The 131,560-nt window shown below is 40.0% G+C and overlaps 1 protein-coding gene across 1 annotated transcript; it reads right to left on the bottom strand.

The window, feature by feature from the left end:
* Positions 1-13,286: 13,286 nt before the first annotated feature.
* hs6st3b (heparan sulfate 6-O-sulfotransferase 3b) lies at positions 13,287-105,267 on the bottom strand. Its single transcript, XM_035408304.1, has 2 exons — positions 103,900-105,267; positions 13,287-16,799 (listed from the first exon to the last, which is right to left on the bottom strand). Exons 1-2 carry the CDS (start codon positions 104,442-104,444, stop codon positions 16,088-16,090), a joined length of 1,257 nt encoding a protein of 418 aa, XP_035264195.1. The 5' UTR covers positions 104,445-105,267; the 3' UTR covers positions 13,287-16,087.
* Positions 105,268-131,560: the final 26,293 nt, after the last annotated feature.

The raw sequence follows: 131,560 nt of genomic DNA, 5'->3' as shown, positions 1-131,560 counted from the left end.
AAATGTATCACTGCGTGCTCTAAAGGGCTATATTGACAGGCCGTAAAAAATCATGACTCATTTTCCTAGGAGCTGGGTTTCTGGAATAACTCCTACTCAATCATTCGTTGGTTGATATGACGGCCAGAAGGGCTGGTTCAAGTGAAAGCCCAGAGGTGACAAGCAAATGAACTCTCATCATAATTACAAAGAGCTTGTGATTTGATTTTAATTTTGACATCTGTATCTACAGTTGCCAGTGATACCACTTGTTTAACCTTCACTCGCTGACCACACAGGCTTTACAGTCAAGTAACAAACAAGAAAAAGTTGCATCAAACTTAGTTTCGAGCATGTATTCCGGCACCAATTTGTGGGGAGTGCATTTAATGCGTATAGTCAGTTTTTCCTAAAATAACTTTTTTTCTTGTGCTGAAATCAACAGTAATCTAATCCCTGTCAGACGATTTTGGAATAAGAAATGGCGAAGAGTATTAAAATGGTACATTTAATGCCCAATTCAGGGGCTTAGAGAATGAACTAGTCTGTTGTTCTTCATCGCGGCTGAAGACCATGGCAGTAATCATGGAGTGGGAGAGATCGAGGGTGTCAACGCAACCTGGCCCTCCACAAAAGGGACGGAAAGCACAGAAAGGCTGAAAAGCTTTTTCTGTGTTTGCTTTATTTTATTAATATATAGGAATGGGGGCTCACAACATTTTCAAACTGCTCTTAGGGCATGATGTCAGAAAAATAAAAACATTGTGGAGGTCTTGTTTGGGCATCTCCTTTTTAATTTCAGGTGAGGTCTGCAATTAGTTTAGGCTTTTCACACTTCTCAATTTACCTGCACACTTTGTCCAGTATAGTCAGATTCAAAACTTCTCAGCATAGCTTTCCAATAGGCACATTTCTTCAATAGTTCAGTTTTCAGTCCTATTGGACCCACAAGTAATTTCATCCCTGATGGTAATGCTGCCGTGCATTTAAAAAGACATGGATATTGTAGTTGTTATGCTCATTTGACAGCACCAATGAGCAGCAATGACAGTAAAAAGGTATGCCCTTTGGCTGGGAACCAGAGCATTGTGGTCTGGGAGGCGTAGTCTGATCAGCAGGAAGTGCCAGGAAACTCTCCCAATAGCCACAGATGAAGGAGTGACACTACAGCAGTTTGAGAGTTCCGCTACACTGCCATTACACGATCAGGCGGGTGTACAGAGCTGCTTCAAATGCTGTACTTTCTGCTCTGTTTCCTCAGACACGCAGAAAATGCCTTCTAACCTGCAAATAGGTACCCGTTTATTTCTTTTTTCAGTTTTTTGAACACTGGTGGACGTGTCCTGAAGAAACATACCCAAGAAAATACATTTGTCAAGTGTGACAGGGGATTAAATATATTAAAAAAACATGTTTACCTCTCTAAATTGCTGTGTCACAGACTAACTGTCCATCAGACAACGCTTATTATTGTTAAATGCTCATTTTCATTAGCCTTAGTACTGACTGTAGACATTTTCCATCCGCATTTGATCAATATTGCTCCAAATGTTGCACTTGTTAAGTGCTATTGAATTTTTTCCCAATGTCCCAGGGAGCAATCGTGTACAGACATAAATGTTAAACAAACTAGATCAGCTATTCGGCTGCATTCTCAGACCTAATTTTCTGCATCTTCTGCATCGCTCAGCTTAACGCTGAGGACAAACGATGTTCGCTGGGTCTGATAACAACCGCACTCTGGCTGACTCGCTCTGGTGGACTTGGTCTCTTGCATCACGAGGAGGTGGGTCCACGCAGCCTACATACTCTCCTGGCCCGAGGCGGGGCTTAACACCTTCTTTGACCTGGCCCTGTACACGCCGGTGGGGGACAGGTTCCGGCGCACCTTCTTCGACCTTTTCCGTTGGGACCGCTGCCTCTGCAAACTCAAACCTGGCATAACCGTGGCTGTGATCAATACTCCCACCAGTAGCTCCTCCTGAAGCCTGAGGAAGGCTTCCTCAGTATACAGAGGAAAAAGGCTTGTGTGTTCAAGCATTTCTATTCAATGACTGGTAGCTATGACCGTCACAAGAAATTATTGACACTTTTTGCAACTGTTACCATCATTTATGTCATGGTTCTGTGTTCCTGTCTGTGTTTTCCTTGTTGGGCCGCCAGATGGCGGCACTTCTGTTTTGTGTCCAGCTCCCCCTGTGTAATTGTATGATTGTTTTCAATTGTCCAATCATTGTTTTCTGGCTGTCTTGTTTTCCTTTCCCTTTCTGTGGCCTGATTGTTCATGGTGCCCTCCTGTCTCGTCAGTGTCTGTATTTAAGTTCCCTTCTCCTGGACTCAGGTGCTGGATCCTTGTCGGTTGTTAGTGTGTGCTTCTGGCCATGTTTCTGCCCATGTTCCATAGTTACAGGTTTTTTGATTCTTGGAGTTTCTTTGTGTTCTGTGTTTTGTAGTTTTCCTGTGTTTGTTGAGAGTTGCCCTGCGAGGCCTTTTGTTCCCTTTTGTCCTGGTTTTAAGTAAAGTCTTTGTTTCAGTTACCTTTTGGGAGTTTTGAGTTTTTCCCTCTGCGTTTGGGTCCTAACCCTCCACTGCACCCTGACAATTTATTTAATATTTCTTTAATTTTAAGTGAATGTTAAAATGATTCAACTGACTCAGGCAAGGTGTATAACCACATAATATGACAGTTGAACATGTGATGGCATTTGAATTTTTGACAACATGCATAATTAATCATTTATCATTTATTGTTGGTAATTAATTGATCTGTTGCTGAATGTAACAAACAGTGTTGTGAAAGAATTACCACAAAGTGAAAATGATGTCCAGCTTAAATTAAACTGCTTCTAACACTGTTAATAAATAAATGCAGTTACCAATCTGCTGAAAAGCACACTAAAATGTGTGTTCTGTTGTCTGCAATGTTTTCTGTAGTTTTTTGTCTTATTACTCTATTCCCTTGCAAAAAACTACTTCCAGTTGTCAGTTATAGATGGCTAACCAAGTGTAGCTCTAAGTCTTTATAGCGAACTGAGAGCTACACTCAATGTTGTGGTGCCAGAGAAAATAAAAAAGGTAATCCCAAAGCATGAAGCACCCTGGAAAGAGGAACTCAAGGAAGGACAAGAAAAAATGGGGAAAGACAAAATTGCAGGTACATCTAGACACATCCTTAAAGAACGGCTCGCAAATTTATTGTGTAGTCCTGGGTAGAACAAAGGAAATGTGTGTCACTTGTTGCTTAAAAATTCAAGAAGAACAGAAACAAATGTAAAAATCTCATAATATTAGACTTAATATTATAACGGTGTCTACATCCCATGCAAAACAATGGAATGCGTGAATTTCATATGTACGCTTTCAAATTTTGAGCGATAATACTGTATGATTACATCTAACATTTAAGCACAGAACTGTACTGTACTCCAGAAATGGTTATTAAAAAGGTTATTCACAGAGCTTGTTAATGGATGTGGAGCTGTTCCATCAGTGATACAACTTGAAGCCAAACTCCAAAGCTACGAGATCTGGAGTCCTCTCCCACTCGTTTTTATACAATATACTTCCCTGTTCCTCTGGGCATACACAAGTGCAATCTAAACTCATAAGGTCACTTCCTGATGATGTCATTGAGAGCACACAGTAGATATGACATAATATCTGTTATGATATGATGATAGTGTGACACCATGCATCAATACTTCTACCTGAAGAAGGTCCAGGAGCCAGACCAGATTTGCAGACATCAATGTAACTGACTTAATGCAGCATTATACATACAGTACTCTATTAATTCAATATACAGTTTATATTCTGGACTTCTTCAGAAATTTTGAGTTTGATCCAATTGGGCCCTGAAAAATTGCAATAAAAAATTAACAAGGAAGACTTTCGGGGTCAGTCCAACCTACCTGCAGGCTCATGCCAAACCTTGTCTGTAGCTTCGCTGCCTCATTGTACAATATAGCCTCCTTCAAGGTCCAGACCTTTGCCTGTTCACCAGAGGGACGTTCAAAGTTTTAGCAGAATAACTCGAGTTGAGGTGATGAAAAGATGGGAATTGTTACATGAATTGTTAATGATGTAGGGCGACTGCTACGTATAGCAAAGACTTGAAATAATCTGAGAAGAGAGTGAATGAATAAAGTTTGAATCGATCTCATTTGTATGAAGACATTGCAGTGTAACAATAGAGGCATCATATTCTGTGCCTTCGTTTTCTTGGTTTCATGTTTCATTGTGTTTCCATGCTGATCATTATGACAGAGGAAGAACAAACCAGAAGGAAGGCCTCATACAAAGCTAGACCTTTGGAAAAGTATTTTTGTACTTCCGCATTTGTTCCTAGCATTCAATACTAAAGAAGAAAAACACACAAGCTTAAGAGAAATTACTTTGGCGTGTGGATTAAAAGGCACAGGTTTAGTCATCCATCTGTTTTTAAAATGTATTCTGTCTGTATTTTCCTATCTTGGCATGTATTACTAAAACCTGACATTCACAAATTATACCATTTATTTCTTTGGCAGATGGCCTTTTCCAGGGAAATGTACGGTACACAGGGCTTGATTCATCAAACGCGCTTAGTCTCTTTAAGGGCATTCAAGAACACAAGAGACATCATGACAAGAACAGCCCTGTCAGCCTATTCTTGTCATTCATCTACAGACAGAAGAATATTCAGCATTCCATCAAGTCTAGACTTGAATTAGCAGAGGGTCTCAGCCTGTGTGTAACACACACACACACACACACACACACACGAACAGACACAAAATAGATTAAAGTTATCTTTAGCCATCCACAACAGCAACAATGTTCGCTTAGGAGCTGGTTTCAAGATGCACTTTTGGGTTTGACTGTGAACATAAACAAAGCAAGCACATGAAAGCTGACCATTTGGGTGATGCCAAATATGAGGTGGAACCTCATATTACTAATTATGTAACATTTCTTGCAAACTTATATCAAGGTACCGAATGTGGCTAGTTAGTTCGTAAACTCCTCATCTAAGACCAGTAGGGTAGCCAGATAAGTAAATGTTTTGTGCAATACAGTGTCTTGGTTGTCAGCTGGATTGCCAACATGACTTGTTTTCAGCTGCTTTAATCATGTCAGAAATTAAATCCGTACTGCGCAGAAAGATCACTTATCAGCCAAATTTACAATGATAGTATGGTTTATTTTTCATAAATAATTTTGCTGTGATTAGTTATTTGATTGTCTCTAGGCTTCAATGCCTTAAAAATAGAATCCGGGAAAATATAACTTTTTAATTTAGCAACTGCCTGGCCAAATCAAATATTTTTGTATTGGTGTGTATTTGGTGTTATCGAATAATAAACTCAATTAACTGATTATCAAATTTATTAAAAATAGGCCCACAATGTATAATGGCTATTTGTTAAAATACAGGTGAAATATTAGTCAAAACCACTGTTAAGTTGTTGAATTAATTCATTTTTGCATACCTCAACTATTTTTTGGAATACGAAATTGCATCTGCTACCGTACTTATTTGAATATTTATAGTTTTACCAGACCTTTCATGTATCCAACTCCCTTCTGGTCCCATTGAGGTCAGTTATTTCTGAGTTGTAATAAACTCTTATGTGCCTTTAAAACTGTGTGTTAAAAAGGTCTAATAAGCAGAACACACCTCCTAAAAAGGGTTATAATGCTTTGTAAACTGGTTCTGGTTCCAGTGCATAGGCAGAGAAAATATGGGGAGTATTAATTAGAGTTTACTGCATTATCTTATCATCCGTATGCAATGAGATGGAATTCAGTATTATATGTATTTGTCTTATAAAATCATTTTCAGTGTTCTATGTGGTTTTCAGTGTATGCCACAGTCCTCATTTGCAAGTATTTTTTCTTCTTCAAAATAACTGCAGGCAATCTAAGCTCTCTCTCTCTCTCTCTCTCTCTCTCTCTCTCTCTCTCTTTCTCTGTATCTCTCTCTCTCTCTCATATGTAGGAGGAAAGTTAAACAAACTTAAACATAAACAACCAAATAACACATTTTCTGATGGAAAAAGAATCTGACCTGCTTTCCCACAAATTAAATTAATTTATCTGAAATGGTGCAAGGACTTCTGTATTACCATCCCATACCAAGGAGCATTTTATATAATAATAATAATAATAATAATAATAATAATAATAATAATAATCCCAATGAAACCGTGCACAAACTTTTATACAGACTGAGATCTAAAATGGGGACCAATTTAAAATGGGGAGTTAGAGTAGATCTATTAATGGGGGCAGCTGAGTTCTGGACCATTTAAAGTTTCTGCAATACACAGAGATTGATGCCATGAAGCAGTAATAATAATAACTTTATTTATATAGCGCTATCCAGAATATGGTTTCAGTACACTGCACAGATCAAGATGGCTGGAAATGAGTGCGTGGATTAATTTTTTCAGGATCTGCATGGGAGGGCAATATTTCTATGGTAGAAAATGTAGAGTTTATTGATATTCTTAATTTGGGGCTTATTAGCATGACTGGAGTGCCAGGAAGTGAGGCATCCAGCTCTTAACTGCAAACAAACAAGTCTCAGTTTTTGCAATCAGAAGGTCAGTTAAGGATTGTGAGTCAAGACAAATCTACAGTGTCACCTACAGAGAAATGAAAGATTGGTCTAAATCTATGCAGAATCTGTGCAAAGGGAAACATTTAAATAATGAACCAAATACAGAGCCTCAGGGGAAACCCCTTGGAAACAGCTGCCAAAGGGAGTCCCTATTTCTGGTCTGATGTTCGGCGATGCAAGGAGATGAATAGTTTTCTCAGACTCTCAGACAGGAGTAGAAACTGCTGAAAGGGACATCGGCGACACCCAAGGAAATGGATCTGCAAAAGAGGATGGGGTGGATTTGAGTGTCAAGTGTTAGACTCAGATTGAATCGAATAACGATGTTAAACGAATCAGCATCACAGGATGTTACAGGGCCAATAACTGCTTTGAAAAGAGCAGATTCAGTGCCATAGAACGGGTGTAGACAGCACTGAAGAGGCTAAAAGCGATCATGTTGGGACTTGGAACTGTTGAGAGGCAACAGCTTACTTGAGAGTTTCTGGCAATATAAGGGAGGTTAGAGATAGGGTGGTAGTTGTTTAGTGAATTTGAGTCAAGGCCAGGCCTTTTGAGGATGGGGTGACAGCAGCAATTTTAAAGACAGAAAGAGCTGTGCTCTGGGCTGCGGATATATTAATAAGTTTGTAAGATAGGGACAGAGGCCTGGGAGACAGGCCTTTGTGAGGATGATAGAAACGAGGTCTAAGGAGCAGGCAGTGGATTAAGTGGAATGAATTAGTTCAGTTATGGCTTCTCCCCATTTTTCTCCACAGTTCGGAATAGCCGGTCATATTTTTATCAGCACTGATTGCCGCAACCGCTGTTATCGATTTGGGATGCGCTCTTCTCCGAAGCCTTTGAAATCAGCCGCTGCTTCTTCTCGCACTGCAATCGGCAAGCAGGGGTCAATTGTGCACAATAAGATGCTGCAATCCTGCCTGACTTAACCCCGCCATCCCTGGGAAATGATAGAGAAAAAACTGTGCTTTGCCCTGCAGGGCTGCTGGCCACAGTTGGCACTGGCACAGTCCGGATTCAATGAAAAGACCATCCATTTACCAGAGCAGTGCCTGACACTGTTGGCCTGAACAGTTTTTATGTGTAATGAAGGATATTTTAGACTTTTACAGCAGCTTCTGCTGACCACAGGCTTTACAACAGCAGGAATAGAGGCAGTTTGGGATTTGTGGTCTAAAGCAAGAAAATGCACTTCAAGTAACTTCAAAAGTAGTTTGAACAGCTATGTTATGTTTCTATGGGATAACATAAAATCAGAGATATTTGAAGTTTATTTTCTTGATTTAGAACATGACCCCTGAATGCCATACCTGTCATTATAAAGTGAGCAGGGATTTTTCCTTTGATATCAGCTGGTTGGCAAGCCCACAGTTGCGAAAACAGCCTTCATCTTAAAGGCTATTGAATTGTTTCATTCAATAGCCATCTGAGGTAGATGTAACTTTTAGCTTAAGGGAAAACCATTACTGAGCACCAAAGCATCACACTCTTCCTCTCTGAGTTGATTATAGTTTCATTTTAATTTAGAGTAATAAGTTATGGTAAAACAGTTCATGTATAAACCAAAGACAGCTGCAACATTTCACAGAGGAAATGTAACTTTTTTGAACTTTGCAATTTTATGAAAAATTGTTACAAAATTATTAATGCCATCAGTTGGCTCTGCCATGTGCCCTGAAGAGATTTAAACTTGTATTTCAATGGTTATCCTCCAGGGGTCCCCATAGACACTCCAATAGCACAGTCAAGTGAATTTTTAATTGAGACATTTATAAAACAATCAGTTGATCTCATACGGCAGGAAGGAAGGAAAGTGAACACGAATGGAAGTTGAATAAATGCTATGAAAACCATGCCTTTGAGCCAGTGGTCCTCAGTCCTGGTCCTGGAGAGCCACAGATTCTGTTGGGCTTTGTTGTTACTCGGCACTTGACTAACATTGGAAATTGATCAGTTAAAGCAATTAATTAACTCAGGTCATTGTTTCATGGGTCTGAATCAGTCAATACAGTGTGTCAGGGGGGTAAGGCGGACTGTAATGGATTTTTGATGCACACAGTACAAACCTCCACACATATATATATATATATATATATACAGTATGTATTAGCCTGAAAAAATACAATTCAAGTGGGTCAGGATGAATGCCAATGATGAAATGGTTTCTATGGAGTCAAAAAACAAGACTGATTCAGATGTCCCATTGTAAAAAGCAATCTGGTGCACTTTCTGACCGTTTCCATTTGCGATTTCTTCTAGGCCACATTAAATGGGTAAAAGCTGAGCCCAAGATACTCTCACTGCCTCAGTAGTCTCCCTCCTGCTGATGCACTCCGTTAGTGCATGAGACAAACAAACACTGGAGCTTTCCTCTTTTCTTTGATCTACTGAACTTCATGGAGATGTTCAGTGCCCTTCAGGAAAGCTTCACCATGTTCCATTGTCATGTGGATGACTCATTCCCATCGAAGCAAAACCATTACTTTCCATATGGCTGATGTCTATTGCCACCAAAACACAGGGAGATCAGAGGGAAAGGTCTGTAATAAGAACAGGAATCAATCAGGGTACAGGTAGAGAATCATACCAACTCTTATAGCAATGATATATACAGCAACATACTGTATATGAAAAAAGAAATAGATCATCAAGATCAGATATTGAAATGGTTTTGCAATACTTCACAATATATGGGCAAATGCACATATGACCACTTTCAGATATTTCAGTATATTAAAAAATAAATAGCCTTGAGATATTATATTTTCCAAAAGGTCCACATATTTTCATGGTTTCCTTATTTTAATCATAGTAACTACATACAGTGGCGGTACCATGGTTAAAACAGTTAAAACGATAACAAGAATGGTCACCACAATAACCAGGTATTTTCGGAGTTGAAATCGGAGATATCTGTTTCTTCTCACACTGACCTCCGGACAATCACAAAATGGTGACTAGATTTAATGAATAGATGTCAGGTATTTCAGGTGCAGGGCCCATGCTCTGAAGACTACTGTGAAGAAAGTGGAACAGGGTATGTGTAATTAATGGGTTACTGTAAAAGTCCACCTCACGGGTCTTGCTGAAAGTGTCCGCCTTGTTTGCCACCTTCATGGCCCTTGTGCTTGACTATAACTGGGACTGCTGATACTGCTGTGCTGGTAACACAATAAATACACTCAGTGTCTACCGGGAATTTCCTCTGCCATGATTCAGTGCATTGCTGGATGAGAACAGCTGGTTCCTACACAGACTCATTGTCAGCTATAAGTATGATCACACATTTCAGATTTCCATGCATATTTTAACCCCTAAGTTTTTTCCTCCTTCCCAGTTTGGGATGACCCACAGTGTTCACAGGGCCTTCTCAATGCTGCTACACCCTCCACTGATTTAAGAGAGTGCTTCTTTGCCCTCCAACTGAACTGGGTGCACCAACTGAGCGGCACAGTCGTTGTGTTAGAGGAGAACACTTCATACACAGCTGGCTCAGGAGGCTGTAGGGGTTTTATCAAACAGAATGACATAAGGAAAACCCCACTAATAGAAATCTTCCCCCCCCTGGAGGCAAATGATAACTGTAGCTAATGAAGAACTGGAGCAATAAAGCAAAATGTTCAGTGGTACATTTACTCAAAGACAGAACACTGAATTCTACCAAGTAACAAGTATCAAGAAGAGTTGGACTCATATAAGCATCATTTTTTGTGCTGTTCTAGTGTAAAGTCAGGTTAATAATGCTACGTGGGCATCCCTAAAGTTAAAAGCTCCAATGACAAAATCCTATAATTTTGCATTTTTAGCTTCTAATGCACATATAGTATGTACAGACAGCTGATATGTTGTCACAACAGAATACAAACACAGTCCATTTCCACACCCACTGTTGTTATATGGAAACAGGTACATCTATGACAGAACATCAATTACATGTGCACCAAACAACTGGTTCTTGCAATTGTGTTGTTTATTGCTACAGACCTGCCCAGATGGTCATCTTCTGGTCCTCAACTTAAAGTAGTGAACAAATATTTGGTCCTTTCAGGTACCTTCTGGGTAACACTTTGCAATAAGGTCACATTAATTGGCATTAACAAATGTAATTAGTTAACAACTAACTACTGAAAAGTTCATCTGTACATCTTGGTTAATGTATTTGTATATCATTAATTCATGTTAACGACTACATTAGTTAATGCCAATTCCTATTGGAATAAAACATATAGTTAATGTATTTGTTAATGGTTCACAATTATACGTCACCCAATGTTTCGCTAAGTTATAAATAACAAATAATTCATGTAACAAATGCATTAGTAAATGTATTTGTTAACTACTAACTAATGAAAAGTGAATTCCATGCTTAATTAATGCAGTGGCACATAATTAATTCATGTTAACAACTACATTAATTAAAGCCAATTCCTCTGACCTTATTATAAAGTCTTACCACATTCGGTAATATACAGCTTTTCACTTGCAGTAAAAAGGTAGTGTAGGTGTACATAAATGCATGCATCACCTTGTGCTTTTAACCTCTTGCTCAGGGATCCATTGAAAATAATATGTTTTCTTAGAGGGACTCACCTGAATAAATAAAGGATACATAAAAATAAACAAAAGTGATTGTACCAAAGGTTAATCTACATGTTTTCTTAGTTAGTTGACATCATTCATCTGACCTTGTGTTAATGAGACACAAGTTTTTCTGGTTTCCTGCAGAGATGTCAAATCTAGATGAGCCACCTCTGTCTGCATATTTGTAATATCCACAGAGTAAATAGGTGCTACATATGTGTAACATGTAAATTGTAAATTATTTAATTTTAACCTAGAATTCCCACATTAAAGATAGCCATCATTTTTATTCTACAAAATGTTTATTACATTTAAAATAATTTTCAATATGACAAATGGTATGATAAAATGATGTATGAACGACAAAATGATGCACACAAATGTATGTACATACTGTTAATACATACATGCAGTACACACCAAAAGTATTAGGCCATCTATAGTTTTTTTTTAAACTACAGGAAGAATTCAGTTCATTTATGTACATTTATGCACCAACAGTAACACGAAAAGGTAAGTTTTACTGTAAAACCACAAGTGGCCTAATACTTTTTTTACTTATATAAAAGGGCAATATACTGTCCTTTTATACTGTCCTGAAGAACAAACATTAGCATGACATTGTAATGCACCGCCACTGTCTTCTTTTCCAGAAAGTGATCAAATATATTCCTTGAATTACAGAGGGTGCTGTTGTGTTATTCTTCTTAACAAGCTTAATGTTAGTGTGGTAGTCATTTGATTACCATCCTCCATCAAACTTTTATTTAGCACATCTTTCATCAACAGAACTTGACCTTGGCCTTAGCAATCCTTGACAGGGTTTATAAGCAGGCAAATGGAAAAATAACTCCATCCACAAGATTTTGCTCAGTTTGTGTGCACAATGACATGTCATGCCACATCAAATAAGACATTTCCCTACCTACAACTGTTCCAAATACCCAGGACAAATGGTCATGACCAGTGATTTAAGCGGAATCAAATGACTCCAGACAGCCAGTTGAATTTGTTCTAGGCATTTATTTCTAATGTCTTCCATAGTATTCAATCAGCATTTGCAGATCTGACAGGAAAACCACTGATAGAATCAGCGACGTCAAACGGCATCAAGACGTTTCTTTTTCATACATTACAATAATTCAAATGGGAACATACAGGATCATACATTAAAAAGGTACGACTGAACTGGCACACACCAGAGAGATTGCGATAAAGCAGACCTTTAGGCATCTTAAATGAGTTCCTGCCTAGGACACACCTTTTCCTGTGTGAGAAAAAATAACTGTGATTGGTTCTTATTAAAGAAACAATATAATTAAAGCAAAGAGGTGCCTGCCTCAGATGTGCAATGCCTACTTTTTGAATGAGAAAGAACTAATTGAATAATGAAAGAAAGCCCTTCCAATTGTGACAAAAAGCAAGATGAGGTCTTGAACAGCCATTGCATCACCACACTTGTTATGCATTAGGAATTGTTATATTTGCCTCCTTTTCATTGAAGGTAGAAATTTTGCCCCAAATCATTCCTGCCTAGGATCAAGAATACACATTCTCTCCTAATCAGGCTCGTCGATCTTTACATTTTCACACCATTTTGATAAGGCTCAGAACTAAATTTTTTATGAACTCAGTTCTTCAGCCTCTCTATCACACCGAGTTCCTCCAAGTCATAAATGAAAAGAAGTGACATTTGAGATAGTCTTACAATAATGTCCCAAGACCCAACAATTCATTTCCCCCCCTGTAGGTGACATGGGGGGTGGGGGTGGGGGGCTCTGGTCTTAATTGCAAGAACAATTTATTGTAATATTCTTAAACCTAAGGGGGCATTCAATACAAATAAAATTTATAACATTTTTGAAAATATTTTCACTACAACATGTTCTTGTCACCCAAAACATGTAAAAAAAATTTTAATATTTTTTTCACTGCTGGGACACAGGAGGATAAACTGAAATTTAAATGTAAAAATTTTTAAAAGTATGATTATGATATCCATTTAGGAAACACTTGGCAGATTCAATACTAAACATGCACACTCAGGCACATAAGTAAATGCTTGTGCATGTACAGTATTATGTCTCCAATAAGACTGATTAATCCAACTATCCTTGATCAGGTTTCAGGTGAAAACATATGCTTCCACAGTCAGTGCTTTATACAGTACCTCTGCGAAGGAAAATGGCACTGGATTGCCAGAAAATAATACAGCAAAGTATGAGGTTTTCATTCCAAATAATTTAACAAAATAATTATAACTGATAATCAAGGTGAAGTACAATTTGTAAAAAAAAAAAACAAAAAAAAAAAAAAACTGTGATCTCCTCTAATATTGATAAAAAACAAAATACTTAATTTTCATTATGAATCATTTTGAATGAATAACTTTGTCTTTCCCTTTTTAAAATAGCTTTGTCTTTCTAATTTGGCAATATGACTAAGGTGTGTGAAATGAACAAATTAAAACAACAGCAAACAACAACAAACTGTTGATTACAAATTTTCTCCAGAATGTCACCAGAATACCTGCAGTATTTAAAGCTTCAAATATACAAAAGCAGACAAATAGCACTTAAATAAATTAAAAGGCAAATAAATATCACTATAATATAATATAGAATTTATAGTCACATGGAAGCCACAGTCCTCTGCCCGTTCCTCAACCTTGTTCTGTGCTCCTTTAAAGTGGGCTTCAATGGTGCTTTCTGTCTCTTAGAGATTCACAATGGCTGTATTTCTGAGATGACATAGGCCTATTTTCCTTATGTAAACTTTACATTGTTTTACAGCCAATCTTAGAAACGTATATTACTCTCTGGAAATGAGTAAGTGCTTTATCTCATACATAATTATCATTGAACTTTAATTAATACATGAACTGGCAATGTGGAATTAATTGTAAACTTGAAAGTAGTGAAAATGTACTTGAGAATACTTGGAATACTAATGGAAAAGCAATTCATTCCGTTAACATGTCCAAATACAAGTAACCAACACTCTTGCCGCAAATTTATAAATTCTTGGTGCATCCAATCAAAGGCTTTGTCACAGAGCCCTGCTGGTGCCTATATATAGCCATACTATACAGCCTGTTCTTTGAGAATGTTGTAATGGCAATGCTGTGCTTCTCTCGTGGGCATTCCGCTGGAATTAGAATCTCTCACACAGCCAGCCATTTCTTCAGCTGGAGCAACAGAAATGTGTAGAAGCACAGAGTGTGACCAAGTTATGGATGGGCGAGGAATGCTGATATCGCCATTCAAAGCCTGCTTGTGCACACACATACTGTACCACGCTGTCCCATTTCCCGCAAATAAATTATTCATATGTACGAAACGTTTACTAAACCGAAACAAACATAAAACGAAAAAAAAAAAATTCCTTAGCTCTCGGCGCTTTCGGTAATTTTTTTTGAGAGAGCTTTTTTGTTGGACGTGTGGAAAGTTGTGCTGTGAGATATTCGCGCCGGGCGGAATGTAAATTCGAGTGCCCCTCTCGGCTCCGGTGAGCCATGGTTCGGTTCCTCGCGCGTCCTTAATTGACTTCACACTTCAGCTCATGCGGATGGTGGCCGGTAAAAGGAGACGAGTAGTGCGTGGGGGCCAGAGCAGAGGATCTTAAACTGTCCCATTTGATTCAGAATTCCCACCGACGCTGCACTCCCCCTCCCTCATTTAGAAGGTTTCCTGGGTTGTGAGAATACGTTGTGAAATTAAACAGATCCTGACATTTAAAGGAAGCACATGGAATAAAGACAAGAGAAGCAGGCTTATATAAATGGCAAGGTGTTATAAACAATTGCTTTTGTCCATGCAGCCTGACACCAAATGCTCTGCAAGTCTGCATTGTTGAAGAATGGAAATGGTTTAGAAACTATGATTATTATTATTATGAATAATCATCATCATCATCATCAATAATAATAATAATAGTAATAATAATAATAATAATAATAATAATAATGGGTGACTGATTTTTATTGCATGAAGCTCAGTGCGGCAAAATGTCAGTCAGTGCTATTTTAACATCAATCTATATTTTGGTAGAGTGCTAGAGTAGAAAAAACTTTTGCACAGCATGCCATTAGTGTTTAACCTTTTTTAAATTAGTCCTACTCAGCTAAACAAATAGCTGTGTTCATTGTGCTGCATTATATGCAGCTGTAAAATTATATGCATTGATACATTAGAAAGAGCTCAGAATGACAATACAAAACTTATGGAGAATAGATACTTATGTCTACTGCCAACTTGCTGTCTGTCATGACTGAAAAAATGGATTCCAATTTGTCAGTCATCGTTAAGTTGGCCATTCCGCTCATTCTTTAGCTTTTTCTTTTACAAACATGTCACGAGTCACGAGTGCCAAACACTGCTTTGTTATATAGTCGTGTATTGAGCCGATATGAACCTGTCACAAAGACTGCCAGAGCGATGACTGGGGTCCAGACTCAATCTCTGAAAGCTCTGTAAAAATCAATACCGCCATCTTCTCTTGGTCATGCCACCTTCACGGCTCTTTCGCTGTCAACGGGCGTTACAATCGCTATGATTATGAATAACCGGGCATGGCAGATATCAGGAGCAAACGTGCGAAGACAAATATGGGAAAAAATCAATAAATAAATAAATAAATAAATCCATCCGTAAATGTAAGACACTGAAGGATACTCCAAGGCAGAGATGCTGTGAGAGCCACAGGCTCGGAATGAAAATCTCAGGAATGAAAATGCAAGAGATCAGCTCACACTGAAGCAGAGAGGAGGACGGAGAGTGGGAGGGAGAGATATACAGATAGATAGCCAGAGACAGACAGAGAGAGCGAGGGAGAGAAGTGGGCAGAGGGGCAGAGAGGATAGAGAGAGACCAGACCGGTGTAGCGTCCGTCTCCAATGGGCGGCGAGGCGGGCCGGTGACATCACCAGCGTACCACCTGGCTGGCATAGTCCTCGGTGGTGGCGACGGCGGCGTCCTCCTCCTGCCGACGCTTGGACAGGAAGGCCCGCTGCTCCCTCAGCCAGCGGCGCTCCTCGCGCCTCTTCAGCCGCTCCTCCTGCCGCTCCCGCTGCCGGGTGAACTGGAAGCGCTGGAGGAACAGGTCCTTGGCGTAGTCGTAGAGCTGCACGTCCAGGAAGTTGAGCTCCTCGATGTGGCGGCGCGTGTCCTCGCTGATGTCCACGTTGGCGGCGCGCGTGCTGTTGATCTGCGTGAAGGCGGCGATGAAGCGCAGGCTGAAGGTGCGCTCGAACAGGTACTGCGTCTTGCGCTGGAACTCGGTCAGGCCGTAGAAGGCCATGTTGCGCAGGTTGCTCTTGGCGCTGCTCAGCAGGATGTGGTTGCGGTCGCTCTCGTTCATGGAGGACAGGTTGTAGCAGCCCACCAGGCTGAGGTCGGCCAGCATGCGCACCTGCCGGTTGTTGGCCAGGTTGGACGGGCAGTCCATGAACTCGGGCAGGGTGACGCCGGCCCAGTCGTCGCCGCTGTAGCAGGTGGGCAGCTCGTCCTGCGTGGGAGAGCGCCCGTCGCACATGTGCAGCGAGGTCTTCCAGGTGGCCCCGCGCTGCACGTGCTTCCACTCGCTCAGGTACCGCGACACGGGGTCCCGCAGCATGGTGATGTAGTAGAAGTTCCTGCAGGGGGCGACAGACACGTGGGTAGGAGGACGTCAATGACAAGATTCTATGGTAGAGTTTCTGTGTTTTATGAACAGCAGGGGGAAAAAAACACAGGCAGCGAGTTTTGGGGCCCGGCCAAATTACATTTTAAAGGGCCTATCAAGTGCAACTTGGAAAGTGGAGAGTGGATGAAAGATGGCATCGTAAAGTCTCTTTTTTAACCTCTTAACAGACAGCTATTGCAGCTTTCTGAAGGAAAATACCATAAAATATGATCTATAACTTGTATCTAATTGGAGTTCCAAAAGCTTTTTACTGGGAAAAGTCAATAGCTATTTGAAAATACACACAGAATAAATGTTTCCTTTAAAATGTTTAGAATGTTCAATATCCACACCCCAAATCAATGAGCCCTTACCGGGGAGAAATTATGACTGAACGTTGCATACAAATAAACTCTTTCCTGGGGTTTTATTTTGAAAGAGCAGGCGGCTTTAACATGCGTGTAAAATACACCTCCCTTCACTCTGTCCGATGAAGGTGTAAAAGAGTGCTGCCATTGCAGCTCTCACTGTATATTGTGCTAACACAGATATTTCACTCAACAACTGCCCACCGCGCTCTACTCCACCGTTCAAAGGAGAAATATATTCCTTTGGCGGTCTCGCAGAGAGCAGTTATTAAATGAAACACATTCTGTCCAGCACCTCGCTGCCTGTCGGCCAGAATGGGCATTTTCGCCTCAATCCGGGGAAGGCCCGGGACAGCCGGCGAGCGGGAAGAAAAATGAGACAGCTTTACGCCAATTTATCAGCTCTCAGCAGCGCGGAGGACGTTCGCGGGAAGGCAAGAGCGCACCCGGGCGCCGCAACATTAGCCACCAGAACGCGCCGCGGAATGCAGAACAGCAGCCGGCGCATTAACATCACATTAAACAGAGCAGGACGTGGCTGCGGTCGCTCTCGTTCACGGACGACAGGCTGTAGCAGCCCACCAGGCTCAGGTCGGCCACGTTGCTCACGAGCAAAATTCTGCGACTAACGGCCCACCGTCGCTCTTCTTTGTAGTGCGTTTTTTTTTGCCGGATTGTACTTCCTGGTCTTGCTTTGAATATTATTTTCTGTGTTGTATGGATCACAGTGTTTGTGTATTAGTGTATTAGATTGTGTATTAGTGTATGAGTGTATTAGTGTATTTCTGAGTGCGTACCCCCGGCCATTTTCTTGCCTTGGAAAGCGATTGCACCATCTCTCATGTACAGGCCTATACTGGGTTAGACAACATCCTCAATGAGTTAATGCTGTGAGATAAGTGCGCTCTGGGATTTGCCTGTTGCCCGTTTGTGACAAATGCTAATTTGCCCGATTTGCAAATACAGTAATTACCCAAATGCCACTTCAATTTATGATTGTGGCTTGCAAAGGAGTGCCCTAGCAAGGGGGACAGATGCATATTTAAAAAGGCATTGGTTTGCAAGAGGCACTGCAGATCAACTCATCATCTTATGCATTAATAAACCATGTGTCATGATTACTGCATCAGCACAGCACCGGCTCTGTACTGATGTGAACTTGCAGGGTACAGCACTCAAATGTGCGTCGACGGGGCTACGTATACCTCAGGTACATTCTCAGAGACCATATGAATAATGGACGGATCACTGATCCTAGAGAGGTGGCAGTGAGCCTTCAGACCCCCCCCCCTCCTTTCTCAGCACACCCTTCTCCCCTCCTCCCTCATCACACCCTTCTCCCCTCCTCCCCTCCTCCCTCAGCACACCCTTCTCCCCTCCTCCCTCATCACACCCTTCTCCCCTCCTCCCTCATCACACCCTTCTCCACTCCTCCCTCAACACACCCTTTTTCCCTCCTCCCTCAGCACACCCTCCTTTCTCAGCACACCCTTCTCCCCTCCTTCCTCATCACACCCTCCTCCACTCTCCCCTCAGCACACCCTTCTCCCCTCCTCCCTCAGCACACCCTCTTCCCTCCTCCCTCAGCACACCCTCTTCCCTCATCACACCCTTCTCCCCTCCTCCCTCAGCACACCCTCCTCCCTCATCACACCCTTCTCCACTCCTCCCTCAGCACACCCTTCTCCCCTTCTCCCTCAGTACACCCTCCTCCCTCATCACACCCTTCTCCCCTTCTCCCTCAGCACACCCTCCTCCCTCAGTACACCCTCACCATCCATGGGAAGCTGCTGCTGCTTCAGCACCAGCTGAAATCCCAGCTCTTCTGTTCTCTGCTCACTGGCATTCATGCTCTTTTAGCTTTTAAAAATGTTTTTAAAAAGTGCTTAAGTAATTGTTTTCACACACACACACACACACACACACACACACACACACACACACACACCAATATAACTGCATTACTTAGGCAAAAGACAATTTAGCAAAATAATGAATTGAATTGAAATCACTGACATCCAGTGTCATTAGAGGGAAAATTGATGATAAATTGAGTGACTGACATGAACTGTGCTCAGAGGAAAACACGCAGATTAAAGAATGATTAAGGCACACATTACACCTATTATAAGATACCAGCACAGCGTCGCTTGTGTGCCCGGTGCCCCCCCCGACACCGCAGAAGCGCTAACACTTTATATTTTATTATCATTTAAAGAGCACTATTGGCAGTTCAGAGCTAAACCTAGCAGGGGTAATTGCTGGGATAATTTTACATCTTCCATATTCTGCTGGAACAGCTGGGTTTTTATAGCAGTGATTACAGCAAACTTTCTTCCTGAGTGGTGAAAGACCAGTGGACTATACTGGAATTTACAGGCACTTGTATCGTTATCTTGATGTTGTAGCTTGCTGTCATGCCTTCTAGTTCGACGTAACATTACTCTCTGACCTAGCCTATGCTTACTGTGTGAACTGGACTTAACATGTTCATGGATATGAATAACTGTTACATAATGAGTATTGTACCTTATCGGACCTGTGTTTTGTAGTTGTTCCAATGACCTTCAGTATGCACTTATTGTTGTTTTGGATAAAAGCGTCTGCCAAATAAATTTAATGTAATGCAACCAGCTCAAGAAGATTTGTGTCTTTGCCTGTGGATTCTGCCCACTGACAAGTCTGTTGTCTGCTCTCTCTGACTCTTCCACATAAAATCTTATAACATTTGATCTATATGATATAATGCAAACCTACGCTTGCTAAACTTAACAGTTTATGCGATGGTTGAATTATGCACACTGCTTTCCAACAGGCTGATATGAATATTTCCTAAGTGTTAAAGTTAAGTGTTCAAGTGTTATTTGCTAAACTCTCGCTAAAGTCAGTTACAGACAGACAAACAGGCACGCTTGCACACACGCACACTTGCATGGAGCTGAGGGAAAGGTGAGAATTGCTTAGAAAGTGTGGGAGGCAGACACAAAAATTAATTTAGCGAGTGTGAAGGCAGTGCAAATGCAGTTCTAACAATATGATTGGACTGTGAAAGCCAAGGTTAATCTTCCATGATGCTTCATTTCTCAATTAGAGGTGTAAGAGAAATGTGTGTTAGAGCTGTTGCTTGTGCATTCACGGTATCTTACACTGATTCAGTGTGGATTTGGTAGAATGGGAGGGTGGCACAGTTACAATTCTCCAACTACACATTTTACGTGGAAAGAGAGAAATGAAGAATTTGCTCATTCATTAAGGGAGTCAGAGATCACCTCTGTTTACAATGAATGCCGTCTTACGGACAAAACCTCAGTGCACAGCACGCTAGCTTTGTCAGAAGATGAAAGCCATATACAGAACCAGGCCAGCAACAATAACAGCAGCCCTCACACTGCTGTAATTATATCTCATTACAGCAATGGCTAGTAGCAGGATTGCCAGTATATCGTAGAATATTTATGATGAATCAACTCTATTATATTAAAATACACTTTAGAGTACATGATATAAATCAACACTGTCAATTGAAATGGTTAATTAAATTAGTGCCGAACAATTTATTGTGCACTGGTGAGGTGATCAAATGCAACACAACATTATTGTGGAATGGTCAGGGCGAAAAGAACAGATCTAATTATTAACATTATTAAATCACTTCTCTGTTGATTAGTCAGTTATGAGTTTGAATTATTCTAGCTCAGTCAATACCAGGCATGCCAACACTCTTCCTAGAGTACTATGCCTTTTTCAGTTCCTAAACTACTTCAGTAACTGTGTTCCAATGAGTCTGTCGTACTTCAAAGACATAGGAGCATGTGATGCTTGCTCTGGGCCCCTCCTTGTTGCTGCTGATATAGTACAACAGAATCATTTCAAACCAGGAAAATGTTGGTTACCCTCTCTTTAGTTTAGTTTAGTTTATTTGGCAATAAAATACACGGTACAAAAGACGTGTCTAAAAATAATCAAGGACAGCACAAAGAGTCACAGCCTTGTATCCATTTTGATCCTTGTTCTAAGCACATGAAACAGACAGCACATAATACATAGACGGCAATAATTCAATTTAATTACATCTTTATTACGCAGTATCTAGCAACATAGATGTAGAAATATATACGTTAATAGGAATGTTCCCTTTCTTTGCTAATTGTCCCCTGTCCTTACTCTGGGACCATATCAATAAGCTACTTCTTGACTTCCACCTTGAAGTTATTCATGTCCAGTACCTGTTTGATGACCAATGGCAGCTCATTCCAGTCCTGTGCGCCAGTGAATGTGAATAAGCATTGACCCATCTTTGTTCTGCACCTTGTTGGGAGCATATTTGTTATGCTAGATCTAGTGCTGTGACTATTGGGCTTCTTTTACTCTTTGCAAAGTCGTTGGCCGTTAGCTGAAAGCCTGAGGCAGTTCCTCTCAAGCAGATTGGACTTTGTAGCCAGAAACCTAGTTCGAGCATTAACTTTTCCCAGTTGCAAGGCCATTCCCTCACCCCCTGGACTATTATCCAGCATACAGCCCATTTTTGTTTTAGCTGTGATAATCTTTGGTCTTAGCTCCAGCATGAACCAGCCAGCGGCCTACTTCATCCAGGGCCTAGATCTGCACAAAATGGATTCAATTTTGCCCAGGTGAGAGCCAGTTGTCGCACAGCCAGATGCTGAAGATTGAAAGCTCTTCTCCTAGCATCCTTTGGAGTGTACTCAAGTCCTTATGAGAGATGAGCAAGACAGAATCCCCAGAATACAAGCACAAATTGCAAGAGCCTGCATCTATCATATCATTTGTCTACAATAAAAAGAGCAGTGGCCCAAACACACTTCTAAAACGGGACTCCGCAGCCTATAAGTTTGGCATCTGATACTGAGCCATTGACCTCCATTCAGTGGTCCCTATTAGCCAAATATGAGCCTGTACACTTGACCGCTGTAGCATCCAGCCCCAGGGCCTTCAACTTGTTAAGCAGCAGTTGATGGTTTACTGGGTCAAAGGTCTTTTTAAGGTCAGGCAACACCATACCACACAGTATTCCTTTATTTCCTTTCTGATAAAACTTTAAATAAAAGAGGGATAAGTCTGTAGAATACTTATAAAACCCAGATTGGAATTTGCATAGGAGATCTTGTTTGCCAACATATTCAAACATCTGGTCATGCACTATACGCTCTAAGATTTTAGATGTTACACTCAAAATGGATATTGACCCATACTTTTTATCACCCCTTTTGTAATAAGGGATGACTTTTACATGTCAATGTATTATGGTACAATGCAAGGGTGTAACTTCAATTTTAATATGGGGTGGTTAGCGAGGGGGTAATTTATCATTTATAGACCCAGAGAACTGCAAACATCTAGGGGGTCCAGGGGCCTGCTCACCCAGAAACATTTGTTTAAAAGCTCAGCTATGAACTTGTCATTTCTGGTTAATTGAATATTTCTTCCTGTTGCTTTATTATGATTTTTTTCTCATCATCATGCTGTATTATTAGGGCTTTATTTGGCTTGTTTTGTAATACTGGGGGGATGTAACCCCCCTATCCCCCAATAAATTATGCCTTTGGTACAATGCTTTGCTCCAGAGAGATTTTAATTAGATATTCAACACAATGAACTATTTCCTGAGCTCCATCTTTCAAAACCCAGCAAAATATTGTCCAGGCCATTGGCTTTTGCTACATTGGGTTCGGTCAACATTTCAGCCGAGTTCTCAACTGACACTTTGGTTAATGTAAATGAGTTGGTCAGAACTGCTTGGTTAGCATAAAACCTCTGAACAAATTCATCCCCATAAACTCCTGTGTCGGGGGGCAGTGCATGAACACTGAGGTAGTATTATTGCTACTGAGGTAAAGAATGCATTGAATTTAGTGGCCACCTCAGCTTTATCAAATTGTCTCTTGCCTTGATAGACATCTATCTTGCCTTTGATTCACATCTATAGTAGTATCTTCCACTACTTTCCATAGCTGCTTCAGCTCATTCCTATTTTCCCTGATTTGTTCCATGTAGTACTCCTATTTGCCAACTTCATTTCATCATGTTTTATCTACATCAGCTTGTTCCTGGGATTTCTTAAATTTAAGCAATGCCTTAAATCAGGGGTGTCAAAGTCCTGTCCTGGAGTGCTGCAGAGTCAGCAGGTATTTCTGGTTTCCTTTCAATCAACAGTCAATCAAGGCCTTGTAAATGAGGTGAGCGGACTCTTCAGTCAGTCAATGATTCAAATTCATCACTTGTGCTGAAATGTACCAAAAATCATCAGACAATGCTGTCTTCCAGGACAGGAGTATGCTACCGCTGCCTTAAATCTTCTTAAAAGCAAGGAGTCTGAGACTAAATTAGCCAAAAGTATATTTCTGGCCATTTTTATTTAACATATTTAGAAACCTAGTTATAAGTCAACTAATATTGTTGTCAAATATGAGACAATAATTCAATGGCCAGCTAGATAGCCAACTCTATTCGCAGGTCAAGGCAATAACAGTCGTCACATAGGTTTTATGATCAGTATTCTATTTTGTTGCCTTCAGTACGATCACTTCTGTATTACTTTTTCTGTGACCATTTGATCATTATCTACCATTAATATAGTAATATATTAATATAGATAGCAGACTTAATATGTGACAATTTTATTTGTCTAATTTTCAGGCAGAGCAGAGATAAAGAATTCATACTTTCAACAACAGAAGGTACATACAGTATATGCATTACTTCAAGGAAACTGAATGGAAGCAAAATATAATAAACTAAAATATATTTTCAAAAAAGTTGACATATTTGCATTTATGACAGTACCCTGCATTTCTGGTAGGGTAGCTTGTTATACAAATTTAATATCATGCACTTTTCTGTGATCTGCAGGGCTTAGCCTGGATCTGCCACAAGCAGCTCTGAGACAGAAAATGAAATTTTCTGTACGTGCTGGTCCAAGATCAATTTGCTCATTGCACTTATTGCTCTGAGAGATAGGGCCGGGAGTAGATGAGGTGATCTTGGTTTAGGGCTTAAACTGAATGTCTCCCCAGAGCTCAATGGCAGATGGCCAAAGTCTCACACATTTATTGTGATCTCTAGAAAGATCCGCTGGTATACACAAGCTCCCTGTTCCATCAGCGACTCCAACGCCCCGCCTCACCCATTCCATCCTACCTATTCTACCACCCTACTCCCATCTGACCTACAGCACCACCAAACATTTGTCTCCCTGAAATGCACCTCAATATATCTGGAAATCAGAGGCCATGGTAGGCTGTCTATAACACAAAAGCCTGGTAACAGAAACAGCTTATGGACAAAGAAAAGAACTGTAGCCTTGCTAAAAGATAAATTGTGACTAAACAATACAATTCTCCAATTTTTCAGAGGCCTTTTTGTGGAGAAAACATAGACATTTTTCCTTTTTAGCCTTCCTAATCCCACCCAGCAAACATGAGTTTGTAGTAATCTTAGTTATTGGATTTAAAAAACAGCCCCGAATCCCCTTATACTCTACTTTTCTAGCATACATATATGGCTTCACTTATATCCATATGTATGTTAAAACATATCACATGTTTTTATATATTCCGCAGCAAAGTTAACAGTACAGTGACTCATTTTAAGTAAGACCAAGAAGAATATTGAGGCCGCTTCCCTGAATGATTCATACTTTTTTTCTCTGTTCCCACATAGCTGGGGTGTAGTAATCCATTGGACATCCTGATTTCCACTTACTTTCTCTACAGAATGTGTAATTATTTCCATGCTCCTATTTGATGAGTTTAGTGGTATTACCTTTTTATAATGACACAATGTAATGTAAAAATAAATTCTCAGGGCAAGCCCCCAGAGGAACCCTTTAATTATTTTCCCACGAAGACAGCGTGGATGTTAGCGTGTGAGGCGGGTTCGCTGCTCTTAGTAATGGCATCTGCTAGGTCCGTGTGACGATAGTGTTGGCCCCTGCTGGGTGCAGCTGCGTACTGATTCTTCCTCCTGTTGTAGGAGGACTGGAGACAGCGTCTCATTAGCCTGTCTTTGGGACATAAACACAAACACTGCTATGCTCTGGATGAGACCCAAAGTGAAAAGGTCACCCGCAAACCTGTCAGAAGGAATAAGTATCCAGCCCGCACTCATCTTCCAAAAAACAAGGCTTGGACCTGTAATTTTTTTTTGTAAGTACAACCAGGAGTACAGCAATCACACGTCAGTAATGACCTACTCTTTGTTGGTCATTTGCATTCTTTAATGACCTCCTCTTTGTCTGCCATCCTGATTCCTTAATGGCCTCTCGTTGTTGGACATCTGCATTCAACAGCAGAACTGGAAGTGGCTATTATTCTCTTTGCTTGAGTGGGTAAACAGGGAAATTGAGCTGGAAATGGAACTTTATAATATCAAATAACATTGAGGGAATATCTCATCAGACACTATCAAAGGCAGTGAACATGTTTAAGCCCTTTCCAAACATTGGTTAATCATAGATTAATAATGGATGGGATCCATATTGCACCTCTGGCGATTCCAGAAAGCTCATTTGAGAAACAGCAGTGTGGCACAACTGAGGACACAGAAAATGTATGTAATCATACTGCATCCCAAAAGCTGCATTGGTCTTGCCCCTTGCGGAATAAAGCTAAGATTGGCCAACACTTGCATAAGTATGACAAATACCATAATTAAAACACTTTTTGGTCAGTGGTTCAAGGACTAGCATTTAACTAACTTTCTTCTGAAAAGTTGTATTGAATAAGACTTATTCTGTGCTTCTTCATATAGATTGCAGCATAAGTGCAGTTTGGAAGGAGGTATGGCCCTTAATGTTCAAGTGAAAATTATTCCTGAAAATATTTGTTGAGCAATAATAGCCATTGCACACTAGCAACAGCCTTCCTCCACTTCTGAAAGGACTCTTCTCTTCACTAAGGAACATATGTTTATGGTTAGTTTCCATAGAGAATAATGTGTTATGTATGCAAAGTATGTACATATAATTATACCGTTTTTTGTTTTTTATAATTGAATAAAGAATCAGTAAATACTGGGCAGTAAAATCAGACAACACAGCAACATCTTTTGTGTTAACCCAACTCTATGGTTATTTGTGTAAATCTACATAGGCTAAAAGATACTCAGTCAGTGTAAAAAGTTTCCTGTCAGAGTTGCTTTTACTCTGAGCACTGCATAGTTAACTTCTACGTCTGTGAGGACAAAAGGAGACCGCTGAAGGACAAGGCTCTATATAAAGTAACAGCGGCCTGCTCCATTGCTTTAGATGCAGATTGGCACCTGTGCCAGCTGAGAGAAGCAATTGACACAGGCCAACGTCAAAGCCTCTGACTGTTTCCTTCTAATGGCCTGTAATTAACATTAATGACACAACTCCACGTCGCTGCCCTTTCCCATAATTGCACACCACTGAAACAGAGGCTGTACATTTAGCCTCTGAAACATGGGCTGTGGGTGGAGGCGCTTTGTCTTCATCAGGTTCATCTTCCAGGGATGAGTCTGAGATCTGGATGGGAAGTTCATAAGGGAGAATTCTTCTTGAGACCTTAGGGCTGATATCAATACTAAAGTTGCGTTCTCACCGATTCCGGCGAGGGCGCATGTGGATGCACCGGACCCCAGACTGTCTGTTTTAGGGGCCTAACACAAACAAGTGCATCTATCCAATCAGGTCTGGGCAGTGTTCCACCACAAAACACATTGTCAGGATGGCTGAGCGGTCTAAGGCGCCAGGCTCGAGGTGTTCTGCCTTCCACTTACATGGGTGTTCTGGTCTCCGAACGGAGGCGTGGTTTGAATCCCACTTCTGACACACTGCGGTTGGTTTTGGCTCCCCGTTTTCAAAATTTGAACAATATGGCGAACCATTGACAAACTTTCTCCTATTTTACCTAAACAGTCTGCTAAAATATGTTTCTGAAAACATTTGAGGTGAGAAACACTGCAGTTGCCAAATCTTGATTCGTATTTGCTCTGCCATGCCTAGTTTGAAAGTTTGATTTGAGTTGTGTGAACCAGAGTGAGCTGCATTGGATGCATTCATTTGCACAGAATAAGGATGGAGTATACTCTATGCAAATACAGAACTGGCGAACGTTCCACATCACTCGCTGGACTCCTTCAATCATGCACCATGCAGCCTCTCCATAGAAAATGAATAGAATGTGTCCAGTGCTAGAATTGGTGAGAACTCCCTGTACGACTGAGCAACAGAGTTAAGTAACGAGTCGTTATATGCTATAAGCGAGGATCTTTATGGATTGTATTGGGGGAGACATAGATATTAAGAAGGTTGTGTCATGTGACCTCAGGTAACTGGCATGGAGCAGCGGTTGTAAAGATTTTCAACCGTGGTAGTTAGTTACAGTATGGTCAAGCACATATGTAAAAAAACAATAGCTTTTCTTTTCCTGTTATAATGGCTAAGATTCAATGAAATCATTCTTGATCTTGCATGTTTTATCAAATCAAAATGAAGACCACCCATGTTGTTAATACATTGTATTTCACCCCCTTCCTTAAAATTAAAAATGTGACAAGGGAAATCATACAAATACCTGAAAAATGCAATGTAACTTTCTACTGGAATGAAAAGACACATCAAATAAATTCTGCCCTTTTCATCTTTTCCCTAGCAAATGCTCAAAGTTGTGGTGTCTTCTGAAACTCACTTCACAGAAGCTTGTGGAGCACATTTCAGGCTGCCTGAGCTAAGCTATAACTTTCTGGTCTCACCGTCGGAGTGTTGGATGGAGGCGAGAGATCTCTTCCCTTTCCTGCGGTGATGTGTCTGCTGCTATGTGTGGTGGCCTGACTGATCCCACACATAAGAAAAAGCTGTGGTTAAAGTCTCTGTGCCCACACTGTGAGGAAGAAGATGAGGGAAACTGGGGAAGTTCTCTCTTTTCAAGAGCTTTTCAGCCCACACAGCGGACAGCCACAAACTGCTGGGCTTGTTCTTATTAACAACATAGAGCGGGACATGAGAAATGGGGAAAAATACCAACAAAAGCAAGTATGATTTGGGAAATTAAAACATTTTCTGTGGAAAGATTTCCCACTCCATTTGGAATCATCAACAGTGTCTCTTATGCCACTTGGTTTTCCAATCCGCACTACAGCACTACACGTACTACAGGTAAGGGCTATAAGAAGAGGATCAAAGGACAGGCAGTTTGTGCATGTCTGATATCTCATGGAGATCTACTAATTCAGCAGAACCCTAACCCAGTCAACCCTGCCCCAATACGAATCAATTGTCTCCCACAGTCATGGACTCCCGGCCATTGCTAATTGCACTCAAAATTGAACCAGCAATCTGCGATTACGGTATTAGGTCATGCAGCAAATAGTGTAATATAAAACCTTAAATAACTCACAGAAGATACATTCCATTACATGTTTTTGACTTCACTCCATTGCCAAGGTTGCACACAGTGCATTACTCCTTAGGCTTTACAATGTGCGTAGGGTTAAATGTCACGTAAAGCTATTTGTGTCAGATTGCTTGTTCACATTGTCCGTGACCAGGGTGCATTGCCCTTTGAGCAGTGAAGAAATTATCTGGATTAATGTGACCTTATGGAAAATAAAGAGCATGGTGAGAATTAATTACAGGCTCAAATCTGCTGACTCTGGGCTTTGCAATGACAGAATCTCTAAGGCCTTTTCTCTTCTCCAACTTTAATTTCACCAACTTACAGAAAGCAATACCACCGTAGAATGTTAAGTTTGTCATGTAAGGATTAGCTGAAGCCTGTGTGTGGGTTTTCTTTTTTCTGCTTTTGGAGACACTGAATGCCCCCTGTTGATTTGAACTGTCGAGGTGTTGAACGAGGTGTTGACCTTGACAGATTCCAATAGATTATTGTAATGCTGTAATGCTAAGATTTGTTTTTTTATTAGAAAAAAAAACAAACAAAAAGAAAACTGATTTTAGAAATTTTTTATGTAAGTAATGAAAGGTTAGGGTTATTTCGTAATACAAATTGAAAATGGGAAATTATATTTACTTGAAGGACATGGAAAAAACAATGAAAACAATGCTATAATTTTTTATTTTGAACAAGGAAACAATGATATCATCAAAATATATTTCCAACATCTTGGTGGCAGGTGTTACATACGTAGTTCCACAACAACAACCAGCATCAAGTGAGTATTTGCTCCTTCAGAAGGTTAAAATCTAGCTCAACAGTACAGTAAGTTTTCCCTGAAGATACCAGTCTCTATTCAATTCACAAAACGAAGAGCCTTTATTAAAGCCTCAGCAATATTTGTATGAACTGTATGACCCACAACATGTGTGTAAGAGAAAGAAAGAAAGAAAGACAGAGAGAGAGAAGGTATGCATTTCCATAGTGCATTCACCCAAATATAACTAGAACATTCAATTGTCCTGCACATGTCAAATCTTCTCCAGGTGGGAAGAGAGCAATACCCAATTCACACTAGGTTCCTGCTAAGTCAGTGGCATGGGCAGCACTACCTTGATAATTTGAAAGTCTATGAATTAGTGATCATGGTGAAATTACAATGCAAACCCTTCTTTCTGGGCCCTTAGCAGCTCAGCTCAACTCCCCTGTAAGTACTGATGTCAGCTCTGACCTTTCTTTCTGCAGTCTCCTCAAAAATCAGTATCTGTATTAATTGCTGCAAAAGTGCACAGTGCGCGCATTAAGATTTTAGTGAAAATATCTCATATGAGCTTGCTATGTGTTCACCCCAATTCTTGGCAAATTGTTGGATGGTGATACTGTGTATTGGTTAACTTGAATCTTAGGTAATATTAATTTTACCAAAACCAAAAATGAGGTTCATTTTCCTTTTTAGACACATCCATGTTTTACTTTATTACAGAGGCCATGCTGTTTCTTGAACTGTAACAGTGACATCACATAGGTAGATAATACAAAAAAAGAAAAAAACAAACAATATTTCATATGGGTTTTAATAATCAATGACATTGTAGTTATTGTAATATTTAGATGTTTTAAAAAATGTAGTGAATTTATCAGTTTTAACTTAATGTGTACACACATTCTAAGATAAAAATACAGACTGGACACTGCAATGGAAAATTAGTGAAATATTTGTGCAGTGGCAGAAGAATGAGGGTTTATTTAATTTCTTCTTAGGCCAGCAAAGTAGAATGGCAAAAAGAAAGAAACACAATTGCTTGATGCAAACTGTGTTTGTGAGGCCTACAGTTAAAGTATGATCTACAAACCTTATAGGGCAGCAAAGCATCAGTGGGATGGCTGATACAGGTGTGAGCACCACAGGGCATCAAAATCACAGGCAATTTACAAGTTTACAGATGGCACATACCCGTGAAAATATGTGTGGTGAAACAGTGCTCACTCCCCTGAAAATATGTGTGGTGAAGCAGTGCTCACTCCCCTGATTCTGCGGTAATGTATCACTTACTGCCGTCGCAGTCACTCGTGATATTCAGGAGTTGTAATACGGGCGGCATTGTTTAGACTGAGAAAGATCCAATGCTAGACAATGGAGCGAACAGAAGGATACCATTATGAAGAGAAGCTCTGTTCATCCCTGCTGTTGCCCTCAGGCTAATCGCTAGCCATGGGTTTGCACAACTATGAAGTACTCAGATACTAACATGCAGGGAAAAGGGCATTTTGTACATGAAACCTTAAGAATTTTAGTGGTCTGAGAGGACCTTCCACGGATAGTACATTACCACAGGTTTGCCGTAATGGTTAACACTGCAGGACAGTAATATTTGATTATTGAAATAAAAATCTAAAACAGTTACAAACCACTTTCCAATCCACATCTGCAAAATAATATGAAATTAACTAAGTTAAGTAAGTATGAAAATACAACTACAACAACAATGGCACAGGCTACATCCCAGAAAAAAAGAATAAAAATGTGATGTCTTCGCTGTACGGCACTATTACACTTCTATGACCATATTATGGCAATTATAGTATTATGAATTTTTTTTAACCAAGCATAACCATGAAAAATTATCACCTGGGATAGTCATGAAGAACACAACATGAAAGGTATTCAAATTCTCTATTTATGTAATAAAACCACTGGGCTACTATGTTAATAATATTTATAATATAATTCATTGAATACAATGTGTGATTCAGCCAGGGTGATTTATTCTGCTTTTGAAAGGAAAGAAAACATGCTAGAGTTTACAAACAGATCTTCATAATATTTGTTTATTTTTGACCTAAAGCCCCTTACATTGTACTTCTTATAAATGACTGTGGAAATCAAATTTATCTTTTTTTGCTTCTCACACATTTGGTAAAATATTCTGCAAAGGTGGATAATCTACACAGTTGTAGCAAAAGGATGAATCTGCCATCTTCATAGGGAGAGTTTTTGCTCAAAATCAGCTAATAAAGATTCAAAAATTTTAAACCTCTGTATAGCTTACAAGTCACACTTCATTATGCTCATCCAAAGTTTATGGCCTTCTACGTCCATTGTCTCAATCGCACTACATTCGACTGCCCACAAGCCTTCAGCTAAACATTCCCCTGAAAGCAGACTCTTTGGCTTTGCTCTGTGTTGCAACCTAATATATAATGGCATGTGTTAAGACTATACTATATCCTAGTGCAGAAAAAAGAGATTCCCACCTACTCTATTGAATTTAAAAAGTGAATGGGGTTTTCAAGAAACCCTTTGCAAAATTACTATTTTTTTGTGCGTGTACAATCTTTTATCATTTCTGTGACATACAATTGTGTTGTACAGCCTGTCTTTCACCCACTGACATATGGCTAATTGAAGATGATCTATTATCATCAAGTCCTTGCACTTCGGCCTTTCTCACTTCCTCAAGACTGGGATCCTTAAGCTTCTGTAAACACTATGATATTCATGTCATATTACACACAGCAGTACCTTCAGTGCAAACATATCTCTGGTTAGAGAAGAGTGAAAAAGCAGTTTGGGAACTCTGCAATGTACTGCATAGAGCCCATCCCTGGAGAGGGCTTGTAGAGAAGCCGAGGAATGATTTTTGTATTAAAGCAGCAATGTAGCCTGGGGGCAAATCACTATAAATATCAGCTCATGCTCTGGTAAACTATAGAGTTCACCTCTATTTCAGTCCGAGCTGCTTGTCCAAGAAGAATAGAAATGGTTTTTTTTGGAGCTATTGACATGATTATTTTTAGCCAATGAGCATATTCTTCCATGGACCTTTTGTCAAAAAACAACAGAAAAATTCATGCTACAATACTGATTTGCACAATATCTACCAGATATAGAACTGCTTTATAGATATGGAAGCCTTTTATAACATTCAAATTGAATAAAGTGCTCCAATCAGCATGGAAAATGTGGCAAATGGCCTCTCCCTTTACAGCATGAAAGGTTAAAAGAGAGGCCATTTTGTTGCATTTGACAACTGATTTGTCCTGATTTGACCACTTTGGAGAACTTATTTAATTTGATATCATATGGTTAAATGCCCCCATAAACACATTCATGCTGTAACAGGAGTTTGTTAGTCTGTTAATCTCCATGTATTTTTCATACATAAGCAAGAATACACATAAGATACCTTGTGCCATGCAAGTTTAAATACTTATTTGTGGTTTAGCAATGCATCTGAGAAGAATGTCCAGTTTGACCAGAGTTTGGCAGTGGGTGAATTTGATGAAATATAATCTGTCGGAACTGTTATAACAGTTAGTGAAATAGTTAGTGACAGAAGCCCTTTCCTGTAACAGATTTTCATTTATAACTTGTCACCGACAGCAGTGTAGTTAGCCGAAGGTAAAGCCGAAAATGCACACCAGAAATCATTCAAATGACTAACTAACCCAGAGCTTTCCTGAGTCTAAATCTTCAATATGCATCCAATGAATTATTTAGACCACTGCACACATCACATTTATTCAGAACTTTGATCAATCTTCTAGGTAATATTTACAAAATCATTATTAATACTGGCATCACATTACATTAATTAAAAAAGGTGACCTTTTTTTAAAAATGACCCAGCATTGTTAATTTAATGAAATGAAATCAAAGGATAATTCTGACTACGTTAACACCTTTGGCCAAGAGTTGTTACCGTGCCTTTAAGAGGTTCACACATTTGTTCCATAGGCAGCCCAGAGCCTGACTTTGTTTTTTGAGATATATGTCCCCTTCCTAGCCTCAAGTCACAACATTTCTGTACGACTGCCTCTTTCTTCACAGACATACATGCTAAGTAATGAAAAATCACTCAGGTGCTGTACCATACTTTTTATTTATTACATAGGTACGCTATGACCAAAATGTCTATTACTGAGAACAAGAGACGGAGAGAAAGAACCTTGATATGAAAGTACTTCCTCCAGGCGATGGAATCTCTTATTTTGTTGGTTTCAGCCTGCTCAATATCCAAGGACAAAGCCTGTGAGTGGTTGTTATTGTATTTTTTTTCAATAAAGAAACATGCTATATGCTTGTCAGCTCTACTGTGACAGTGAGTCAACAACCACAGTGCAACAAAAATAGCCTACAGAAATGTTAAATTGAAACACTGCATCCAACATCATTGAATAGTGTACCCTTCAAGATCACAAATGATGTTATATGGAGAGAAATGCCAATGTATATGTAATTATACAATAATACAACAATGCTTTTGAAGCTGTGTATGTAATTATATTGTGGGAGAAAGAGAACGAATAAGACAAAATAACCACTGCATGGTGAAAAGAGTCTTGTTTTTATAAATGTGCTTGTGACTAATGTGATTTGCTATACATACAGTAAGTATAATAGGCCAAACTTCAAATAATATGTTCATGATTGCCCCCTCACAATGTGTTTTGGTTAAAAAAAAGACCTCAAAAACTGAACCAAAATGCTTCACTTATAAAGAGAATAATCCCTCTGTATTATTGTCATGGTTACGTATGGTTTGTCAGGGATTTTTAACTGGGCATGATTAACACCAAGTGTCACCAAAGACCAGGAGTCAGACCACCTCACTGGGATCAAAATGGCACCATGCTCCATCTTTCTAATCGTGTTTGAAAGGCTGGGTCCGACTGCATCGTAAACAGCCTGTTAAAATCAAAGAAGCCTCTGATCAAGCCTTTGCAAAAGGTATCTGCCTCACCAGGAAAGCTGCCATATGTTTCAGACAGCATGTGGTGACACTTCGACTGGTATGGTAATGCCCACGGTAAATGCCCATGGCTAAATTCAGGGAAATCAACCAGGCAACATTGTTTAAGTCATTATGGGTTATAGAAACTGTATAACTGTGTTTGTGATACAATACCACTGACACTCATGATATTGTACATATACTGTAGTTCAGTATTTTTAATTCAAATATGTTATAAAGGTCATAAATGATATTGCAACATGTCACAAATTATTAACACTTTCAGACATTGCAAAGTTTAAAAAAAAAATACTGTTAAAAATGTCTGTAAAATATGTCAAATTATATTTTGTGGAAGCTTCACATAGGCCTATTGAAATATATTGCAGTACATTGCAGTTCTGCAAGGGAATTCTCTTTTTAAAAAAGATGAGAGCACAATGGGCACCTGTGACATTTTAACTGTTGAGCACCTTGCTGCTTCCCTGTTTTCTGTGGTCCCTCTCTGAGCTGACCTTGTGGCACCATCTTAGGTTGTATAGCCACGGTTTTAATGTCATCTGTGTTCTGGTCCATCAGAAGAACATGGCTGTGTCCAGCCAGAACTCACAACAAGGGTCATTGTCTGGCTCATTGTAGGGTGGTCAGATTCCCTGGAGGACTGTATGCATAATATAATAAGAACCCACAATAATGCAAATTACTGAAGACCAGTTGTCAGAAGACCCATGGAAATATGGTACAACTGAAATTTGGGACAAATCAAAATTTTCACAGAATTAGTCAGGACATGAAAAGAGGCTGAAACCCAGGGTTGTCCCAGGAAAAATGGGACGTCTGGTCACCCTAGCTCAGTGAGATGATTTTTCAAGTCTCATGCAACCACAAGAAAAAATCTATGCAGACAAGCACTGAGAGAAAAGGTGAACAAAACGTGCACAAAAATATGCAATAATTCAGGTGATGCAGTTCTTATTTCAGTAGGCCAACCAGTACTATATTATCAACAGAAAACAGTTAACAGGGCGGTACATACCCAGGGATAGTGGGTTTCATAGTAAAGACAATTTGGAAAATAGAATATCAATGGATACAGTATAGAAATCCATACAGTACATTAGTCACAAAATAATATTTTTATGTTTTACAGCAGAATGAAATTCAGTTTTCCAGTTCTATAACTAAAAGACATATAGTTCCTCTGTGTCATTACCCACAGAGATTATACGCATGCACTTCTCACTTTTAGCTCCACCCTTTGTATGCATTGCTAAGATTCACACTGGGCATTTCTTTCAACTGCAATGTATTGTTTGTGGGTGCATTCAGTTTGAGAAAAATACACTGATGAACCACAGTCATGGCCGATTACTCAAGGGGAGCGCACCTGGTTAGGTTCAGGCAGTGTAATTCCTGATGAAGCTGACACTCTTCTGCAACACCTAATCCGCCAACAATAACACAGGTGGTGCTAGATCCTGTGTGTTATACCATTTTCCAGTTCAGTCAGTCGCAAGGTGTTGGTAGGACCAGATTGTGGAATTGAATTGTTCTTTGATTACCACATGAAGTTAATTGTCACCCATAGTTCAGTATGGCAGCTCAGGGCACTTACAGCAGTCTTGCCAGCATGGCATCAGGATATGGCAGGATAAACCTCCATTTTCAGTACAAAAACAAACATGCACTGTATAAAATGATGGTACACATATTTGTGGTTGTGAAGCTATTTTCCTGAACTCTATGTGGGCCTACACTAAGCTTGTCAGTGTTTGATCTGCAAGCTGTATTCAAAGTAACAGGAACATTGATATTATTTTTGATGTATTCCATCATTTCATCTTTCTGAATGTGAATCCTGCATCCTGTTTGTTAAGCATGAAAATGAATGATATCTGAAGATCTCTCTCAACAGGATCACTAAGAGATTGAGACGATCCTGTTGAAACAGAACACTGGAGTTACAGTATAAACATACTATCCATTTTTCTAACTATGAAATATCAGCCTTGCCTGGCAGTTCTGAAATCTGAGTGAAACTACAACAAACAATGGCACATAGGGCTCCCTTAAAATCTGGACTGCTTTATTCCATTTATCCTGAAATCAAGCATTTTTGCAGTCTTATCCAGGCTGTGTTACGGCACCATTTTGGATCTCCCAGCAGCGCTCAGTGGCTGTCATAACAAAGGGTCCTGTCAAGTGAGGAGAGTGATTCGATGGCAAAAAAATGGAGCCTCTCGCCTTTGAGAAAGACAGCTCAAGTCATCTGCATGAACTGTTGTTCAGCAAGCTTCCTGTTGAATGGCAGGAGTAGAAAGTGTCGCTGGCCTCCAGCACCCTCACTTTCTTTACAGAACCTCAGGGCTTATTTTAGACCCAAGCTTGCTCCCGCAGGCAGCCCAGTATGGTGACAGTGTCACTGCACACGGAACACATCCAATGTGTCGTAGAACAATCGTGTGTGCGACAAAAATTCCCATCCACCCAGAAAGCAGGAAATATGCACCCCCTGCAGCAGAAGTCACAGTAAGCATCTGACTGTTAATGTAGGAGTGATTAAGTCTTCTTCTCTGCAATTCATCTGTTATTGAGCGTTCTGCAAGTCCAAACTGTCGAGGGGCAGAAAATAAAAAAGGATGGAGTGGAAATTGTCTCTGTTGGAAAAGGTTGAATGTTTCTTTGATGGCCATTTTACAAGATTTAGGTTTCACTCTATATTTTTTTAGCTACAGTCAGTAATCAATGAGTAGCCTAATGTTTTAGCCTATGGCCCAAACAGCGCAATCACACATCCACACGCCAGTAGTCTCCAAGGTTTTGATTTGATGAAAATAACTGGGTATGAGGCAATTTAGTTCCTCCATTAAAAAGAGATAAAGGCTTCAGACTTAACGGCATCTTGCAACCAGAAATCTCTGCCTGTAGAGTTCAGCAATTGAATTTCAAGATCATTAGCTCTACTTGTAAAGCTGGGGGTGTTATTTCCTGCTTGCATTAGCTCTTTCACTGTAACTTTAGAAAAGACCTCACATAGTGTAATTGTCCAATGCTTCCATACTCAATACCACCTATCTGTGGTGAAACAACCATACAAAAAAAATGAGATAGATACTTAACAGTCATCAATCATGGCATTTTCATATTGCTTTCTTTAGGTTTTGAAGCATTTGTGTCTTGATGAGAGACCATCTTTCATATCTACGTGGACTGGAATTTATGATGGCCTTTACAACAGGAAAAAGGAGTTATCTTAGCATGTTTTTGTTTCCTGAAAAACTGTTAAACCTCCAGTAGTGCTACTCTTTGTGAGATTTATGGGTGAAACTGAACCGATAATTAGGCATCATGAAAGCTGTAAACTCTGACCTCTACATATGCCTCTACTGGAATTCAAAGTCACCAATGGTTAAAAAGGCAGCTTAATAAATATTTACAGCAAAACCTTGGCTTCAGTTCATCTACGTCCACCAAGTGTGTGGCTTCTTAGAGCCACACACTTACAGGGCTGCTAGCAGCTACAAATTAATCACACCTGACATGCATTGAGTACACTGATGGACATCCTTTGACACATTTCTTATCTCATTATTTCACTGAAATGATGTTTTGGCCATGTAACTTAAGGGATACCAAGGTATGTTCTTAGAAAACTGATCTGAACCTTACAATTATTATTTTATATATTGTATTTCAAATGAGAGCATGGGATCACTTTGACATTTTTTGGGAAAGGAAAGGTCGGTAAGCATTTGAAAATGACCTTAGGACAGAAAAGTACTAATTTGTCACCAGTTGCCTTTACAAGATATGAACAGCATGTCTAAACAAGCATTTCCCCTGCATTTCATTTTCATGTGTGAGGTGCCTATTAATTTCAACCAGCCTTTCTCCTGCCCTGCTCTGTTCCCAAGGTAACCATATTTTATTTTATAACTTTTTATCTCAGAGCAGCACAAGATTAGTCCTCTGCTCCCAACCAGAGATGCGGACACACTGGTTGAGGTCAACACTATTCTAGATTAACTGTAGCCCAGCAGAGCAGCAGATGATTCAGACTTGTATTTCATTTCGCTACAGCCCACTTTTGTTTCCCACTGCTGGTTTCTCATTCACAGAACACATTATTTCCCGTGACAAGATCACTGACTGTATCCAGAGTCCCAGTCCTTCTTCTGTGGCTACAACATACTGCAGTCATATCACTCAAACTGCTGAATGTGGACTCAAAGACGATGGGCAAGGATCTGTATTGGTAAATCAGATTTGAAGCATAGGAGAACTTCCTAACAAATTTCCACTGCTGGCATTTTGAGTTTCTCCAAGTCACAGTGCAGTAGCACTACACCATCCGAATGAGTAAGTGTACATTAAAAGCAAATGTGTTTTAAGTTAATTTTGTATTTCTTTAAGAAACAGGCATGCTGCTGGCAGCAGATGGAAATGAGCCATTTGGCTAAATCTGGCACATTTACATCACAGAACAGTGATGCTGATCAACGTGCATTGTCCCTGTCAAATAAAAAATATCAATATTTGTTATTGAAATTGATGATATGTGCCCGGCATCCTGACCAAGGTGTTCAGACCTGATCAAGAATACGTGTGAGAAAGCATGTCAGCGGCTTCTAGTGTTCTGGCGTGGTTTTACTATAAAACAGGTTTTTGGTTTGTTTGGCATGTGCGCTGGCAGAGCGGTAGCCATTTATGGAAACTTTCCCGAATTTCGTTTGCTGCTTGTGCGTTCATGCAACTAATGTGAGTATCGGAAAATTACTTTAACTTATTTTGATCATGCATTCAAGGCAGTTAAATGCGTCTTTTCTGGCTTCAACCACGTTGTGGGTTTATTTATGTTAATCCGACATGAACGCGCGTTTTCCGACCAGATTTTGTTTGCTAATTTCGCACAGCCGCATTTCTCTTGTAGGCTAAGTGAAAATCACTTTGATGCAATTTATGTTCCATTGTCATTATCACGATACGTATTCGTGTTCGGTAAACGCTGGATTTAATGACAATGGTCGTCATCAGTTTATATTATTTAATACTCTGTGAACTAGCACCAACGTTAATATTGTCCCCAATGCCAAGTGTGTATATATTTAATTTCTTTTTATTTCCCCCTTTATTTTACTGACCACACTCACACGCATCCCTACCCAACCTACTACAGTTGGTCTAATCGGGTTCAAATTCATCATTGCCTTCTATATGTCTTAATAGCAATTGCATTTGTTTAATGAGAATAAAATATATCACTCCTCTGAAGCCAGATTCTTTAACCGGAGTCATTCATGTCCATATTATAATGCCTCACCAGTAAACTCCTAGTGGAGGTGTACACCCTCTGCTACAATATGTGTGTGTGTGGGTAGGGGGATCAGGGTGTCAGGGTTAGGGTAATGTATCTGGTCTGCACATAATGAAAACATTTAGCGAGAATACACAAAACTACTGTGATGCTTTTGTGTGCCTTAAACTGTTGCAAGTGTGCAAGTACTAGAAAGGTTTTACTCGCAAGTCACAGAGTGAATAGTGGAAAGTGCATGTAACCTCGTTGCCATGGAAATACAGTACGCTGTCTAGGTCATACAGCTGTCTGTACATAGTGCAATTGTGTTATCTATGTACATTTTATTGCCAAAATTACAATTCATAATGCAAATGGGGCTCAATAGGGCATCTCCAAGTCACAAAGATGACTGGAAAGTACAAGTTGCTGTAAGCATAGATTGTTTGTGATTACCTGAAACTAACGCCTTGAAATATGTAAACTGCATGATCATGGTAGCTGTGATAGCTGCAAGAGACACTACTAACAGGTTAGGTGTGCAATACTATAACTGCTTGATGACAGAGCCGACATTGCCCCTGCTATTTACAGAGACAAATATTCATACAACTCCAATAACCATGTAATTTCTTTCCTAAAAATCTTTCATGCAATTGGTCTAGTTCTATGAATTGAGAGTAACCTGTTCGTAGAAATACAGAAGCAGTCCATTTGCTGGCCTTTGAACCAATCTCATCTGTGGCTCAGTGGTGTCTTTTTACTTATTATTATTCCCAATCCATCATTTGTGTAACAAATTAAAATTAATCCCTTGTAAAATGACGGGCAAGTTTCCAATTAATGCAATTGAGTCAGCGCTTGCTCAGCTTCAAAAATGTGATCAGAACCAGGCTTTGACTTTTTGCATTGAGAGTTAACTTGACACCAAGACTCAGACAACTGAGACAAGGCACAGCTCCTAGATTAAACTATGACCCTTGCTCTAAAAGAAATATCTTATGATGGCTGATCTGATGACTGACATCATGTTTTACAACTAAAAGCATGGCATATTATTGTACTTGTGAATCACAACTATTCTTTCTTAGTGGATCTTCCCTTTAGTGTTTTTATGCAAAATGTGTATGTAATCAATCCTGATGTGAAAATTTCAGCCATAGACTTCATACCGCTCTATAGTCAGAGACCCTTCTTGAATTTTTCTACTTCCTGTCCGAAAGATGGACAAGCGCATTTTTATTTGGAGTAGGGAAAAGGCCAAAATCTTTACCTGTTGACTCTTAACTGGACAGTGATTAAAACTTTGTGTTATTCAGTATTATTACTGTTATTCAAAAATCTGGGAATGCAAAACACTTGTATTAAAACATTACATCCTTTTGAAGTCCTATTGAAAAATGGGAAAGACAATGGATCACCGAAACTGAAAGAATGGACTTTGTTGTCCTATTATTTAAATATCGAGAGAGCCATAGCCAGAGAATGGAACACATAAGATCAATATAATCCTATGTGGAGTGAATTTCAATTGGTTTGATAGTGAAAATGACAGAAATAAATAAAAGTGTTTATGTATATACCTATATAGTATATGTAGTTTTATGTTGAATATTTTCATGTTGGTGCACGGTTACATATGTATATATGGACGAACAGGTAATCTGTGACTCCTTGCCCTCTACACCCCCTCCCACATAGGCACTGAGTATTATTGTGACTTTGTAACATTGTATTATCGTGTCATATGATTTTTGTCTGCAGTTATTTATAATAAATAAATAAACCATTTTGTCCCTTTAATTACATTAGAAAAATATAATTTATATGGACATACCGCAAGAAGCAAACTATTTAATGTGAAAAAACACACAGGCCCCATGTCCTATACATTCTGCCAAGCGCACTGTACCGACAAGTAAAAAGGGCTTTTCAGCGAAAGTTGCTGCACTGTCAGGGAAATTCAAGTGAGCCTTGACATGTCCATACTGTACATGCCCCCGTTCCCTGAAAGTGGGGTGGCAGGTTGCTGTCTCTCTGGTATGTTTTTGGTCTTTCTGCTTATCTGGCTTGTGGAATGCAGACCCCAGGGACATGCATTATGTGTAAGGGTTAACGGTCCCACATGCCATGCTCCTGCTGCTATGGCAGCCTGTAATGGACCATTTTAGAGAAGTTGTGTCTTGCTTGGCTGTTGGATCGTGATGGAATGGGGACAGCATGTCACCTGGGAAGAAACGAGTGAATGACAAGCTTCTTCATTTACTTGTCAGCATGCTACCATAGAAAGCACTTGGAGTGATATTCATACTTTCAGCCATCACAGCCTCCTCATCCCTCATTGGTTGAAACTGCACAGTCAGGAAAGTTTCCTGGGTTAATATACAGTCCTTTCTTAGAGTGGTCCTGACAATAAATACAGTGTCTATGAATACAATTATAATTTTATGGTGCTGTAGGTGTGCAGAAATTACATCTGAATTTGTATCTGTTAAATCAATAAAAATGATCTGTATCTCTATTTCGACAGAAACACAGAAGTGGTTATGATAGAACATTGATATATGGTTAATCATGAAGTGGAACAACAGATAATTTGTTTTTAAAGCTGTATTTCACAATGAACACAAACCCAGATATTCTAAATTAGCAAATGATTATCGATTATATGTAACTTCACTTTCTCTGTCATAGCAACACTAGTGCTAGCTGTAGCCACACCAGCCTTTAAAGGTGCTGTAGAAGCAGGCAGCTCTGTCAAGTCAAGTCTCCACTTTGACTCCTTAACACTAATCTACCTTGCAAATTATGTGTGCTGGATGTTGATGGTTCAAGATAAAATAACAGATAACTACAAGTAGACAAAAAAACTGTGACTTTGTGGTCACTAACCCTGCAGATTTTTGTTTCGGTAGCAATTCAATATTCAAAGACATAGCGATGTAACAAAACTGCCAGATTTCAGTACCTCTCTCCCCTGGGCTGCATGTGTTTGTGTGCCTCCGTATATTTATTTTATGAGAGAGGGACATTTATTTTTCTGCAGCAGCCTCTGCAGAAGAAGGTGACTTTTGAAACACAGCTAAACTTCAACTGCTCACACTGTTCATTAATAAGTGAATCTGCTAATGTATTGAGAAATGCCTTAAAATACATGTTTTATTACATGCAAGAAATTGCATGTTTTTCAGTATGCTACAGCCAGCTGATTTTGATAGACCCAAAACGTAAAGCGATATTGTCGAGAAGGTTAATAGGACGCAGCCAAGGGAGGTGATAAGTAGGCACAGGAGACTATGTTTCCAATAAAACATATTTATTTACATGCATGTAGATGTATACCGTGATACAGTGTACACAGTACACAAAAAGCACAGCTTTGTATTAAATCAGCCCCCAGATGCAAAAATAATGCAATGGGAACTCCCCCCTCACCCGATACGATTTTTTCCACAGTCTATTCAGCTGTGCCCAGTTGTGACTCCCTAGAAGACCACACTGCAACAGATTCACAAACGGACACAGCCGGTAATCAAACATTTTGGTACCATTGTTGATGTATACATAAGAGAGACAGACATAACATGAGAGAGAGACACAATAGTTAATAAAAAGTGAATGCACATGCCGAGTTATAAGGTGTAGCTGTAAGGAGCATGAATACTATGAAATTTTGTGTCACTTCCTGTTCTGCATTGAGAGTGAACATACACATTTTAAAAAAGAACATTTATCCTTGCTTACGTACACTGCAGTTCCATCACAATCACAAATTGTGTTCAATATACTCATTAGAATGACCAAAAGGCAAATATGTACAAATTGAATTTATGCACATTATAATGACAAGATGGCTTTTTCAAACTGAGGGAATCCCCTTTATGATACAAGAAAAACAGCTCATTAGAGACCTGTCCAGTTTTTTTTGACCCACATTCTATTGGGTACATCAACATATTATATGTAAGGTGTTGTAACTTAGCTCTGGCTATAAACAAGTACAATATCTGCACAGCCTTAGCATGGTATCATGGTTTAATTATAAGTATCAATAACAAATAAACTCAAATTAATTGTAAGCAGCCTGTGTTTGCTGCTGTGAGTGGAGGCAACACTCCTCGCCACTAGGTGACACTGCAGAAAAACAAACACAAATCAAGTAGCCTATATGTTTTTTTGAAATGTCATCATAAAAAAAGCCAACCTGTAGTTGTGAATGTTTTCCACTGACTACAGCTGTTACCTAGATACACCTGCTCAAGCTAGGTTTAGACTGATGGAGACAGACCATGTCTATGGCAGTGGCCAAAAAGGGGTAAGCTATGGCTCTAGTGAGAATGGACACAGTGCCCACCCCGATACTGTGTCGAGTTCTTTATCTACTGTATGTAATCCTGCCTTACTGCTAGTATGGCCTTTAGCATTGTGATAGAAATTCATTTTAATGTCAACTCTTGTCTTTGACTCAATGAAGAAGAGAGAACACAACCTAAAGTCAATATGTTAAAATATTAGCATGTGCTGTTCATAGGGTACTGTTTCTGTACAATTCCTTCTGAATTGATTTAAGTATAGGCTATGGTACCCTGATCAAGAGCAATATATACTCCAGACTTACATACACAACCGGACTAGAGACAAGCAGAATAAAATAATCAGATCTTGAGCTCCAGTGTGCCAGGTTAGTAAGGAATATAAACCACCAAATCCAAAAGCAAAGACACAAAATCCAAACCAAAGAAGTAAAATTTTTTTTACTAATATATTTTGTTTTTGCCTTCTACACCTAGAGTATAGAAGGGAAATTTCTACTTTGAGATAACAATTGTTCAATTTTTTCCTAATTTGTTGATATCATTATGTATTTGCCACTATCAGTTGTGACCTAGACCACTTAGCATTAGCATTGTTTCTTGCCTAAATATGTATGTATGCACTTATGAAAGTTGCCATGGATAAGAGTGTTTGCTAAATGTAAAACTTTGAAACCATGAAAAGGCATGAAGCAAGGCAGATTCAGACCTCATACTCAGAGATGTATAGTGAACACAGAGACCAATACCAGAGTGAGCCAATCAAAATGTAAGATTTTTAAATACATATTTTTATGGATGGATAATGAAGGTCCTGGAATCGGAAACCTTGTCTATAAAGCAAAATGGTTAGTCTGAACGAGGAATCACAATCTGTCTTATTTATGGGCGAGGCCTTAAAACATTGCAATGATAATAAAAGCTTACATTTACTGCCCATGCAGAGTGTCTAGTGACTATGACAGTGTTATTTGGCACATAACTCTTTGCAAATTCTAAAATGCAATGGCTGTTTTATGGACGAGAAGCTCAAGTTGTAAAAAGGGGGGAGGGCTATAAAGGTTGGATCTGGCAAATGTTAATGATAAAAATGCAGAGCAAATGTTGATTAAAAACAGTTTGGGTAATTTGCTTAAACTGTTATTTGCTTAGAGGTTTGGCTCTTTTCCATTTTGGTTAATAGCCTGTATTTTACGGTATGCAGCATATCGGCTTGAGATATTTCACACTTGTTAAGAGGAACTCTCCCAAAACACTAGGAATTTCATTTTTAATTATTACCTTTTTTTTTTTTTACTACACAAGCACTATACAGTGGCTGTTTTGAAAAGGGGTGGGCTTGATGAAAATAGGAATTATGTCACTCAGAGTAAACCTGTCATCCACACACCTCAGTGTCTCTGCAAGTACTGAATTACAGCGCACTCCACTTCCATGATCACGTCAAGTCGTGGAACATGATTTTCTGAAGATTTTTTTCATTTGTCCAGGTGGAATTTGTGGCATTTGAATTTTTTATTTATGATGAGGCTCAGGGGAACCTGCAGCATAGACTAAATCAAAGTAATGAAATATTTATTTATTGTATTAAAATAGTTGATACTAAATCAGACATTCCAGTAAATGAAAATAATCCACTCTTGGATATATCTACAGAGACATCAATGAGTTAATCACTCCATTTAGGTTGTGCTCTATCACTATCTGCAGGTTTACCCCGTACAGCACATCTGCATCCATGCAGTTATAATATTTCCCAGAGTAGGTTTTCAAGCTGCCGTATCATGTACTGTCTCTTATTTACATGTTTTACTATAGAACATTTAAATCAATACATCAAAACAAATGAAACTGTTTTCTTGCTTTTGCCCTTTCATAGTGACCTACAAAAAAATTCTACAAATGCCAAACATTACTCCGCATACAATAGCTCTTGACAAGCTTACAGACAAATATGGTCTTATAATGGAATTTAACGTGTAATGGCTAATATATTGAATAGGCTTTGTTTATACTCGGGCAAGGAAGTATTGAAATGCGTCTGAGGTAAACTGTAACATGAAAACCTTTTTATGGAAACCAGCTCCCTCACAATCCGAGAAGAATTATGTAAAGATGATGGCATAATCAGAAGCTGAAACAAACAATCTAACAAAAATTCTGTCAACACACACGCGTACACGTGCGCACACACACACACACGTAGATGAGTTTAAGACTTTTGAGTTTGATCTACTAATACGCTTTTGTTTTACATTGGTACTCTTTCATCTCATTGGCACACAATCCATCCCGTGACTTATAGTTATAAATCAAGCTTCTGTATCCTAGGCTTAATTAAGTATTTAAATTATTACAAATACTTTTACCAAGACCTTCAAATTATGCCTTTCTCATCCTCCGACAAAGAATACATCTTCTGGAAGATGATTTAGAAAACTAGCAACCAATTTGTACTTTGTGTTCCATGGGCTGTTTTAATAATTCCACAATTAAAGAGTGAAAAATGAGGATTCAAATGGCGATGATGGCATCAAATCTTGGTGAAGATGTTTTTTTCCTGTCAAATAACCTCTATAAATATTATTGCAATGTTAAATCATCTTTATTGCTACCAGAAGTGCCAATGATCTATGTAATTTTGCACCAGCCTGACATTTCAATGAGAAATGCATCCACAAACTCACACTATGGTGTTAGAGAACTTGTAAAGTTGCTCTCTCCTGCTGGAATCAGCACATAGTATATCTGCATTCTGATCTGGCAACAAACTGGACCTGCAGTGGATCTGTCACTCACACAGTCTCCCGATCGATTCAGGCTGGATGTACAACAGACAACCTGCCATTCATCTTAATTAGATACACATTACATTACTTGTTCATACGGCACAGAGGCTATTTGAAACACCACTGAAGTCTGTGAAGTAGAAGAGCACCACACGTCTACACTCCTCTGTGCTGGGGCACATACTGAATGCTACAGCTTATAATAATTGATAGATCACTTAACCAGCTAGGGATCACTGATATCACAAATTGAAAAGGATAGCAAAATAACTAAGGAAATAATCAAACTCAGGAGTGATAAATATTGTACAGTTCATTTATGTGCCAGTATTTTGTAATGATTAATTAACCATACTAAGAAACGTATTGTAATGGTGGCTGGCTAAGTGGCTAGCTGCCGTTTATTGTATAAAGTTAAAGGTCATAAATTACTTCCTGGTGTTGGAAGTTAGACAGCATCGAAAAGGGAAATTAGATTAGTTAGATTCTGTGGGTTTTTGGTGCATTAGATTTGCATTAGGGGCTGCAAGTTGGGTATTAAAAGAGCATGCAGTTAGTGCGTATGGCCAGTTATGTTTTTCCTCTGCTTGAATTTAAGCACAGGAAACTGATTTGTAGACCTCCTGCTGACACCAATGTAGCAATGTCAGCAAGAGACAAACCTGGCAGATCGCACTTATGAGCCATTGTGCTCATTTATTAACGAGCGGAATGGCTCAAAAGTGCGATCCCCCAGGTTTGTCTTTTGCGGAAATTGCTACCTTGGTGTCAAAAGTAGGTCTTCAAATCGAAGATTAACTTTTACGCCTTCGCGAGAGACAACTGGAGGGGATGAGTGAGGGGCAGAAGACAGCAGCACAGATAGCCACCCCCACAGTGAGAGAGTTAGCGGGGAAGTGGGGCTAAAGGGTTTTCAGCTGGGCGAGTCCAAGCAAAAATAAGCTAAGTTGGAAAAAGTTGGAAATAGCTTGCTAGCTACTGAAGTGGTGGAGTGAAGAAGTGAATGTAAAAGTTAAGAACCACAAGTACAGTGAAGTGAAATGACAAGCCGACAGGGCTCATTCAAAAACCAACCAAGAGCCAATGCCTTGGCATTGCTTTTCCTTGGTGACGACAACTGAAGTACACCAAGGGGATGGAAATTGACACAGAGTTGGTATGTCTTCTGTTGGACCTGTAAGTAAGGTTACCTTAAGCTATCCAGCTAGTTATGCTTGCTGCACTCACGGCTGTTTCTTGCCCTCAATGGAGGTGATCAAGCGGGCTTGAGAAAAGAGGAGGATAATTTTTTGATTGTAAACACAAGACCACAGCATGGTTAAAACTCCTGCATAGTATGCCTCTATGGCAAACAGTCCCGGAACATACAGTTGTCCAGTTTACTCTTTATCCCTTGAGTGTCATATTTAAATTACTAAGAGCACTACAGAGATGGTCATAATATGTTAATTAACGTTATTCACGTGGAACAATGATTTCTCATTCATATTAAAAAAAAAGAAAGAATAATTGCAATGTTAAAAAAACCTGCCATTTTAATGGTTTTATTCGGAACATTCTTAAAAATATATTTGACACGTCTTGCATGGTGTTTCTTGTTTAAATGATAATCATCAGGGAGTTTTCCAGTATTTGAGTGTGACATGCCTGGAACATTTTTCTGTGACTTTGAAAGATCTTGTTTGGAGCAGAAAATATGTTTTAAGACTGGGGAACATTCTCATCATTATGTTATCTCACAAACAGATTAAAATCTGACCAGAATGTTGCTCGATGTTTTTGAAGCATTTTGTGTTACCTGGGTTACCCAAGAGCTCTGACTGTTTATAATAGATGAAGGGGCAGATCCCTTGCATGCTTTGGTCCACTGTATAGAGGTTATAAATAATAATAATATTTAGCCCAGAAGGCTCACATGATGGCCCTCATCTGATGTAAAAAGAGGAGTACAGAATGCAGGCCAGCTTATGGGAAGTTGGAAGGACAGAACCTGACTCATCTGGCATGCACCTTAAAACCTAATAGTCCTTGTAGATACATCAAGACTTGTGGCTTTCCATGCTGATGTATTTTCTAAAAATAATGCAGTTCTCAAAGAAAACAGTTAAAGCCATCTTCTACCCTGTGAATCAATTTAACTGTGTCTGGGAGACATCCACACCACACTTAACTGCCACACTGATACCCTGAGGGCCTGTCAGTGGGCTGATGCGTGCTGTTCCTCTGAGAAAACTCTGAGTCATCGGATATATACTGTACTCTGACAGACTTCTTCCTTGTGACTGCAGGAGTGTAAAGGCAGGGGGTGGGGGACAGCAGAGCACCAGTGGAGGTCATTACCAAGGTAAAGGGAAACAACACATTCCGCTCCTCAAGCCCCTGAACACCAGAGTCATTTCCATTGCCCTGTCAGGACTGCTGAGCAATTCATGTGGGACCACTGGCTGCACAGCCCAAATTGTGAAATATGTTAGGCCTGGGACTACAGGCACAGATGGCTGGGAGGAAGGAGGGTCCAATGGAATTATTGTTGGAGGCTCAATACCTAGTGCGAAACCATGTACCGGCAGAGCTTCATACTGGAGCTTGTGTTGTCAACGAGCGCAGCTGTGCTCTCCAGACTTCGCCAATAACAATCGATAGAGAACAAACTAGCCCTATAACTGTGAGGAACCACTGTGCAGTCTACAATGGCTGAGTGGTCTGATTCTCACTTCATTTGATAAGACTTGCTGCCTTCTTTTCTGTGTATATAGCAAACCAGAGGAGCTAGTGGTTGTAAATCTACTACTTAAATAAAACAGCCATGGACAAAGCACAAAATTAATGGGCCGTCTGCATGAGGTAAAACATTGTGAATTAACACTGTTAAAGTAATTTTCCATAAACCTGTTGAGTGTTAAAGACAATTCACTAATTTTTTGAAGTGCTCAAATCAACTAGAGCCTGTAGAGCACAGAGTGGGTCACATGCAGAGGGAACAGTGGCTTTACTTTTAAGACTGTCATGCAATTTAAGCAGGTAACATTTTTAATTTAATTTTTTTCCTTTACATTACATTACAGGTATTTGGCAGACGCTCTTATCCAGAGCGACGTACAACAAGGTGTATAACCATAACCAGGAACAAGTATGACGAAAACCCTAGAGAGAAGTACCGGACCAAGTGCAGGGAACAACCGCATAGTTCAACTTGGACCCTGAAGGTTAAACTGATTAACACTAACACAAACGAGGACAGCAACGACGCAGTCTATGGAAAAATACAAGCAGTAGTTAAGACAGGTGCATTAACTAAGCCACCTACGAAACAGCTACCTAGTTAAAACCCTAAGCTTACAGTCATTTAAGAGATTACAGGGAGGTAGGGAGGGATGGGGAGAAGTGTAGCCTGAAGAGATGAGTCTTCAGTCATCGCTTGAAATGGGTCTCAGCTGTTCTGACCTCCACAGGGAGGTCATTCCACCATCGTGGGGCCAGAACAGACAGGAGACGTGTTCTGGAAGCGCAAGTGCGAAGAGGGGGAGGTGCCAGGCGTCCTGAGGTAGCAGAACGGAGGGATCTGGCTGGCATGTAGGGTTTGAATATCTTGTGGAGGTATGCTGGGGCTGATCCCTTGACTGCCTGGTATGCTAGGACCAATGTTTTAAATTTGATGCAAGCTATAACAGGCAGTCAGTGGAGGGTAGTGAGAAGGGGAGTGACGTGGGAGTGTCTGGGGAGGTTGAAGACCAGACGAGCTGCAGCATTCTGAATCAGTTGCAGGGGTCTGATGGCAGATGCCGGTAGTCCAGCCAGAAGAGAGTTGCAGTAGTCCAGGCAGGATAGAACCATTGCTTGGACCAGGAGCTGGGTTGAGTAGGTGGTGAGAAACGGGCGGATTCTCCGGATGTTATACAGGAAAAATCTACATGCTCGGCTTACTGCTGCGATGTTCTTGGAGAGGGACAACCTGTTGTCCATCACCACTCCGAGATTCTTGGCACAAGGTGATGATGTCACTAAGGTGTCCCCTAGGGAAATGGAAAAATCGAGGAGAGGAGAGGATAGAGCAGGAATAAAGATTAGCTCCGTCTTTCCCGGGTTGAGCTTCAGGTGGTGATTGTCCATCCAGCTCTGGATGTCCCTCAGGCAAGCGGAGATGCGGGCAGGGACCTGCGTGTCCGATGGGGAGAAGGAGAGAAAGAGTTGCGTGTCGTCGGCATAGGAGTGATAGGACAAGCCATGGGCAGAGATTACAGGGCCAAGGGATCTGGTGTATAAGGAGAAGAGAAGGGGACCGAGGACTGAGCCCTGGGGAACTCTGGTGGCGAGGGGACGGGGTGGTGATACCTTATCCGCCCAGGCAACCTGGAAGGAACGATCAGAGAGGTAAGACTCAATCCAGTCAAGGACTGTGCCGCAGATCCCTGTTGCTGCCAGGGAGAACAGGAGGATAGAGTGCTCCACAGTGTCAAATGCAGCGGAGAGGTCTAGAAGAATCAGGACAGAGGAGAGGGAGGCTGCTCGTGCGGCATGGAGTGACTCACTGACCGAGAGGAGTGCAGTCTCGGTCGAGTGGCCAGGCCTGAAACCAGACTGGTGGGGGTCTGGCAGATAGAACCTGTTCTTTTTATCTGCGATCTATAGATACTCATTTTATGTTTTTCTCTTTTACTTAAATATATTATGTCAGGCCACGGGTAGGCTATTCAAGAGAATACGCAGATTTTCAAACTAAAAATGTCATTCATTTATTCTCCCTTATATTTATTTCACAATTTACCATATATGCTACTAAAGTCATTGCACTGTAATTGAAGCATTGAAATTATTCAGTTTTTTTTTTTCACGATTCATGTACTCTTCATTGTTTGAAAAATTTTCTAAAATAAAAAAAAATAAAAATAAAACGTCTACCAGCACCATAGACAATACATTGCACGCACACACATTGCTAGGCCCTGTTCTTTTCATAAAAATTACTATTCTTTTTTCTCCCCTGGATATTATTCTCTATTCTTTCATGTCCAGTCATTGAGGGACTTAAATCACACCTAAGGATATTAATTGAAATGTGATCATAAGCAGACCTTATTTGTAATATTTTGCATAGGTAAATATGTTCTGAGCTTTCAATTATTTTGAATTACCTGAAATAAACGTAAAAGTAAAAGTAAATTGCCTATGGGCTGCTTTTGTAACTGTAAACATATTCCCTGGGTTTCATTTTTTATAGAAGAATATTAGTTGTTAGAGACTGGCTATATTTCCCTGGTTTTATTTTCTCCTTTCAAACAGAATAATTATTCGTTTTGCTAGTTGAAACCGCACTGAATGAAAAGTCTTGAAAGTTCTGAATAATTTGTATTGGAACCTTGATTAAGACATCTGTTTATCTCTGAGCGGTGACTAACTCCTGTGGTTGTCATTCAGCTTATCATCTCTGAAAACAACCGTGAAATAAACAGGTGAAAGCAAACTCCACCAGACGCAGAAGTTAGAAATAACATATCCTGACATCCAGCATTTCCTTTTTAATCATTAAATTTCTGTTATGTCTCAGACCCCTTCTCTCCCTGCTCCCAGGCACAGATCTATCTAAGGTCAGTGGTGCTTCGGTGTGGTCTGACTGACTAATCCCTGTCCTGTTGATAATAATGGAAAAAAGTAGGGGACTGCGCTGTGGAAAAGGGACGTTGTGAAGGGGACACTTCTGACAGCAGTGGAGCGGCAGTAGTGCCTCATGCTGGGCCGATTGGCCGATCAGATGCTAAATTTGGCTCCACAGGCTGTTTCTGCCCCTTCTCTCTCTCTCACTCCCTTTCCCTCTAATGAGTACAGCTGGGCACTCAGCGCTGAAAGGTTGTCTAAGGACAGAGGTATAAGACAGACCTGACAGACTACCACCCCTTCTACAGACAGGGTAATGATGTTACAGCGAAGTAGACAGAATTGCCTTTGAGATCCACTGAAGATGGGCACCAAAGCATATTCTGACGTGACATACAGATCGTAGTTTTAGAAGGCCTAACGGAATTGACAGCCTGATCGGAGTGGTGGCTGAAGGAGATGAAATGAAAGCAAATTGTTCAAACGAGACAACTCGAGCAATGACTCATTCATAAAAAAGACGGGGAAAAAAATTCACATTTTGCAAGATTCTACACAGGAGGGAGATCAGAACTGTTTAATTAGGTTTCTGAAGTATACTCTCCACCAACAATAATAATATGCTACAGTACACTCAACTGCAAATCTTTCTTTGTTTCGATCAGCAGGTATTTTATTGCACATGAAAAAGCATCTTGTGACAGGAAAAAATGTCACAATGGAAATGACTAAGTTACTATATATATATATATATATATATATGACCACTGATTATCACAGTACAGTATAAAAAAAATTATTACACAAAGGAGGGATCATCCAGATGGCATAAAATAAAAGGAGATGAAAATACTCATCTTGTTTAAATCATATATTGCATCACTGTTTCACATGAGCAGGTTCTTTAACCTACGTTTTTTCACTATACAATAACTACAGTTGTAAATCAATGTAAAACACGAGTCCACTCGTATCATCGTCTCTGTTATTGAAACAGTAATGAAAAATGGCTCCCTGCCAATTCTGTTTCATTTCATTGACCAATACTCCAAGTTCAGTGGACTGTATTCAGCCGTCCTATCGCTTTCAATTTTTAATAAAGTTATCTCAATGTCTCAGGTCTCCACTGCTGCCAGTATCAGGATGCTTTTACCATTAATATGATAAAAGGGTATTAATAATTCATAATTGACAGTTTCTCTGATGTTCAAGGAAATACTTATGCACTCTCCAGACGACAACTTCTGCTATGTCTGCAGGACCTTGAATCTGATATCTAGATTGCCACATGAGAGGCAGGGATCAAATCACTATTGATTATAAACAGAACAGAGGCCAATTGTAACACAGAAACCCACCCAAATAAATCTCTCAAACATTTGTAGGGGAAAAAATCCTGGAAAGCACTATCACTGCGAAAACAAATGGATTAGAATAGACATTATTTTTACCTGTAGCCAGAAATTTCACCAGCAAATTATTATTATTATTATTATTATTATTATTACATAGAGCTGGCTCATTTCATTCATTGTTGAAAAGGATTTAACAATTTCCATTTCTCTGTTCTTCTGTGTAGTTTTATATTCTACAATGCAATACCAAAGAGAATCTGCTTAAAACAGCAAGAAAGCAGGAAGAGTCACCCCTCTGACTAATAAGGAGATTCATTAACTTTATTGTGAAATGTCAGAACGGACCAGAAACTTCCAATGGACTTCCTGCACTGAGCCAGTCGGAACCAAATGATAAGATGGACACCGGTTCCTAACGCACAAAACACTTGTCTTTTTATTTCTCTGTCCAACAACCTCATATCTATTGTCTTCCTTGCCTCTTCTCCCAGATTCTTTGGTTTTTGACAAAACCAGGCCCTATCTTGGAATTGCCTTTGCACTAAGGAAAACTAAGATCTCCAATACTCATAGCAGCGGTGTTCTGAATGGTTAATGCACAAGTATCAGTGAGAAAATGATTAAAACTTTGCCCGAGAGAAGCCAAAGAACCAGCCAATGGTCCTGCACAGTTCCCTCGGTGCCAGCATGTAGTTAAAGGACATCATTGACTATGTGGCCTACCGTTATAAATGACTAATTACCCAGCCTCAGACCTTCAATACTATTTTCAGCAAACATCCAGACAGAGTGTAGCAACTTCTGTTTTTAATTTGCTCTTTAAATGAGAGAGACTAATTTGTTTGGAAAGGGATGTTGTAGGTTGGGTGAACAAAAACAAAAGGAAGCCACTAAGCCACCTAATTTTAAAATTGACCCGAGGAATGGTTTCAAGAAGTCCCTCTACCTAAATTAAAATGGACTTATGGAACACTTCTAAGGTGATTTCAGAAAATCTGAGGGCATATTTGGGCTCATAACATATTTAGGTCTCATATATATATATGTGTGTGCTATGCCTGTCAAAGCTTTAAAAACAAAAGATCATCAAATCCAATTCTGAATCTCACAAGCAATCATTGCAGATATTTGGTAAAATATTAGGGATAAGGTGTGCAGTCATCTTGGCTTGAGTCAGAATTATTGCAGCTGTCAGCATTCTGTCCACATATCTTATAAATAATGTGTAAATGAATGTTTTTATTCATTGCTGTGTTGGGGTACAAATGCTAACCAAGAAATAAAATACCATTCGGAATACAGGCAGATTACATACAAGACAAAAGCCAGAAAAATATAAAAATAAATATAAAATATTAAACCTAAAGCCATAAGAAGAGCACAAGATGAATTAATACAAAAGGTGGAAGTGCAAAGAGTTGGGGATGGGAGGGGAACCAAAAGGTGGGACTTCTGTGTTGAAAAGGTGGCCAGTGACTCGGCTCTCCTGGCCACAGTGGAACATTTGTACCACCATTGGGGGACCAGAACAGACAGGCATTGTTTCATTTTGTGTGGGCACAAAAAATATTACTCAGGTTGTCACTGATTTCCTGAGAGGCTGAGTCACAGGTCTGCTGAGGAGAGAGTGCCTTTTCTGTGTTACGTGGACCAGTAGCAACCACCAGAAGGAGAGCGAGATGGAAAGCATGTATGTGTGCAAGAGAGGAGATTAGGTATCATAATGTGATTATGTCACATGAATGGGTGTTTAGTTATTATAATTATGAAGCTAAACAGCCTTGGGCTAAACATAATACTGCCCGGACTGCAAGTAGCCATTTCCCCCCAATATATTCACACCCAAAAACTGTTTAACCAGCAATATTTCTACATTGGAGACCAATACCGCAATAAAATATGAATGAGATAAACCTTTCAAAAAGCACCTATTACCTTCAGTATACACAGAGCTGGCAGTGTCTGACAGATTTGTGTACACAGTGCCCAGTTACATAGATGAGTTAGCAGATCCCAAGTGAAAGTACTTGGCTGTTGTTGGATGAAATATTTAGCAGGCTTATTTTTCAAATGGAGAATTGTTGGTCTCTTCTGCACCCAGTGTTCATTGCACTTAAGCAGTCAGTCACATGTCCCATAAAAGGTTTAGGCTTTGAACACTATACACCCTGGTCCAGGAAACTGAATCTGTGTCTATGTGATTTTCTGAGGATTTAATAAACTAAGAGTGAATACAAGCACCCTGTTGGACCTTCTTAGCAATTCTAAATAAATGGACAGCAAAGTGGAAAGGAATTATTTTGTCTGGGAGGCAGCAGTTTCTGCTCACCAAGGGTACTGTTCTGATACATTAGGCAATAAATCAAAAAGGTGACTTGGATATAGGCAGCCCTTTAAATTCTCTCTCTGAGCTGCTGATTTGGCCAGGCCGAAGTCCGCTACGATCTGGTGTCAGGCTGCTCCGTTGATCCCTCCTCTGCGGTCCTGACCCCACAGACTGCAATACCCGCGAAGCAGGGCTGATTGATTTACCTTCAGCCACGCGAGGGAGTTTACCTCCCTGTTCCTTATCAGAGGGAAGAGTGACAGTGGTATAATCACTATTCGCTTAACTCCTGACATGCACTCTTCCACTGGGCAGAGTGCATGTCAGGCCCAAGCCATGGGCCTTCATTAGTCCCGGTGAGGGGCTTTAATCACTGCTGTGTGAACATAAGAGCACGCCTCTCTCTGGGGTTTCCCTGATTAAGCCCTGACTTCTGATGCTGACTTTCACCCCAGCTGCCTGCCCACAGTTTTCAGGCAGGTTTAAAAGGGAGTTCCAGGCTGCATTCACTCTGGTTCTCACTGTAAAACATAGCAGCGAAAGAACAGTTTGAGTGGCCAAGTGAGAATTAGATTAAAACCTAAGGAAAGTGTTGGATGTTCCAAGCATTGATGAACCTGCCATATCTGTGTTACGGTACAAAGGCACTCCTTAAGACCTCAAGCCCTCATTTTGGGAAGCAGAGAAAACGCATTCCCTGCTTTAAGGGCAGTCCTGATCTGTAAGTCATTGAGGTAAGGTTGCTCAAATTCAACCCTGAGATAAGATGCCCTCAAAGAAGGAGGAGCTTGTGCTCACTTTGTGCGAGGGATCAGAAACCACCACACAGTCATGTCCCACCAGCCCCATCAGAGTAGTGGAAGCAAAGCCCCTAACTTTCCATAGCCTAGACACTGTAATTTAAAATGTTGGGGATGACATTAATCAGTTGTGACTAGGAGACCGCAGTGGTGTGTCTTGCCCTGAAAACGTACTGTAGGATGGATCTACATCAGACAGAGTTCTGTATGTTACCACAGCTTCAGTGCTTCCTTACTACCAGTGGTCATCAATGATACATGAGCTTCTCTGATCTACATTAGATCTCCTTCAGTGTGCCGTGTGGCTTGTAGTGTGGAAAGCCACTGTTTCATGCATTTCTGACTGTACATGTCCTAAATATTAGCTATCCCTTAGAATCTTGAGCCTTAGATGCATTCCATTGCTTTCTAGCAACCCCTGCTGGTCTATTGGGTGACCATTGAGTGCAATGTCGAAGCCACATATGAGATGTCTTCCTCTGACTTTGCTCTATACGAGGTTGGCTGTGGAATGTGGTGTGAGAACAAAGGCTGGTGACACCACATTTTTTGGGGGAGAACTGCACGTCGTCACTCTCCTGAATCGCCAATGGGGTTTGTGCATGAGCGTGTCTATAAATAATAACTACCCAAATTAGGTTGGGAATTGGAATGTTCAGCCCCACGTTGAAGCACCAAATTTTAATTAAAAATGCTACTTCATATGTTACTGGTATTGGCTAAATAAGTTGTTTGCATGAGAGCAAACCAGACAAAAAAGAAACTTTGATGAATATTGGTAAGACTTCCACAACCATCCATAAAAATGCCCATCCATAAAAACTGGGTCAGCTTCATCATATTTAGTCCTAACATTTAAATGAATGTATATAAAAATATTTATGATCTAGTCATATGATAAATAAAACTGATATATAAAAAAAAGTCCACAAACTTCACATTATCCAAGTGCACTTTTAGGCATAAGTGACCTGAAACAGCTAAGAGTGGAAATAATTCATCTATGTCCAGCTGGCTTATGTTAAAATAATAATAATTACTTGCATCAGCTGAATAACACTAATAGCAAAAAATGTATGACTGAGTCACACCATTGTTCCATTGCTACCTAATGGATCATCCACTGTGGTGACAGCCCCGGATGGCCATTCATATAGTCGCCTTTCTATGGTGTTCAAATAGATTTCTATTGATTCCAGTGAGTGGAGGCTGAACCTGATGCTGGCTCTGGCTATGCGTTTTCATTTGCTCAAAGTCTCCCCATAGAGGAAGTGAAGACCCTGAAATCAATACGTGCCACGATCATTTTCATTAATTATGATCAAGGGCACAGGCATAATTAAGAGCCAATTCCTGGAAAATGCCCGTATTAACAAACACTTCACTGGGGAGTCTATACACAAGCAATTACCAGAAGAATGTACTGCCATTTACCCACACTGTAGGTACTGAAGTAATATCAGTTACTGGGCTCTTGAAATCTGCCTGCGGTTTGACTTTGAAAATACTGAAAAAAATATTCCAGTATTCATTTTAATTACCTGCAAGATTCACAGATGTCTGCACTGTCACGGTGACTGTGGCCTGACACATGCCTTGATAATTCTGTGACCCATATTATGATAATTATGAATTCTGCCAGTACTGGGCTACACTTGTGAGCAGGTGCACTGGCTGAAGCTGCATTCCTGTCCTCAACCGATATTATGTTTCATTTAATTTATTAGTTTATTTGACTGTAAGTGTGCCAGTTAGCTAGGGAGACTACTTTTCATCTGCAGCCCTGAGGTACATGTCTTTGGACTGTGGGAGGAAACCGGAGCACCCAGAGGAAATCCAGGCAAATGCGGGGAGAACATGCAAACTCCACAAAGAGAAAAAAGCCACTCCATTGCTATCTTCTGGGAGGATAAGCTAAAAGAATGCAGAACCCCTGTATAAAATATTTGCTTAAAGTGATCGTGCGTTAAACGATATCAGAGGAAGTTCTGTGAGAGAGCAGCAGCACTCTGTCGTGAGCACGCACCGACGCCCCTCGGGTTTGTTTACGCTTGGGAATATCTCCATGTCACTGAGTCACTCTGTGTCCTCTGGAGACGGGCAGCCCACTGCAGAGCAACACAGATGATCCTCACCAGCTGGGACACAAAGTGACAGAGAGCATCTGCCGGACCTGTTTGAGCCCTCGTCCCCTGGCACATATTACATATATCTTGGAGCGCCTCCACATGTTAAAACATTACTCAAGGCATTGCAGTATATTTTTCAATATACTGTATGTAACTGCATAAGGGAGATCTCACTGCAAGTCCTAACATGGGCAGGGAGATTGTGTACTGGCTGAAACCGCAAAAAATACAAAATGACGTTGTTTCATTGAATGTTTCCTACATTTTTGTAAAACACCTGGGTGCCTGTACCATAATTTAATTTATAAATGCTTTCTGCGGTTCATTAACAGCATGGCTGAACAACATAAAGCTCAATTTTGTTTCTCGTTTCATTTCTAGATGAAAAACAAAATATGAATTGAAAACTGAAAGCACCAGTTCTTACAAATTATGCCACAACTATATCCCGATGTCTAATTGATAAGAGACAAATTAACTGTATTAATTTATCAGGCAGCCTTTTGCACATTATACTTTAAAGCAGGGCTGCCCAACCATCCTGGAGATCTACCGTTCTGTAGGTATTCATTTCAAACCTCATTGGACACATCTGACTCTATTAATTAGCAGCTCAAGGAGATTTCTAGGTGTTGAACGAGGTGTGCTTTGTTAGGGCTGGTGTGAGAACATACAGGTCGGTAGATCTCCAGTAACTGGGTTGGGCAGCACTGCTTTAAAGTAAACCCAGGCAGGTTTGAGGCTAAAGCCACACATCCACTGATGGCATCGCTCTCGCCTCCCACAGTTGGCCGCTTGTGGCCGTGTCTTCTATTTTTAAAACAGTGTTCATTAAATGCATATCGATCGTATATTTTGGAAATCCCCACACAGCAATAATTAATAAGCCCTTAAAAGAACTATGTGGAATGGCGAAATAAAATTTGAAACTTGCCTTGCATTGCCAGCTATCCTACCATGCCTTGCTGACACGAAAAATCAGCTCTCATTGAAATGAATGGAGGCGATTACGAAGTCGCTTCTTGTTGGCGCATGTGTGACTTCGGCCAAAGGCTTCCATTTGACATGGCCAGGAAAAGCACCGGTCCGTGGTGTAGTGAAACACCTCTTGGCTGGTTATGAAAGGCCAGGATGAACTGACTCACAGCTGCCCTGCCCAGGGAGGAAGGGTTTCCGTTTCAGGGTATCCCTCACCTCAGCATGCTCCTGCTATACCTCCTGTTGATCTGGTTCTTGTTGCCTGCTTCCACCACCTGCTGAAGACCCGGTTCCTTCACACAATGATTGCACAGCTCAGATGGTAAACTACAGCATACAAATTAATTGTGGTTGGAAGCAAGCACTTGTCTGCAGCCTCTGCTAGGGTGAAACTCATTTCAGGCCTTTATGTTCCCCTGCCAGTGGGCTGTTTGAAATAATGTATGTGGGTTTACTGTGGAATTATTGTGCTGAGGCGCATGTTTGTATGGCTTTGGACCTACGTTGCAAATGTGCCTTCACTCCCTAAGCATGCTGGGATTGCTGGAGAAACGGTGAGATACAGAAGCCTGACTATCGCAGCGTGCCACATTGCAGGACCACTGCTGATTCCTGCCTTCGAGAGCCACTGTATCAAACCCTGACAGATATAGTTCTGAGAAGGCTTGTGTTTGTCAGGACATGTGCTCAATATCCTGGTAACAGTATAAGTGTTTGAACACCTCAGCCTATTGCCATGATGCTCTACTTCTGTTTATATCTAGCAATTAGACTGCCACTTGTAATGACATGCCTTGTTTATGGCTTAATTACATTTTGATTAATTGTGTTTGTTTAATTCTTGTCACCCAGATTCAGTTTCTATTTCCCAGGCTTTATTTCAGGAAGTCAATACTTTTTGTCAGAATAACAATGCCTGACCACTTATTCAGTTCCCATGTAAGGCACCACTTCTAAATCCAATATTATAATATTTCCATATTATTATTATTTTCTCTTTAATTTTTTATTTATTTTACAATTTACATATCCTTCACAATGTGGACAATATGGTTACAGGATGTATTTTTTCAGCATAAAGACTGTATCATGCTTCAGTATGCAACAGTATTATTTTTGAGATCACATGCTACTGAGTTCTGCATGAAGAATCCTGCTGTTCAAAGCTTGTCCAGAATAATGGCACATTACTGATCAGCAGGTCATTCCAGTGCTACAGGCTACTTTAGTTTAGAAGAGATTAAAGCCCAGAGTCTTGATACATTTTTGCAAATTGCAAGCGCAGCCACCAAAAGCAATGAAACTTGTTGTGCAACTAACAGAAAAAAATGTATACTCCATTACCCACAGATAAGGATAGATTAAATTAGACTTTTTCCCCTCTCATTTCTAATAGTGGTGGTGGTGATTCTGGTGGCGGTGGGGGGTCACATAAATGGAGAATGCCAGACAAATGGATCTTATTTCAAGGTGATTGGTGGGCACGGCTCCCTTTGAAATCAGTGATCGTCTCTCGCCATAAACCACATTTTCAATTATTCAGCCTCATCATGGTGGAATGTGGAACTCTCCCTTATGCAATGGAAAGAGGACACTGCGGGGCGTGAGCAAATGACAGGAATTCATTTTTAATGGCTCATCTATAATATAACTCTCACTTTCTCCTTAATGACTGCAACAGATTTGCGGAAATATTATTCCTTACACGGCTGGCCAGCGTGATGGCACAAATGGCACAACAGCCTAAATAAAAGCTACATCCATTTCCCTAGCTGATTCTGGCTGATGTCCAAGAGATATGAAAATTATAGTAGCCTCTATCAAAGAGACTTTGAAGGAAAGCAAACAAAAACACTCTCACTTAATGGCACCTACAGTATTTGTCATATTTGTATCTTAATGTTGCTTTATTTTGGTCTGAATGTCCTTTAGGGGAGAAATTTAACATAACTGCCATTTTCTTTGTCAAGCTGTAAAGTTTCTAAGTGTAGGCCATGCCCAGTCTTACACTCTCAATTCGCTCTCTTATTTATTTAAAACCCAGAGGCTCACTTCTTAATTGCACTGAATAGAATTGTTTATGTTCATACTCTGTATGGCTTTTCTTCAGCACACCGCTGTATTTTCTGAGGAGACAATTGGCATCCTGCCTTGCTCCCCCATACCACTTCAATTCACAGATAAACTGCTTCTCCACTTGGTGAAACACACCAGTCCCAAACTTAACCGTATTCTCTAAAATGTAATTTGCTACTGAACTCCGCTGCTCCAAAACAAACACACAATCAAAAAATGAAACATAAATGATCTATCAAAATACAACATTTTTAATGGATCTTATAGAACATATTTTTCACTGTTACTGTGGTTAATTTGTCAGTGGTTAATTAAAGAAACCATGGCACTTTTTGAAGGATTAGGGATGTTAATGTAGGTCAAATCTTTGGCCAAATTCCCACAAAACTAGCCACCTAGCCACCTACTCATCGTTACATCTCAAGGCCTTGCTTTCCATACCCACATTGATTTCTCAAGATGACGTTTTAGTTGGCTTACCTAGTTAAATAAAGGTTAAAAAACAAATAAACAAAATAATTGGTTGCAAAATATTACCCCCCAAATAAATAGATGAAAATAAACAAATAAAATACAATTAAAATTCTAATTTTACAGAAAAACTTTAATTTTATTTACTCATTTTTTAACTTTAATTCATTGGAATACTTATATAATATCCTTCCTATTGACTTGGGTTAGAAAAAAAAATCATAAGAATTTTTCATGAGTGGTAAAAATAGACCAATATAAAAATTAAAAGAATATATTAATAATACATTTCTCCTTTCATAGAAAAAAAATAAAAAAATAAAAACCGAAACAATAAAACATGAAAAGCTACTGCTGTACTTCATAGCAGATCAAAGATGGCAAACAATGCAAAATGAAATTCGACTCTTATAACATTAACTTTTCCCCATTAATCATTTATAAAATGATGCACGTAATCAATCCTGATGGCTCTGCTGAACGCTTGCTATTTTTTCAGTGAGTTTTGTTTGATGGAAAGGTTGGTATATTCAGTTTGCTCACTGCGTGACCTTTAACTGTACCCATTTTTCCTCAATTCCCACAGCCTTTTGTGCCATGTGGTACGGAGGCAACACAGTTATTTGTTTCTCTGTCTTTCCCACCGTCTGAGGATTATGTGTCCTTGCCAATACTTCCCGATGACTGCTTAGCAAAAAACTAATCTAACAACAGCAATCAATCCTATCCCCCTGTCCCACTCCTCTGTATGCGTAGTGCATGCCTGCGTAGCTCAAATGACTCAATCTTGGGACAGTAGCAATATCTGGCTAACTTGTTCGGTGTCAAATTAATACAAGCACCAAACTTTCTGTGCTTTCCCGTCAGTTTTTCCTGGGTGAGTCATTCTGTTTGAGGCTATATTTAAACCACACATGGGTACCTTGGGTGCACGGTTGGGAACTATAGGAAGGAGGATATTGTTCTTAGTGTAATAATTTATGAAATGGTACCTGACATTACATTAATAATTTGTATAGCAGACATGATACCATCAGTTTCTTGAAACATCATTTCAAAAGATGGCTTGTTCTTTGTTTGCATACTATAACTGTCATCTGTTCTGTGAATCTTATTGCATTTGTTCCCCTGTGTCTACGTTGTGTAATGAGTGTATTCAAAGGCTGTATGATTTTAAACAATATATTTGTTCAGGAGTGCAACAGGTACAACATAATATTAAATTAAGAAAACAAATTTCCCAGATGGAACGAGTTCCACTGAGCAGGTGTGGTTTCCATCAAACACACAATCTTGAACCTGACACACAGGATTGGGAGTTGGCTGTTCCTCACTGTCACCTGATCATACATCATTAGCACCAGGAAAATATCCCAGCAGGGAATCATACCGTGCGCTAGTCTCACAGTACCAGACTGAACCTGCAAAGTCTTTTTTGTATGGTTTTAACAGTTTTCATCACTCTCCCTGCTTTTGTTCCCAGTTGTATCTGTGTTATTTGTCCCAGTTGATCCTCATTTTGTCATTATATCATTAATTCATTGTAAAGCAAACATCAGATACATGATTAGGTGTAATTCATGGAGGGGGACCACAAGCTCTAGAGGCTGTACCTTTCAGAATAGAAACCATCACAATCTGCAGGGGAACAGAACTGCATACCATTAGCGATTACCTTGTGTGCACCGCAAAGAAGCCCACCTACAGTGACATTCAAAACGAAAACAACAGCCGTGTCCTCGAATGGCAGAGCATTTCCGTCTGCAACACGAACGGGCACTTCTACGCCCCCCCAACCAACCACCCCCACCCACCCTTCGAAGCTTCTTCCTTTTTCTCGGGTCTTTTTCCCAGACTCGGCAGCTTATGGTGGCGATGAGAAACCGTGGTGCCGAAAACAAGCCGGTGCCCTTGAACCAGGCAGGGCTGCAGCCTTCCAAGTTTAATTACGGAGAAGCCATGCCGAGCAGTCTGACATTTTTCAGAGTGTAGCAGGAGCTGCTCGTATCTGTTCCAGTTTTACTCGCTCCTCAGAACACTCCACAATGCAGCATCTGCGATGCTGAAAGTGTACTTTCCACATGCATTATGCATTGCTGCTCCGTAACATCATCCACGCTGTATGTGAGATTAAAATATATACAAACATGAACTTCATACTTCATGTGCAAATTGACATATCATTCATGGCACATGAGTAGCATATAATGCATTTAGCAGGAAGATAAAAAAAAAATGCAACTGACATGCACACAAGCATTAATGATAAAAACAGCCAGGCAATGAAATATTCAGTCTGAGTAGTGCATTTAAGTTGTCCTGGATAAAAGTGTCTGCTAAACAAATTATTCATGGACCGCCATGCAATATTTCATAAGATATCACACTAAGAACAATATTCTCTTCCTGCACTACCAAATATGGTACCCATTTTGATATTTGATTAAATGCCATAACATAAAATTATATTTTTCAGGTGAAACAGACTTCCTATTTCCATATAGAAACCAATTTGTACAGTATGATTTCAAGGCAGTTTATTTGAAATATATTTCACAGTCATTTGTGGGATTTGTCCTAGAGACAACATTCTGTTGTTTCTCTAATGTAAAATGAGCTTAACTGTGCCACCCAGAGACTTTTTTGATGCTATCTCTATGGTGAGGTCTACTGTGGGTCAACCGGGCAATATAAATCTAAGTAAATTAAATTTGATGTTCCTAGTTGTGCTCCATCCAAATCTAAAACTACATCATTGTCTTAGTTTATTAATTATTAGGCTTATTGAATGCAGGTGACTATGCACTGGACATAAGTTCAACATTCAGGCATAGAACATTCAGACTCAGGCTATTAATAACCTATGCAATCAAGCTGTGATGGAACAAAAACCAGAAACAGTACTGGCACAATTATTTCATTAGCTCAATAATAAGCATGATCTCATGTTTGTGCTATATTTCTTACTAGTCATGTGAAGGACATATGAGGTGAGTCAAGAAATATTATACAATGGCCTAACTTGCAATGAATATTATATTATCTATAGCAAGTGAACTTGCAATGTATAGAGTAAAACAGTCGAGGGAAGAGCTTTTAGTGGGTCTCCACTACAGTCATTTGCCACCTAGGGATGACTGACAGCAATCTACACTGTCATGTGCTGCAATCAATATGCTTACTTGATCTGTGGAAAATAGCCTACGCACAATTACTTCACCTTCACAAAAATGAGAAATAGAAGGCTGTGGATGTTAATGAAATGGTTTGCTGCAGGGGTAGGCTAACAAAAAAAATACAGTAAAACATGTTGTACTGTAATTATATGAACATAGAACAGGTTTAAACTTAGTGACTGAATGCAAATGTTTAACGGTATCTTCGGCCATTGCTTGACAATGTTTAATGTAAACTTCTATGAACGTCTATGAAGAGATGTTTCTTCCTGCACTGATGGAGTTGGTTGGGATGGATAAATGCCATTGCAGTGTTGTTTCCTAAAGTACAGAATTTGTAATTGAATTTTGGAAGAACAGTTCCTTGGAATTAAGTCCATTGGGAGTTTTGCCAAGGGTGCAAAATTGCTTGGGGTCAGAAACCCTAACAGCTTCCAGGAACTAGGGCACTGGCTGGGAGGTATAGTTTCATTAGTTGTACAAAAGTAGATATACGGAACGAAACAGTTAAGCACAGCTCATACATACTGTAGGACTTGTGAATGAACCTAATTATTTGCTGTCTAATTCCAACATAAACATATTATGTCCAAATTGATACTTTTCTGAACACAACTAAGGGTCAGGGCTTTAATGACATGACTTGACCATCTCTAGTTTCTTTTAGATACAGGCAGTGATGTGTCCCCATTCCATTGGATGAACCCCCCCCCCCCCCACTGTGCCACCAGTCACAGCCTCTGCCCTGGAAGACAACCATAATTCACCCTGCTGTCACATATTAAGCATTAATGTGGCTCTGTTTACCACTGATTCACATGCTACAAATTAGCAATCATGCATTTGATGTCATTCCTGCCATACAGAAGATTTCAGATTACATTTGTAGCCGTTTCAGTGACTAAGCTTGTTATTTCTGAGGAATATTGACAAGTGATAGACAAATATTCATGAAGAAATTTTCATGTGAAGCAACCTGACTTGATTATTGGATGTGGAAATGGAAATCTGCCTCACATCATTTACTAGCAGTTAACTACTGTTTAAATATGCAATGTGAATGGCAAAAGACTAGGCACATATAGTTTTTTCCCCCTTGTTATATATACGCAAACTTTCAGTGAAAATAACTGTTATCATCATGGCAGAACATGTCTCTTTCCTCTGAAATCTGAGGCCACTCCTCCTTCACACGCTTCTTCTCCAGACCTGATTGTGTGCTCCTGCTCATTAGGAAACAAAATGAAAATAAAAAAGGAGAAAAATGTGACCTTTTGTAAAACTGTCCGCGAATGACCCTAATTGGCAGTTCTATCTGCTGTTCATTTCAGAGAACGGGGCCATCTTGATGAAGTCGCGTTGCTTGTTTCAAAAAGGCAATATTCCGGGAATACGTGACTTTGGCTTAGTCCGTGACCACATTGTTACATTCATTCAGCACAATATGCGTTTCATTGCCTTGCCTCAGTCGACCAACACACAAACAAGTATCAGCTGCTCCAAAGGCTAATATACTCCCGGTGATGGAAATGAACAGTGCTGAACCTATTTTATCATTCTTCAGACAGCTCTGTGATGTCCTGGTGTCATTCAGCACTTCTGCCTTAATGATAATGTTGCGAATCACTCACTGTGGAGCCGCTGTATAAACATTATTAAGAAGGGACCTTTTTACAGATAAACAATAATGTAGGAAAACGCAGTGACTGAAAAAAAACGACTTTGTTTTGACTTTGATCCCAGGCCCACTTTGTTCTCTTGCAATGAGCAGCTAACTTTGTCGCTCTGTGCTCCCTCCATCTCCTCTCTTTCAGTTCTCTTGTACAACAGCTATTGGTAAATATGACCTTTATATTAAATCATACGTAGCGCTGTCGGAAGCATAAGACCCACGGTGCATCATATCCAGTTGCAACTAAACAATATTTGACAGCGTTCAAAGGAAGGCATATTATTTTCATGTGAGTAATGACTGCATAAATTTTGGGGCATAGATTAGTACAGAAGCCACAGCACTATAAAAGCAAGGGTGCTGCATCTCACTCGGTTAATGCAAAATGAATGCTTAATTTACACAATTTATGCAAAACATGTAGCACAATCTAACTGATATCACAGTTACTGAGTAAAACTTGCTAAGAACAGGTGGCAGACAGCACCTTAATGTGCTGTTAAAATGAAAAGATTATATTCCGACAATCTGATAATTAACACATTGCATTCAATTATCTGCATGCAAGGAACAGATTTACATAATTTATGGTATACTGTATTTTACACCTTTGTAGTACATGCAGTAATAGAAAAATACTCAAATAAGAGCAAAATAATTGCTACATTCATAGTGTAAGGCTGATCACTATAGTCTGAAGTTATTTTTTTATGCATCATGTCAGCATAAATATTCGTAAATATTCATAAGATATCAACACACACATTATTTCCTGAGGTAATAAGGTCACAATACAGAACAGCCTTGGCTGCATTCTGATTTGCAAACTTCGATTTAAAAATGCATTGAATTTCTTCATGATGGTGATTTTATACAACCGCCTAAATGACAGAGTTCTACAGATTAGCATGGAAATACGATGCTTGGCTGTGCCACAGCAAATGCAACAGAATGCTAAATTGGCTTCAGTTACAAAATCCAATCCTGGTTGTAGCTCATTCATCCCAGCGATACTGCGTATATTAATGTGAAAAAATGCACGTCTACCGACGGCAGAGTAACATGGCTCCTAATTACACGTGTGAGCCATTGTGACTGCTCAGTAAATCCCACATCATTTTTCTCCCAAGCCCTTAGTGCCACTTTTTTTAGTTCTTAACTCGCATGCAAGAGTTTAGCACATCAGGCCAGTGGCTCTCTGGGGTCCTCATTAGATTAGGGAGAAATAAGTATCAGATTCTGTAAGGATTCCTACTCAAGTCATCGCCCAGCATGTCATCAGTCTGGCGCACATGCAGGAGTGTATGCAGGAAAATGACTGTGCACAGCCATTAAATCTTAATTTTTTATTTAAAAAAAAGAGAGCAGCTCGCTCTCTGTATCTATTCTTTCCCCCACTTTATTCAGGCAAAGGGAGAGCAGAGAGGATTACAGGTATAGATGGGATCACGGTACTGGTAGTGCCATGGCCAGGAATCAAACCCCTGACCACACAGGGGAATTCCAATATGGGTTGAGAGATGGCTCCCATATGGACTGTGCCAGACTCTGAACTTTGGCATATGGATGCTGCTATGCGTTATTATCACAGAATCTCACACTACAGTCCACAGTTCGACATGAAAGACTTCATCATCTCTAAACCGCAGATTAAGCAAAACCATTGAGGTGACTACTGATAAAAAACATCAAAAACATTGCACTGAGAATGATCATTTCATATGTATTAGCCTTGTAAGAGAGACTGTGGAATTCTGTCAATCCACATGCAGTCACATAAAGTCACATGCAGTCACATAAAGCCTATTGGATTTCCTTTTCCCTGCCGTACTTAAGTGCAATTTGTCTCACTTGATGACGCGCAGGCCAGGTGAAATTTGGTATCCGCAACCTGCACCAACACGACAAATTTCTGGCTGCCAGTGGAGATGGCGGTAGTCCCGATTTGCTGCACCACAGATGCGCATAGCTTTCCCCGCTGTCTGTTCGCAGCACACTGGAAGCCACCTGACCTCCAGTGTTCTTGTAAGGAGCACCGCAGCCCTCCTCTTCACTGCTGATAGCATCAGAGATTCGTCTTTGTCCACATTCTCTGGTTTATTGCTGTTTATCTCTACGATGGGTTTTCCACAGGAAGCTATGCCAGCATGTCGGTTGCTGGGATGTTGCACGGGGGGTTGGTTGCCTGGTTCAAGCCTTTTTTGATCATGTTAGAATGATGGAAAATCTATGTAATGTGGACTGAAATTGAATGTTTATTTGTGCCAAAATGCATAAAATGTCCTGTAGTTTAAATTTTTTTGTAGTGTTGTATTGTTCTCTGTAAGTGCTGCAATTTATTTCAACATTTAAATCATTTTTTTGGTTGCAAATGTCATGACTGCTTCTCGCAGGCAAATTACAAAGCAACCCGAAAGGTCTGAAAATCGTGAGCTGGATGGTTTTGTTGTATGAAAAAAACACAGCCAGACTAAGCAATAATTGACAATATACACACAGTCACTCTACACTGAAATTGTTATAATAACAATGAGATTGAACCGACCGACCTTATAAACACATTAACAAACCTAGACACATCTGTACATAATTGCTGTGTAGATCTTTCTAGAATCCATTGTTCTCAGTCCTCAAAATTGAACTTCTATTTATTAATTGATAATATCCAGGTGAGTAAGTTAAAAAAAAGAAAAAGTGTTTTATATTTTATTTGTCATATCCTTTTTACCAGTAATATTACAATTACATGTCACACATGGTTTATTATTCTTAATGTGAATGGGGTTAGTGGTATGTAAAAAGAAATGCCCAAACAGAGACCCTCAGTAGGATACATTTTCTCATAGGGCTTTCTGCTATGCCTTTTCACATTCACCCCGTGTGTGTGGATAACGAGTTTGGACTTGAAAAAATCTGGTGATAATAGAAGGCGAACAGCGACTTGAGTTATGTTCTGAGGGACACAACTGGGGCAGTCTCACAACTGCTGTCAGGAGGGAGGGAGGGAGGGAGGGAGGAAGAGAGGGGGGAGGGAGGAGGGAGGAAGGAGGGGTCTGCCTCAACACCGCACACAAAAAACCTCCTCAGAACAATCAGGGGCTGAGTCATCTGGCCAAGCACTGCATTTTAGCTCAGCTCCAGCCCCCCGGCTGGAGTTGGCATAGCTCCCAAGAGTAAAAGAAAGATCTCTCACTGTCTGCCCAGCCTTTACTACCCCAGACACCGTTAACAAAAAGGCACCCAGAGTGTGTCAATGCTCTTTAAGTAACCGTTTCTGCTTAGTAAGCCAAAAAAACCGCAAAATCAGTGCAACCTGAAGGAGACGGTGTTGGAAAGGCAGCAACACAAAAAAAGAAAGGATGAATGAACTTTGGGAGATATACAACCCATCACAAGGAGAAGACATGTTATTTGTTACAGGGGGAGGAATGGTAGAGAGGATAATGCCAGTAAAAGTGGAATATTTATTCAGTTCAGTAACTGTATGCTCCAGGAGACCAGCATACAGTGTCCAACATGATAAATTACGGCTATGAGGGGATATTATTAAATAATAATGCACAATACCTATTTTAAATTTAGAGTGCTTTTGATGCCACTGGAATGTGCTTTACAATAACACACATTTTAAAGCAATACATATATAAAAAAGAAAGGAAGACAACAATAAAAACAAAAACCAGTTCACAACATATGTATGTAAAATGTATAAAAGAACAGAAAGGAAAAAGCAGGTAAATAAAAATAAGGATATATATATTATGACACTAAAAACTGTGTTACAGTTACAGTAGCATGTAAAATTGAGGATGTCTCATACCAGTGACTTTTTCAGAGCACAGATTCAACTACACAGAATTGTATTAAATAAGCTTACTGCTGGCTAAAGCAGATGACTGCAATGATTTGATGAAAGATATATTATGATACACATGTGCTGTTGTTGCAGTGTGACCAGTGTTGATGAGATCCAGTGCTGATGAGATCTAATCACAGGCAAATTGTTAGTCATCCAAGCAAAAAAGGGGAATGAAACGGGGTCATTCCTATGTTCCCCAGATTTATATGGCACATAATGGGAACACGACAAAGGGTCCAATGTTCCCAGGGTCCTATGTTCCCCAGTTGTACATATGTGCTCTCCCAGGGTCCTATGTTCCCAAGGTCCTAGGACCCGGGAACATAGGACCCTGGGAACATAGATACGCTCCCAATGAAACAGTCATAGCTCGAATGTTGATTGCGCAACCTAAAAACACAGTTAAAAAGAAATAACTCCATATGAAGTTGAGCTAGCTGAACTGTTCCCTCATATAAACACAGCGATGTGTTATCTTTAAACCGTGGCGTAGGACGTCTCCATTCATCTGTGTTACTCCAAACCTCTTCCTGGCAGAGCAGTTTGATACCAGGGCTTTAGGTTTTAATTATAGGCATTACTGTGCAGATCCAAGTCGGGGAGTGACGGCAGATTCAGCTCGCTGCGTGGTGAGTCTGCGGGAGCAAGCACATCAACGGCTGCCCATGCCAAGATGCTCTGCCCATGGTGCTGGCCATGAATGCCGTTCTGGCAGTCCTCAGACATTTTAATATCAAAGCCAGGATGCAGACAGGAAAACAGCACTCTGGGTACTGTGCCTCCAGCACAGAAAACCTTTTTTTCTTTTTTCCGGAAAGAAAATTAGATGAAGAATAAAATTCTTGCATTTTCATCCAACATTATGATTTTTCCTAAAAAATTCTGTTAACCGTAGAAATTTTATATTCTAAGGACATGTTACACTGATTTTGCTTCAAGCATTTCAGTTCTTACTTTTTATGTTTGATGTTCACAGTATTTGTTCTGTTAATTCAACTGCTAAATAAATTTTGTAACTGAAAAAATTATGTCAGAAACCGAAAAAAAAAACAAACAAAAAAAACATAATTATATTGAACGATGACAGATTTAGCCAATGTTTTGTTTTCCCTGGGCTCTGGTTTCCCTCCCTTCAGTTCATGAGTAAGGACATCGTTCCCTCAACAAAAACACTGTCAGAGCTGGCTCGCTCAGGCATGAAATTGACTTTGTAATAACAAACATGGAATCTGTTTCTGCCGTGCCATTTTGTCAAATCGTACCGAGGAACGATCGGAAGATGAGAGTGAAATCATTATCTTCCACCGGTAAATCAAATTCACAGAAAACCTGTTGTCCCATTAACCCAGAAACCTGTTCAATAGCTAATTAAGGCAATTACTCCAAGCATGACATGGCACTTAATCACAAATGACTTTCCCGTTTATGTGGTGGCTTCATTAACTTTGGCAGCCCTTAGACGTGTGCTCCCTCTCACACTCAGACTGTGGCGCTACTCTTAAGCGACTGCATTACTGTATTACTTTTTGATTACAGTGTCTGAAGACTGTACAGCAGACTGAACAAGTGAATCAGGGATATGGGCATTATTTCCAGGAAAGACACATTTGCAGAAAACTTCATGATAGCGCTCCACATTTAAATCTCATGGCACAATAGATTTTTCACGACTAAATAAACTCTGATAAAGTGCATTTTACTCCGACTGATTTGGATCCCAAACTGAACCCGACTGTGTATAGAGTTAAATGCAAAAGCACTGGAACAGTGACACAACTTTTGTTGTTTTGGCAGCATATTGGATTTGAAGTGAGACAATGAAGATGAGGTCCAAGTTCACACTGTCTGTTATGTACCAGCAGGAGGGGGTTAGAAGGGTCCACTGGTTTTACACTCGAATAGCATGGCTTAATTTCATTAACATGAGAACCAGTACAATCACGTCTGAACATCCATTCTGTTCTACCGTGCTCTCAGCTAGCCAGCAGTATTGGCGGTAAACTCTGACCAATAAGAGGTGACCAATTGAAAGGTAACCAATCACTCTGCATGCACAATCATTGTGCAATAAACATGTAACCATCTGTTATTTCTATACACAACACTGTCAGCTTAAATTTGAGAGTATTTACACCTGTATCAGGTTATTAGTGTGGCAATTACAGCGCTTTCAATACATAGCCCCCCCCCCCAGTCATGTTTTGCAAAACAAAATATACCATTATGCCATTTCATTAAAATAAACCTTTGAATTTTGTTCTATCTGTATGCTGCTAGCTATGTTTGTGGTCATAAATTGGTCAAAATTGTAGCTTTTAAAAAAAACTTTTTTGTTGTGGTTGGCAAATAATTTTTGGCATATTAATTAAATTCCCATAAATTAAATTCTGTAATAAATGCATCATCATTTCACCAGCATTTTATTTCATGATCTCATAAACATTGTGAATTCCCATTAATTACAGCAGTTTCAGGAGAACAGACTGCATGCACTCTTTTTCAAGATAAAGTTAAAAAGGAACACAGTAATGACAGGCCAGATTGCTTGGTTGAAAGACCTCTTAAATGGTCAGTAATTTGGTCATATTTAAATGAAAATTATTTGAAGCAGCAAGTTTTTCTTTAAGGAGTTTTGAAAAGTATGTTTAAGTGAAAAAGAACCTCAACCTGTGCTTGAATGGTAAGACATTTCTCAAAGAGATCTCAAAACAGTACTTATGAGTATTTTTTGCTTAGTGACCTCATCACAGCAAGGGGGGTTGGTGTTTGAGGGGCTGAGAGGGAAGGATAAACATCCTAACAGAGAGACCATCTGTGCAAGATGTTGCCAGAAATGCTGGTTTGTAACTGACCCCAGCTGTTCTGTGCTCCGGGGTGCTAGCTGTCGTTCAGAAAGCAAAAAAGCCGAGCCAAAAGGAAGCACTCCTCCAAAGCCCTAAGGACCGGGAACACAGTGGAACATATATAGCTGGTGCACGGTTACAAATCAAACACCTCTAGCATGACTGTACACGCATGAACAGAAAAGCATTCATTACACAACACCTCTCTTATCCAGAAAAGAATTAACTACAAACATATCCTTCAATTGATGCAATAAATCATGGCTGTGGGGCTGAAATCAATGGAGAAGAGACATGTTGGTTCTGGAGGCTGAGGTAACCCATTCTTCTCTCCATATTCACACTTCTGCCCCACTCCAGTCTCATATAGAATTCTAAATATAAATGTGCGCCTGACAGATTTGATTTCCAGAGCTTGAAATTGATGAATTATTGTGAAAACATGAGACTTAAATGACATTGTTTTAAAAATAAGTCTAGCAATGTCTTTCAGTGCTCTAATTGTACCAGAGCCAAGGCAACAACAACAAAGAGTACAGCATTTGGTATTTTGGTCATTGATTTATTTATCTTCTGGACAAGACAATACACGGCCTTAGCCTTTAGCCCAACTTTAATATTATTTTATTTGAGAGGAGTGTTCTGGGGCAGAGGTTTTGCACCCTGAAGCTGGTAGCTTTACCTAACCTAACACAACTGGAACTGGAACTGAAGCTGATAGCTTTACCTAACACAAACACAAACACACAACTGGAACTGAAGCTGATAAATTTACCTAACACAAATGCACAACCGGTACAGAAGCGGATAACTTTACCAAACAGAAACACACAACTGGAACTGAAGCTGATAGCTTTACCAAACACAAACACACAACTGGAACTGAAGCTGATAGCTTTACCTAACACAAACACAACTGGACAGCTTCATCTGTGTCCTTCTTTGCAGGCATAAAGCACTGCAGCCATTGGTTAACATGAAATTGATGGCCAGCTTGGCTTGAGTGACATGGTGTGTGTGTGCTGTTTGTGACACACCGTAAGGGCCGGCAGCCTCTCACCAGGCATCTCTGCTCTTGCTTAAGGAACAGGCAGTGACAGGCAGTACTGAGGACCTCAGTGTAGAAAGTTATTCGGCATGGGCCTATTGATTTTTGCATTTGTCTCATCTATCTGTTGGTTGAGCTAAGCCCCTTTGCTTCAGCAGTTCCCACTGCGGTCTTCCCTTGTCTTTTGCAAAGATATGAAGGATGGTTCTAAAGAGTGGACCAGTCTCTGCTATTTGCTGTGGGTGTGCACACAAGCTGTGTGGAGAATCCTCTTTCTCTTGACATTGTTAATGTCGTTTCCTATGTTCTTTCCAGCTTCAAGAAATGGGGCCCACAAATCTCCGTTTCCATAACAATGTGATTGACTATGACAATATTTGTCCTCCCCTCACACACGAGTACAGTCAAACTTCAGAGATAACTCAGACTGACTGGTCAACCGAACATTAACCCACTGGTATGAACCCACAAAATAATTGTAAACAATGCCTTGCTCTTTTCTCTGTGAATAGTTCACAGTTTTTTGTCCAATCAACATTCATACAGTACCTGTACATTCTGTATGACATTCCAACTTAGTTTATGTTATGTTCTCATGTTTTAGAAGACAAGAAAAAAAGTGTTTTTTAGATAAGCTGTAGACTACAGACAAGTTATTGTGATGTGACTTTTTGCCTATAGTGCTGAATCTTTCAGGAAGCTGAAACAGAAAACATCTATATAATAATGAGATCATGGTTACATTATTTACGATATTTCAGCTTACAGTTTATAGTGTTTTTTATTTTTGAGAACAAAAGAGGTAGTTTTTTTTTGTTGCTAGCAATTACTAGCTACAGAGAACTTGTCATTATGCTGTATCTTTTGGAAAGCGGACATTTTATTCCAAAAGACAAAGCATAATAACACATTTTTATTTATTTATTTATGGATACACAATAAATGATAAATGTTAAAGAAATGAGGCTAGAGCTGGAACCAAACTAATCCTTTTAATGTTTCAGATATTTACCAGTTTGGAAACCAATCCCGTTCCTGAAGATTTCATGTGTCTTATGTTCGAATGTACTGACACTGATGCCCAGCTAAACGCTGGGTAAAGTTCTGCCTCTGCAGCAAAGACAGTGGGAAAAGACTGGCTTTGAACATCTTCCATTAGACACAGGTGGCATGCAGTTATTATTATTGCTGCAACAGCAAATATGGCGCCCCCCAAAAAAAAGATAAAGAAAAGAAAAGCCGCACATTCTTTCCTTTAGATATACTTTGTTTTCTTCACACAAGAAGTGGTGCCACTAATAAAAATAGCACATAAAGCAATGCCTGTTTGTTTTAGTGTACTAAACACAGAGGCTTTCTTCCAGCTTTGTGCTCACGAAAATGCCTGTACTGGACCCCAAAGGGCGTTCTAAACAATTACAGAATGCGTTGAGAGAGAGGAAGGAGGGAAAGTAATCAGCGAAGTTTTTGATTTTACAACATAGCACATTAAAATGTAAATGTCTGACTGTTTTGTTTTCAAAGCAGAAATCCCTAGCAATGACTACTCAATGATAATGTGTGTGCCTCAGTAGCACATTTGCATAAGCAAACATTCAGTTGCAGTTGGATTTTAATAGATGCCAAGAGCAATGTGCCAAATTACAGAATCTTTCCTTAAGTCTGCTTCAATCTATGCGCACCAGAGAGCTCAACACATATCTCTTATATTATAGCGGTTGAATTTGCTAAGTTCCAGGATAAGAAAAATAATTTAAAAAATGACATGCAATATACGATGCTTGTGCATAATTAAAGGAGGACAACATTTCTACTGTGACACCTGAAAGCAGATTTTACAGATCGTGAAATATATATTTTTGAAACATTCAAAATATGTATGCATTTGCTTAGTAAGTCAGTCTGTCAGGCAGGCAGTTAGTTAGTCAGCATTAATATCTATAATAATGGCTATATATATGTCAGATATAATAATTAATTTTTTAAATATGCAAGGCACTTTTGCATCAAAAGTTATAGAGGCCTTACCCTGTCAAATGCTAAAAGGCTTAACCTTTGGTGTGACTTGCTTTAAAAATCTCCAGGTGGATATGCTATATTTTTCATTGTTTGACACAAGATGTGCACCTTGGTGATATTTTCAGGATTATCTAACTGAAAGGACTATTTACAAAGGGCGCCTTCAGCACCTCTCTTGTACAGCGAGCCCACTCCAACAGCACTCTTTTTTGCCTGATCTTCAACTTATAAAGCAATTCTGTTAATCCAGAAATGGGTCCTGAAATGTGTCAGCTTTAGCTGTTTGACTCAGAGTTGCTAAATACTATATCTCATTTCATGAACAGCATACAAAGAACAGTGCACACTTAGGTTGTCTCGATTTAACAATAAATAAATCAAAAACTAATTGTGGTGTTACAATGGCTTCACAAAGTTTCAGAGAAATAAAAGGCTCTAAACTGCTCAATAAACTAAAGGCATTGAGGCAAATTACCAGCGAATCTGCCTTTGAGTGTAAAGCCTTTCATTTTTTTGAAGTTTTCCTTTGGAAAGACCGTTACTTTCATTTTTAGAGAAATGACTGTCACAATGAACTAGCGACATGTCAGTGTTCTCTGCACACTCCTGCTCTTTCTGCCTTGCTCACTGAAAAGAACAAAAACAAGAGAGTCCACGGATAGAGAGAATGGGTGTGCTCCTTATATTTTTAAATCCTCTTGACCACTTTCACAAGTAAACAACAAGCAAAGATGCATTCAATTTATCACTGAAAATTCTCCCACATGACAGGTCTCGTCAATGTAACTAGATTTTAGGTTCTACCTAAAAGAACCTAAAAGAAGTGCTGGACACCTTCATCAATGAGACACACAAGTCATTATTCTATGACGAGGGTTTTTCCCTCTACTGTCAAAGCGATATGTGGTCCCCTTGTTACAGACAATACATTCTGGTAGGACTGCTGGTTGCCTTGTTTGTCAGGCTTATAACTCCGTGCTATAAACCAGCTCAAAACCAGCACAGCAGTGCAATTAACCAGCACACCTGCCCACAATTCACCCATCAGCACACCTGCCCACAATACACCACATTAACCATCGTAATCAGAGTTTCTCCTGTCTGTTAAACCTGAATAGGTATCTCTCAGCTAAAGGAAGGATACCTCCCAGTGCTTTTACCCACTCCACAGGCTGATCTGCCCCTGTCCTTAATCCCAAACACCGTGCCGTCAACTGGCACAGCGTGACAGAGAGCACGCTGAGAAGGCCAAGGCTAACTGCAGCTCCTATCACAAGTATGCAAGAGAGTAATCCCATTGAAAAGCGATCAAAAGATACCACATTGAAGATATGTGGGAGAAAAATCATATGGTAGTGATGACTACATTGTTATTAACATTACTGCTAACTGGGGCTGGTAATCGACAGGTCTAATCAATTTCTCTCTTTAATTACATAATATTTTTATAGTATATTTTTAAAAAAGGCTTTAAATTGTTCTCATGGATTTCTTATGGTACAAGATACAGTGTAAATGGTGTGAATTAATGCTCTAGAACTGTTTAACTAACAGGAGTTTCCTTTGGCATAGATAAATTGTAGCACGGGGGAGAAACGGAGTAAACCCCATCCCCCTCCTTCAACTATAATCTTTGCCCTTTTTGAAAAATGCCTCCTGACTATTACTACAGTACAGAATGATGGATTAATGAAGGCAGACAAAGGCACAGAAGAATATTTCTGGGGACTATTCCCTCTTCAACACACCTGAAATCAATCACTGACCATGAAAAGCTCCATGTCTTTAAGAGCTGGGAGATTTTCCACCAACCCACTTCTGCTTTTATAATTGGTTGTGTGCACACTGAAAATGATTTATAAATTGTTCAGTTTATGTCATTTACGGATTCTATGTCTTTTGGTTTTCATACTTCTAGATTCCAAATATGATGCTCGGTATACCTGAGCAAAGAGAACAGCAATTATTATTATTATTATTATTATTATTATTACTACTACTTGCTTTACTAAAGAGTTTAAACTATTTTATTTTTAAGATTACATGCCGGATTTCTGTGCATTTCCAACACCGGAGCAAGAATTTCCTTCCCCAGTAAGCACCACAGCCTGCAGAAGTAATCATAAGGGAACAGACTCATTTGGAATTTGGACAGAATGTAAGAGCATTTATCATGCTCACACACATACGGTACACAAAATGAACGAAGCCAGCAAAAATAAAATAAAATAAAAGAATAAATACCTGCACATTTAGATCGCTCACATTAAATTTGAGAATATATCAGTCTGTGGCAAAACAAGCCCAGAGTTGTGTTGCAGAATATGTACGCCACTCATGAACAGAGACACTGGTAGGCTTCATTCTTGTCAGCGCTTGGTGATATGCCGGGATTGGTACAATAACATTGTGATTGGCAGGGCCCACGGGCAGCCGAGAGCTAAACCACCGAGGGTGATGTTCCCGCAGCATTACTGCTGTATCTTGTTGCAGCGCTGACATATTGATGGAATGAGGGTAATACAGCATCCAGTCTGCAGCTGTTAAGGTCTTCTAAGATCAATATTGGATCTTCGGGTTATCGGTTTGCAAAGATTTACGCGTGGTTTGCAATCAACTCTGCTGCACTCCTGACATTTGTACTCGCTGGTACATACACCCGTGACAAGGACAAGTACAGGGAATTTGCTCGGTAGGGTAGAATCAGCATAGCGAGAGACAATGTTCTAATGGGGGTTCAGCATCTGTGCTACTAAATCCAGTGTGAAGTTTCAAATCACACCATCAGCAGGAACTTATTTATTTGCAAATATGTGAAGAAAAAACCAAGGGCCTAGGCAGATTTTGTGACAACTAAGTTTAACAACAGATTGTAGATTCAAAGTTGAGAGGGACTGGTGCTGAGATTGGACTTTAATGAGCTCGTTAAATGTGTACCGTATTTGCAGAAACAAAACTATATGGTTTTATGTATAATGCCACATCATCCCCCAGCCCGTAAACATGCATGACAAAGCCCACTATGAAAGTACAGACATCATACAATCTGCAACGATTTACATTCACAGGAATTGTTCAAAATCTCTCCTAGAGTGCTGTTCCTTCAGCACCTCAGGTGTTTCAGTAACCTGGAAGAGCTGCAGGACCATGGACAGCACCGGCTCCACTCTCAGGCAGAGTGGCAGCTGTGGCTCATGGTCAATCATCACAGCTGCTACCCATTCCCTAATTGTTGGGCTCTTTAAACGGCCTCATTCTCGGTCCTAGAGGAGACTGCTTTTGCCACTTTGCTGCTGTGAAAATGTGTGCAGGCTTGCGGGCTCTCTTTGTTCTCCTTAAAGCAGCACTCAGTTTTCCCAAATCGCTTTCTGTATTTTCACTCTCACGTTCAAATGGAAGAAAACTGCCATGATTCATGCACAACGTCCTGTTTACATTTGGCTTACACTAGAATATGCCTGAACTGGCTGAAGCTTTACCTGCATGACAATTGACCATTACCTCAGTTCATGCGGGAGTAAGTGACTTTCTGCTCCACGAGTGTGTCATTAATGTCATTTGTGACCTAGCATGTGACCATGTTCAATTGTTTTGTGTTCTGAGGCAGGAACAACATGCTGCATGATGGATTGTATTTCATGTGTTAAGAATTGCTGTATACTTGGTTCTCTTTTAATTTTCTCTCTGCTTATCTTAAAGAGCTGTATTAATTGGATGCTGGTATATTTGCAAGAGATAATAAGCATGCTTTCAACCAAGCTTAAAGTTTCCTATACTCACTTTGTGTCATCTTATCACAACTCCATATTCCACATAGAGAATTAAATTGATTTGATTGTGAAGAGATTCTGTTCTTGACTAATTCTGACTATCAAATGTAAACCTTGTAAAATGTTGGGTTATGCATATCTCGTTGAATATGAATTCGGAAAATGTCATCAATATGAGTTCAAAAAGTATAATTTTATGCGCAACAAAGAAGATGCATCCATCTCAGTGTATGTGAATACTGTTGCTCTTTTCTTGACTGGCCCCCTCTTTGGGTGACAGATGCTCTGACATATGATATCTAGCATCTTGTAGAAGCATTTCATGTGCTGGGCAATGCAGCTAAATTATTGGAAGGCAGATTATGGGCAGTGGTGTAAACAGCCCAATCAATCACACTGTATTTCTCTCAGGTCAATACTTGATGGAGGTGAGGGCAATTTGTCATGTTGGCACCCTGCTTTCCTGCAGCTGGGGCTAGGATTCCCTCGATACGCCCTGCCTGCAGAGGTCAAATCCAGGGAAGATGAATGGAGCCGTACCACCGATGACCTCCGAGCAGCACTGTCTCAACTCTGGGCTCTGCTGCTCTGACCTGCGAGCACGGACACCAGGGAGGAGGGGGCCGTGAGATTCGGACCACGCCACAGTGCACACGTGCAGTTTGCTGCACAGTAAAATCTACAGTAAGTGTTAAAGCAAGACTGATATGGGACACAAACACACAATACCGCACCTCCTGCACTATACTCTAACAGTACAAGTGAAAATATTAGCAATGAATTAGAAGATCAGTACACAAGACAATTGTTATGTTAAACGGAGTATGAACTCCAAACAGAACATATAACTTTTTTTTATTATTAGGAAGGTATGTTGAATTTTGGAATTGTTGCTATTTAAAAAAACAAAAAACAAAAACAAAACTTTATCCCTTAACAGCGATGAATGGTGTTCACATTCAGACTAAAAGGCCAGAGAAGCAGAGACACACTTCTCGTGAAGTTAAGAGTTGTCGCAAAGTGACAATGGAAACTGAAAAGTGAATACATGGTAGAAGGACATGTTGATGCAGGTGTACTATATCAAATAACTAATACAGTAAAAATTGTGAAGGACAGAGCCAAACAAAGAAGAAAAAAAAGACTTTGTCCCAAACATTATGGAGCTCATTGTATATCATGAATGGAGATTAACATGGTACACTGTATTATTCATAGACAATATCCAGAAATCTTACACACATTAATGCCATTTAAATAATGGCATTAAATCACACTATCAGCAGGCATTCTCCTATAATCCATGGCTATATTTGTTTAAGGACAGTAGAAATAGAGAGAAATAAATCTGTTTTCAATTGTTTTAAATAAACACCTTTGAAAAACTGACCATAAACTTCCCATTCCAACACAGACTGAATGATTTTGTGCTAAATGATAGAGCACTGTATGAAGGCTTGGTAACACCCCAAAACACCTATAGCTCATTAAAACTGAATACCTATTTGCTTAAAAATACAGATTGTTCTTAAATTTTGCAGCACGTTTTTTTGAGAGAATGTGTCTTAGCAGTTAATTTAAAATGTATTACAGTATTTATCACAATCACACATACTGCACAGGAAAGGTGTTAATGTAGAACAGCTGGAGATAAGCAAGTAGATGGCAAAGTCAACAAATAAATCAGCTTTGGTTACACAGGAGCTGGAATAAGAATGTGTCTGACACCGCCTTAAGGACGAGTAAAAAAAAAAAAACTTTTCTATTTATCATCTCAGGTTGAAACAAAGCAATTGTGCATTTACATACAAGAGGACTCGACTCCCATTCACCCTGCAGCATACTTACTTTCTCGGACATTGAGATACCAGGGCATTGCGTGCAGTGCTCAGCAAATGTGTTGAGACAAAATGTCCTGTAACGTAATTTACAGGTTTTCAAGACACCCTTTCATTTTTGAAGTGATTAATGTCAAACAAAGCCTGAACTTCAGTTAGCTTTTATCTCTCAAAAATGAGACTGATGAAATTGCTCATAATTTTACAAACATTTTTAGACTATGCATTTACTTAGTATTTGTTCACTGAAATTTTAGGAAAATCATGCGTCAAATAAATGACAGATACATGCTAATTAAGTGCTAACTTAAAATAAACAACCAAAACGTATCTCTCTTAGTAATCACTCATAGCCATCTACCCTTATTTCATCACTAGGTCTGCCAAGATAAATGTCTTGTGTTTGTGGCATTTGCCAACCACAATGCTAATATTAGCGTTGCTACTGTATCTGGTCATTAATATCGCTTACCGCTCGTACTACAGTACAGGATTTTTGTATTATACTGGAAGTCCAAATGTATCTATTTTACATACTGTAGACAGAATTTTTACAGTACAGCGCTGTGCTTTCAATGTACTCCTGCATCCTAAGTCGTTCTACATTTTGTTATTTGTGTTGTAATGTTTCTGTACTTATGGAACCTCTGGAATCAGTAGTGTCTCCTGCCATTTTCAGAGCAAAAACAGTGATTTCCTTACCCCAGTCAGCAGATCTTGGCTGATCTGTTTTCTTTGTGTTTTGCGCTTTGGCCTGTGCACTATGACCAGAACGCTACAGTAGGCAAGCTGATCTAGTTGCCTAGGGGTGGCAGTGCAGTATAATGGATAGGGTGCTGGGTTTGTTACGTGGGTGGGTGGGTGGGGGCGGCTATTGGGGGGAATTTTTTGCCCTTGAGCAAAACAGTTAACGTGAATTGGTTCTGTAATAATATCCAGCTGTATAAATGGATTGTATGTAAACTTGCAATCTGTAAAAGTCAATGTGGATAATAGCTTCTACTAAATGCTAAAGTGGAATTAAATGGCAAATTTTGAAATTCTAAATGTTTTCCCACTTACATTGTGGTAAATTAAGGTACAGTAAAAATTAACCAAGAGAAACATGTGCTCAGCACTGCAGTAAAGACTACTCAAGATAAAACCTTAAAATGAACAATCTAATTACAAACATTTTTTACGTGGCCAAACATCTTGTTTTGAGGTTTACAAAAAGATTAAAGACATTGTATAATCAAATACAGGTTTTTTTTTTTTTACATAAGCATCCCTAGGAAAAATATGCTATAACACCTATTTATCTGTAGATATTTTTAAAATGAGTTTGTAAACTGTCCACACCTAGAGGATTTTGTATCGGTCTTTTTACCGTGTCACTTTTTTAGGCTACATAGTGATGTTACACGGGATGTCAATCAGAAGTGATCTTGAAGTGCATAATCATTACAGAATGGACACACTGTCACACCACTGGTTCTTGTGTTTAGAAATGACACACTTTACAATAAGAATCAAAAGGAAATTGTATTATTCGCCTCTTTCACCAAAGTCACTAAAAATCTTTACCTTGACGCATAATGAACACATCAAATGTAAGGAGAAATGTAATGACTTAGGGTCTTTAATCTTTTCTTGGGACACAGTGAGTTGTGATTAAATTGAATCTTAGCCCAGCGCTCGCACCATCACTGCCCTCCATCGCCGCGACATCACTTACCTGTCACCGGCCCGACCCAAATAAGGAAATACGACCTGTCTCGCCCGGGCTCTGATAAATCAGCCCTGCGGCTGGAGTCATTTCACACAGCAGGTGCCTTTGGTCAAGCCCGACTCGTGACAATTGAAAAATAACGCTGGAAAAAAAAAAAAGCGCCAGAGTTGCCGTTTTCCCCCCTCGCCGTTTGATCTGTCAATCCGCCGAGTAAAGGAAGCGGTGGGCGTGACCCGCGCAGGGCTGCCTCTCGGGCGGGGGAGCCGCCGCGGGAGCGGGCAGAAACGCGCTGTTTGATGTTTCGCGCGTCGCTAAAGGAATGGAAACATGTGCTATTAGTCTTCATTAGGGCCTCTCAGCGCTGCGCAGGGGGCTGAACTCAGCAGGCATATAAATGCTTGCGAGAGGAACGCAAGGAAAGGCACCCGCCCTATATCTGCAGGAAGCAGAATGCCGAATGGGAGACGGCCGAAAAGAAAGTGAGGTACCCCAACCCCCCCTTTCCTGTTCTTCTTATTGGAAAAAAATTGTGGTTATTAAAATTCACCCTTCTTATTGTCTTCGGCTGGAGAATGAGGCAGAATGGTGAGGAATACCCAGGGGAAAGCTTGGCAGTGTTTTTTTTTTTTTTTTTTTTTAAAGAGCTGACTGCAGATCAAGGATGAGTTTTCCCTGAAAGCCCAGTAACCCCAATGCTCAGCCAGACCAGAGAATACCCCAGGGAGGAAACTGGAGAGAGAAATCACGTTACTCAATACTGCGTATAGATCTGTCTCGCATGCACAAAAAAACAACAAAGAAGTCCATCGTATTGTTGTTTTGTGCCTTCTTTTTAAAAATCTTAAAAACTTTTTTGCTTAAATTTCATTGGGGTTTAAAGCCCTAGACGCTTATCTGGAAATGGAGTGAACAAAGAGACCAAAGAGTGTGTGTGTGTGTGTGTGTGTGTGTGTGGTGTGTGTGGTGTGGGTGTGTATGTGGGTTGGAGAAAAGCCTCTCTGCATGTCAAACTGTAACTGCTGGCTCGTCATCTGATTTAAACAGTGCTAAAGAGATCTAAATGAATCTTTCTGGTCATATGACAACATAAATCTGGGTAAATGGTCATCAGTCTGAAAATGAATAAATAATGACTGCAGTCCATCCACTCCCCAAGCAGTTGGGCTGTGGCCAAAACTACGCAATTCAACCTTCTGCTTACACAGCCAGTATGCTGGATGTAATGCATACCAAATGCATGCTCATTATGATCAACTAAATGTTGATCCATGGTATGTTGTAAGTCAATAAGTATTCAAACCACTCAGGTATTTGGACCTACTGTACACTACTCTGCTTACAAGGGCTGTTCCTTCAAAGTGTCTACTAGCAGAGATCCCTCATACCATGGGCTATATCTCTGAAGATATAACCCATATATCTCTTCAAATGCCCCTCTATAGACCAGAGGCCTGCATCGGCTGTTTTCTTATTTTCAGACAGAAAAACCGCAGTTACCTTTCATTATAGATCTAGCACGAATCAAAGAAAAAAAATGGCATGGAATGCTACAAGACCCCAGAGAGAGTCAAAAATGTGGCTTCAGATCAGATTGCTTTGAGTTTTCTTTGGCTCAAAAAGCTGGTGGCACTTGGGGGATGTCAGGTGGTGGTTTGCAGCTGTGAGGGCTTTCTGAGGATCAGAACCACGGACAGTGGCACAGCTCCTTCAGCACTTTGTGTTCTCCGATCACACAGAAGCGGGCGAGCTCAGCTGTTAGCGTAACATAGGCTGAGCGTGTAAAGGACAAACGCTGAACAGCATGCTGTGTGCATGCCCTTGCACCGCCTTCCTCAATTCCTCTGTCTTGTTTGTTGCCATGAAAACCGACGGGAAACCCCCTCCACCAATCAAGAAACAGTCTGGCTTACCTTTGCATACTCCTGGAAACATGCACATCAATCTGCCTTTAAACCGAACCTTCATCTGTGCATGGGCATTTTTTTTTTGGACTTTTCCTGTTTTTGCTGCCCCCCTTTTTACACTGGGGAGTTCACCCACCGCAATGTTACAAGGGCCTATTTCAGAACACAGTAAAGAATGAAGCTTTCTCAAGTGTCTGATTTCAGTCTCGAGATCTCAGAGACTATTCCTGAATCTCCCATATTTGCAGGCAGACACAGGAGAAAAAAGTTATTAAAGGATATCTCCAGGCAAGCTTGTCTTATACAGCATTGTGGAGTTTACATAGCTTAGGTTTATGCAATATGCAAGACTGATCCAAACAGAAAATAAAAAATCTTTCTAAACCACAAGACAATGCAGAAAAAATAAAAAAACAAACAACATTAAGAGACACATATTTCACCTCAGCGACCAATATTTCACCTAGATCTCCATACAATCCCTTAAAAACCACAGGGATCACCTTACTAGGGAAAATATCATATCTTATAGAATATAGGACCAAGTGCAATTCAAAGGTTCAGACAAAGGCACAGTCTATTTTCTATAAAAATGAATATGTGGAAAAACGATTCCCTGTTAATCACATGACATATTTGCGAGCATAAGTGTACAGGCTGAAACGGGATTTTCAGTGATCTTGAACACTCACATGTTGCATGTACCCCATAGCAAATCTATAAATCTGGACAGCTTAAAATACATATTTTGTCCAGGAATAGACGCATTTCCTGCAGTAAGGGAAATGCTGCTGAAGGTAATTGATGGGAGAATTCCGTCCAATCGTCCAGAGAGTACCCTGGGAACAGAGGAGTGGCTGGTCGGCAGAATTCTCACGGATGGGCACATCAGCATGACTCATGCGCATCGTACTGAAAGCTACATTCAGCTAAATTACATAGCTCTGGCACAGCTCTGCTTGTTATTCGACGTTCCCTTCTGTTAACATTTTCTGGGGGAAAGTCTCTAGTCTCTTTCTGATGAGGCTCCCATTAAGATTCAACTTTTTACTGTGTACACCACATACACCAACGTTAAACTGAATTGAATGGAGCTATATACATGCACTTTACAGTAAAAGTTTCCAAAATAGTCACTTAATATTATATAACACAGTACATGTAATTCCTTTTCTTCCTTTTTATGAATTTTCAGTAATCTGGGGAAAAGATTTACCATACCCTTAATCCTAGTCTGCACACCACAACTGATGTCTCATCCCAAACTTAATCCTTACATTAAACGGAGTTGATGGTTTATATTATTTTTACAAATTATCTTATAATGTTCATTTGCTTCGTAATTGTTCAACACCTGATTGCACATAGCCCCTGAATGCAGATGAGTCCAGGGCAAATGTGGTTGAGTTTAGGTACTTTACCGTCGGTTATGGCAATGGCAATTGTACTGGGGGCCAAACGTGGCTGAAATGCATATCATACCTGAGACATGGTCCCATCAAGGTTGCGTTGTGGCTGCGTTCTGGCAGCCAGATTAGGATGGGTTCATCATACCGCTGTCATTCCATGGGGGTAGGTGGGCCAAGTGAAGTGGTAAGTGCGGGCCAGCACTGGGCCATCACTCAGTTGCTATCTAGGGCTACACAGCTGTATTAAATACGTAAATTCCTTGCTTATTAAAAAAAAGTGCCTGTGTGAATCTGCTGCATAGTTACATATTTACATATATAGTCACAGCCTGCCCACGGTTTGTTAAGATTGGGAAAGCCATAATGCTGTTAAAGCTTTTTCTGTAGCTGTTCCAGATTCTTCACGTGGTATGACCCTGTGGGGTTCCTGTGCCAGTTCACTGTTAGACTACCTGCAGAGGGAGATGTAAACAGATAAGCCAGGGTGACCTCTCCTTCTCACAGGAGTTTTGCATATTCTGAGAAGACGTGTAGTAGTCACCAGCGGAATGGGAAAAGGCAGCCTGATTGACTGGTGTCAACACTGACAACACAATGGCTCACCTGCTTCTTCTCTCAGTTAACAGTCACCTCATCAATTGACATAGCAGTTAATTCTGGAACTAAATATGAATATATATATATATATACAATATATTCATTGTATAATAAGGTGGTACTGTTGTAAATAGAAATCTGGTCCAAATATTGAGTAAAAATTTACCATGGATTCTTAGACAAACAACAGGTAAGCACAGGTAGCTCATGGATAATTGAATGATTAGACCAATAGAACCAATGTGTTTCTAGCGCATGGGTCATTGAACCAGATCATGAGAGGTGTACCAGCGTCCAGGAGCAGTGCTAGACAGACTGTAGGCCAGCTGGGGCCCCCTGTGGAGGGACTAAGCACCAACACAGGATATGTCGCACAGCCAAGTAACCCACTGTAGGCTCGGACCAGAGTTGGCACGACGTAGGCGCTAGACCAAACCTGGGCCAGGCCCCTCCCTTAATCAGCGAATATGAGCTGAATCAGTCTATCGGAGATGCATATTCGCCCAGCCAGCAACTATATGACAGCTGCGTCAGAGGAGTTCTGAGAATGCTTGGCTCACTGCGTTCCTTTTTCATTGCACAGAGCGGCTTTTTATACACACGCACTCCGAATCCTACAGAAATTTCTTTTTTAAAAGCACATTTGCTGTGTGACTCACAACCATGCACAGCTTTTCTTTATGTACGCAGCTGTTAGTATTGCTTGAGCAAAATCTCCAAATTCTAATCAGCACTCTGCTGTTTAATCAAAGCACATGGGAAAGAAACCGCGTAAGCTACTTGTGTTGTGTGAGAAACGACGTGATGCTCCCCTCATATCAACCAGCAGATTTCTGAATAAATCTGCACTGTAATCTCTCTTTAGATGAAAAGACTTCCTTGCAATTTTACTAATCTTCCTTAAGGGAGCTCGAGATTACAATGTCCTAATTCCGTATTGCAATACATGTTATATCACAGTTGACTGCGAAAATAACGTCTGGCTACAAAGTCAGATAAAGGCTATTCAGGGAGCAGAGATGGTTGCCTATGCTGTGAACTGCATTTTAAAAAGCAAACATATATCAGTCCAAGAGTGAAAGAGAAACATGTGTCTAACATAAATGATAATAAATCTGAATACATGACTTGGGAGCTTTCTAGTTACAGCCCAACCCCTCTACAATGGCAAACTGCCCTATACAGAGAGCTCCATAATGCTTGAGACAGACATTTTTCTTGATTTTGCTCTGTATTCCACAATTGTGTGATGAGCTTTTATCTCAGGCTATTTTCATACATTTTGATTTCACCATGTAGAAATTACAGGACTTTTTATACCCCCATTTCAGGGTATGATAATGTTTGGGACATAATAATGTTACGTAAATGAAAGTAGTTATGTTTAGTACTTTGTCGCATGTCCTTTGCATGCAATGACTGCTTGAAGTCTGTGACCAATAGGCATGACCACGTGCTGAGTATTTTCTATGGTGATGCTCTTCCAGGCATGTACTGCATCTTTTTGTAAGCCTAAGGCTTAACCTATGTCTCTGGCTGTTTTTCCATTATTTCTCAGCCTCATAATGGGTGCCTTGACTTTCATTGTCACAATTCTGGTCCTCATGTTGACAAACAGACTCCAAAGACAATAAAAAGCCTAGAATCAAGACTAGATACCGAAAGCTGTCTTATATTTGCACTAAGGAAGCAGTTGAACACACCTGACTTAAAAGAAACACATGTGAAGCTGTTTGTCCCAAACATTATGGTACCATGAAAAGGAGGGACTATGTATAAAAAGTGCAGTAATTTCTACATGGTGAAACCAAAATATTTAAAATATCTTGCAATAAAAGCTGGGAATCTGTACTTTATCCACATGCGCATCATTGTCTTTGTCTCAGACATTATGGAGCTCACTGTATGCACATTTTGCCTTCATAATATCAAAACTTATTGTCTCGTGTCATAGTTTGAAGTTAAAACAAGACATATGCAGTAGCCCCTTAAAGCCACATTGAAACCACAGAACATGGACTCCTGTGCTCTTTCCATATCACAGTGAGGAAAACAGCAATCCCTCACTCAGTTCAACTGTTAATTGAGAAATGATAATATGTTAAGGCTCCCTAAAAATTTCATTTTACAAGCAGTGAACCACCACACCAGCCTTTTTAAAGATTTCATCAGATCCTTTTATAGATGCAACATATGGGGACCTGTCTTGGTGACAAGGGTAGCGAAAATCCACCTATGCTTTAGAAGACTCGCTAATTTCGTCTGGCATAAAATTAATATTTAAATTCTCATTGGTATGGTAATTTCCTGTTCTGCAATGAAGCCATTTGCATCAACATGAGTCAGGCGGTGCAACAGAGGGTCTGTCATTAAAAACATTTGCCGCTGTGCCACCTATTAAACACCGGTGGTCTGCGCTATAATGGTGACGTTCTTAAAGTGCACACATGAATGCTAAACATACGTAGCAAACAAGACGAAACCACAAGATGTTGTGGATGTTGGGAGAGACACGTCTCTATCCATTATATTGTGAAGATATTCACCTGTTAAATAAATGCATGCATGTACAGTAGTACGTCTACTGTAACTAAAGCGGTGGTGTCGAAATATTAGAGATCCATGACATGGAAATTCTTGGGCTGATGTCAATAACCAAGTTTTTTCCTGGCCATATAGGCTGACACGGATATATCCTTTTACATTACCGAAATTGGGCTGGGGGTGCCCTCAACTGCCAGTCCTATGAATTTTCTCAACAGTTTTTGCATGTTTAAATTCACAGATACAATAAGAAACCATATGTCTAAGTATAAAAAAAGTTAAAATATAAATAAAAACAGTACAGTACAGCATACAGTACAACCTCTTTAAAATCTTCTACAGGAAGCTGATAATACCATGCTTTTCCTCCCTCCTTTTTCCTTTCCCACGTTCCCCCTTTCCCCCCTTTCCCTTACTTTAACCCAAGTTAGTAGGAGGTATGTTAAATGTATGTTTTACTTGTTGAAATGATAATAAGGTGTTGAAGAAAAAACTTCCAAACACGTGATCCCATTATTGAACAAAAACTGAAAGATCTTATTGTCGAGGCCTGGAAAAAATGTCTTTTTTTAACAAATGGTGTAAGAGGAGAAAAAAAAAATCCTGTTCTCTTAAGAGCTTCGTTAATATAGTACCAAACCTTGAATGTATTCTGCAAAATGGGATTATCTTTACTTTCTGAGGGAATGTTTTTTCTATCCCCAGTCAAGATGCTGATGAGTGATTGTGGTAAAGACCACCTAGAGTCTATGCCAATCCATGAGACATTAGGATCTTCACATAGCCATTCAGCAACTATACGTGCACGCAATGCCCAATCATAATAGATAAGGTTTGGCAGAGCTGGGCCACCTTTATTCAGTGACAATTTCTGAACTTAAATTTAGCTTTTTTATTATGCCAAATAATATTTTATTTATCTCATCAGCAGCTTCTTACGGAGTTACAGGGGGATCATTTGGAGGGGATATAAGAGTCTGGGGAACACATTCATTTTTATTAGATTAATCCTGCAAATCCAGAAACTAGACAAGCCCATCGCTCGAGGTCAGCTTGTACCGCCCAGCAGTTATAAAATTGCTCCTTGACGGCAAAATTACTGTAGTTGGCTGAAACATTATTGCCACATTAATATATAAGTCTTTCCATAAGGTGATAAAAATCTATATTTTATATTGGAAGGTTTTATTATGATTCCAAATTGCCAAAATGACTGACATACAGAAGGAATATAATATTGAAGTGTGTGCAGTGAGTTTTTTAAAATTTGGATTGATTTTTTTTTTTTGTTGGTATCCCTGGAACCTGATTGAAATCAAAATGACATTGCATTGACACTGGACCGTTTGAACATAAAGATAACAACCGTAGGCTATACTGTATGCATTTGACTTTGAAAACTAACAGCGCAACAGCAATTACCACTTATGGATTTATGGGAACAATAAAATATACTGTGCAGTCTGTTAATATCCTTCACATGCTTTCCATCAAAAAATGACCTTTAATTAATCTGTTACTCATTAACATGGCTAATTATAACTCAAACTCCTGCTTGTGCTCTTTCTAAAGTGAGAACAACTGAGTGAATACCGAGATAAAGATTTAAACTTGGTTATTAAATCAACTTGATTAAAGTTCTGCCCCAGTAGCTAAAACTTGCTGGATTAATGGTGCATGAAAATCTCCAAAACCCAGTGCATCTAAAAACCAGGCCTGTATCGTCTCCAGTGTGTCGTAAGCATCCTCTGACTGCGCTTTTCTCCATGCCCACTGCAGCAGTCACAGCTGTAAATCTGAAACTCTCTCCACAGTCTTATCTTGACTCACACGGGGCCTAACCCCGGCCCAGTTTCCTCCAAGATGGCTGAGAACACTGACGGGGCCGCTCACTTCCTCTCATCTGCAGGAAGTGGCAGACGCTAAGGGTGAGCTCGCTGAGTAACACTGCAAAAGGATTTAGAGCTGGAGCGCTAGCGCTCTCCAAAACAAAAAAAAACTTTACCCATATTCAGAGGGCGCGTTCAAAAACCCAGCACGCCGCTGTGCTCTCTTGCTCACATCTGATTGGTCTCTATCTCCGCTTCCTGAGATCCCATGACAATGTCAGGTCCTTTCTCCCATTTCTAAATGCAGTCACCGGTGTCCTTCGCCGGAGAATTAAGATGCAGGACCCCGCCACGAACGAGATTAATGTGCTGAATGTCACCAGATGGATGCCTCTCTATCCTCAGCCTTGACACTGCGCGCCCTGTGGCATTTTTAACAATCTTGCAAACTACAAAATGTGCCTTTTACATGTGTCTGCGGCTCTGCATTCCGATGAGATCGAACAGCCTTGACTGTGGTCCAGATCCTGCCAACTGTGGACTGCTGTTTTTTGCACTGAACTTTAAATAGCACAATTAAGCAGGTGCTACTTTAATTTCTTCGACAAAGCCTTTTTCTCTGTTATTTTCAGTGGCCAGTGAACAGCTGCTGTTAAAGCCATTCGTTGATCAAAAAGAGCATCTTGCTGAGGTTGAATCTGGGCCTGGGGAATATGAACCCTGCATTAGATAGAATGCGGAAATACACCGCCCTCAAGACAAAAGCATTGCATTACATATTTCCCAGAAGCGCCCCAAAAAGTAGCTTATCAGCATGAGGGAATATGGGACCAAAGTAAAAGAAATAGGCATTGTCATACAGATAAACAAACAGATGGAAAAGGGAGTTTCACCTGTGTTCATTGGGACTTTTGCATTCATTATTTGTCTTTAGTAACAGTATCAGACTAAAGCAAAGCCCTAATGATACCTTTAGGGATGTTTTTATTTTATTTTTTTTAAATGAGAGAGTAAGCACATCTTACAAAGCATATCTTGCAGTGCATTAAAGGGGCAATAACAACTCAAACCTGCATGATGAAAATGCATCCTGTGTTTCCATGGTGACATTTACCCGGTCTTAGCAGAAGGAAAATCACTTTAACAGTGAGACACCATGAGGTCAAGATAATAAAACAAATGCAATTCTTTTCTAAACTGTGCTACTCTTAAGTAATTGGGCTTCATTGAGCAAGTGACTGAATTTCAAACTGAATGTGAATTATCAGAGTTGTTCTTTGAGAAATACTAAAGTAATGCATATCTCTTATTTTTGTACAATTTCATTCCTTAAACAAATGTGAACACTGATGAGTGTTAACAAAAGAATCCAGTTGTATAAACCAATGCATAACGGTTGCCAAGGAACGGCCAGAGAAACGCTGATTGGAAAGACAGTGTGAAGTATTAAAGGTCTTTGGCTGGGTTTGGGTGGCACGACACTGGGCTTGATTGTCACCAGGATCGTCCCAGCGCGGCGCGCTCGCCCACGGGCAGAAACAGGAAGTCCTGAACGTCACAGCGACGTACAGTGCTTCTCAGAGACGACGGAGCAGGTGGGGGCGGTGGCGAGGCGGTCTGAGCCGAAATGGAGGGGCGCGCGTGGTAATTGCGCTCCTCTCCGCGCTCGCTCTCATGAATTAAATATGACGCGGGATATCGCTGTGCCAGGAGCGGGCCGGATGAGTGCCCTCTCCTTCCACCGTGGAACCAATAATAGGCCTTTATTGCAGCTGTAGGTTGCTCATTACGGTGATTCACTGGGAAGTGCGGAGGCCGGGCAGGCCCGCTTCTCTGAAACGCCGGGAGGGGGTTCAGGAATGGATGGTGCGTGGCGAGCTCGGTGCAAAGTGCAAAAAAAAGATCCTCGGACCTCAACGTTGCGCGTGCGGCTAAGGAGAGCGCTTAAGCGAGGGGCTCCGCTGCAGACATCGGATGTTGAGTAGCCAATCAAACGTACGCGGCCCCGTTGTATCCGAGCAAATCTCTGCACACATTCAAACGCCTAAGTCAAGCTCTCAGCTTGAACGAGGCGTCCCTCCCTCCCAGCACAATGCTCCAGGAATCAGATGTTGAGTAGCCAATCACATGCACTCATAAATGACTCATAATGTAATAATATTCATCCCCATAATTTTTTACTTAACAGGGGCTAAATGTGATTATCTTAAAAATCATTTGGTGGCCTGCAACATGTATATCTTGTTGGGTGAGAGCCATTGATTCTGGCTTAAATTCACGTGTATCCTGCTTTGTCATCGGTTCTGAGTAGCAAATATCATCAGCTGATACATATTTGAAATGCTTATACCATCAACAAGTTTGGCTGTTGCTTCAATGAATAAAATTACTGAGTAAACGTAAAAAACAAATACAACCTTCAATGAACAAAATAAATCTTTGTCAGAGTCGTAAAACGTGAAGAAGTGAGACAATAAACTCAAGACTTTTACGGTTCAGAAGATATTAAAGGTTCATGAAGAAATGAATTGTCTTGCAAAGCAGCAGTGACATCTGTGCAATGGAATTGCCAACACGGCCACAGATGTTATGATGTCATATGTCCATGTTACAGATTTTTTAATAACAACCATTAGGTACAAATCAGCCTTCCTGTTCTGTGAAAATCAATGACAGGCTGTTACCTTTGAGACTTGGAGAACATCTTTATTTATAATGGGTAATTTTGTGGACATTTGTGATTGGACAATTCATTCAGACCCCTGTGATTGCAGGGCAACTGTCCACTCTCAAGCAAAAGGCAGAACATCAAAGCAGGAAAACGGCAACAGGCAGTTGTTCTTTTTTAGTTTTTTTTTTTTTCAGTGACTTTAAGCTGGTCTGGAAACTACATGTGCAGACTCTCAACTCTCAGCAGTAGCTGTTAAAGGAAACTGCACATATGGTCCAAGCTCAAGAATGCTCCCTCTGCATACTCCACCATATCTGATATAACAAAAGCTGAAAAATGTAAGTATTTACAATTATTTAGGCAACGATCATTTTCACAACAAAGCCATTAATAGCACCTACAAATAGGGTGATTACTCAATCAAATAAAAACCCAGGGAAAGTATTTGGTTGGATGTACCAGATATGTACATTTCCCTCATAATAAAACAGCTATCTTTTTTCAGAACTTAAACTCCATTTGTTTCAAGCCCATATCGGTTATCCATAAGAAATCATTTTGAGTAACTGATTATTTGTATTCAGGGAAACGGTACGGGGAAAAGTCCCCCTTTAGGCCCATAAAAGGAGAACATATGGCCACAGCAATCTGATGCCTGACATTCAACTGACTGTGCTATTATGATAAAATGTACACAAAGCACATATTGCAGATGCTCAGCTAATATGTTTTTTTTTCTTCTATAAAACAGAACTTGACTCTTTTTGAATTAGACCCCTGCAAATATCCTTTAATTGATTATACCAGGCATCTCTCTTCACAGCATTTAGTGATAATATAGACAATTGAGTGCTGTATACATTTGCTGGCTCGCACAAATGCATTATTTCTTCACCGACTCTGACCTACACTCAAATTCCCTTCAAAAGTTTCACAGGAAAGGGCACGTATGTGTTGTTGCTGATACATACAGAACCGTGTGCCATACGGTGAGTAAGGGTAAGCTTGGGATTGACAGATGTTTGGAAATGTGGCTATATTACCAGCTCAGCACTGAATGCATTTAATTACACAAACATAGATTACTTGACAGTAAGTAAGTCAATTTAAGCAAAAATGTCACGTGAAACGGTCCATACATTTGCTGAAGTCTGCAAGAACACATGATCTTATTTGTTGTAACACAGACGCACAGGCACGCATGCATATATTCTAAACACACCTGCACGGAGACCTCATCTCTCAAGATGGCTTATTTCCCCAAGACATATCAAATCCAGTATCTTTACTAAGGAGAGCTCGCTGCAAGAACACGTGATCGTATTTGCTGTAACAGACGCACTGGCACACATGCATATATTCTACACAAACTCGCACAGAGACATGCTGCCCCCATCTCTCACCAAGTATTATTTCCCTGAGATAACTCACATCCAGTATCTTTAGTTAGGAGAACTCGCTGCAGGAACACATGGTTGCATTTGTGAAGGGAAGAGTTTTTTTCTCCATAGGCAGAGACTTTTGTTTTGATATACTATGCAGCTGTACTATAAAACATTTAACTACCTGAGTCTTGCTCGGAAAAAAACCCCAAAAACTTTCATGCTGACCTGAAATAAATGCATTAATCATCAGCAATAAATTATTCATAAGCTCTCTACTTAATTATCTGAAATGATTTTACTTACTCTCCTAACATCATGTTTTTTTCATTTATTTCTATTTCATACAGTCAAATTACTTTCCCTCTGACTGGCAGAGCAGCCAGGATATATGGGTTTCATTTATATTTGCCTTGCATTTCTTCAAAAGTCACGGGAGGGGATACCAAAGCACCATTCCAATTTTTGTGTTCATCCTTTTGTATAGTTTCTGGAAGGACTGTGCCTCCATAAAAAAAAAAAATTATTTATGAAAGTGTCAGAAACACGTGCCTCTGAATTTCAAAGTAGCACACAGTTAAAAAACAGTATTCACAAAGAATGTGAAGAATCATGAGCTATTGTCATGCCTTTTCTACCATCTTTAAAAAGTGTTGCGTGACAAAAACACGTGCCTTCGCTAAGTGTGCCCTGGCTCTTGTAAATCATGCATCAAATCTCATATTAAATGCTATTCTCCAAATGCTGGCCTATTTAGGCATCTCCAAGTGCTCACTCTGCCTCTCTCTCTCTCTCTCTTCCTCCCTCCCCCTCTCCCTCCGTCCACCCCCTCCTCCCTCTCTAAGGTCTGGGAGATGAACAGCGAGCGCTCTCTGTTTTCCCCCTGAATCTCACAGCCGGAGCAGCGCCGATCGGCTCTGACACGCGTGACCTTTCTGGAACCTGTCTGCCTCTCGCTGTCTGGCTCCTCTGAGTGGGCCGAGGAGGTGAGGCTTCGGGGTCTCAGAGCAGGACAGGGAGACGGTGGCAGGGAGGGAGGCTGAGGGGCGGGGGGAGCGGTATCATCTCTAAGCTGAAGACTTATCTTCCCCGAATGCCAGAGTGAAATCGGACTTCTCTGACGTGACCTTAGCGTGACCTCGTACCTGAGAGCCTGAGCCATGCGTGTCATTAAAATACAATCCGCCACGAGAGAGCCTGCAGCGCACACGTTCTGCTAGCACGGCGGCGCATTATCCAGAGATCTGTTTAATGTACACGCACGCACACACGCTCGCCCTCCCACACCACAAGTGCTACCACCGCAGTCTCGGTTTTTAAATGGCATAGCAGTCATGGTCTGTGGAATGTGCAATCCCAGTGATAGAATGCAGGGAACTAAAGGTAATCTGCAGCATCTGGTTGGCGGCACAAAGTGCCCAGAGCTAAATTAGCCTTTGAGCCACAGGCAATTTAATTAATCATCACTAAAAAGGACTAATATACATGTTTCCCATTTGTAGACGGTAATCAAATCTTATTCAATTCATCTTTCCAGATTTATCCGTTTTTTTTTTTTGCATTAATTTTTTTTACTGTTTGGCATGGCAGCAAAATGAATTGCTCGTCAGAGACAATAAAGATTTATTGAATTGAAATGAATTTCCTTAATGAAAGGGTCTGCTCAGGGCAGCGCACTGGCGTACAGGAAGTGACTATGAAGGACAGGAAATCATCTTTCACTTTTTGCATCGAGGGTTCTCATACCATGAAAACAAAGTCCCTGGAATGCAATATACCAATGTTGACGATGACCAGAGAAGCAACAATGAAATATATTTTCAGTAAAAAAAACCAAAAAAACAATCAGTCAGAGAAAACAAATGACCTGGCCTGGATCACGTGGATTCTGCACTCGGTAAAATGATGTTTGGACCACATGTCTGATTGTTTCAGCACCGATTGCTTCATATGCTTACGGGGCTGCCGCCAAGCCTCATGGGAGATAATTCATTTTTGCCCGATGGCTGCTGTTTAGGTACACTCGCAAATATGCAAGGGAAAACGGTCAGCATTTTTTAGGTTCTACATTTAAGTTATTTCAAAAAGGAGTCTGTGAAGGGAGCTTGAACACATTTCAGGGCTCTGTCTTCCTTCCGTGGGCAGGAGCACTGCCTGAATGCATGTGCTCACGGTTGATGAAACTGTTCACACAGGATACGACATGCAATGTATCACATAACGTCAACACCATTACACATTTACTTTCTTATCGGAAACCCATACCCAGGGTGAGTAACTTACTCTGCTATGTTAGTTACATATTATCCGGGTTCTGCAGCTGGGTATTTACACAGGCAATTGAAGTTAAGTACTTTGTAGCCTTCTGGTTACAAGCCTGTTCAATTATTTACTATGGCACACAGGTCCTTTATTAAACCAAAAGCCAACCCATGAACCAGATGAGGCAGGTTGAATTACCCCTCTCATCATAAACATGCCCCTGGAACAGCTATTTGAGGCCTGGAGAAAGAGCTGTTGGGCCCTTGATGCGGAAGTTAAGTGCATTTGCTTCTACATCCACCAGCCACTTCCCTGCATAACACGAACATGCACCGCTGCAGAAACAGAGAACGTGCTCTCACATTCGACGTCCAGGCTGATTATGTATTCTTCCTTAAAGTGAAAAGGAGAGTTTCTGGGCTCTGTATTCTATACTGTAGCTCCAGTATCAAAGATCAGCTGGTCCCACAGAAAAGGTCAGGGGCTGTCAGTGTTTCCTCAGAAAGAGGTCATGTTTTGTACATAATTTAATTTACTATGAAATGACTGACACCAGGGTAAATATCTCTTTCTGATCAATTTAAAAAATGTAAAATTAAATTTAGGTAACGACATGTTATGCCATATGCATTCCATGCCATATCCTGATTATACACAATGTTGTTAATTTATCTCTGGGAATTTATTTATTTGTTTATTTTTTGGGGGAGAAGATTATCTGATAATAGTTACTATGGCAATACATTTCCAGAAACCCCAAATAGCCCAGATAAAACTATTTTCAATGTAGTACTGTCATAAATTAATGATATGACTCCCTTTGCTTTTAATAAGAGCACAAAACGCAGCAGCTACTTACAGAATTAGGATGATTAATTTTACTGCGTGATAAAGGAGCAGGTGCTTTTTTTCGTCACCAATTAAAACATATGTAAGTCTGCTAATTAAATCACACCTTTTCTCCAAAGTGTTAAATCCTCATTGTAAACACCTGTGGGGCCAGTTGGTGCCTCTGTGTGGCACAGACCCAAATTACCAGAGAAACACTTGACCAGTTCAGCCTTAATATTAAAAAAAAAAACTCTTCATTTGTTAAAAGAGATAGGCCCTCAACAAAGGCAATGTAATTTACATTTAAACCATTTCCTTTAAAGCAAACTGCAAAAGGCTGTCGAACGTAATGGCAATAAGTGCATCTTTTATTTCCCTCATGAGAAAACAACCTGCATTGCAAACAGACTTTTGCAAACAGATATTGAATTTAAAAAAATAATAATATATATTTTTTTTTACAATGTACTGTATTCTGACTCCATTTATAACTAGATGACTACCACATAAAGCAACAGCATAGAACTTGAGTTGTAATTCTAGGTTCCTTTGTGCTTCAAGCAGAGAAGAGCTTTAAATGCAAAATTAGTCATTCTTTACCCCACAGTACCAATAATGGATGTTAACTTGTCCACAAGCATAGACGAATCCCGTCCTTTCTCTCCATTCTTTCATGTTACATTCTGTATTTTGATACTCATTTCACCACTTATTAAACCGCCCTCCTCCTACACAAAGCGTCACCTGCACCCGGCACGCTCTGCTTCTCCAGTTATGATCCTGTTCATCAAGTCCCTCAAAGCACAGAAAAAAATTGCTCATTTAGAAGTGCAACTCCGCAGCAAGTCGCTTGCGCTTGCTGTGCTGTCACATTGCAAGCCTCGGAGAACAAACACAAATCTATAATAGCTGAGTTTCTTTTTTTCCACCGGAGACTGACTGACAGAGTGTGAACCAAACCGTTCGGAAAGCCTCAGAAGGGTATGTATTACAGAGCAGTGGCTGCTATGCGTGCATTCGCAGTCGGCCATTACAGTATTGGAGGCTGGCTCTGCAGAGGTGGGCAGACCAGACAACCGATACTCGGAAGACTCAGCTAGCGCCTGTAACCTTTCCCGCACTGCACAGAGAGTGTAAACCGGGCGGGGATGTGCAGGCCTCTGCACACTGATGTGAACTTTATACATCTGGCGAGACAGGGACAGACACACTCGCTCCAGGGATAAAAGACCTGCAAACGCAATCAATCACCCCTCCTCATTTTTTTTTTGCCTTTTTAATATACCAATTCTTCATGCCTTCGTGTTTGGCTTGATTAAATTCTGTCTCGAGAACTTCTAAGATTACAGGCTGAAGAAATGTCGTTTTAACAAAAATGGCCACAACCCTCAAATCAAAGCAATTCCTTTTGATCTCCACACTTTGCTCTTGCCATCAGATACAAGTTAATCTTGGTCTCATTTATCCACATGACCTTTTTCAGAACTCTGCTGGCTCTTTATTTAGGGTGCTTCTTAACAAACTGTAACCTGGCCATTCTGGGTTTGCAGCAAAACAGTAGTTTGCATGTTTCAGTGCAGTGTTTGTGAAGTCTTCTGTGGACAGTAGGCACTGACAAATCCACACTGCCCCTGAACAGTGTTTCAGATCTGTTGGACAGCTGTTTTTGGGTTTTTCTTCATTAAGGTGACAATTCTTCGGTCATCAACTGTAGAGGTCTTCCTTGGCTTACCAGGCTTTTTGTGACTTCTGAGCTCACCAGTGCTCTCTTTCTTCTTGATGATGTTCCAAACAGTTGATTTTGGTTAGCCTACATACAGCCTATGTCTCTGACTGTTTTTTGTTATTTCTCAGACTCATAATGGGTTCTTTGACTTTCATTGGCACAACTCTGGTCCTTATGCTGACAAATGCCAATAACAGACTCCAAAGGCGATCAAAAGGCTAAAATCAAAACTACATACTGAAAGTAGCACCAAGGAAGCAAATGAACACACCTGACTAATCAGAAGCACCGATGATGCCATTTGTCCCAAGCATTATGATGCCCTGAAATGGGGGTACTGTTTATAAAAAGTGCTATATATATTGATGTGCTGTTTTATCTGTTGCATTGTTTGTGCCTTACTCAAAACGTATGCGTGGTACTGCTATTCTCAACAAGAAAATCATATTTTCATCACAATGGGACTTCTTGGTTGATATGGGATACATATAATAAACCTTTAATCTTTTATAGTTATATTTATGTTTCAAATATGGATAAACAGCTCACATAAGAATGATAAAGAGGGGCCTTATGATCCACCTCTTCCACACATGTAAAACAAAAACCACTTGCTACCTTAACAGCGTCCTAGCCAGTAAAAAACCGCATTTCTTTGTCTTTGATAACACTTTAAGTAATTAATAAAGAGGTGTGAATAAATGAATAGTCGTCTTCATTCATACAGTTGTTCCCTATGACGTGGAGGCCTCAGCAGTTCAACCTGTCAAACTGATCATTAATCCAGGAGAGGAAAGTAAATTAGTCTTGCCTTGGCAACCAAGCAGGGGAGTAAACTTTGCATGTTGACAAAGTAGACATTCATAAACATTTTTTTTCTTCCAATAAATGACTCTTTTTATTTACATAAAGACTCGATTTTCTGAAAAAAAAACATAGCTGGTTACATGATAAACTTACGGCGTGTGTAGATTGTTGCGGTCTGAAATTCTGAGGCAATGAAGTCATTCTGTATCAGGCCATGTTTAATAGGTCAAGGAGAAGCCCGATGAAGGGGAGACCCACAAGGCCTCACACCTGTTAAAGTTCTGTGTGTTCAGGATGGTCACAGCTCATAATCAAACGTAAATGAATATAATGTGTAGTGTTTGAGTACATTAACCATAAAACAATGTTCACAAACCTTAATTTGAGAGAAACTGAACCATTCAATTTTTATAAGTTTTTAAATGTATAAAAATCTATTATTGTAAAAGCATATATTATTTTCAGTGAATTACGTTTTACTTGTAGCTAATTTCCTCTGTACTTACATTTTTGTTGAGGGGTTGATATCCAGCCGACACTGAACATTCAACTATCCCCATATGTGAAATTCTCTCTAGGCCTGCACCCCTCCCTTTACCCCTTTATACTTTAACAGACACTACAAACATTATTTCTACCATTTCATCGATAAAAAAGTTAAACTTGTTTATGGAATCTTTCCACATTGGACTAGATACTGTTCCTAAAATTTTTTTGTTTAAAAACAATGAACTGTATGATTAACAGCATCCCTTGTGTTTTTCTTGTTCAGTTATTCTTTAAATCTATAATGTGTGTCCTAACGACTCTAGGCTCCACATTATATAAACTACTGAAGTTGGATGGTGAATGAGATTAGCCACTGAATAAAATACTCTCCATTTAATTAGTTCACATTGCCCTCTCCACAGATACAGAAATTAGATAACGGTTTTATAGACTAGACTATCGATGTTTCCCATGTATTAAAAAAATATTTTGCCAACAACTTTACTGGATTCTAATCCACATACATTGTTTGCTTCCCTGTGCATTCAAGAAACTAAATTAACATCGTAAATAATGAAGAGTAGCGATTAGAATACGATTATACGATTTAGACGATAATATTACATATCCGAAGTCATCTTATAATTCATGATTTCATTTAATTAAGTTTAATTGTACATATTCGTAACTTTTACGTCTAATCCAAATGCGATTTATAATTTACAAATAACATTTTCCACTCTGCAAAGAGATCACGGAGAAATAAATTAGATCAGGTGCACCTGCTGTCCTTGCCTATCTTTCAGTAAGTACTGAGGGTGCTACATCGTAGCCCAACAAAATCAAATCTCTTGAAGTTTTTGTATTAAAACCGACTTTTTACCCGAATGTGATCATATTGCTTTTACTTATTTTAACTCTAAACATATATCATTATTCAAAGGAAAGAAAACAATGTCTTAGTCAAAATCCCAAAACTGAATAGCCTCTTTTAATGTGCGAACGGACATGCTGTTACAGCCGACTGTGTGTGCTGCACAAGCGTCTGCAACACCAAACAAAATGAAAAAGAAAAAAGACCATTTACCTCCGGTTCCTCTGGGCTTCTCTCTTGTCCATGATGGCAGGAACACAGTTGGTGAGCTCGGTCCAATCAGCATGCAATCCGCAGCTCCAGCCGGTTGAGAATCTCGAGAACAGCCAGGACTCCTCTTTACCTGGTCGGTGGCACGTGCACTTCTTCTGCCCTGGCTGACAGTCACAGGGCTGTTCCAAGCGAATATTCCGAACCAGGTGTCTTCCAAAGGTTGTTCCTCCCGTCTTTTGAATGTGCAGAAATACGATCACATCGTTTCCTCTGATGTTGAAATCCACGTGCCGCTCCAAGTCTCTTTCTGTGAAGTTAAATTTAGACGCCAGTTTAGGAGGGAAGTCATCTTCCAGTTCTTGATCTCGATAGAAGTCCTCGCTTGGCGAAAATTGCGCCGATGGACGGTTGTTCCCTTTTGAATTCTCCCCAGCCCTGAAGTGGCACGAGTTACTGCCAGCTGGGCAAATATACTGATAACCTATCATCACAAAAAGAACAGCTAAAATTGGAACCAAGATCAGCTTATTGGATTTATCATCCATGATAAAGGAAAGGTGCTGTTCATGACATTAGTACAAGTAACTCGTAATGTCTCTGCCAGCAACACTGTCCAGCACTATTATATTTCCCTGGTCCATTTTAATGATCATCGCATTTCAGAAAAAATATGAGCGGTTCCTGTCATGTGGTTTCTGATTAAGAATGAAAGTTTTTTGTTATATCTGAGAAACACTTTCTCATCGTATCGCTCCCTCTAAAGGCACTCGCGAAAGTTCCAATTGTAGGTTATAGTTCATGCAAAATGTAACACACAGAAAACAATTTACTGTTATATCTAGATTGTTATCAATACTATAAGCGAATAGAATACTACTTTTATAACTGCTCAATTTCACAATTGAAGTCCCCGTGGGTTGGCATGCGTGAAGTAACAGCTGAAACGATCCGATCAATATGTTCGGTTGTATTTGTAATTGAAATGTAACGTTATGCAAATGACTTCCCGTGGAATGCCCATTCCTTTAGCTCTAGCGAAAATGTTTTACAAATCAATTGTATAAGCAAAACGCCAGTTTCGTATCCCAGTTTCATGTAATCCAGGGCACACGCTTCACAGGAAGGCGATTCTGCAGATGAACCCAGTGGGATATGTCCTGCACCGTAGAGAATCATTGAAACATTTATCGCAGTTTTAAATGTTTTAAATAAAAGATTCGTAGATCCTGGAAGCCAGGAGCTTTCTCGTTCATTTCTTTAAACACAAATCGCTTTAAATGTAGTAATCAGAGAGGTATTCAATCCTTCTTTGTGAGAGATGGTTAAAAAGTCTCACGCGCTGCTGCATATCTGGCTCTATGGAGCATTACAGCTTGCACAGCCCGACAAAATTCATGCTCACAAATTTATCAGAGGACTTGAAGCGGGGTAGTATGAGCCTCGCGTAATTAACCAATCGTTTCTCTTATGCAGGGAGCACTCGACCAATAGCAATTCACACATTAGCAAAACGTCCAATGCAATGCCAACTGAAGAATATAACGCAACAGACTTTAACATCGATAGCCAATGAAACGGTAGGATAGCGAGACACTACCCAATGCAAGAACCGGACGACCAGAGAACTGCGGTCAGGTAAATTGATTGTAGCTCGTCGATTCAATGGGAAACCAGATAATTATTAGATTGCAATCCATGAGGTGTTGAAAACCACTTGAAGAAATTTTTTCAGTTATGCAACTGTCTCTGTTCAAACGCTTTTATCATGTTCGCCCTTTTTATGCCCAATAATTGACCCTATGCTTATATGTGTATTTTCAAATCATTATTTGTTTTGACAAGCACATTCAAATTCAAATGTAATTTTTCGTGAAGAAACATTCAGTTGTGGCCACACACATCACACTTATAAACAGAATTACTACAGTACATACTAGAAACAAGGCACTAGTAACACAAACAAACAGTACTTACAATTTAAGCAGGAATCAAATTATTTAACAGATTATTTACATGGTGGCTAATATAAATATGAAAAATATTCAAACAATATTATAATTATTAAATGGCATAAAAATGGCAGGACCAAGGGAATAAAAGAAACATAATTAAAGCCATGGCACAAAATAAATGCATGGATGACCAATTTATAGTTTGCACACATTTCAGGACCATGGACAGATCCTACAAGTAGTAATCGTTGATCCTGCAGTCTCTGTAATATTTTATGTCATAATGAAGTGGTTTTCAGATTGGTTTTCAGTTGGTGTTCTTAATTTGCATGGCAGTCCTGTAGTCTCAAGATCATAAATAAGCATCTTTTTATCTTCACTTTGGTAATAAAAAAATTCAATAATGGCAATAACTTGCATCAGTCTGTGGTTGAGTGACGGGTTCATGCTAACAAGGTCTATATTCTACAATATTCACCCAATTGAATCCTTGAAATCAAATTCAAATTAATGCCATTACATTACATTTGTTGAAACCAATCAATCAAAAAATGACATTATCTGTGGGTCCAAGAAAAATATTATTTTATTTGATGCATATTATACCCCATACTATTTATCATTGTCAAAAATAGATTTTAACATGGCTGCATTGGGAGCCAAAAGAAAAAAGAAAAAAGAAGTAAACAGAAAAGTAGATAAAAGTACATGGTCTGGAAAGTAGGACCAATATGTATAAATCTAAATAGAAAGACACTTAAAGGTTGGTATTCATCCTATCACTTGGAGCTGTAATATCAAACCAAATTTGGGTTCTAGCTGTTCACTCTATGGTGCACACTCATTTGTCATTTCTGTAACCAGTCCCCCATAAAACCATACAATCACATTTCACTCGGGCTACTGTCCAGTCATATCTTTAATTTCAGTATCAACATTTTCTTGAACGCTGACGAAATAACATTGGATTGTGCTGCTTCATTTAAATTGAGTAAAGGCCCAATACAATAAAAACACAAACATACAATTCCCAGGTTGATTATTATGGGAAATGTGTGTTTGTGTTTTTATTGTATTGAGGCTTGTGTTGTCCACAGCTGGCAATGTGCAACTACTGCCGACTCTAACCAAGTATCATTATATTCCCTGGAGGCAGCATCAGCCAACGACTGAAGCACTGGTACTGTACAACTGGAGTCACTGCAAGGATAACAAAATAAACGCTCCAGAAGGCAGTAGAGCAGTATCTTGCTTCCGTCTGTCTATTTGTCCCTAATTCACACAATACAAACAAGGAGGACAAAACTGCGGAGTTGTGAAGTTATCAGGAATCAGTTTAATGGTATAACTCATTATAATTATATATTTTAAATAATAACTATCAACATATGTATTATACATAAATGTGACTATTTATGTATAGTACTATTTATGTGTATTTCTGGAATATGTAAACCGGTTTATATTTAGAATAGTTCAGGTTTATATCCATTCATTTTGGCAAGCAAGTGATGAAAACGTTGTGTCTATGTTGCCATTTCTACATTTGAGAAGAAACCATGAAAACAAAGCCCAGGTGTCATGTTTTCAGAATAAGCAAGCATGAGACTTTTGAAGTAAAATGTAATATTAACCTAAACATAATTTATTTATGTATTTTTCATTATTTTTCAGAAATCCAAGCTGTGCTCTGCTGACTCAACCTGAAATGAAATCAACATTTGCGCATAATTAGTAGTAATTAGTAGTAATTAAGCAATTTCTTCATCAAGGTAGATGACTGGGGTGGTGCGAGCAGGGTAATTGTTTGACGTGTAGCTTTCCGGCTATCGACTTGTTGTTGCTGCAGACTGAAGTAAATGTAAGAAACTTGGAGACAAACTGGTGACCCTACTAATCCAGATAATATGCAAAATGTTTATTTAGAAAAACGCTTTGTCTGATTGAAAGCATGTAGGATATAATTATTACAAATTTTAAATTATAGGGACTGTACCTTCTACAAAAAAGACAAATTAAAAAGTCAAATTGGGGGCATATGAGTTAGAGCACATGCATTCATTTAGAATGCAAAACTCATTAAATTCCATTTAAACTTCTCTGAGCCATACTTTAGTTTGTCATATTGTTTTGTTTTTTTTTTGCTTCCTCTTAAACACGCCAAGAGAAGGCTATCGTTTCCATAAAGGTATGGTTTTTCCAAGCATTACATTACATTACATTACATTACAGGCATTTAGCAGACGCACTTATCCAGAGCGACGTACAACAAGTGCATTAGTTCAAGGTGCAGAGGTGCAAACGAAACATACTAGAGTTAAGTAAAGATCGTAGTGCCAGAAGTGACCACATAGATCAGGACTCCAACCCTGTAGAGTAACCTGTTCAGCAAACAAACAAACAATCCTGCCAAGTACAAACTAGCACTGAAATCACATTTGCCTAATCAGAATCAGACAAAAACAATCCTGCCAAATAAGAACTAATGTGACCGTATTAGCCTAACTAGGTACATTGAGCTAAACTATAGGCTAGGGAGGGGTGGGGAGAGGTGCAGCCTGAAGAGATGAGTCTTTAGTCTGCGTTTGAAGGTAGTCAGATTCTCTGCTGTTCTGACTGTCACGGGGAGGTCATTCCACCAGCGAGGGGCCAGGACAGACAGCAGACGGGAGCGGGAAGTACAGACACGAAGAGGGGGAGGTGCCAAGCGTCCAGAGGTGGCAGAACGGAGAGGGCTGGCTGGTGTGTAGGGTCTGATGATCCTCTGGATGTATCCTTCATGTTGTACATGGTGACAGGGCATTCTGCTGAAGCACATATTGTATAAGGTTGCACTATTTAAAAAAAAAATCTAGTTCAGCTTACCTTTGTTTTTCTCCGGAGTATTTATTGTTAAATACTGTGATGAAAAGGTCTAGCAGTTTGTTTTGACAATGCATAAATGACATTGTAAAATGATGGTGTTAAGTAGGTGTTTGAACGACATACAATATCAGTTGCAAAGAAAGAGAATAATTTTAAAATGCAACTCTAATTTACTGTAAAAGAAAAGTAAACATGGCTTACTTTGTTGTGGCAACCAAGCACATTTACCGAAATTCATCTAAAAAGTTGTGCTTGTTTTTGAATTGCTAATATACAGTAATAAAGTATTTGGAATATTGTTTTTCCTATACCCTCAATGTTTCATTTGTTAAGTGATTTATTTTGTTGAGTAAAATGTAAGAAATAAATACATAGCATCTGCATTGAATATAGAAAAAATATTAGCATAATATTCCTGACCTCAACTACAGGTAATGCTGAATGACACAACAGTATAGTACATTTGAAAGAGCATCACAAATCTGATCCCCCCCCCCCCTAACAAAAGAATATTTCCCAATTGTTTGTATGTTTGTATGTTACAAAATTTGTCACATTTGTGACTTAAGCCCCAACAAGGTTCCAGGCAGAACATCCAATGTATCGTTGTTGAGCCAACCAGGTGATTTTTAGCTCTCATTTTGCATTATTGAAATCCAGAATTAACATTCATCATATATGTACTTTAGTAATGAGCCCCCCTGCAGGAAGAGGCTGTAAAGGCCTTTTCTTGATTCAGTCATCCACAGAGGCCACATGCTTCGGTGCCATGTGCAATGCCAATGGGAACAACTTGTATGGAAGTGCAAATGACTGAATGTGTCTTCAGCTCAGTGCTGTAGCACAGTCAGGGAAGGAAAATGGAAGCCTGCCTCTGATGTTTCCCAATGCTTTAGTAGGTTTGCCATTTTGTGGTGAGCTTAAGATAAACTGGTAGGTAATCAGCCAACTTGTTTTATGAATAGAAAGGTCTTCTAAAAAGAAAAAAAAAAATAGAACAAATATACCCGTCTGAGTATAAATTATTTGGAAGGCATTGCTTAAATGTACCTGGCAATTTTTAAAAAGCAAATATTGCAAGTCCTCACCTCTTGACAGTGAATTCATATTCACAGGAGCATCTTATATTGATGAAATGGCAGGACTGTCTAACACCTGTAACATTGTTTAATTATTTTAATATTCAGCAGGTTGCAGGATGTAGAAGGATAACTTATGTAGTTAAACATAGTATGCATTTGACTTCCAAAATCATTTTTCTTCAAGGAATATTCAGCCAGTTCCTCCTTAAGGGAAACAATCTTAAGGGAAACTTATTGAAAAAGGGAAAACAGCTGGCAAATCTTACAGTAAGCTGTGATATAACACTACATTTTATATAGTAAGCACGCAAACAGAACAAAATGTCAAGACTTCAGTAAGTGCAAATTAAATGGCATCTGACACAGTAGGCATTCTGTCTCCCCTGTTCTTGCACAGTTCAGTTTAACAGTACACACCTTGTTCTGTAATTAATTATGCGAGGGTGAGAATGTGCTCTGAAGCATTTTAGCATCCTAATTTAGCATATTATGACATCTGACTGTGTTATATTGCTTGAGATGTTCTGTATGAATAGCTCTCGCGTTGAGATTATGAGTTCTGTCTCAAAATTAGTTTATAATTGTGAAAGGAATGTACAGTTTTTGAAAGAATTGATTACACGTCAAATAGCGTAATCTTTTTGATGAACATGCTGTACGTTATTTCAGTGTGAATGCAATTCAAAAAGTGTATTTGTGGGAGATATAATGGAAAAGTGCAGCAGGGCTCAGTCTCTCTGGGAACTGTATGAAACGCTGTTTACAAATGAAAACAGCAAGAAAACATCTTACATAAGGTCTTAATAGCCACAGATAAGTCATGCAAGAAACTCTTCAGATAAAGTTTCAGTGATTAATTAAACATGTTGTCTTTTAATCTGTAAACTGTTTCACATGTTTATGTATTCTGTTCATGTAAAAATAAGCAGAATTTGCACCACTGTAGGTAACAGCGAGCCCACTATGAATATGTATATGCTCAAAAAACAGAAATCATGGTCATTGCAAACAAAGCCTAGGAAGCCAAACGCAAACATTTCACCATGAAAATGGATGTCTTTACTGTCTGAATGGCAGTTTGAAACCTAGAGGTTATTCACAATCCTTTGCTTTCTTTTGAATCCCATGTAAATACGTAAAATTGTCAAAACATCATTTCATGCCCATTCTTATGACTGTACTGTGCTATCACCCCCAGCATCTCTTTGAGCAAAGCAGCGAAGCCTTTCTCTATGTTGTTTTTGGAAGAAAATTATTTACCTTTTTCAGGCCAAGGGTGAAGCCACATAGGGTTATAATGAGTAGAAAATGGCTGCCTCAGAAGGAAATTCTCTGCCACTTGGACACCTCCAGCCTCTCCCTATGTTCTGGTATGGCACGCCAATACTTGAAGACAGTCATTAGCAAGCAGTGCTACAGCTAAGAATGTTTGATGACTTGAGGACTTCTTGTCAAACTGATGGCTTGGACAAGATGTACTCTTAGTAATGTGTTGGCAATAGTGATGAGCTGTTTTGCAAGCACAACAGCATCAGAATACAACCAGTGGTCTCACATAAATATATCTCGGGGCAATGCAGGGGCAATGAAATGTAATGTAAATGCCAGGTTATGTGGTATGTACAGGAACATGTCCTGTGGATTTTCTCAATGATAATCTTTCTAATCTAAATGACAAATGCAAACACAAGTGAGATTATCTTGTGATATCTCAGTGTTAGGATCATTATCACATTAAAAAACTATGTATTAAAATTTGTGGAAAAAAGCATACTGACAAAATATTTACTACCTGACAACCTATGAACAGTGATTTATGAACAATCACTGAGTCATTCAATAAACACTCACGGAATGTAATGCAAGGCCCAACAGAGAAACAGCACTGGTAATTAGGAGTTCACAGCCATTCAAAGCGAAAATGTAAAAAATGAGGAAGAAAAAAAAAGATAAGGCTTCCTGCCTCTCGCCGAATGCATGCTGGGATAGGCTTCAGCACCAGAACACACTCACGACCCTGCCCAGGATAAGCGGGTATAGATAATGGATGGATGGATGGATTAAAATAAAACTCAGTCTTTGTTTCATGACTGTGTGACACCCTTCCACAATACCTTCATAAACAAATTCTTTCTGCATGAAGTGTTGTCTGTCAGCACGCTCAGAGCACGCAGAAAGAGAATGGACTTCATTTCCTCATCCTCAGTGCATGCAATACATGCAGCATTCAGCTTTTCCGCTATCTCTAACGCATGCATTTCGCAACTCCTGCAAACTCCTGAGCTTGAAGAGCAGCGGCAGACACGTCCGCTCCATGCTACGAGCGCCAGAGCGCCAGGGCCCCTCTCGAAGCGAGAGAGCTGCGAACTGAGCGCGTGCGTCTGCATTTCCCGGGGGCGGCCTTGTCGGCAGCGCCGGGCCTGGGCTGTCAGCGGCGCTCTGAAAGGTGCTAGGCAGTAACAAACAGATTGATTGAGTCAATCACTACCCGTGCCGGATAAATGGCCTTTTGGTTAATGGGAGAGCAATTCACAGGAGCACGCAATATCGCCCAGCTGAATCCAGCAATCAGTCTTATTCAGCCGTGATGTCGAAAGAGGCTGAGTGAAGTCCAGGTGGACCACAAAGGGCTCAGTCTAACACTGCTCTCTTTAGGTAGATTAGCTCACTCTCCGGGCTGAGCTACATAAGTGTGCCTTAGCTTAAATAAAAGTGACATGGTTATTTTCATTGCAATCTTCAGATTGCCTGTGTTCTAGTTACCGTCTGTTTGATACAGAACGCAGAGAATGTAATTTTTTTATTGGGAAGGATGCACCTCAAAACCAAACAGATTAAGTTCAGCTCTCCTCAAGAAAAATTTCTGTACTTGACTCTGCATTTGACTCAAATGCAGAGTTGGTATTTTTCTGTATTTTGACTCTGCAGTATAACCTGCAGCGCCATATGTGTAGGCTATTCTGCCAAGTCCACAAAACGATAGACATTCAAAGATCTTTCAAAGCACAAAGCAAAATGAACTGACAAAGCAGTGAAATAATTGTGACATCACTAGATCAGCAGAGTTAAGTGTTCTGCGGGTGGGTGGTTGCGGCGGGCCTGTGGGGGAAGCCGTCGGCGGTGCTGTGGGAATAAGGGCCGTGCCTTCGGGACCAAAGACGCAGATCTGCAGCCTGCGCTCGCGGCTGCCTGCGCTCGCCCGTCCCGCGTGAGGAAGCAGCCTGGCTGCGCGGCGCGACCTCGGCGCAGGCCCTGGAGGAGGCGGCAGCGGAGGCTAAAAATGCTGCGGTGTGCTGTCACACCGCCTGCAGAGACGCTGCGCTGTCTTCTGCTGAGAGCTTCTGAGACTAGGCGCGGGGGTGAAATGAGAGCCCCTCCCCAGATAATAGGCCCTCCGCTTCTGGGCCCCCAGCAAACCGAGCCCGCTGTTTGGGGTCTCCTATATTCCTCATTTTCTGCATCGCGTCACCATTTTCCCCATGTGGCTTTAGAGAACTGCCCCTTGGGCTATTACAGCCACGCCCGACTTTGGTGCGCTTGCTCGCTACCCTTCACATTGCAAGACAGCCAGAATCAAACTTAATAATGTTAATCGATTAATAGTAATCATCAATATACCATAGAAATTTACCACACCAGTGTCCCTATTCCTTTGCATGGCGCTTGTTCATCTTTGGGGGATATATCTGCAGTGCTGATAAAGTGGTGAGCGAAGCAAGGGGCAGAATCATGTATATAAGCCCTGCCCAGTGCTGAGGGATGATGAATGCTTGTGCAAGAATTGACATTTTTAGAGGCACACATTTCTTGTGACAGTTCTTTCTACATGGATTTATTTGGTATGTGGTTAGTTTAATGGGAATCCTTAGATCAGAATCGTAAACGTTCAATCTCCAGTGAAATGTATTTGTCTGAACACGACAGAGTCTGGCTACCTGCTGGCTGCCAGGGTCCTACCCATTCTGCGGTTTGGTAATGACAGGATCAGTCAGGGCTTTCTGCCCAGGTACAGGTGTAGATTCTGCCTCAGCTACCATTTCAAAGGAAAAACTGAGCTTTGTATGTGTCTCACATTCTTGCACTTGTACCGTGTGAGAGTATTACTACTCATTGCATAAGTGCTGTATGTTTTGTCAGTTCATCTGAGAAATTCCTGTCAAGTTTTCACCATCCCAAAAAAAAAGGGCGAAACCTAACCCCCCTCTCAGCTTTGAGGACTCTCGCCCTATCAGAGAAGGTTTGGCCGGGTGTCTTTACACCCTGTCATTTTCACTGCTTACAGGCACTTTTTTATATGGGCTGTGGCGCCAACAACACTGTGAGAAATAACCCAGGAACGCTGACTCGGCGCTACACCTTGAGTTTAGAGTCAGCACCAGATATACGATCCGAGGGCCCGGAGATTTGGAAAATTAAAATTGGATTTTGCAGCTCAGCCTGGATGTAGAAAGAGCTGATGGTGACTGTCCATGTTTTATTGTTCCCACAGATCACTGACATGAGCGGCTATAAACCAGGAAATGAGAAATGAAATTGGGAGAATCAGAAGGTGGGGATTTCATCACAGGCCCCAGCCGTAACGTCCAAAGTCACAGCATCCCACTTAATGGGCTCGCTCTCGTTCGCCCTTTGTTTGTGTGTACAAGCAGTTGGCATAAATTTAACTTGCACATTTATTACTATTTTTCCTCTATAAAACACATTTATCGATGCTATTTCATGCATTATTAATGCTCAAGATGAAAAAAATGTGGAGTGGATTAATATTGAAATATCAAATGCATCTCCAGTGTATTTTATCACCAGTTGATAAGACATTACTTGGGTAGAACTTGCATCCATACGGCAATTTCCAAATGCAAACTTTTACAATTTTATAAAAACATTGTCGTATATTTAAAAATTAAATGGAAGAGGAGACAATAAAAAAACATAACGGGAGACTGACCTAGACTGTCAACGAGACTGTAATTACCTATTTCAATAAAGAAATGTACAACATTATAATCCAAAAAACTTATTTTTTACTGTACTCTACAAGCCATTCACTGACCAGTGTTTGCAATAATGTGAAAATAGAGGGACAAGGAAAAACAGACTGGACTTGAGATTGTGTCCTGAATGTGGTTTGATACCTTACTTTATCTCTTCCCATTTTTTAAAGCGTGTAGGAGATTACTGTTCCCTGACTGGAGTGCAGTAAATGTTGTGGTGTTGTGGATAACACTCAGGCAGAGCCAAATTGACTCTCAGCCTCCGTGCTGGGTTCTGAGATGGGAGTTAGCTGTAGCTTACTCCGCACAGAACTCCTGACATCAGCGTCTCAGGCCCACAATGCCACCGTTCCCTGCCTTTCTCTGGGCTGTTTGGCTTGGTATGAAAGCACATCCCCCAACAGACGGGGGGGGGGGGGGGGGGGGGGGGAGAGCGACTGCACACGGAGTGCTCACGATGCTTGCCTCCATCTGACAGGAAGAGAGGGCACGGGCGTAGGAGGAGGCTCTACTTTAATAGAAGCCTATACGGTATGCCTATACAGCCTCAGCTAGACTTAGCCCTGTGCCTGTGTAGGCGTATGTGTGTGTGTGTGTGTGTGCATGGATGTGCGTGTGTGTATATGTGTGTGGGTGTGTGTGCATGGATTTGCGTGTGCGAATATGGGTGTGTGCGTGTGTGCGTGTGTGTTCCTGCACTTGTATGGTATGTCTGTTAAAGGAATCTCATTAAGGCTGGTAACTGCTATGCCTCCTGTCACCTGTGAACTCAGTGCCCCGTAAGACAGCAACACTTTTTATGGGATGCTGCAAACAATCCGGAGTGTTCTCACACTTCCTCTTCATTGCAAGGTAAGCCTTCTTTCTCCGGAAGATGCTGTAATTTTTGTTTAACTCCTCCTTAGTGATATTGGCCCATGTTAATGAAAATAAGGTTTACAGCAAACGAAAACACACTCACGGTCTCGAGTGTCTGCACTTTAAAAGTATGCTTATCGTCTGGGAGTCAAAGGAAGGGCAGCTAACTGTGGATTTAATTATTTGTTCACTTTAGCCGGAAAAGCTGAGCTTTTTCACTGGGCCCTTGGTAATCGCGCCATACTCATCAAAGACGAGGAGCCAGCCTAGCTGGCTGTGAGCTGTGCGAAGGACGATGGCACCCTGGATGCTTGTTAACCCGATACAGCGGCGAGCATCGAGCAGCAGCCCTGTTCCGGACCAGTGTTGTGTCACCGCTGATTCGTCTCGCGCGTATTCGACAGGGGGAGCGGGTATGTGGATCAGTCAGTCGATATGCTATTGCGAGCGCCTAAGCCTGCCAAAGAGTCTCCGCGAGCCGTACTGGAAGACACGCCAACAAAAGCTGTTTGATTAATTTGGAACTACTGTACCTGCGTTTGAGCCCGTTGGCAGTGACATCAATCTCTCGCTCGTTTTCCTCGTGGTGGGAAAGCTCCCTGTGACAAAATCAAACTACGTGCCTCAGCCTGAGCTATATCAATCCTCTGCTTCCTTGTCTTTCTAAACAATCCTTGCTTTAAGTGCAGAAGAAATGTCATTTTTAAGGGAGAGAAGGGGTGGGGGAGGGGGGTAGTGGGCGTGTTCAAGCTATATTGTAAGAATCTTACAAAGACTTGATTTACGTCTTTTTTATATACTGTGATTAATACGTGCAGAATGTATTCCGAGAACATTCAATACAAAAAAAAAAAAAAACAGAAAACAAAACAAAAATCCTATATACATCATATCTACATATCTTCAATCAGAGAAAGCAGCCATATTGTAACAGCATTCATCTAGGGTAATCTCTTTCACTAGCCAAGTTCCCACTCTATGGTCTAATGGTAGAGACTACTTCCCTTGCTTCTAAGTGTGTGAGAGGGAGATACTCACTCATTAGTATGCTGGTGAACATTCTATCTCTAGAACAGGATTGCAACCTGACTTCAACAACACACAAAGAAATGATCAAATTACCATATGCTTGGACAGCCCACTTTGCACCACCTACCAATTATAATCCTTAGAAATGCCCACGACAGAGTGGTTAGTGAAAACAGTTGAATCTCTGTCAAGGCCTTGGACTGTATATAATGAATGACAGGATTAGAATGGACTCCAGAACAATATACAAATAATTCAGCTCTTGGTAATATTGTTGTAGACAATGCTATATAGACCCCTCCTTCATAAATGGATTTACTGTCAAACCGCAAATGCCCTTATCAGACCGCAGCCAAGTTATTGTGTTCATAAAGAGATCACAGCAGCCCAACTCTCAGCCCAGCAAGCTGTACAACCACAACCCTTCCTGGGATGAGCTCCAAACTGCATGCAGTTATTTATCAGTAATTGACACTGCTAAAATTAACAGTATAATTGAAGCATTCCAAAACAGACAGTATGAGCTCTCAAAACTAGGAGCAAAGCTGGTCAGAATGCTTTTGCCACCTCAAGGTAATTGTTCATTCCAGTGCCCGACCCACTTCAAAGCATAAAAAGGCTATTGAATTCATATTCAATTTGAATTAAACTCGCACATATAATGTCAAAACCTGAATTACTGGTACATGTGACATATGTGTTAAACGCTTTTAACAGGAAAGCCCAACTCAACAGCTGAAGTACATGGAAAGATGCGTTCATTTTATTTTATGATTAAATTACGAAGATAAAAAGAAAACAACAACAGAACCAGATTAAGGTAACATGATTCATATGGCTACTGAGATGGCAGTCACTCATTAGCTAGCTAGCAATGACAATAATGTACTCACCCCATATAGTCTGTATTCACCCCAGATGTAGTCTATTCTTTTTTAGTAAATATCCTATTGGTGGCACCTCAAAGCTTGATCAGATAACACATTTGGCTGTCAGGTTTCTGCAAATATTGTGAGACAAGTGTCCACCATCAACTCACAGGTTTGTTCTTTTTTCCATTCAAATATAATGCCTACTGTTAAATGATACTACTTGGCCTGCTACTACTAATAGTACTAGTAAGAGTAGCCCTACCTATTCTTAGCAATAGCGAGTTTTATGCTACCTAAGTGCAGTACTTGCTTATGAATACTTCTTGTTTATAGCTATATGAATTATTATGCAAAAAACAATTTAGGTTGATTTGTAAATTTCATAATATCATACAATACAATACAATAAGCTCTTATATAGCGCTCTTCATGCATACATCCCAGGGCGCTTTACGAAAAAAGAAAAATATAAATAAATAAATAAATAAATAAATAACCTAAGAAGTCAAAACTAAGAGGAACAGGCACATGCGAACAAGTAAGTCTTACACACAAAAGTTCAACTGCAGGAAAAAAGTTTGTGGCGTCTTAACCACCAAACTGTATAAGAACTCAACATGGCAACGGGGATACCATGTTGTATTGGGTGGATCTGTTAGTGCCCACCCAAAAAAAAAATCCTGAAGTCAACTTGTTTGTTCTTCCCCCGAAAGGTGAAATGAGATGTCCTTGCAATGCAATGCTCTCCCCTACATGGAAGTACATTTGCATCTTTTAATAATGAAAAGTATCTGTAGCCGCAATTCTGGTCCTGGTATTACTTGATATTGGATCAAAACCAAGATGGTTTTGTATGATACCAAGTATGGTATCGCCCACCCCTTGTGTAGGGGGTGGATTGGGTCACAGTACTGTGTACACAGCCCAAGGGGTGGGGAACTGATGCCAGCCTGAAGGTGGCTTCACACCAATCAAATCATATCCTAATCAAAAATTAATTGTTATCACAAACACATGTGTAACTGCAAACTGCAAACTGCATTAGCCTATATTCAACCTGTCAAAGTTACTTTTAAGTGCAGTGGTGCCTTCACTATATACTGTATGTTTTTAATCAGCAAGCACCTGTATAACTTTAGCTAGCAAGCTAAATAGATGGTATTTCACATTTTACCTGGATTGTGATCTAGCATCAGAAACATTTTAAGGCATGCTTTCATTCCAAGTTGAACAATACATAAAAACCATTTGTAATGTGCAACTTTTTTCTGTGGATATAAGGACACATAGCTCTTCGGTTTAGACAATGATGAAAAACAAAATGTGTGAGGTTTAATTTATACCACCACAATGTAATTTATTTTTTTGGTGAAAGTACATCCTGTCAGCCCTATATAAGCTATATGTCAATTAGAGCATGCATGCATTGTAGATGGGGTAAAGAGCAAACACAACACAATTATCACATACTATATAATTATGTGGTGTTGTTTTTCTCTTGCTTGAATTCCCAAATGATTTTGCCCACACACTGCTATGGTTTTACAATTCAAGTGAAGTGAGCAATAATTCAAGTAGGGCCTACAGTCCTACTTGATGCCATACATGTGACTGCATATTATTATTATTATTATTATTATTATTATTATTATTATTATTACTATTATTATTCATTTTTTGGTGCTGTTTCTGTTGTTTCATTTAGGCATGTCTATGTCACATAGAATAATTAATGGTGTTGCATGTATACTTTCCATATTTAGTATGAGCTCTGGAAAACATTCCCCATTGAACTGAATTGCGAGAGAATGAAAGAACACAATTGAGCCCTCTCAGAGCAGCGATGCATTACTCAGCTGTCCTCCCCCTCTTTTACACTGAGAGCAGCAGCTCATAATACTCAGAGCAGGGCGGAGTCCTCTGGAGCCGCCATGTTATTAACGCTCATCCTTTGCTTGGGTCTCAAACTGCCATTCCCCGAGCCTTGGAAGAGTGCCAGAGCTTTACAGCGCCTTGAAGAGGGTTACCGCGGCGATGGTTTACATACTGCTGCAGAAGATGACGAGCGTGGTGCTGGCAGGCCTATTTTATTTATCATTCTTGCCCTGTGACATTTTACTGCGTCCGCCACAGCTGGCCTGTAAGCTGTCACTGTCCCTTCTGCGAGCCCCTCCTCTGGTGTAAGAGCCCCGATGCTCTAACCTCTTCAGTCCAGACAGTGCAAGAGTGGAGCCACCATGCAATGCAGGCACAAGAGGCACAATATCTCTGAAGCTGGAGGGACCATTTTGACAAGATGGAAAGTGTGGTTATTGCCTAACAAGTCCCCTTGTATTCCATATAAATTTCACCTTGCCAGTGTCAGTTAGAGCGAGGTGGCTTGCATTTTATCTGCAAAGCTGGACGCATGCGTGGCATTTTCTGTCGTAGGGTTGGAGTAAGGAACGTACAACTCATTCCTGGAGGGCCAATTCGCACGCTGGGTTTTGTTCCAAATATTTTGGCTTAATTTCCTAAGCAGATGTCTACACCAGTGCTCCTGTAACTTTATATTGGACCACTGTAAAACATTTTCACCAAGGATATGTGCAGTAAACAGTGGAAACAAATCATCAATTTTGAAAAATGTAATATCAAATAAAAGATTGGGATAATTAATTGAGTGCAGATGGCACCATTCAATCTAAAAACAGATCAGCCCTCACTGAGCACTAATGGATTAGGGTTTGCTGAGGAAAACGACGATAAAGCCAATGGCCAGCATGCTCTAGAGCACTGAGCTGCATTATGAATGTGCCAGACTTACCAAAATCAGCATGGTGTCATTGAGCTTCTCATGCATATTCTGGTATTTCATGTTAAAGAACTGACTTGTAATTGCAAAGCAAGCCTGAAGAGTTATTAAAGAGCAGTCTATGTCAGCTCCTGCCACTTTGAAATGTCTTTTGAGATGTTTCTAACAGTGCTCACCCCTCGGCCTCCTGTCTAAGGCATTAAGAGGAACAGAAGACAGCCTGCCTCAAGCGTTAGCTTCTCATTAAGCTATTGACATTAGTTTTGGAGTAATGGAGAATGATAGCTGAGTGTCTGACCTTATTGCGCTCTTTCAAAGGTACAACAGAAAAGAAGCAGAAGAGACGTTGCTTTCTTAGGGGTAGTTTCTACGTATGATGTTAGAAATGTGAAGCAATAATTTGCTCTGGGAAAAGTAGCACAATAAATGAAAAAATATAGGTTAATTTCAGAAGGCTAGTGCATCTCCTGGTGAATGAATCTGTTCTCTACAGCTTCCCTAACTGAATGATTTCAGCTCACAAAAATGTAGTATTCTTCAATAGTAAATGTCCTTTCAGGATAATACAACTAATTCTACAGATTCTTTTTTATCTTGTAATTAAGTTAATTTTCACATCATGGTTTTAAGCTGCATCTCCACAATGTTCCTTAACATTAAAATGACCAAGAGTGTTCTGGCTAATTACAATTACACAGAAGAGTGAAACCTTAATCAGGTTATTCCCTGTTCAGTTTGTTGCCACTGAAGTACTCTGAACTGGGATTCATTCTGTATTTATTTTTAAAACTGTTGAACAGCGAACTGAAAAACTAATTCAAAGGCCACATTGATTTGTTCCTGAGGAAAGCCATTAAAAGACTCAATAGTGAGGTAAAGTCTGTGGGTTAGAGTCCACAGAAAGGAAATTAAATGTGAAACATCCAAACTAAAGAACATCTGTGTGGAACATCAGTGTTGCAAACATCAAGGTCCCACGGTAGACAGTGACCTGCAGATAGAATCATACAGAAATGAATAGAGTATGAAAGAATTTTTAAAAGCCAAATAGCTAACTGTGTCATTGAAAGGACTTTGTATACCTGTTTTCAGTAGGAGGATGTGGAATGTGTGGTGTCATCCTGTAATAAATTGAAACGTTGCCCTTGGTGAATTATTGATGGAAAGGTGTTTGGTGGACCAGCCAGTAGGCTTGTTCTGTGGGAAGATGGTGCAGGGTTGTATCTTTCTGTTGCCATGGAGCTGTGACTAAGTAGTGAGAAGACATCCATAGAATAGTTGGTGACTTCTTGAGAAATTGTTCTTACGCATAACATGAACTGCATGAACCTTTGAATTTGCTGAGAAAATATTCTCTCCCATAGATTTTTAAATAAATTCTGTTGGTTATTTTCAGATACAGTATGGTATATCCTGCCACAGTGAAAATAAATATATTTAGTAACAGATTAATTTCATTTAGTACATTTCTCTATAAAGATTGAAATATGTTAAATATTTATGGTTTAATATAAGGTTTTATTAGTTACCTTATTAAGACAGTAAAATGATATTTAAAAACATTTTTACTGTGCCCTAACTTTTTGTGGTTTGTGTGCAGTTTAGGTATATAGTATCTTTATTTCCACTTCCTGTTTTTGTGAACTGGCAGGATATGAACACAAAGACAAGACTGCTTTGGCTAGCAATGGTGTATGTAACACGGTCAAGAAAAAGCAACACTCCTGTTCCTTCTATAATTTCCATACAGTAAACAGTAAGCCACTAGGGTATATTTCTCTGTATTCTGCCAGTGAGTTACATATGAAAATAGGTCTTGTAGTGCTATCTTTGTCATGATATGTAAAATTTAGTTGTTATTTTAGTAACATGACATGTTGCAGAACTAAAAAAAAAACATATATATATAAGTGTGGGGTAAGTGATTATTCAACTAAGCAAAACCCTCTAATACTCCTGTTGGTTAAAGTATCCACAAGCCCTGGGTGTAGAGTGGAGGAGATAGTGGAGAAAATGCAGTAAACCTGGACACCCAGTGCAATCTCAGCCTGATTTAATACTCTTCCTTCAATGAGTGTGTCTTTCGGGGGGGCCATAATTTCAGCCAAATTTAATTGTTCCCCGCTACCATACCCACTATCAAACCTTGACTGGTTTGAAGTGAATATTAAATGTTAGCTTTTTATTGGTTTGTGTACTTTCTTCCTGTACGACTGCAATGTACAAAAAATATTGCGTAACACCCAAAGTTTGAGTGTCAAACACAGGAAATAATAATTATTTATATGGAGCTTCCTCTCATTTCTTTGCAAGAGATGCTAGAGAATCTCAGTGGGAGACAGGTTTATGAGGCCAGAAATATTATTACACAGCCTCTGTCATAAAAGACAAGTATTGATATGATAACCATTACATGATATTGCGAAATAAGCATACCTGCTAATGGAAATTTCACTGTGCAAGGTATCCTGAAGATACATATATTTTCAATTAGTCCAGTATGAGATATTTGTTTATAATGCTGTGCCTCACTAAAAGCTGTAGTTATATATTTTGAAAACTGTGGCTCCTCGGCTACTTTGTACAGCAAGATGCAATTAGCATGCTGACCTAAAAAAACAAGATCCCCAGCCAAGTGAACTGATTACATTCTCTACTGCCAACAAGCAGTTAGTTTCCAAGGCAATTCCATGGGCCCTGATTGACATGAGCCCTCAAAAAATATTACAACTGGGCTGGTGGTGCCCAATTCGAGATCTTTACCTGGGGCCCAAAATCCCTGGTGACATTCCCCTGGCAATAGCTGACCACTGTGGTGCCAAATTGAGAAACCATGGTAGACCAACAGTGGTGGTGGGCAGCAAATTAGGCCCCTGCATGCCCGTTAGCATGGGTATTGCTTAGCGGTGTCGTCACATTCTGTAGCGGACATTCACATTTCACATGGACATGTATGGTTGATTCCTGAATCTTCCTCAACTCCATAAGGAACTTAAAATCAATTATACAACCAATTCAATTCACCTTATTCTTCTCTTCTGACGTCTCTGTTGTCACATTTTGTTTCCTGCCATATGTATCTTTAAAGTCCCAGCTGCAAAATTTGAAAACCATCCGTGTGTCCTATTTGAGAGTATCTGAGAAGATATCTGTAGCATACACCTTTTCCACAGAGGATCAAATTAAAAGAAAATATTGTCTATTGGCACTGGAATAAAAAGAGGCTGCAAATGTGAACTCACCCTCTTTTTTTAAGGGTGAATCATCCTGGTCAGTTAGTGTCTTTGTTGCTTTTCATCAATTACACACAAATTCGAACACACGTAAAGAAGTTGTTTTAAAAAAAAATTCTATTATTGCTTTTTTAATCTCCGTTTTCTCTCCAGTTTGGAGTGGTCCGTTGTACATAGCAGTCATTTCTGCCATCATTCTCTTCCGGAAAACGTGATATTGCCAGTAGATTTTTTTTACACAGCAGTCCACAGGCTAGAGCACTCATAGGGCTCTATTTTATCAGTCTTAGTGCGGGCTCTAAAGTGCGCAGCACAAGTGCATTTAGGGCATGTCTAAATCCACTTTTGCTAGTTTAGCAGCAGATTATTTGGGTGAAAAGTAAGGTACAAGGTTCAAAAGGGCTAAACGTACTGGTTTAATTTGTTAATTAAATGTATTAGTGTCTTGGACGTAACATGCAATAAATCAATCAGAGTGTCATTTCCCATTCCCTTTAAAGTTACCTGTATTTGAACCTTGGCGGATTGCTAATATAATGGCGGATTTAACAAAACTTTGAAAAAAAAAACAAATTTACCTCTGACAAAACAGACTTGCTTGTGTGCGAGTCCATTAAAATTATCTGAATTACTTACGTAATTTGGTGGAAATTTGTTGTCTTTTCTGATTTTTGAAAAAGGTTAATTTTCCTTAGATGTTTAGTTCCCTTCAAAATAATTTTTGTTCAATTATGAACTAACCGGTGAATTCAACTGGGTTATAATTGTTGAAAGCATGGAAACCTGTTCACTGTAATTAACAAACAAACAAACAAAAAAAAAAGAAAAGAAAAAAGATGAATAGAGAATCTGGAATTATTGTCAACCATCACAAACTGACCAATTATAAAAATAGGCTAGATCTATCAGTTTTATAAATATAATTTCAGCTTGCTGTAGAGCCTGCTTTGCTAGAACACGCACACACACACGCACATGCACACGCACACGCACACACACACACACCATCTGGGGAGGCGACTAAGATGGCCCTCTGTTTTGAAAAGCCTTTCCTTGTGCTATAACTAGTGCTACTCTGCTGAGTGCACAAGACACGGGCATCTGGCGATAACTGGCAAGGGGGCTCAGGGGAGCAAAATTGGTTGCAGGACCTGCAGCTATAAGATCATGTTCCATTCAACATTCTGCACACATTCAGCTAAAATATGCAATGTGTTTCTCCATCCACAGATGTTGGTCCATAGCAGTTGGGCAGCAGTCTATTCTGGAAGAAACACAATTTCAGCACCGGCTAATCAGATTTTCTGACTATTTGGTTCATCCCTATATCCATCCATGTTCAGGAAGAGTTCCCCAACAGCCTAAAAGTTATGTTTTCTATGTAGGTGTTTTTTTAAAAAAAAAAAACATAAATATGGATTATTGCAAATGTGGAGAATCCAGCAGCAATAGGACAGCTATTGAATCCCAAGGAACAAAAAGGGATCTGAATGTGGATCCTGCTTTCACCCAATAAATCACTATCTACAGAAAAGACACTGGTGTCCATCTTCAGTCGTACACTGTGTGTGGCTCAGAGAACCACATTTTATTTAACATCAGCACGTACGGAAATAGCAGATGGCTACAGGGAGCTGTATGAAAGGCAGTTTTAACTGGCTGACACAAATGCATTAGAGGCTCTTAAATAAAACCTTGAAAATACTTGGTTTCTGGGGAGGTGGGGGGCTCTATAAGAAAGAAAATATTTTTTAAAAAGTTATTTTTCCATTGAGGGTTTAGGCACATCAGGTACAAACAGTAGGACACCCCCCCCCATATCCAAGGCAGTACTGTAACAGGAAAAATATATTTTATTCCATGGAACAGCACAGCTCATTAAAATGGTTTGACAAAATGCTTAGACGCCTGTGATATAATTTGGTCTCAGAGAAGCTTTAGGCAGCTTGACCTACCAGTCAAGGTTAAATAAGGAGGCTTTCAAAGAAATATGTCAATTAAGCCTAAATGCTTGTCCATCCAGTCCATTTAATGTCTTTGCTCATATTGTTTATGAGCAGCATAGTTTAGCTCCAGCAATGTATAAAGTCATAGTGAACCGTGTGTCAACTAGTCACTTTGAAGGGTCTGTCTTTTCTTCCCTTTTTCTTCAGGTTTTTGAAAGGATGGAAACCGCATCTCTATCAAAATTGACTTTCTACCATGTATTTATCAACACGTCATTAACCCAAGAAATGTCAGAGATTTAAACTTAAAATGTGCACAGAAAAGGACTGTGAAATGTATTGATTGGTTGGAATGTATTCTCAGCTGATTTCATTTTCAAAGCTGGTAATGTGCGGCAAGTAGTGATTGATTCCATCTTCAAACATATTATTAGTCTGTGAGCAACTGAGGGGAGGCTGTCACTTAAGATTGGAAGTGAGGCCTTTCTGCCACCATCATTAAAGCAGCTCTGTTTGAAGGAGAAGGAGACATTTTATGTTTTGATGAAGAACGGTGGAAGCAATAGGGCTTTTAGTTCATTTTTTTTGTAATGCACATGCCACAAAATGTGGGGGTAGTGGTAGTTCTTAAGCTTTAACTACAGTGGAAACTTTACCTTTAGATTTATCACAGCCTTCAACTTATTTTCCTAATTTGTTCATTGTTAAACAAGTAATCCTGGCCTTTGCCTAATTGAACTTTAACTTTGGGATGACTGCAGCCTACTCTTCATTCTCTGTATGCAAATTCAAGGATGTAACAAATGCTCATGAAAAGCTCAGATTCCCAAGTTTGCTTGCTATCCTTTATTCTGTGTTGCTGTGAAAGCTGGACTATGTACAATTAATTGGAGTATCTAACCATTTACTGTACACCTTTCCAGGTAATGTGAACAGTACAGTTAAGCTAGGATTGCTTCCCAATAGATTAATTAATGATAAATGACTAGCTTCTGTTAATCAAGAAAAGTAAATGAAAATAGTTTCCGGGTCAAGACTGGTTCTGAGACTTTCCCTGCCCTGCTACTTTTGAGTGTGTTAATGTGTGTGTTGAGGGTGAAGGGTGCATATTGAATTCTGTAGGTGGGCACCGCTCTTGTACAGCAGATATCCTCTATTGCTTTGTATTATTAGTACAGTTAAACCCCTTCTGTAGCATCTATTTTTTTAACAGAAGCCTGAAAATGACATGCCCAAAATAAAATGGTTACTGTTCTTGAACCCTTTGAATACAGTCATAATTTTGGTCTCTTCTCAAAAAGTAAAAGAAGCTCAAATGCAGTTTGAGTTTTTTTCTCACCTAAAGGATTGATGGATTATTGGAGTGGATGCAGATGCTTGTGGTTGTGTCTGGTGGGCTCAATAGCACATCAGAGCCACAGCCACAATGCTGGACAAATCCTGGTTAAAATCTGATGACAATACAGCCAAAATGAGCATTCTGTATTGTTTTTTTCTAAGCTATGTCTCGGCAGGTTTTCAACAAGGCCATTTGGAGATGCCAAAAGGACACTTGGTAACCAAATGATATTATGGGTCTTTAGAGGTTAAATACTATACATTGTATACTATATGATAGTGGAAGATGTTCCCTAGCTTGTTTTCCTCCTGCCTGTCACCCTACCCCTCTCCCTCTCCCTACACCCCCTGCACCTCACTCTCCTTGCTCTCTCCCTGCCACCTCTGGCAGTGGCAGGTCTGGAAGAAAACAGAATATAAAGAAAACTACATTACCTATTCAGTTTACTATTCCATTGAGGTCCATTGAAATTTTCATCAAATACCCCACCCCCATCAACATGTCAAACACATTTCACAGTTTCACATGTACATGTTTTATTCAAGATTAGGTCTACTCCTTATTTATAAGCATATTGAATAATTATAACAATTTGGGGTAATGTATTAGGATATTCACTGATGAGTAAAATCAAGTTCTTCACTGAACATGCCCTCTGCTGTGGAGTCAAAGCTGTCCTCACTGTCCTCCTCCAAAATATTCACTTAAACCATGTATGACTGTCTGCTAAGCGCTAAGCTCTCATAAATGACCAGGTCTTTTGAAATGTTTTTTGCTGGTCTCTTTATTGCCTGAAAAGCTGTTATTCCTTCCTCCGTAAATGTTGTCTTTTGTACGCCAAATAATTACAGGCTATGGCAAATCCCTTTATTTGGGTGAGGGCATCGTTCATCCACACACATTAAGTAGCTTTTCTGGCCTCAAAAGGAACACCTGTCACATGGCGGTGGGGACCGGGTGATAGACTTCTCAATTCTGATGGCCTTCGTTTAAAGGGTTGTTAATGATAATGTTCTGACAGCGTTTTAAAATCTGCCAAGCAGAAGGGGATGCTCACTCTAATTAGGTGGATGGATGCATTGTTCATGGCTCAGCAGCTGTGTGGGTGCCCATCAGTGACAGGCCAGCATGAATTATGGCATAAACTGCTTTTGGGAAAGGCTACATAGAAGAGTGGCCCTGTACCCTGGACTGCCAAGAACAGGATGCCATTAAGATGCTGACAAGCTCTTAAGAGCACAAAGTAAATTTTTCTTTCTAACGACCAAGACTAGACTTTGTTCTTTAAAGTCCATGGAGAGGGGCTCTCCCTTGAACATCAGACTTAACTGTTCAGTTGTATTGAAAATTCCAGTTTCATTAGTTGCCACCCTAAATGTTTCCTGGAATGAGTTGTTGTGGCGCGTGCCTTAGCTGCAGCGTCCGTGATGTTCTGGCCTTTTAGTGCGGTGTTTGATATCTGAGGAATTGAATCTTCAATGCTTGGTGGGGAATCTGTAAGCAAGACTCTTGTGAGGGTTCTGCCCCTCTGTCCTGCTGCGAGTCTTGGCCACCTGCTGCGAGCTCACAGGTGTGTGGTTCAGATGCACACATGCTCTCCTCAGAACTCATGTCTCCAGCTTGCCTTACTTTTTACATTTTATTTCATCAGAACACAGTCACTGGTGCTCAAAAGCAAGAAAATGAATCACTAGGGGCTTGGTACCGAGTAAAGCAAACCAAATTCACGAAAACTGTTTGAGATCTGTTGATGAGCATTACTCAGCCAATTAAGATGTCAAGGAGATTAACAGTAAATGAACAGGAGAGGTTTGAGTTTCAGCATTAGGCTTTTAGCATTAGGAGAGTACTGCAGGCTTGTGTTGGGTCTTGTGGAAGGATGGCAGGAAGCGAGTAATGAAAAGTGGTCTGAAAGTTGGCACTAGGGTGGCTCTGAAGAGCAAAACACAAACAACCAAATACTAGGTGGCCCTGAGGTTCAGATGCAATATACAGAAACTGAACCGTGGCTTAAGGAACTGCATTATACTAATCCCCGTATCGTGAAATTCTTTGAAAAGTTTGTATTAGTTAGCTGATATAGTGATATTATGCCTCCAGATGCTGTATGTGTATTACCTGATTATTCTTACAAAAATAATTGACATTTTTTAGAAATTAGAATTAGAATTAAAATCAATATAATATTTCTGAGACTGCTGCTCTTGAGGCAATAAGTGTTGGCACAAAATAAAGTCTTCATGTTTCATTTTATGGAGTGGAGTTACTTGAATTGTATGTTCTTTCTTTGGACACCAATCTAAAATATCCATCTTTGCCCATAAACAGTTTGGGCAAAAACATACACTAAACTAAAACAAAAGCATTTAACACTAAAACTAAAATAATACCAAATTTTGTTGGATGTAGTATCTGTATCTCAGAACCACTAGTTTTCGAATGTGTGCTTATGTATTTTCTTTTTCTATTTGTGATTTGTGTTTTGCACTTCCGAGCCACCATACGGACCAACCCTAGTGGGCGATAATGTTTTTAGTACCGGATACCAGGAAAGCCTCTTGAATTATGCTGACATAATTTTAACTTTGTTTTTCCCCTGTAAGGGTATTGGCAAAACTAATAATCCAACTCTGCAGAAATGGTCCTCACGGTGACTGTTTTTGATTTTTTTAAAAAGGGCTTTTATAATGAATATGGTCATAAAAGTAATTAAGCCAAAATAATATATTCTGGCCTTTCAAATATCCGAGGGCTTTGCTTACGAAATATATAAACACTCACATCAAATGTATGATATTTTATTGGTCTATACACCCCTCCTCCATACCCCCCCCCCCCACACACACACACACACATGCACACAGAAACACATATACACACTCGCACGCACGCATACGCACACACACACACACGCGCGCACGCACACACACACGCACTCACACATACACACACACACACACACACAGTATATACATATATGCAATGACAAGTAGTATCATTCATATCGCAATCCTTGAATAAGGATTCAGGCAGCAGACAAAATAATAAAAGCACCACATATTTATCAACCAGTTATGAAAGGCTTGCAGTAAAAATATGGATTTTGCACTCTGTGATCCTGATTGGTCACTGTGCCACTTGTTTCCTTGAGGTCACAGAGGAGCGGCTAGTTACCACAGAACTTTGGCCACCGGGCACTTGTGTGACCGTGACATGGAGCCTGTGATTGATGTTGCTGAGCCAGAGCCAGTGGCAGCAGGGGATAAAAAGGCTGGGCACTGAGACGGCAGCAGCAATTAATATCACTTTGCATCCTGTTGCAGTCGAGTCAGTCGCATCCACATACAGTGAGGAGAAGCAGGGGGCCCTACACTGACCATCTGCAAGGCAGGATTCTTTATTGCCCCCGCCCTGAGATGAGTCATTTATGCTCAATCACCCTGGAAAGGGGATCAACATCATGTCTGGGGATGCGAAGACACCTCCTGATTGGAGCAGACGTTGAGGTATCTCTCGCCCTTGTGGCTACATCTGTGCTCTGTGAGGAGGCCGCTGCCCCCAGTCCTCATGCTGTCTTCTGCCGTTTATATTTTTCTTTCGCCATCTTGTCATATATTTATTTATTTTTCTCTGAGGAAAAGGAAAGCTTAGTTCTTCAAAGCAACACGCTTAGGGATCTATCACGAAGCCTCTGTGTGGACTCTGGCAGTCTGGGCCCTGCATTGATTGATGTTCTGGAAGTCACACGTGCAGGTGGACACTTGGGAACATCACACCAAATGCCAGATCTGTCGGATTCAGTCCCCACGGTTAGTAATAAGCAGAGGTATGGACCTTTGAAGCTCTCTTACACTGTATGTAGCATCACTGATGTTGTAATGTCAATAACAACAACCAGTTGAATGCACAGTTCATATACGATATTACGTGTCAGGTCACTGGGCATCTCATCTCTTCTTATGTATGAAACCTAAACTTAATAAAGTGCGGTAAAATGAGCAGTGCACAGGCCACGCTTTTGGTTTTCATTTTATTTCTTTTCCAGAAGTTAGCTTATTGACTCATTCCATTATTCATTCTCTTAAGTAAATAAATCAAATCAAATTTTATTATTTGTATAGCGCTTATTACAGAGAATGATGTATCACAGAGTAGCATAAAAACAGCAAGAAACAGAGCAAAAGAGAAAAAAACAGGCCTGCATGCCGTTAATGTGCTGTTAATAGACTACTTAAATTAAATTAAAGTTAAATGAAATACAAAATGAATGCTGTTAAGACCAAATAGGACATATTGCGGCTTTTCCAGTCGTACATGTAAGTGAGAGCACAGTTAATAGCTAGCCATTTTGACCTGTGCCTCCAGCAATCACAGTGAGGTAGGCACTTTCATGTTGTATAATTCTGCTGCAGAATTATTGGTTTGGTTGCACTAAATGTGTTTCAGTTTTCTCACGTAATGCATTTTCTACTATCTGCCAAATCAATTATTCTGGATGTAAAAGTCTTGTAAAAGTCAAGAATGAAAAACACAAGCAAACCGCCATGCGATTTATCCACGATGCCCCTGTTCGTAGCATTTGTGGCTGCTGTAAACAGTTTAACCTGTACAGTTGTAATGTCTTTTTACCAGGTCATTGAAGCTCTCTTGTGGGATTCCATCCCATTCCTCTAATAGAGCCTTGACTAGCATGTTTG

Source organism: Anguilla anguilla, chromosome 3, assembly GCF_013347855.1.
Source record: "Anguilla anguilla isolate fAngAng1 chromosome 3, fAngAng1.pri, whole genome shotgun sequence".
Taxonomy (NCBI): domain Eukaryota; kingdom Metazoa; phylum Chordata; class Actinopteri; order Anguilliformes; family Anguillidae; genus Anguilla; species Anguilla anguilla.
This window is presented reverse-complemented; position numbering and strand designations above follow the sequence as displayed.

Bases quoted from the DNA above. Each gene is read 5' to 3' on its own strand.
- hs6st3b (XM_035408304.1), bottom strand. From the start codon at position 104,444: ATGGATGATAAATCCAATAAGCTGATCTTGGTTCCAATTTTAGCTGTT. The intron at 16,800-103,899 runs GTAAATGGTCTT...CGCCCCCTGCAG, and splicing joins GAAGCCCAGAGGAACCGGAG to GAACTTCTACTACATCACCA.